The sequence below is a fragment of the Trifolium pratense genome, linkage group LG2 (genome assembly GCF_020283565.1).
Source record: "Trifolium pratense cultivar HEN17-A07 linkage group LG2, ARS_RC_1.1, whole genome shotgun sequence".
Taxonomy (NCBI): Eukaryota; Viridiplantae; Streptophyta; class Magnoliopsida; order Fabales; family Fabaceae; genus Trifolium; species Trifolium pratense.
The window spans coordinates 53,192,742-53,336,920 of record NC_060060.1 but is presented as its reverse complement, the minus strand read 5'-3'; the positions used below and the strand labels follow the sequence as shown (position 1 = coordinate 53,336,920).

General features: G+C 33.4%; 12 protein-coding genes and 1 long non-coding RNA gene across 17 annotated transcripts in view; 7 read left to right on the top strand and 6 right to left on the bottom strand.

Annotated features, from left to right (window-relative positions):
* Positions 1–4,373, bottom strand: part of LOC123907931 (serine/threonine-protein kinase SAPK2-like) — a 9,008-nt gene extending 4,635 nt beyond the window's left edge. Inside the window, exons 1-7 of the mRNA XM_045958397.1 lie at positions 4,061–4,373; positions 3,814–3,888; positions 3,041–3,142; positions 2,354–2,407; positions 2,152–2,244; positions 1,469–1,561; positions 1,256–1,360 (exon numbers count right to left, since the gene is read on the bottom strand). Of these exons, the coding sequence (XP_045814353.1) occupies positions 1,256–1,360; positions 1,469–1,561; positions 2,152–2,244; positions 2,354–2,407; positions 3,041–3,142; positions 3,814–3,888; positions 4,061–4,183 (645 nt within the window). The 5' untranslated portion in view covers positions 4,184–4,373. The remainder of the gene's footprint in view (positions 1–1,255; positions 1,361–1,468; positions 1,562–2,151; positions 2,245–2,353; positions 2,408–3,040; positions 3,143–3,813; positions 3,889–4,060) is intronic.
* An 8,237-nt stretch (positions 4,374–12,610) lies between these two features.
* On the bottom strand, positions 12,611–18,578 carry LOC123907930 (lanC-like protein GCL1). Its single transcript, XM_045958396.1, has 5 exons — positions 18,278–18,578; positions 18,012–18,187; positions 14,584–14,695; positions 13,791–14,261; positions 12,611–13,154 (listed from the first exon to the last, which is right to left on the bottom strand). Exons 1-5 carry the CDS (start codon positions 18,431–18,433, stop codon positions 12,813–12,815), a joined length of 1,257 nt encoding a protein of 418 aa, XP_045814352.1. The 5' UTR covers positions 18,434–18,578; the 3' UTR covers positions 12,611–12,812.
* A 1,728-nt stretch (positions 18,579–20,306) lies between these two features.
* On the bottom strand, positions 20,307–22,636 carry LOC123903906 (flagellar attachment zone protein 1-like). The gene is made up of 2 exons (XM_045953590.1): positions 22,301–22,636; positions 20,307–22,026 (listed from the first exon to the last, which is right to left on the bottom strand). Exon 2 carries the CDS (start codon positions 21,991–21,993, stop codon positions 20,464–20,466), a length of 1,530 nt encoding a protein of 509 aa, XP_045809546.1. The 5' UTR covers positions 21,994–22,026; positions 22,301–22,636; the 3' UTR covers positions 20,307–20,463.
* A 2,895-nt stretch (positions 22,637–25,531) lies between these two features.
* Positions 25,532–29,894, top strand: LOC123903905. Of its 3 annotated transcripts, none has more exons than XR_006808220.1 (6): positions 25,532–25,608; positions 27,404–27,620; positions 27,704–27,789; positions 28,002–28,059; positions 28,158–28,219; positions 28,521–28,633. It is a non-coding gene; the product is annotated as an uncharacterized LOC123903905 (long non-coding RNA). The 3 variants fall into 3 exon arrangements; XR_006808219.1 differs by having other exon boundaries at positions 27,863–28,059; XR_006808218.1 differs by lacking the exon at positions 28,521–28,633 and adding an exon at positions 29,750–29,894 and having other exon boundaries at positions 25,561–25,608.
* A 12,000-nt stretch (positions 29,895–41,894) lies between these two features.
* Positions 41,895–56,465, top strand: LOC123911069 (triacylglycerol lipase OBL1-like). Its single transcript, XM_045962405.1, has 5 exons — positions 41,895–42,653; positions 44,524–44,714; positions 45,518–45,551; positions 55,318–55,937; positions 56,034–56,465. The coding sequence occupies exons 2-5, from the start codon at positions 44,568–44,570 to the stop codon at positions 56,280–56,282; spliced, it is 1,050 nt and encodes a 349-aa protein (XP_045818361.1). The 5' UTR covers positions 41,895–42,653; positions 44,524–44,567; the 3' UTR covers positions 56,283–56,465.
* Positions 56,466–60,477: 4,012 nt separating this feature from the next.
* LOC123908385 (triacylglycerol lipase OBL1-like) lies at positions 60,478–73,252 on the top strand. Its single transcript, XM_045959004.1, has 5 exons — positions 60,478–60,918; positions 61,841–62,031; positions 69,752–69,785; positions 71,763–72,382; positions 72,822–73,252. The coding sequence occupies exons 1-5, from the start codon at positions 60,600–60,602 to the stop codon at positions 73,068–73,070; spliced, it is 1,413 nt and encodes a 470-aa protein (XP_045814960.1). The 5' UTR covers positions 60,478–60,599; the 3' UTR covers positions 73,071–73,252.
* On the top strand, positions 62,935–66,883 carry LOC123908387. 2 transcript variants are annotated; one of them, XM_045959008.1, is made up of 3 exons: positions 62,935–63,315; positions 65,681–66,031; positions 66,128–66,883. In XM_045959008.1, exons 2-3 carry the CDS (start codon positions 65,681–65,683, stop codon positions 66,710–66,712), a joined length of 936 nt encoding a protein of 311 aa, XP_045814964.1. In that variant the 5' UTR covers positions 62,935–63,315; the 3' UTR covers positions 66,713–66,883. The 2 variants fall into 2 exon arrangements, with proteins under 2 accessions (XP_045814964.1, XP_045814962.1); XM_045959006.1 differs by lacking the exon at positions 62,935–63,315 and having other exon boundaries at positions 65,649–66,031.
* LOC123908386 (protein ALP1-like) lies at positions 63,945–65,583 on the top strand. Its single transcript, XM_045959005.1, has 2 exons — positions 63,945–64,933; positions 65,016–65,583. The coding sequence occupies exons 1-2, from the start codon at positions 64,180–64,182 to the stop codon at positions 65,465–65,467; spliced, it is 1,206 nt and encodes a 401-aa protein (XP_045814961.1). The 5' UTR covers positions 63,945–64,179; the 3' UTR covers positions 65,468–65,583.
* A 5,004-nt stretch (positions 73,253–78,256) lies between the features above and the next one.
* On the bottom strand, positions 78,257–83,774 carry LOC123904934. Its single transcript, XM_045954535.1, has 2 exons — positions 83,133–83,774; positions 78,257–78,343 (listed from the first exon to the last, which is right to left on the bottom strand). Exons 1-2 carry the CDS (start codon positions 83,772–83,774, stop codon positions 78,257–78,259), a joined length of 729 nt encoding a protein of 242 aa, XP_045810491.1.
* A 10,577-nt stretch (positions 83,775–94,351) lies between these two features.
* Positions 94,352–99,146, top strand: LOC123909614 (triacylglycerol lipase OBL1-like). Its single transcript, XM_045960485.1, has 5 exons — positions 94,352–94,665; positions 95,043–95,233; positions 95,329–95,362; positions 97,438–98,054; positions 98,822–99,146. The coding sequence occupies exons 1-5, from the start codon at positions 94,515–94,517 to the stop codon at positions 99,068–99,070; spliced, it is 1,242 nt and encodes a 413-aa protein (XP_045816441.1). The 5' UTR covers positions 94,352–94,514; the 3' UTR covers positions 99,071–99,146.
* A 1,578-nt stretch (positions 99,147–100,724) lies between these two features.
* On the bottom strand, positions 100,725–102,139 carry LOC123904933. Its single transcript, XM_045954534.1, has 3 exons — positions 101,745–102,139; positions 101,110–101,647; positions 100,725–101,003 (listed from the first exon to the last, which is right to left on the bottom strand). Exons 1-3 carry the CDS (start codon positions 102,137–102,139, stop codon positions 100,725–100,727), a joined length of 1,212 nt encoding a protein of 403 aa, XP_045810490.1.
* A 9,892-nt stretch (positions 102,140–112,031) lies between these two features.
* On the top strand, positions 112,032–122,143 carry LOC123907364 (LMBR1 domain-containing protein 2 homolog A-like). 2 transcript variants are annotated; one of them, XM_045957587.1, is made up of 14 exons: positions 112,032–112,633; positions 113,739–113,818; positions 114,375–114,533; positions 115,910–116,123; positions 116,636–116,722; positions 116,814–116,953; positions 117,531–117,611; positions 117,728–117,792; positions 118,308–118,480; positions 119,504–119,634; positions 119,746–119,833; positions 120,741–120,954; positions 121,065–121,168; positions 121,340–122,143. In XM_045957587.1, exons 1-14 carry the CDS (start codon positions 112,466–112,468, stop codon positions 121,796–121,798), a joined length of 2,163 nt encoding a protein of 720 aa, XP_045813543.1. In that variant the 5' UTR covers positions 112,032–112,465; the 3' UTR covers positions 121,799–122,143. The 2 variants fall into 2 exon arrangements, with proteins under 2 accessions (XP_045813543.1, XP_045813544.1); XM_045957588.1 differs by lacking the exon at positions 112,032–112,633 and having other exon boundaries at positions 114,397–114,533.
* An 894-nt stretch (positions 122,144–123,037) lies between these two features.
* On the bottom strand, positions 123,038–123,766 carry LOC123908633. Its single transcript, XM_045959328.1, has one exon. The coding sequence runs from the start codon at positions 123,740–123,742 to the stop codon at positions 123,281–123,283; it is 462 nt and encodes a 153-aa protein (XP_045815284.1). The 5' UTR covers positions 123,743–123,766; the 3' UTR covers positions 123,038–123,280.
* Between the last annotated feature and the right edge of the window lie 20,413 nt (positions 123,767–144,179).

Below are 144,179 nucleotides of genomic sequence, written 5' to 3'. Positions count from 1 at the left end.
CAAACTAAAAAAACAAAATAATTATTCGATAACATTGAATATAATAATTATGAAATTCGATATTTAAAAATAGAAATAATTTGAAAACAATAATTGACTTTTAGCCTCATAATCATATGCATTGAATAAATTAAAAGATGACATGGAGATCTATCATTATCAGAAATAATATCAACTGCGATTTGTAAGGGGCTAAAACCACTTGATGTCAGAACTGACCCACGAACTATATTAAACTGGTGGTAAAAAAAGAAAAGAAATAATTCAGTGTTTTTCTCCGCAATTTATAGAATTCTTTCTTTTGATGTTCAAAAAAATATGTGTAGATCCATATTATTTTTAGTGTTTACTATTATAGAGTACAAAGTTTCCACCTATGTTACTTGACAAAAAAAAAACCATGAACATGTTTTAGAATCAAGAAAGCCGGAAACAATATTTTTTTAATACTTTCAATTACTCGCTCTCTAAGTGAGTGACGCTCATGTGAGTCTCACCACTCTAGAATATATTAAGAAAATGTTATTAACACTCTTCTCAATTTTATTTTCTAACCAAGAGAATCATTTAAAAATATGGTCACGGGGGAGGTTGATCTTCATCTAAAAAATAATATAAAATTTATTTATTCAATTTTGCTATGTTCATGAGATCATTGCATTGTAGTCCAGACCGGGTTAGATGGCTACGGGGGAGAAAATAACACGTCGGTCGGAAATGGGGAGTGGATGAGTTTCACTCTTCGTGAGGCCAATTCGCCCTTCCCCTTTAAAATCTATAATATATGTATCCTTTTTCATATTTAGATAAATTACATTAACTATATAAAGTAAATTTTGTTAGTTAATAAATCACAAAATATTAAAATTTTAATAATCCATATTTTTCAATGAAAATTAATCCGTGCGCATGCACGGGTCAGTTATACTAGTAATATTTATTATTTAATGATCTTTATTAATCACAAATTTCAACGCGATTAACCACAATTTGCATGTGCCCAAATTTATATGTAGTTTGTTTGAGTACCTAAATTCATGATTAAGAACATTAAAATTCATTTGTCCGGTTGATGATTAATGAGTTATTCAATCCTAATGTACTCATTATCTATTCATTGAATTGTGTTAGCTACGTGTGCAGAATGTGCTAATAATTTAAAATGTTGTCTAATTTAGGTGTGTTAAATTGATGTTCAACTAACATTTATGAAACATTATAAGGCAGAAAACACTTATTTGCTCAATGACCTAACCTCAATTGTCTTTCTGAAATTTCTTGGATCATCTGGATCTTCAAAAGGATAACCACCAACTAGCATCACATATAAGGTAACCCCACAAGACCAAACATCAGCAACCTATTCATTCTCCAACACAAAAATATTTGTGTGACCAATGTTAATTAGCTACATTAATTATTAATATGCAACAAGAAAATATAATTAGCAACATGATTAGTTGATTACCTTTCCATCATATTCTCTTCTTGACAAAACCTCTGGTGCAATATATGCTGGAGTTCCCACAGTAGATTTAGGCTGAGAATGCAGAACAGAAGACTGAAAGAAAGAAGCAGAACAATTGGTAACATAGTCTAATATGCATGTACCAGCTGAGTTTGAACTCTGGTGCTCCCACTTAATCATCTTAAAATTGAAATTATAATCATTTGACGACTTGACCAAAAAAATGATATGCATAAAAAATTGACTTTAATTATAGAAACATATACGATAGATTGCGATTGCTTGATAGTAGTATATTTTTTTTTTATGGTGACAATGTCAAATAATCGATTATCCCAAAACCTTAAGGTGTTAGGATAGAGCCATATTAATGGTTTTATATTATTTCTAACACGCCCCCTTACGCAAGATTTCACTTGGGCTTGAAGCGTGAATAATGCATAGGCCCACCTACCATATGCTTAAATTCCACTTTTTAATTAGAAAGTGAGGGGAGCGGGGATCGAACTCTAGACCACTTAGTCATAGAGGCTCTGATACCATCTTAGATATGAGTATCGGGCCTAACTCATCCTTACAAAACCGGCTTGTAAGGTGAGGATTGCATGTAATATATAAATTAAACTCATATCTAAGAGACAATGTATCAAAATTAAACTCTTAGATAAGTAAGGACCCCTTGCCTTGGAGTAACCAAAGTCGCATATTTTGAGTTGTGGTGAAGAGCTTCCATCTAAAAGTGTGTTTTCAAGCTTAAGATCTCTATGGCAAATTTCCTGCATTAAAATTATAATTTTCAAACCAGCTAAAATATTAGGACTCAAAACAAATTTTTTGTTAAAGTAAAACAAATTTGATTCATATGATATGTGACAAGAATAGTACCATTGAATGACAATAGCTAACCCCAGAAATCAACTGCTGGAAGAAATATCTTGCCTGTGCACACAACAGAAGAGTAAAAATGTGAACATTAATAATTAAAATAAAAAATAGAAACCATGTACATGATTTTGAAATTGAAATTAAACATGAAAAATTATTGCAAAAATGAACATTTGCTATTAGAATACTATGAAGCACACATATAAACGTGACATCGGACACGACACAAATACGTCGACATCAATAATAATATGAGAAAATGGCATAATTTAGTATAATTATAATGTTAGTGTTATGTCGGTGTCTGATACCGACGCGTGTCCGATACGCGACACGCCTAATCGGACAAATGTCCGTACTGGGTAGAATATGATAATATTAATGTATAAGAGTTAACATCAGATGAACAGTTTCAGAACAAATTAGCTAGTAACAACTTGCAATTGAAAAATTCAACACTGATAATTTATTGGTTAGGATAAAGCTAAAAATGACACTTACATTGTTTAATACAAATTGTAACGTGGGTGCAATCTTAAATACTATTGTTTTTGTGGAATTACTGCTTAAGGAATTATACATAACTAATATAATGGCCTCATGGACAAAAACCACTAAAATAAAAGTCAATGAAGCTTTGAATTAACAATTAACAATAATCAACAATTAGAAATGATCTTATCTAACCTCGTCTTCACAGAATCTACCGGCACTACATATTCTTTCAAATAGTTCTCCACCTGCTGCATACTCCATTACTATAGCTAGATGAGCTGGAGTACATAAAACCTGCCATGGATGAAAATTTCTTCTTAATAAATTTTACAATTTAAGGATCAAATTCACAAGGCATGAGACAGTTGGAATTGGATTATGTGCGGTCGGACTGCATGCAGTTAGTGATTCTGAACCGTATGATTAAGAGAGTTTTTTTTTAAAATTTTTGTTTAATAAAAATTCTGAGATGACTGCAATTCTGACATATGGACTTGATCGGACGGCTTAAAATTTACTGACTGCATGACTGCACCATTTTTCGACCTTACAGAATGCAGGTCCGACATAGTTATTCCATTTTGAGACAAAGTTGAATTTTGTACAACATTGCTAAGTTCTAAGGGACTAGCCAAATAAATTTGTATGTATAAGTTAATTCTATCACAAAATATAAAATGATTTCAACTTGTTTTCATATAAGCTATACACTATTTTTACAAGTTGTCTTGCAAACTTATGGAAATAAGCTGAAAATAACTTATACGGAGTATAACTTATATCATAAGTTATTTTCATAAGTTCTCTTAAATAATTTCTCCAGTCTTTATAATAAGTAAGTAAACAAACTCAAATAAGTCGATCTAAACATACTTTAAGAAAACAAAGAAGTGGAAGACACTCAAGAAAGTTCATTTACTAGTTAGGAGAAGGAAATTAACAACCATACAAAAAAAGTTTCTTACCTCCTTAAATCTAATGATATTAGGATGCTTCAAGGATCTATGATTTATAATCTCCCTTTGAACATGTTCATCAATCTACAACATCCAACAGTCACATAAGTGACCAACCAACCAACCTAAGACAATCCAAAGTAGAAGAAAACATACATATATGATAGTATAACTTTAGGCCTAAGACAACCTAAGACAAAGACAACATGCATAGACATAGAAATGAAGTTAAAAAAACAAAAACAAAACTACAAACCTTAAGGCCTCTCTCAATGATTTTGACAGCATATAGTTTACCACTTTGTCTCTCCCTAACAAGCTTTGCTACTCCAAAATTTCCTGACCCAATACCTTTAATAATCTCATAACGTTCTTCCATTCTTATGACGTATATAGAATTAATATTACAACAGCCAAGTGTTATATTTATTTGATGAATATATGAACTTGCAAGTTGCAACTAGCAAATTGAAAAATAGTATTCTTCTTCTTCTTCTTTTTTATGACCACAGAATTTAATTGGAAAATTAAAGATGTTTGGTTTTGATGACATTTATACTATATGTCAATGTTATATTGCAAGTGGAATTTAAATATGCCTTAAGAAAGAGGGCTCAAATAGAAGAACAGAAATTGCATAAATGACACGTGGTCAAAATCTACTGGTTCAAATTCTTGCGAACTAGAAACAAAGTTGGTCTGACGTGGCGGTTGCTTGCTTTTGATGTAGAAATCAGAATTTTATATAACCGTCCCTAATAACATCTAAAATCTAAAAATTAATTAATTTTGTCTCATGCAAATATTTGATGGAGGTGCAATCAATCATCTTTGTACGTAATTTGTTAAAAGTGTAAGAGATCAGTTGTAAGATGATTTAAATATATATATTTATATAAGTACGTACAATCCTCCTGATCATCAGTTGTAAGATGATTTAAATACATATTTATATAAGTAGGTACAATTCTCCTGATCTTATAAGTCGATTTTGTAGAATAGAGTTAAACTAGGGTTCTTTAGATTAACTTATTTTTGAGCTTATGCAAACAACTTATATAATTTTTATGTATTATTATAAGTTTGTCAAGGTAGTTTATGATAAAATAGTTTATAAAAATACAATTTTCACTAGTATGAACTTATAAAATAGCATAAAACATAGTTTATATTGCATAAGCTCAAAAATAAGCTAATCTAAATGGTCTCTAACTCTTAATTATAAGATAATATTAAGTTTTTACGACCGGTTAAACTATTTACTTATTAGCTTTCTTATCGACCGGTCACTATTTATATCTGTGCATCAAGTTGGAAGTGTTATATATCATTTTCGTTTAATGTATGCTTATTGCTTAATCATTTTTGTTTGTGTAATTTTATTTTATAAAGTAAGAAATTAGTTAACAGTTGGCATTTAATATTGAGTACGAGGAGGAGAAAGAAAGGAAGATATTGTGAGTAGAATTACTAAGATGCAAGCTGGGTATGTATGGGACCAATATTATGCAAGTTGAAAGGAAGGAAGAGAGTGATACTGAAATGAAGTACAGGCGTGCGTCTGAAGACGAACAACGAATATATTATTAACCAGGTCTCTGCACAAGACGAACAGAGACCGATAAAAAAGTAACTACATATATAACAGGGGTTTGGAGAGTGTTACACTGTTACTTACGAACTTATGAAAGTGAATTGTCAGCTGTTTTACGAAGTAATAAATTTGAGTTGTTGATTTGAGAAGAAATAGTATAAATTATTTACACAGTAAAATAATTTTAACTGGTAATTCAAATCGAACGATTGAGAGTTATTACTGCATGATGTAGTTAAAACGGAAAATCTAATGCTGAGTGTTACATATTTTTGTCGTTGATTTATGTGTGCTCACTTCAAACCTTGCCTGGATTTTGTCTTTTTCTCCAAAAACAAATTTAAGCAATAGAAAATTTATTAATTAAAAAAGAGTAAACAACAGAAAGAAAAACACAAACAAAAGAACAAAAATATGGATGGATAAGAACATAATCTACTCTATATTTTTGTTCTTTTATTTCTCTTCTCACTCTCTTATACCAAACAATACATTAAATCTACTCTATTTTTCACATCTTTCTCTCTTCTCATACTCCCTCTTACTTATTTCTCTCTTCACAATTTCTCTTCTAAGCCACACCATTAGGGGTGGCGAAGGATGAGATGTTGGGAAGATTATGAGAAAGTTTCGAACCATCAAAAGTGATTGTTTTTCATGACAATTGTTGCAACGCCGATTACCAGTCAGAGGTAATTTGTTCAACCTTCGTATTATAGCGGGTGAGACGGACAAGGGGTGTTTATGGTGCTGGATGAAGTTGAATTGGAAATACCTGAAAACTAATTAAATTTGTTGCATAATATTGTTTTGTCAAGTAGCTTATTGTCAGAAGTATTCGGGATTCAATCGTCAGCCCCTCTCATGAATATTTGATGGAGCAAAATCGGTCATCTTTTAATTGACAAAAGTGTACTCCATGTTTCTTTAAATGAATTATAATTACTTCGATTCTTGCAATACTTTGGTTAATTACACACGAGTGAAAGACAAATGTGCAACATGTTGTGCCACTGATCTTTTTTAAATGGCAAAACCAATCATTCCGAAAAATATTATAGTTTTTTCTTTTCAGGAGTCTCTAGTTAGACTGATACATTATAAATATACAAAATGAAAACACATACAAAAATTCGAGGTTTCTAATAATATATCTTAGTAGCTATCGACTAAACTACATTCTTTATGTTTGCTTAATCATTGTTTTTTTTTTTTTGGGTACAAATTGCTTAATCATTGTTATTCTTATTCAATCATGTAATGTAGGGATGGTAAAAAAACTCTTAACTTGTGGATATCTGTAGATAAAATCCGTCACGGATACCGGACTAGTAATTTAATGGATATCCGTGAATAAAATAAATGTCATCCATATATATATATATATATATATATATATATATATATATATATATATATATATATATATATATATATATATATATATATGAATAATGCTAAAAGGCACGACACTAGCGCCTCGTCACATTGCACGATTGCAATTTCTCTCTCTCTCTTTTTAATGTTATTAATTACTTGTTAGCTTATCTTTTGGTTTAATTTTTTATTTTCCTGAGAACTTATGTGCTATAGGAAGCTTTGATTTAATTATTGGCTCTGTGAAATAACATAAAAAAATTACTACAAAATAAATTTTAAATTGTCTATTTGATAACACAAATAAACTAACTTATAATTTGTTATATTAACTAATAAGTTTGTTTCATAAAATTAGAGGACCTTTTCTATCGAGTGTCTGATTGATAGGATGAAACTTTTATCTTGAAAGTGGTTTCTAGGTAAAAATTTGGCTCCCCTGTTCCTTTTACGAGTGGGGCATCCACCATACTTTATTTTGGATCTGGTAGTGTTTGTTCGGCTGTCATGTTGGGTCTCAATAGATCAGAGGGATTGGAGGCCCACTTATTGTTTTGTCCTGCATGTAGTTGATTTTTGTCTCTATCTTCTTTAATGACAATCTTCTTCTTGTGGTGGTGAGTTCGATTTGAGGGCTCTACTTTGTTTGGTGTTTTCTTGTACGTTTACTTGTGTACGTTTTTATGTTTTATTAGGTTCTGGTGAAATGTAGTTCTGATATATTTTTTATTATTCTGAACCTTGTTTGGTACGTTTTTCGACTTTATATTAATATATAATATATTTGCCATTAAAATAAATTATCAATTAACTTATAACTTAATTTTATCACATCTACCCAAAATCTGCTATGTAATTGTTGTTGCCATGATTGCCTTGTTGGTAAAAGTTAAAAACACAAAATTGCCTAAATCAGTTTTTAATAGAAAAGTACTATGAAAAATACTAAGATATAAAATACACGTGGTAACTGATATATGATGTCGTGCATGTCGTGCGACAAACGTGTCGTGCTATATAGCACTACTGATATATATATATATATATATATATATATATATATATATATATATATATATCCGTAGATTACTTGTTTAGCGGATACACATGACAGGGACAAATATTATAATATTCGTCTCATGAATATTCATTTACATCTCTACTGCTACTACATGAAGTAGTTAGTAGTATTCTTCGCTCTAGTAGTGTGTCTATTTTTCTATATTGATCTTCCATGTTAGGATCATCATTGAAAAAATGAATTTTATAAAGGCTTAAATGCAGTTTTGTCCCTCCTGATTTGATTAAATCGGAATTTTACCCCTCTGTTTTAAAACGCGGACTTTTACCCCCTATTTTATAATTTTTTGGATTTTGCCCCCCTAAAATTCTGCTTTCGAGTTACAACTTCAAAGCTTCGCACACAACTCAATTTGGATCAATAATTCACCAAACGGATATCGAAATGACCGTAATCGAGTTATCTTTCCACAGAATCAAACCCCACTAAATTTGGAGTTATAAAAAGAGATTAATTACCTTTTTAGTGAAGGTATGTCCCCCAAAATTCTGCACAAAATCTGCTTTCGAGTCACAACTTCAAAGCTTCGCACACAATTCAATTTGGATCAATAATTCACCAAACGGATACCGAAATGACTATAATCGAGTTAGCTTTCCACAGAATCAAACCCCACTATATTTGGAGTTACAAAGAGAGATTAATTACCGTTTTAGTGAAAGTCTGTCCAATTACTAATTTTGCAGAAATCTACTTATGACCTTCAAATTCAACATCGTCTACCAAACACATCGTAACTCCAAATTTGACGAAATTTAAATGACAACAAGGGTAATTTCGTTAGCTTTCCGGACATGTAAATACTATTGAAAAATGAGCTACAGGGTGACATGACAAAAATACCAGTAGTAGTTTCATACAATAATTGATTTGGACAGACTTTCACTAAAATGATAATTAATCTCTCTCTGTAACTCCAAATTTAGTGGAGTTTGATTCTGTGGAAAACTAACTCGATTTCGGTCATTTCGGTACCATTTTGGTGAATTATGGATCCAAATGGAATTATGTGCGAAGTTTTGAAGTTGTGACTCGAAAGCAGATTTTGTGCAGAATTTTGGGGGACATACCTTCACTGAAACGGTAATTAATCTCTCTTTGTAACTCCAAATTTAGTGAGATTTGATTCTGTAGAAAGATAACTCGATTACGGTCATTTCGGTATACGTTTGGTGAATTATTGATCCAAATTGAGTTGTGTGTGACGCTTTGAAGTTGTGACTCAAAAGTAGAATTTTAGGGGGGGGCAAAATCCAAAAAAATATAAAACAGAAGGGGTAAAAGTCCGCGTTTTAAAACAGGGGGTAAAAACCCAATTTTATCAAAATAGGGGGGGGTAAAACTGCATTTAAGCCTTTTATAAATTACTTTAACACTTAGTATTTAGTACGAGGAGGAGAATGAAAGGAAAACAGGGGAATGATGTGGACCATGAATAGTAGAAGGAGATGCAAGCTGGGTATGTATGTATGGGATGGGACCATTATGCAAGTTGATTTACACTACACTATTTGTTTTTTAATGCGAAGAAAAACAAAAAAAACAAAAATGGTAGGGTTCGATTCGTTGCTGTTGTATATATGAAGATAGTAAAATGAAGGTTGTTGAACTTTTGATTGATTACATCAAAATATAGCAAGTTGGGGTGCATCTCTTATATTTATATTTATTGACGTTAGGGGAGTGTGACATATCTTTGTCGTCGTTGATTTGCCTAGATTTTGTCTTTTTTTTTTTCCAAGAACAAATTTAAGCAATAGAAAATTTATTAGTTAAAAAAGAGCAAATAACAATGACAAAAAAGCATAAACAAAAGAACAAAAATATGGAGGGATAAGAACATTATCCATAATCCATCATACTAAACAAATTTGAAATGAGTTATGAATGATGATCAATGTAATTGAAAAATTAAATTTTTAAAAATATGTTTTTTTTGATAGATAAGTATGATTGGATGAATCAATAAAAATGAATCTCCCGAAATAAAATACACTTTTACAATATGACGAATTAATGTTTCAATCTTAGTTAAAAGAAACATTCATATTTAATGTATGATACGTCTCAAATAAGATTACCTTAAACTTTAATCGGAGATAACTTATAGAAAACAAATAAAAATGCTTGGATGAAGATTTTTGAAAGTAAAAATTATAAGAAATGTAAATCCTTAACCACAATAAAGCTAATAACAAATCAAGAGCTTCACCTTACATGAAAGAGCAATCCATTCAGTCTTCTTGATCATTCCTAATATAAATGAAAATACCCAATTTATTTACATCTACCAAAGAAGACGCCACTATGTTGTAGCCATTCCATGCATTTTTACGCAGTAATTGATATCTGTCGTTGATTTTTTATCCTACGGTTTAGATTTACACAATCGATTTGACAATTTAATACTTAAATCAATCTCGACCCTTGTTTTTGTTAGAACATTTGTCGGGGGTCTGCTGCAAATGACTTGAACAAGAAGAAGATGATGAACGACATGATGAATATTGCACATAAATTCCAAAGCGTGTGTGAACACACTAAACTTTAGTTTCGATTCGCCCCCACCATAAACTGGATGCAAAAGGGTTAACCGGCGAATCCCCTTCAGGATACTTTGGAAACCTTTACATGGATTGCACATACATATCAAGCATATCAATCAATGATATTTTACAGAATAAAGTTTCTTCAAATACTCTCGTGCACTAGATAAATGAAGAAATGATTTAGGGTATGTTTGGATTGGTGGTAAAGGATGGAATGAAATGGAATGGAGTGGTAATTAACTAAGTTCCATTGTTTGGATTTGCAAAAAATGAATGGAGTGGAATGGAACACAATGGAACCCATTCCATCCCATACCATCCAATCTTCTAATTTTCTTTCCCCTCCAAATTGGGGTGTATGCAATAGAATGAATATTTATAAAATATATCCAAACAATGGAATGATATCTTTACCCCATTCCGCTCCGTTCCACTCCATTCCATTATGTTCTATACCGCTTCATTCCATTTTGTACCACCAATCCAAACTTAGCCTTAGATATTATAGGCATAATTTCTTACTCATGGAAACGTGATTTTCTGATATGTTTTATGCCTCCTAAGTGTCTCTATTTATAGAGAAACTTATGTCAAATGATTAAGGGACACAACCCTTGAAAGGTTTTCAAAATTGTAAATTTGAATTTCAAATTAACCATTGCAACCTTTCAAATATATTTTGGAAAATCTCCAACAGTTTCTTGATCGGACAGCAAAGAGTGGTTACTGCTAGTTAAATCCCTGATAGATCCAGATTCTGGTTTGCATCACTTTTGTTGCAGGCTGTTTGTTGTGGCATATTCCAGCCTTCTAGCAAATTACAGGCACATAGAAGAACTCTCAACTCTAACTTTGTCTCTAAAGATCAAAATCTCAGAGGTCAGAGTCATCATCATACTCATACAAGGTACATGTATCTACTGCATTTCTTGTATATGCTATAATTTTCTATCTACTGATCTATGACTAACTGTCGAATATAGATCATCCGAATCACCGATTTTTTTTTTTTTTGTCAAGTCAGGATCGCCAATTTATTTTTTTGTTTGGTGCAAGAAAGTGGGATAAATATACTCTCTTTACTTTTTTAGATCCGAAAAATGGAGGGGTGAAACATATATTTTAATTCATAAAGAGTCCATATTTTCTTAAGCAAGGACAATTAATAAAAATACCAGAAGTTTTCTTTCCCGACCTCCGTCTTTCTTTTATACCCCAAAAATCTCATTTTGCCCGTTGTGGTTTGAAAAAATTTGGCCAACTTATTTCGGTTTCTAAGAATCGAAATTTTTAAACATGAAAAAAAAATTCGGTTTATATAAACCGAAATAACATAAATTTACCCCCCAAAAAGAAGAAAGATTTATGTGAAAATTTGTGTAAAGTTACCTGTGGTAAATTTAGCCTATCACTCTGAATATAAGTCGTATGCTAATGATTTTTAATCTAGTGTAAATAAGACAAAATTTACTACAGGATTGACACCGGAATTGTTAAATTTCATTATGTATAGTATGAGAAAATCTACCTACAAGTTTGAGAAAAGTTTATGCTACGTTTCTGTACCAGTACTCATTATTTGGTCAAACGGAACCAGTTGGATAGTTAACCCTCAAAACAAAAATTATATTTGTATTTTTGACACCCTAAGCTTTTCAACGAGTGGTCGTTTACTCAAATCGGACATCGTTTAGTATTTCAAATAAATTGTGAAAGTTGAGCGTCTCATGCAGAATTTATGAAGGAAATCTGGAAAAAAATTTGGAACACAATATTTCGGTTTATATTAACCGAAATTTTTTAGCATGACAAAAAAATTTGATTCGTATAAACCGTAGTACCCCAAGGGCAAAAACGGAAATTCAAGGGGTAGAAAAGAAATGAGAGGTTTTTGGAGAGAAAACTTCAAAATACCATTTATAAAATATAAATCGATTCAAAAAGTAAAAAAGTATGCTCAATAAGCTCAAAATGCATAGAATTTTTAAATACCTCATCTAGAAGAATGGAGATCCAATACTAGATTCAATGTGGCCAAATTTTGTTCCATATAGCCTCCCAAGCTATCCAAATGAAAGAACAACAATAATCATTTTGAACGGTCTCTATCGGTTCAGAAGGCGACTCCATTATATTCGATTCAGAAAGTGACTCCATTATATTCGTCGAATTTTCTTCGAGTATGACTTTTGAGTCCAAAACATCTAGCTTTAAAAAGACGAGAAATAAGAGCATTTAGATTCATCATGAATTTCTAACCTTACTTGCCAAGCATAGCAAGTTAAACAAGTATTATAATCCGGCTTATAATACTTTGCTTTTGGTACAAGGTTTTTAGCACATATTATCTGCCATATTCACAGAGTATATTCCTATTACAAGGCAACAATTATTTCTATAACACCATCTATAATTCATATCCAGGAAACCTAGATTTATCAGGTGCAATCAAATCAAACCAAAGACATGCTGTCCCAGCAAGTCCATGGAAGAGAGAGTAACCATTGACACCAGTAAGTTCTTGCCCTTCCACTGCCAAAGCTCTAGCATTATTATATAAGAAACAAGAGAATGATTTTGCCCTCTCTTCATATATACTATCTTTTGTTAGTTTGTAGAGTGAAAGAAAAGCATAGGCATTTCCAGATACTCCATCAGCAAGTCCTACTTTCTTCACCAATCCACTTTTCCATACAACTTCCCCGGCTTCTATTGCTGCATCTCGTAATTCCCTGTCATTTGGAAAAACCTGCAAACACATATTTCCAAAGTAGTCATTGTCAATTGTTAAGCACTTAACTTGTATAGTATATATAGAATTTACAAGTTCTGGAATGTGTCATGAAAATGGAAATGCCATGGACCTATTTTTTGATTTGTAACTTGTTTCTTAAGCAACTATGTTAGTTAGAAGTGTTAGTTTTTTGATTTGTAACTTGTTTCTTAAGCAACTATGTAATAGGTGTGAGCTCTGCCAAATCTGGCCATAGGCGCGGCATTGGCGCAGGCCTGAGAAATCTGATAGGCTCCGCTTGAGCTTATGAAATTTTGTAACAAACTTTGGGTTATAGGCTATATAAGCTTGACCCATGAAGGAAATAATAACACACATGTTATTTCCACTACAATCTCACCTTTCTCTCTTCAATTCATATCCTTCATTTTTACATTTCTTCAACCTCAAGAAATCAATTTGTCCCAACTCCAACATTTTTGCCATCATTAGTCAACTCTAGGGAAAATTATCAATTTGAGATACCATTTTTGTAATTTTTTTAGCCTCAAGATTCCAATTTTCCAAAGCATACAATTATGAATATAGTAAATGTACGTGTGAAGACATGCTATGAGGAATAATTTATTTTGGAAAGTAGTTTATTATTACCTGTGCTGCTTTAGACAATGTAATGGCCATCCCAGTTGCACCATGACTCCACTGCACTAACTTATCTCTTGGATTCCCTTCACTTGAAGGGTAATTTCCACTATGAGGGAACCTTTTACTTATCAAATATCTCAAAGTTCCTTTGACATCCTCAGCATCTTCACTTGGAAGTGGAAAATGAAGGAGCACATGAAGAATACCAGCAAGACCATTTGCTGCACCCAAGTACCTAGTCCCGTGCCATCGATACATCAATGGACAATCTTTAATATCAGACACTCCTGCTCTACCACCAGCTAATACTGCATCAATAATAGGCATTAGAATGTCTTTGGGCACTGTGTCATCTCCAAGGTGCTTGTTTACGAATAATGCGGCCCATAAGAATCCAGCTCGTCCATATAGAAGTTCATATGACATTCCGAAACCACCTTCCTCAGGTCCAATAGGCAGGGCTTCCTCTTTTGCCACCTGCAGACCATTAAAAATATTTAACATGTGATTAATTTGTGTTCCCTTATAATCGTTAACTATGTGACATTTAAATTGTCTGATGTTATTGTTGACGTGCCACTTAATATTTTAAGTCGACACATTTACATTTAACTGTGTTATAAAACAAATGTTAGCAGATGAACCAAATTAAAAAAACGTTTGAAAAAGATATAGACTAATTTGAGTTCAATTTAATAGTTTACTCAATTACTTTGTCTTTCAAACTAAATAAAATCTAGAGACACAAATTGTGCACGTGCAAAGAAATTGGGTATTTTGGTACAATAATTGTTCTTACTTCAATGAATAGACCCAAAAACAGGTCACGTTTTTGGAGGTCCCCCATGTAATTAGCAACGACAGCTCCAAGCGCGTATATGCCTCCTCTACCACACAAAAAAGTCACGTGTCTGCAATATCTTTTGGTTAGAGATTTAATAAAAGACAATAATATGACTTAATGAGTGTGTACTTGATTCAATAGAAATTTAATTTATAAACAAGAAGAAGAGAAACATAAATTATGAATAATCTGTTTTTTTTTTTTTTTTTGGTATTTCTAATTTATTAAGAGTCTCATATCGAGAGATGATCTGACTAAGTGTTTATATACTAGAGACAATCCTCACCTTACAAGTCGGTTTTGTAAGGATGAGTTAGGCTCATCACCTATTTCTAAGATGGTATCAGATCCGTTGGGTCACCTGTTATCAGGTTTCCGCTATCGGGCCACATACCGTTTATATCTACGCACCAAGCCCAATAGTGCTGGGCGTGAGGGGGTGTGTTAAGAGTCCCAAATCGGTTGAGAGATGGTCTAACTAAGTGTTTAGAGGGTGTGTTAAGTGTCCCACATCGGTTAAGAGATGACCTGACTAAGTGTTTATATACTAGAGGCATATCAACCTCTTTGACAGCAGCTTGCCGAGTCGGGCGACTTATAATCAATAATCCATAGTTTACTTGCGAGGTAAGTAAAATCTGACAACAAATTATTTCTACTAATAATCTTATAATTTTAATTGAACAAAAAGTTGTGTGCAAGTATGTTTGAACAATCTTGTAATAAATTTTACAACACAAACTTGAGCGTAAAACATGTTGATGATATTTTTTTTATTATCAAGTCCCTCGCTGGTGAACCACTTTATACAATCATTAAGAGCCATATTGATCAACATTATACAATATATCACACTCTTCTTTTTCCTTTCCTATTCATCCCAATTGAAATTATGATGGAAATTTCATTTTGTTTTTAATTAGCAAACCATTGCTAGAGTTGATGAAATCAAGGGGTGATGCTATTAATATATCTTTCAACGAATCTTAAGAGAGGAGAGGTTATGGCATTGCAAAAATTGAAGTTCTACATGCTTGTGGAACAAGCGCAGAGAGGAGAATGGGAGAGAAGGAATCGTGGCTAGAAATTGTGTAGAAAGATACACATGTTCTCACTTTTATTTCTAACTCATCTAAACCTTGAATATATTTTATTAAATCCGACGGTGTATATAAGTGGTCTACTGGTGAACCACCTGTTTGATGGTTCACCTTAGATGCTTGAGTAAAAAAAAGTTGATAATAATTTTAAAAAACAAATATAATCAATTTGAGTAGGTTTGCCTGAAAGTTAATCTCTCATGACAAAAGAGAATTATACCATCCATGGAGCGCATACACTTCGGCGCATTGCATTATTTCACATTCTTTTTAAATTAATTTAGAAATTAAAATGTTACCACTGTTTAGTTGCGATTGATTTTCATCGGAGAGCCTACAAGATACATTATGTGAATTCCTCCCTTTAAACCAAAAACTTTCCGAGACGATTTAATTCCTAACCACCTGTTTAAACGTTCATGTCTGTTTGACCAATTCATTGTTGGGTTATTCCGCATATTTATTTTATCATTTTTCAATTACAAAATTTTTGACCTATGTGTTAATGTCATGACTCAAGAGAAAAATCAAGGAAAAATTCAACAACCCTAAGAAAATTTCTACAAAAATAAAAGGAAACATACGAACTACGAAGTGAACTTGACGAGAAAGTGGAAGAACGATCGCCACATTCACACGATGAACAATAAAATCAATATGTGGATCCACCGCAAGAACAAGATGCTCTAGATTAGAATCTAGACTTGGTTTATCCAAGAATCTAGTGGACAAAACTATCTCTCAAATTCAATTAAAGGATTAAATATCAAAATTATGCATTAACCAAATGAAAAGAGTTTATTTCTACCTAAACATATAAGGGACATAGCCCATAACCCTAAGGCCAATACAAGTTCACAACAATCTCATACTAGAAAGTAAGTAGCACAATACAAATTCTAATTAAAATCCACTAAAGCAATAATAATGTAGTATGATTTGTCATCGAAAATAATTAAAGAGCAGATTTTCTTATTTTTGGTCATCAAGATGATTCTCGATGACAATCCATACTACATTACTCTTTTTTAAGTGTATATTAGAATTGTATAGTGCCTTCTTGTTTGATTATTGTGAGCTTTTATTGGACCTTAGTGTTATGGACTATGTCCTAAATCCTAATAGGTTTAGGTATAAATAACATTTGTGTAACCCTTTTCATTTGGTTAATGCATGATTTTGATATTTAGGCTTTTGATTGAATTTGGGCGATATTTTGCTCCTTTAAGTTCTTAGATGAACCAAATTTAGATTCTAAGCAAGAGTATCTTGTTATTGTGGTGGATCAGCATATCGAGATTTTCGTTTATTGTATGAATGTGACGGTTGTTCTACTTTTTTGTCTAATCCACTTTGTATTTATTTTCTTCCATCTGTTCTGTAAAAAAAGAATTAGTCTTCTTGAATTTTTCCTTCATTTTCCTCTTGAATCAAGACATTTATACCGATCAAGATCCTTGCAATTATGAATCCACATTGGATTCACATCATGAATAGATTCAAACTCGTAATTTTTCACAATAAAATTATGATAATCAAGTTGTTTGAAACAAAAATGCAAAAAACTATGTAACTTTATTTTTTTGACAGAAAAATTATGATAACTGTGGTCAAATTTATGGTGCACTAGTGAAAACAAACTCGTATATGGTAAAAAATTTATCTAACTTGTGCATATTAAACAAAGTCGATAACTATAGTCTATATACCAATATTCTAAAATTTGAATGGATTAAATTGTGAGTGAATATTGTTGGTAGTTCATTTCTTTTGGCCCGATTGGTCCGATTCAAACAAGTTAAAAGTATTGAGAAATAAGGGGCTGGGACAAGATGTCTTGTGGATTTTTTTTTTTTTTTTTTTTGTGTGAATAGATGTCTTGTGGATTTAATTATCATTGATCGATTTGATTTTTAAAATCGTTAGATACAATCAATTTTTGACAAAATTATTATTTATATAGTCCTAATTTCAAGTAACAATTAAATATTTTCTCCATTTAGGACCAAGGGCTCGTTTGGGTTAGCTTATTTTTGAGCTTATGCAATATAAATTAGATTTTATGTTATTTTATAAGTTCACACCCGTGAAAATTGTATTTTTGTAAGCTGTTTAATCATAAACTATCTTAACAAATTTATAATAATACATAAAAATTGTATAAACTATTTCCATAACCTCAAAAATAAGCTAATTTAAACTAATCCCAATTAAATTTCAGTCTTAAGTCTTAAGCAATGATATAACGTTACTATTTTCAGAAAGTAAAGTTAAAAAAAGTACCTTATGGAGGCACGTGCAACAGTGGTACATGTGTCAATAATCTCCGAACATAACACCAAGTCCTCACGGCAACCGGTAACCTCGTAAGATCTCAGGCAAGTGAACGCCGTCCCAAGCAAACCAGTATACACCGTCGGATCAACCACTTCTCGCCGTTTCCATGTCACCTCCACCACCTACACCAATAATTTCACTATCTCATTAACATTTTATTGCACAATATGAAACATTTTAGTACTACAATTTATTTATCAACACATACATACCTCGTCCTTGAGAGAAATTGCTGCTTTTAAGAATGTTTCATTAGGAATTGAAAGGTTTACAACCGTCGGATTAATTTTTTCTTCTATCAAATCCGACGGTTCATTTTTACTATTACTACCATCATCGTGTCCACCTTCAATCACTGAAGATGTCATTGTCTGTATGCGGTAAGAGAATTTTGCAATTCAATTGGTAACAAAAAAACTGAAAGTAGCAGAAGAAGAATTAATACTCCTAGATTAGGCAAAATGTGAGACCCAATCCAAAGTGAATATATTCGGTTACTTACTTTATGTTATGATGATGCACCTTGTATATGTGTAGAAGCAAACGTGTCGAGTTATGGTTCTGTGTGGTGGCGGTGTATGGTAACACGGTATGCGTACTTGCCACGTTAGCAATTTTTGTACCGTAACTAACAACATCACGCGAATCACGTGGTGTTTTGGATAAGATATTATTCGATGTGTTGTGGGGTACAGTACAGGATCAGGAATACATGCTCCTCCTTTGTTTGAGATTATATGTAATTTCAATTCAACTGTTGAGGAAAATCAATGGAAGGTCATGAGTGATTTGTTTGATTTTTTTGTGTGAAAGCCCATGGTATATATATTTAATTCTATGACGTTTTCCATGTGTGGTTTCTTAGTGGTCAACGTGTTTAATACCTAATTTATGTCTCATTAAATCTTAATCATTTTAGTTTAATTAGAATAAAGTAGGTATATAAGTATGTGACTGAACTGGAGTACGATGTTAATTTGAAATTTATATAAGTTAGAACTTATTCTGTATAATTTTTTTTTTAAAATTTTTTATAATTTAGAAGTTGTCTCACGTTTAATAATTATTTTGAAATTTTTATCAGTTAGAAATTGTCTCGTATATGATAGTTATTTGAAATTTATATAAGTTAGAACTTATAAGATAGTTTTTTTTTTTAAAAAAAATTGTAATTGGTTACAACTTTCTCACATATGATAATTATTTTAAAATTTTTATCAATTAGAATTTCAGATGAACGTTATAAAAAAATGCAGATTAGAAATAAGAGAGAAGTGAATGATATGAAAATGAGTGAAGATATATAAGATTTTGAATAAGTGATGAGGGAAAAAAAATTGAATTTGAAATTTGGTGAGACATTGGGAGAAGCAAAAAGATGTCACATGTGTTTGTGGCTTAGATGGCTTAGTTTCATTCAAACTGAAAATGACATAAATGGCTCAGAGACTTGGTTACAATGTAAAATCTGGGTTGATAAAACATTTTTCCACTCACAAATGCCCTAAATAGCTCATATGACTTGGTTTCATTTGAAAAGGAGTGTACTTTTAGTTCAATCATCAAATTTTTGGACATCAATTATCCTGATTTGGGACACATGGCAGCACCTTAAGCAATGGTAGTTTAGACTTATCCAGAACAATTAACTTTCGTATATAGATTAGATTAGTCATCGCTAATAATAGTAAAAACTTCGTATCTATATCATGGTAACCTAAAAAAAGTAGGTATAAAATATTGATCTTAACTGATCAAGAGGTTGTATCTGCAAGACACTCTAACACTCAAGTCAGTAACAACATGTGAATTGTGAGAGGTTAAGAATGAAAGAATAGATACTCGAGCTCTTTGCATGAAAGTTAATGTGAGGGTGAATGTAATATAGTCTCAACATTGATGGTTGTTAGAGTGTTGGTCTTAACATTGGAAGCCAATCATTATGATGTCGATTGACCGACCGTTACAGAAGTCATGTCTTTTGTGACCGTTGAGCATATGTGCTCATGGTTTGGGCCAACGTGACCATTGGGCCGTCAAATTGAACCTTGACCCAGGCCAAAACAGGATCTCCCAAGTCGTCATTATGAAATGTAGGAGTGGTGACTTAAAGAGGTGTTATGGTCGAAGTTCTATGTTTCGTCAAGCTCGTGATGCGGCGTCCAAAGACATGTTTTGCTTGTAGAATTATGATGACAAAATGAGAATTTTTAGATGTAACAGATAAGGACATTACAATTTTAACATGTATTCAAGCAAAAAAATAAAACAGAGGATGGTCTCAAAACAGGTGTACTTATAATCTAGGAAATTATGTACACATTAATCAAAACAAATACACAAAATTAATAAAACAATATGAACAACATTATTATTACATTCTCTTGTGGAATTTGCATTACGTTTGTAGATGTTCCTCATTGGGAAGTTCTTTTTTGGTAGGAGGAGTAGGAGTACTTTTTCTCATTTTTATAAGATCACCAAATCTTCTCAACAAAGCTCTTCTTTTTCTGTTGTTTGTATCACCTTCATAATTATCAAAATGAGATTCATCTATATTATCAAATTCATCTGGTATTCCCATGTCAGCATCGTGACGCGATTCATCCGATGAATCATCAACTTCATCAAATATTGAACCCTTTAATGTATCATCATCTTCTGTAATAATGTCTTTATTATTAACATCTTCATTTTTTGGTTGTTGCTTATGTGTTGTTATCATGTCTTTTAAATTAAGACTAAAGTTTTTGCTTAAACTTTTTGTTTCTCTATGCTCCTTATGATGTGGTTTTTCTTTTGTACCTTCTTTTGCTGTTAAAAATTTCTCCAAATCTTCATTTCGAAACTCTTTTGTCGATGTTTCTGATAGCATTTTTTTCAACTCTTTGATATTCTCAAATGATGCAGCTTCATGAATTTTCAGCATCTCATTTTCATGTACAAGCAAATTGAGACTATCTTGTAATCTACTGTTTTCAGCTTTCGCGATTTCTGCAGCTTCTTTTGCAACATTAGCTTCATTCAAAGCTTGTTTTAATATATCGCGCAGTTTCTGATTTTCTTCTTTCGAAACTTTTGTTTTACTCTCGGCTTCATTAAGCAATTCAAGTAATCTTGTTGTTTCTTCTTGTGCAAGCAACCTTTCCTCTTCAGCTCTTCTGATACAAGTCACAAACTGAGTTTCCTTTCCATTCCATGCTAAAAGTGATTCTTCAGCTTCTAATCTCAATCGTTCCGCGGTGTTTTTGTACCTGTCGGCTTCTTTCCTTGTTACATCTAGAAGCTCTTTGTACTTCTCTTCTGTGTTTTGTAACGTCACTCTCCAACGCTCAGCATCGGTTTTTGTGTGTTCTAGTTCAACTTGGCTTAAGGTTAGTTTCGCTTTCACTTGGTTAGCTTCGGTTGCAACTTCTTTTAGCGCGAACGCTAAATCATCCATTGCTTTCTTGCTATTCTCCTCGGCTTGTGTTGCTAATTGCAATTCACTTTTAAGCAAATTCAATTCTTCAACTAAATTTTCCGCCTTCAAGTATAATTTTCCCTCCTCCACACCCTCTTGAGTTTCATGTACCTTAATTTTCGGTAACCCTTTTTCGGTTACTTTCATATCTTCTAAACCGTTGGTTTGATATGCACTTAATTGAAGTGTCTTCAATTTTTCTTCAAGACTAGCAATTTCATGCCTTGATTCTTCAAGTAAAATTGTGTTATGCTCTAGCTGTTTTGTTTGCATAACCAAAGTATCAAACAAATTTGCTTCGGATTCTTTTCGCTTCTCCAATTCGACCTCCGATTCTTGAAGTTTCCTCCTGTACTCAGCCAACAAATCATCTTTCTCTGACAATTCTTGTTCATGTTTTAATGATATTTCATTGTTTCTGTTCTTTGTGGCCATTACTTCATCAACCATACGACGCTGTTGCATTATCGGAACCTTGATAATTTATTTAATCACGAACTATCCTTTTCAAAAAATCACAATCACATATAACAATAAATCAAACTAAGTTTCTATGAATATTAACATTGGCAAAAAAGACACGATCTATATTGTTAGAACATCAACTCATGTTGTAACAAATGACATTGGTAACCAATTTCGGTCAATTGTGTCTGCGTCTATGGCTATAAAGTATAAACATAAAAGTTTCAACAATCATGATTACAATTATCACAAAAAAAGAAGATTATAAACGTGTATTGATAAATGAATAAAAAAGTGTATGACTTACATGGAGTTGGTGATGGTGTTGGAAAAGGAATGAACGTGAAGTCCAGAAATGAATGATTAGAGAAGTAATTAGGATTGGAAATAAATGTTTAATGGTAGTGAAAAAGCTGAATTTAGGAAGGTTATATAATTAGAATGAGATTAAGAATGTTGGAAAAAAAAACAAAACGAGAATATAGGAGAATTAAGAACAAAAAAAGAGGTGTTTGGTTTTATAAAAATCCGAGGTTGACGGAGTTTCCTTGGTTTGAAGGTTAAATGAATGAATGAAAATAATATATCAATTGGAAGATATATTGGACTTTGGACGGAATCAACGTCCAACCAACCAATGTCATTCATCGTTAAGAATAAAGTTTCAACATAAACTATCTTATTTTTCTTCAATTTGCAGCCCTCAACCGGCTCACATAATAATTTGTCTTGTTTCCAAATAGTTCTTATGCCTCAATTAAATATTTTCAAGTTGGTCTATTTAGTATTTACTAACATCCGTCTTCTAACACCATTAAATACACGCTGTTGTGGAGTATTAAGTATTACGTGAACAATTATATCACACAATTTAATTGACACATAGTCGATGAAGATGATCAATTTGAAATAGTGATAACTTGATAAAAAAAAATCGATAAAGATAGAGACTAAATCTATAATCTATAATATGTAATAAGCCAGACATATTTCCCTTTCTCTCTCCTCTCCTCATTCAACCTCATTCCTCAAATTTAATTCCTCACATTTAATTACTCACAATAATCTATCCTCTCCTCATTCAACCTCATTCCTCACATTTAATATAATTATGAATTTTAATGGTCATTGTTTAATTGGAAATTGATTCGGAATACTTTTCGGCCTAAAATTTTGCATCCCAAGTCAATTTTTCTCCTAGAGGCAATTGAAATTCCTCATCTCTCTCACTCTTTTTTATCATCTCCCTCCTCGCACCGTCACAGTGCCGTCGTCGTCCTCACGCCGCTCCACCTTCTCCTCACGTCGCAGGGTGGTTGTCCTCTTCACGTTGTAGCATCGCCCTCCCCAGCATGTCTTCTTACATCACTCCCTGTCATTGTCTTCCTTGCGCGGTCTTAGTCCTCAAATCGCCACAGTCCCAATGTGTCGTCTTCGTTCGCTTTGTCATACGGTACAAACAAGTGAATATGTTTTCGTTTTCATTTTGATATTTTGTTCGCTCTGTGTTTTTGTTTTCAGAAGTATGGAATCATAAGAATCTCGACTTTGGTTATTGATTTGTTTGATTTCTACAATTGTTTTTTTCTCTCCTTCAATCGGGGTGCTTTTTGTTCTGTAATTTTAACTATTCCCGTCATATAAATTGACTTAAAGGTTACATATTTGTGTTCACCATTGCTATGAAGAAAAAGATTTTGAAAGGTGTGTTTGCACTTTGCATCAAATCAATTGTATTTGTCTTCAATATCTGATTATTTGTTTCTTCGTTCCAATTTTAACGCATGTCTTTTTTTTCCCTTCCATCTTGCCCTTTCTAATTTTAATCATCAATTTAGACATGAAGGTAGATAGACATGAAATGGTACATAGACAATTAAGCATCGATTAAGCATGTTACCATGCTTTTCCAATCTCTGATTAGTGGTGGTACATATACATGAATGGAATGCATCATGGTCCAGGGAATCAAGGCAAGTTTGTTTTCCCCTTCTTTTCTTTTTTTAAGGTTTATTAGAATTAGAATAAATGAATCTTATTTTTTATTTTTAATATATTGGTTTGTAATTTAATGATTACAAATGCAATTTGATTTCATCTTTTATTTTAATATTCAGGATTCTCCTTTGAAGCATAATGGTGTGGCTTTGTTTATAGGATTAATCTACATATTGTGCTTTACTATTCGGCCCGGTAACATAATTTATTGATTATTGAAAGAAGAGGTCTGTGATTATAATGGTTTATTCATTCAAATTTATGTGTATCGTCATGTCTTGGTGTATTTGGACCGTTAGTCATTGGCATATGGTAGTTCTTTTATGGTTCCTATTTTTAAATACCTCACTCTCGGTGTCCATTTTAACCATTTTGTTGATACATTTCATGGTACAATGATGTTATTTGAGGAAAATGGACATTTTTAATCTATACATCTAGACTATATATTGACCGACAAAACAAATAATTGTACTTTTTCACACAATTTGAAATGATGTTCGGCCACATTCACATTTAGAAGCTTACCATGTTCTACAAGTTGAGATTAATAGTATATAGTTTAATATATGATTTTAATTTTGTCTAATGCAATTTTCTTCTCAATAACTGCACTATACATTTAAAGATGTATTAGCATTAGAACTTGACCTTCTCTATCACATATTGAACTGAACGAATTTCTTATTTATATATAGAAATTCACGTGACAGTGTGTCATGCTAGATGAAGGGACTAAAAAACATGTGCGCAGTGCTATCACAAGTGGAAATGGACTCTTTGTTCTATTGAGACCGTAAAAACCACACCAAATATTGTGTGCAGTTGTCGGACCCAAAGAGGTAAAATTTTTACAGGTGCAACCAAAATTTTTAATCGCCAAGTATTTGGTAATATTCAGTACCATTAAAAAAATTATTTGAGGACAAAATTTCAAAAGTATGCGCATATTGGGAATTCGGCCGTGATAAGATTTTGTAACTTTTGAATTTTTGTTTCAGGACAAACTACCAAGCTTGATGAAGAATTCATTTTTGGTCTACCATTGAATCTGGATGTTGTATGTTATCTAATTACTTTCTATCATAAGAGTGAATGCAATTTGATTATGAACTATATAGCAAGTAAATTCTAGAATGCAATTTGATTATGAACTATATAGCAAGTAAATTATAGAAATATCAATTGCAAAACTTTAAATAAGTCTAATTCTTTATAATCATTCACTTATTTTTTATTAAGGTCTTCATTTCTATATGAAGTGTAGGCTCTACTTTCAGATTGATAAGTGAATGATTTGGAAAATGCATAACTTGAAACAAATGCCTTCTTCCCAAACGAAATTGGCCAAAGTTGGTAAAGAAGAAATAGTTGTTACAGCGCATCAATTGCGTTGAAGATGTACAAGCTAAAACATACTGGTAGTTTTTATAATTTAGTCCTTTTACATTGGTAGAAAATGTTTGAATTTCTGGAATTTGCAGCATATCATTTATGTCCAGCAATTTCTGTAGTAATTATAAATTGCTATAATTTTCAGGTGGGGGGCAACTTAAGGGTCCAGCTATAGACACAGTCCTTGCATTAATGTAATATTTTCTTCAAATTGGACAAGTGGTAATACAACTATAAACTTCATGTTTGTGATTGTATCTTTATAAATTATAGCACAATTATATATCCATTAGGAAGTTAAATTAGATTTAGCATATATACTTTCATCAACTACCATTTATTTTATATTTTTTCCGTATGTCAACCAAAAGTTAACGAGATAACTTGAATACCTAATCAAAGATCACGACAAAACAAAACATACTCATAGATTTTAATCAATTAATTTATATATAAATGCAGTGCATTGTTTTTGTCATTGTTAATTCAATTCAAACACATTAAAAGAGTTTAAGGGCCTATTTTTGTAAGGATGCCTTCTTTGACATTCCAAGCACATGATAAGTGTTTAAAGGGGGCCTATTTTTGTTGGTATACTTTTCTTTTAAAGAACAATTCAGTTTCATGTTACTGAGATTCGAAAGTTTAGATCCCTTGGGATAGGTTGCAGGATAGGTATATTTGTGATTTATCATTTCTCTAAGTACTACATATTGAATTTACTTAAATTATCCCCTACCATGCCGAGTTGCTTAAAAACCGCTAACATCTCTCAGTTGTAGAGCTTATGATAATTGTGGATGGCTTACTTTCTTTCCCATTATTTGTATCATTAATGATACATTTTATTGTCTCGCGGGCATATATTCATTAGTTTTGCATCCATTATTGATGTTGCCTTTTTTTTTGTACAACATTCTTGACGTGGCTTTATCATATATATATTTTTGAAGTTTGCATTATGCTACATTTAGAGTTGGCCTTCCTAATACATTTAGTTAACCTTATTCAGCATTGGGTGTGCATCTGTAGCCGGTCTTGGTTGGGGAGTATTTGAAAGGGATTAGAGTTTACGATTGGACCAATAATGCCACAGTGATCTTATTTGAAATCTATCTATTTATATATTATTTGAGAACTTTTTTTCAAGTTTTATTGTACACGTGGCACTCTCAGATGAATCCTCTTATAATATTGTTTTGGCATTAATGTCTCATAATCAAATCTATAATCAAATCAAAATCACCGGAAAAGCCACTCTCCGCCACCACCACGAAAAATTTCTCTATCTCCTTCTCCCTTTTGTCTCTCGCTCTCTCTTCTCCATGCGACAGAAAGGTACAATTTGTTAAAAATCTATAATTTTTCTAGGTTTTAGTTTTCTGGAAAATTTTGATTTTGGAAATTTTGATTTGTTTATTTGATTGATTGATCGAATAAATACAGATAATAGATATACTCAATCCTTCTTATTGTGTTGTCATGTTGAGTTAGAAATTTTTTGACGTTGTTAGGTTAGAGTTAGGAAATTTTTCTCTGCATAATGTGGTTTAGTTTCTCTTTAACATGTTTTTCCTAATTTCTGGACAGAACACTTATACAATAATTAATTCATAATTAGTCTCTTCGCTCTAAGTATAATTAAGATGTGTATGCGTGTTTTTAATCAAATTGCGTGTTAATATTGATAAAATGGTTGGATAATTATTTGTTATGCTCTTAATGCTTGTGCTGTATCCGAGCTTGCATATCGGCTCAGTTTATTTCTTTCTTTGTTTAGTTTAATAATTTATTTGAATAGTTGTTACAAGAAACTCACTCGCAGTTCGGTAATTATGACGTCTTTGATAATGTTTATTGCAACCAGGGAAAACTGTAACAATGTTTATTTTACTTTTTATTACTAAGTAGCCGTTTTAAACTCATAAACTGTAGAATTGATTCTCTTAATTAATTTGTGCAAGTCAATAATATGGTTTTAAATGTGTTGTTTTTCATTATTCCAATTTCCCCACAGATTGACCAAATGCACAGTTTCAAAGGCTTTGAAATATTTCATATTATTGGGCCTTTGCTTAGCAACACAATCAGTGTGATATGTTTTTGTTCTATAAAAAACAAGTAATGGCAACAAACCATTCGTTCCTCAATCCATCGTCAGCGGCATCACTCCTTCAACCTACACAGTAACTTGAACATGATCGAAGGAATGTGCAGCTTCAGCCTATCCTTGGGTATTTAGCACATCTTACAATGTTTTTTTTCCCTTCTATTTGGCTATGTTGACATGCATCATTTTGATTTATTTGTTGTTCAGGAAATAAACCTAAATTGAAAGAGCATATGCAATAATGTGTTGGTCATGCTGAGGAGATTAAAAAGCTTGCTAAAGTTCACACTCAGGTTTTTGAAGTAAAATAATTTATGGTTTTTTATCATCATTTCCTCTTTCCTGATGTTTTATTTTTCATCATAGGAAGTCACTGATAACTTGATTTTGAAGTTGATAGAGGACTTAATAATATGATAATATCATTAGAGTGAAAAATCTAGCTGCGTCCTTCTCTCATAATATGATGATATTTGCCCTTCTCTGGACTATGTCCACTTTGCAGCATCTCTGTCTTCAAGTCATTAATTTTTCAAGTTTCATGGTCCTCGCCCTGTCAGACGGTACAAACGAGGGATAATCTTTTTGTTTTCATTTTGCTTTTACTGCAACTTTTTTGCTTGCTTCTTGCCACTGTAATTTTGATTTATCTTTTTTTTAGGAATCGAGTTAAAGCGTATTTATATAGTTTACCATTGCTACGAAGGAAAAGAGTATGAAAAGGTATGTTTGCATCATATTCTTTTGTCCCATTTTTTTTGGATTGCAATACACACCATTTGCAAAAATAATTATTGGTATGTATATGCGGATAAATGATTTGGTTATGATTGACATATCTCTGAAAATCACATCATATTGACATGGTCATTAGTATAGGTTTGTCGGTAATATATTTAGTAGGATTACACCACATTTTTTTATGAAATACAAATGGAAAATAGGATTCCATCTGACAAATGGGAATACTAGCCTCTATTATTTTTCATTTCTTTCATACTTTAAGTTTTATCTTTTGTGGCAGATTTGGCTTCATTTATCAAGTATAAAAGATATATGAGTAAATATTCGTTGAATCCATTATTGCATGATCCCCGTAGGATCTACCTTTGATGACTTAAGAGTGTTGACCACATGGTAAATAGTAGTTTCTTCCTCTTTTTTATTTACTATGTTTTATGGTTCTATAAATGGAATGTTAATTTGATTGTGAATGAGGAAGCCACAAACAATGATCTTTGTTTAGTTTTATATTGGATATACTCTTCAATTTTTCTTTTTTACCTTTTGTTTTGATTTCAAGTATTTTTTTATTCTGCATTCTGTTTTGATGTTATTATATTTGCATTTATGGTTCTTTATTACTTTTTGATCAAATTATATGCATATGCTTCATAAATTAAGACTACAGTAGGTGTTGTTTTTTTCTCTCAATATGAAATCAATTGGTTGATTGCACGATAGTGTAATGACATAAGAAGTTACAAACTTGATATGGAAGACTCTGAAGTCTGCAAAAGGAAGAGTCACCAACTTAGTCACCTTAGATAAGAATCTAGAAAAAATTTCTGTTAGAATATGAGTCATTGTTTTATGTCTGTTATCTTAAGAAACATTCATATCATCTCATGTACACCATATGAAAAATGGAATGAAGGGGTAAAATGTTGAAGAAATTAGTTAATGCTAGGACAAATCTTTCGTCTTTCAAGTTTCAACCACTATTTTTATGTGTCTAAGCTCAATTCTCAAGTTCTCTTTTTTTTTTTTAAACATATTAAGTTCTCATTATATGCTTTGATGTTGTTGTTTCATGGTGAGGATATCCAACGAGTGTTAGTATATAGATTGATTACTATGATTGGATCTGGTCAGTTTTCTCTCTTGCAAAGTTCAAGTGATGCACTCTCTTTCACTCATTAATTATTCCAATTAATATTTGCATAAGGATCTCTACACAATTTAAAGAAATTACATCTGAAATATAATCTTATTAATTTATAGGATATGCCCCTGTTGTGTTGATAAAAATCCATTTTTTTTCTTCTTTCTTTTATCCACTATGGACTTGCAAACTTGAAGGTGGTGTAAATCTGAATATTTGAGTACCATTACTTTATCTTTTTCTTTCTTTTTTCTTTCCTTTTTCCAGTTTAATTATGCTTAAAAGACCATTAACTCTATTGAGTACCATTACTTTACCTTTTTTTTATATCTCATTCTTTATTCATTTTAATATTCGTTATTTTACAGGACTTTCGGAACATATTTTTTCTGCAGTGATGTTGCTATTCAACCAACAACCACGATAAAAAGGGCAATAACCATTCGGACCATGGATTCAAATTGCGGTCCACGTCCGCAATTGTGCCGCAATATTGCTTATGGTAGCCTTTACAGTTGCATCACACTGCAATTGCAGCGTGATTTTCAATCCTGTGTGCGGCCACATCAAGAATTGCATCAGACGATTTCAACTATATTTGTTCAAATTTTCTCACAAAAATTTAAATTTTAGTACTCAAATTTCAATCAACTTTAGATCTAATGAAAAAATTTACATTTGACGGTTTCTCAACTTTGTATTTCAAGCACCTTTCAATTAGTATTTACGAAGTAAACTAAAATTGTGCTATATATGTGAGGAAATAGTGTATTGTCACAGTGGTGCTACTAGAGTAATTTGTGGAAATATAAAATTATTTCCTATCTGCCATGCACATCACAACAACGACAATGACCACAATTGTAACTACTACATCCGCAACTTCATTTTAAAACCATAATTTTAATTATATAGTATTTTCATTGAATATATATCAAGTGTATTTATATTTAGTTTGAATAAGCATTCTTCTTATATAGTAATACTATTTTATAACTGATCAATATTTTTAGACCAGAGAAGAAAATATAATCTTGCAGTGATTAATCATCGATCATGTAGTATTATTTTTAGAGCATATATATTATTAACAAGATATCTTGAATAATTGATAATTAATTAATATACATATCATGGAAGTCCATATCTAAAAATAATTTTTATTTTTATAGAGATAAAAAATTTTTTTAACTCTTTTATAAATATATTTTTACCCGTGCTTGGCACGGGTCCGGATACTAGTATGTAATAAGCCAGACTTATTTCCCTTTCTCTCTCCTCTCCTCATTCAACCTCATTCCTCACATTTAATGTTGATATACATATATTTATAATAAAATGGAATATGCCTTATATTCTTTTTTTTTAAAAACAGTAATATTCTAATATGCCTTATTTCAAAAAGGAATGAAATATGCCTTATATTAAATTGCCTACTTAAAAAGGAAATAATTCATAATGAAATAATTCTAATTAATTAAAATATTCGATTTAAAAATAATAATAAAAATATTTCATTTATTATTATTTCAACTTCAAATATTTTATTTTTTGACTAACTTCAAATAATTTTTAAAACCAATTTTTATTTATTTATTTATTTTTGTGGATGAAATGATTTAAACAAAATGAAAAAACGTGAAAATAATATTTTATATTTTTTTAAAATGAATCATGGCTTGACCAAAAAAAAAAAAGAATCATGGAATTTTCTTTTTTGAAAAAGATGTGATAATATATGAATGTTTTTGATTGTTGATGAATCATGTAATTTATTATTTTGACTAATTGGTCATATTTGTTATTAATGATTTTAATTTCATATTAAAGACAAAATTATTCATATCTCCATTTTTCTCTCTATATATATATATGATCTTTGTGTGAATACTACAACTCACAATTTTTCAAATCTTTTCTTTTAGTTATTTCTCTTAGTTATTTTCATTGTTATTTATTTACTTGAATTACTTGAATTTTTAATTTATTCTCTCTTTTAAGAATCATATTTGTTGTCTTTATAATTTTCTTCAACTTTTTCTTCTTTATTCTATAATTTTGTTGATCATTCTCTCTTTTTCTATTTTTCAGGAATGTGATCATAAAGAAAGATATGGAACACGAGAAACAAAGTTGTTTTCATGGGAGAATGCAAACTATAATATATAATGAATACTACAACTCACAATTTTTTAAATCTTTTTCTTTTAGTTATTTCTCTTAGTTATTTTCATTGTTATTTATTTACTTGAATTACTTGAATTTTTAATTTATTCTCTCTTTTATGAATCATATTTGTTGTCTTTATAATTTTCTTCAACTTTTTCTTCTTTATTCTATAATTTTGTTGATCATTCTCTCTTTTTCTATTTTTCAGGAATGTGATCATAAAGAAATATATGGAACACGAGAAACAAAGTTGTTTTCATGGGAGAATGCAAGAATATTGAGAACATTTTGTTATTAATAAAATAATAGTGAATTATTGACAAAATAAATAGTAATTTTTTTTATATTGTAATTATTATTATTTTATAATAAAATGGAATATGCCTTATATTCTTTTTTTTAAAACAGTAATATTCTAATATGCCTTATTTCAAAAAGGAATGAAATATGCCTTATATTAAATTGCCTACTTAAAAAGGAAATAATTCATAATGAAATAATTCTAATTAATTAAAATATTCGATTTAAAAATAATAATAAAAATATTTCATTTATTATTATTTCAACTTCAAATATTTTATTTTTTGACTAACTTCAAATAATTTTAAAAACCAATTTTTATTTATTTATTTTTGTGGATGAAATGATTTAAACAAAATGAAAAAACGTGAAAATAATATTTTATATTTTTTTAAAATGAATCATGGCTTGACCAAAAAAAAAAAAGAATCACGGAATTTTCTTTTTTGAAAAAGATGTGATAATATACGAATGTTTTTGATTGTTGATGAATCATGTAATTTATTATTTTGACTAATTGGTCATATTTGTTATTAATGATTTTAATTTCATATTAAAGACAAAATTATTCATATCTCCATTTTTCTCTCTATATATATATATATATATATGATCTTTGTGTGAATACTACAACTCAAGATTTTTCAAATCTTTTCTTTTAGTTATTTCTCTTAGTTATTTTCATTGTTATTTATTTACTTGAATTTTTAATTTATTCTCTCTTTTATGAATCATATTTGTTGTCTTTATAATTTTCTTCAATTTTTTCTTCTTTATTCTATAATTTTGTTGATCATTCTCTCTTTTTCTATTTTTCAGGAATGTGATCATAAAGAAAGATATGGAACACGAGAAACAAAGTTGTTTTCATGGGAGAATGCAAGAATATTGAGAATATTTTGTTATTAATAAAATAATAGTGAATTATTGACAAAATAAATAGTAATTTTTTTTATATTGTAATTATTATTATTTTATAATAAAATGGAATATGCCTTATATTCTTTTTTTTAAAACAGTAATATTATAATATGCCTTATTTCAAAAAGGAATGAAATATGCCTTATATTAAATTGCCTACTTAAAAAGGAAATAATTCATAATGAAATAATTCTAATTAATTAAAATATTCGATTTAAAAATAATAATAAAAATATTTCATTTATTATTATTTCAACTTCAAATATTTTATTTTTTGACTAACTTCAAATAATTTTTGAAACCAATTTTTATTTATTTATTTATTTTTGTGGATGAAATGATTTAAACAAAATGAAAAAACGTGAAAATAATATTTTATATTTTTTTAAAATGAATCATGGCTTGACCAAAAAAAAAAAAAAGAATCATGAAATTTTCTTTTTTGAAAAAGATTTGATAATATATGAATGTTTTTGATTGTTGATGAATCATGTAATTTATTTTTTTGACTAATTGGTCATATTTGTTATTAATGATTTTAATTTCATATTAAAGACAAAATTATTCATATCTCCATTTTTTTCTCTCTATATATATATATGATCTTTGTGTAAATACTACAACTCACAATTTTTCAAATCTTTTCTTTTAGTTATTTCTTTTAGTCATTTTCATTGTTATTTATTTACTTGAATTACTTGAATTTTTAATTTATTCTCTCTTTTATGAATCATATTTGTTGTCTTTATAATTTTCTTCAACTTTTTCTTCTTTATTCTATAATTTTGTTGATCATTCTCTCTTCTTCTATTTTTCAGGAATGTGATCATAAAGAAAGATATGGAACACGAGAAACAACGTTGTTTTCATGGGAGAATGCAAGAATATTAAGAACATTTTGTGGGGCCTCAAATTAACTTCTTAATTTGGATGCTAATAGTGTTTATTCTTTTGCTTGATAGTGTAATAATCATATTAGTTGTCTTCATTGTTAATCATTTGTTGTAATGGGTTGAAGTACCTCTTCCTGCATCTTATTTTGATTTTGTCTATAAAAAAAAATAAAAAAAACTAAACCACATTTGTTGTCAAATATTAATTAATAAAATTATTTATGTATACATCGATCAATTTCTGGCGTTTTTTTTCTTCTTTGGTGCCTTAAAAAAAGGTTTCCTCTTTAATATTTGATTGAAAGTTTTCTCTTTACATTCAACTACTCACTTCGTCCCATATTATAAGGAAAAAAAATTACTTTTTTATGTCCAAAATTATAAGCAAAAAAAACTAACTTTTATCATTTTCAAGATTTACTTTTATTTATTCTCATAAAATTAAATGCAAATTGCATTTAATTTACTCTCTCTCTCTTCTTTCCTCAATAATAAATAACCAATAAAAATTCTTTTTACATCTTCCCATGAAACTTATTTCAAGAAAAACACAAAAAATCATACTTCAAATCATCATATTCCACTTTTCTTAATAAGTGTGAAATTTTTTTTTTGCTTATATTATGGGATGGAGGGAGTATGATAGAAATTTGCATTTATATTTTTTTACAAAAATTTGCATATATAACAAGTTTTTTTTGCTAAAAAAATAAGTTTATTTTTCGGTACCAAAATATTATCACATATAACAAGCTAATTATTACTGACCACCATCATCTACGCGACATTTAATAGACCGGACAAATATATTTCCCTAAATAAAAAATTCTTATAGTTTTTTTGGTACAAAAAAATCTTATACTTTTTTCAGTCAAAAAAATCTTATACTTAATACCGTAAAATAATCTTTTATAAACAAAATAAAAATTTGAAAGTCACAAGATAATGCATCATCTCCATTGATTTTGGTGTAATGAAAACCCCTTTAAATTAATTTGAATTGCTGGTAATTCTGCCGATTCAATGCACCAAAAAAATCAAAAGTTATCAATACTTAGGTATATGAACAATGGTGACTGTGTAATTGAAATCGGCGAGGAGAAGATATATTTTCAAACTTTGCTACGTTATATATTGAACAAGGAAACCAGAGAATTCAGTTTTTGAATTATTGAAATTGAAATCAATAGGATTGATCGAGTGAAAAGGATACACCGTAATTAAATAGAATTGTGTTAATTTAGAAACTATTATGAGCCTTAGATTAAATAAAATATACGGTTGAGATTTGGTGTCAAACTATTATGAGCCTTAGATTAAATAAAATATACGGTGCTTATAAAAAAAATATACGGTTGAGATTTGGTATCAAACTAAACTTTGGCACCTGCTGTCGACGAATCCTTACTCATTTTATAATATTATTGACTTTCTTCAAAAGATTATGCAAAATTAAATTGAAATAATAAAAAAATTACTTAATATTTCGGCACTAGCATTTTCGGCATTTCTGCAAGTTGAGTTAGGATTTGTGGACTGAGAGCTCATATTTTTACTCATATATATTAATACATAGACCTATTTTTTGTATTTTTTATGGGGTCTATATATGTTTTTTATTTTATTTTTTATTTATACGAGATCTATTTTTTTAATTTATACATGGACTATATTTATATTAATATATTAATACGCGGTCTATTTTTATTTTATAATTTATATCGGGCCGGTATTTTTACTCATGTATTTATATGAGTACTATATTTTTATTCAAATATTAATACATAGACCTATTATTTTAAAACTTTATACAATATACAAGGTTCTATATTTATTTTTGTTCATGCATTTATTTTAGGGAGTATATATTTAGCTTATCTAGAGATAATTCTAGGTCTCAGGATGAGAATAGATGAGTATATATAGAAAGTGACGATTCTTTAGAAATGTAGAGTGGCCTATATAGGCCTAGGAATAACAACTTGGGGCGAGATATCCTCACCACGATGTGAAGATGACCGTTCCACCTATTTAGGGACATATATCTCACATGGACTATAATTTTGGTCCTCAATCTCCTGAGGTTTGACGGAGTTCATGCTTACCCCTTCTTCCATTTAGGGAAATATCTTCACCAGACCCTCTATCCCGACGGGCCTTTCATCATTTTTAGGCGAACAACCCACTTAGGCGAGTTAGGTCTTAGGCGATGATGCCCCGATATTTTGTCCAGTACAATTTTATTTTGAGGGTATTGATGTGGAAATTAACTAATATAAGATAATTTTTTTAGGTTATTTTTGTTTCATATTTATTTTACTATAGATATTATGAGATTAATTTAACTCTTTTTTTTTGTTTGCTTAGAGACCTTCAAGAGTATATATTTTACTCATATATTAAGGACATGCGTTATTTTTCTATAATTTATATGAGGGTCTACTTTTTTATTTACTTACATGGGGTTATATTTATATTCATATATTAATACGGGGCCTATTTTTATTTTGTAATTTATGTAGATTTTTTTTGTAATTTATATGAGACTTATATTTTTACTCATATTATCAGGAGTCGGGATGACAATTTGACACATCCCCAATGGGCACCCACAAAAAAACCCACGACGGATAGGGTAAAAACCCGTATGTTGGGTACGGGTACGAGTATAGGTAATTACCCATAAAAATGAGCGGGTATTGGTGCGGGTACGGGTACCTTAGCACCCACCTCGCGCCATACCCACAAAATATTTATTTTTTTTATTTTATTTATATTATTATATAATAATATATATGTATATCAATTTTAAAAAATTATACTCTTATACATTTTTAATAAAAATGTTTATTTATAAGATTATGCAAATCCAATGTGAATATGTCAACAAATATATGAATTTTAACTTGAGGTTAGTAATGATTTTGTTTATAATTTTCTATTAAAATGATATGATTTTTTATAATTGATCAATTTATTTTTCGCAAAAATGCGGGTAACCGGTACGGGTATGGGTACTTAGGTGCCCATAGGGTATGGGCACAGGTACAAAGGTTGTTACCCATGCAGGGTTTGGGGACGAGTATATGTATTTTTTTCAAACTGCGGGTATGGGGATGAGTACTATAGTACCCTACTCATACTCTACCAATTGTCATGCCTAATCAAGAGGATATTGACATGTACAATTAAATGATATAAGTTATACATGGTTCTATATTTATTTAATATTTTGTTTCATATTTATTTTACTAATGATATTATGAGGAATTTTTTTGTAATTTATATGAGGCTTATTTTTTTTACACATATATTAATATAAGACTTATATTTTTACTCATATAATAATACAAGGGACATTTTTTTTTTTGTTAATTAATATGGGGACTACTATTCGGTTCAAACTTTAAAAAGTAAATTTTCACTTGAAGTGTTGTCTACTTAAACTTTGGTTAGTCTCTTCTACTTCAAATTCTATTGTGTAATATTTTTTGAGTTTAATGAAGATGCACTGACAGTGTAAAATTATTTTACACAATCATGTAATAAAAAAATTTCAATTTGACATGTCATATCAACAAAATGGGGTGAAGTGACGGAAAACATGGTTGTTATTGGTTGACAATATAAAATTATTTTACACCATTAGTGCATACTCATTTTTCTCATATTTTTGATGTCGTTTTCGTTTTCTTTTAAATTATGATTTTTTTTTCCAGTTTTCTTATGAACTTAAATCAAGCGAGTTTTGAAATCGGACTAAACCGGTTGGTCCGATCAGTTGAACGGTGTCTATGTCTGATCCATATCGGGTTGAAAACTGATATACTACAAAATTTTAAAATTGGAAAAATCGAAGAAAAAAATCGCCGTTTCGGTTTACGTCCCTTAGTTTTAATCTATTTCTTTTTGTCTTAATAAAATTTTAGCATAAAATTAAACAAAAAAAAAATAGCATAAAAAAAATTAATTTCAAAATAAAGAATAATAATATATAAATCACACGATAATTGTTAAATTTGTAAAAATCAATTAGGCCTTTCTAGCCCGTGCTTGGGAGTAATTACCGATAGAAAATCAAGTTTTTGGCCAATGTAAGACCTCTATAAACAACATAAAGTTTCGCAAGCATCATGTCAGACGACTCACGAATTAAGCCAGAAAAGTCTGGTAAGTAAAAATATAAATTGTATCTGATAAGACCCTCATAACTAGCTCTAATCGGGGAACCTAAACAACTACCGTCAACGTTGAGGACCACCAAGAGAAGTTTTCATTGTTCCATTTGATGAACCTGTACCAACGTGATTAGAGGAGAAAAAAGACGTGAAAATCTCGACCAAGCTCTGGATGTTGAAGGATAGCTGATTTAAGGACAAGATTCATTGTTTAAATAAATTAAATTATGATATCTCCATACACCAAACACCAGCCGAGAAGGAATTAGCTTGGGGACACATGGAGCCAACCTTGAGCCAATCATGTGCGTCAATTATAGAGAAGAAAGTTCAGTCATTGAATTCAATGTGGTGCCAAAGGTTTCTAGAGAATGTATAGTCCTGAACACAATGAAGGAAAGTCGTTTCCTGGAGGCCACATCGAGTAAAAATAGAGGAAGTGTCCAACTTCCGATGATTGAGTAAGGATAAAGCAGGAACCGAATTATGTCAGGCTAACCGTAAGAAAAATATGATATTCGCATGTAACTAATTTACTTTAAATAAAATGCAGAAAGTCAAAAGTTTAGAAATAAAAAGATGATCTTCGAATGTAACTACTCTACTTTATTTTATGTGCGCAACAAATTTGAATTGTGTTAAATTGTTTTTGTAATAAAAATAAATTTAAATGTATATTGGTCTTCATATTTTCATAAAAGTAAAATTTAGATCCCTTATTAAAAAAAAATGATTTTTTGGGCTTATTTGTTTTTTCCAAAATTTTAGTCATTATTTAATTATTGGCATTTTAATTTTTGAAGTAGCAAAATTTGTTACACATATTTTTAAAGACAAAAAAATTTGGTGACTTATTAAACATATATATATTAGTGTAATTTATCATTTTTTGTGTTAGATAATTATGAAATTTGAAATATTAAAATCTTAATTTTTATAGTCACTTTTTAACCCGTGCTTGGCACGGGTCCGGATACTAGTTTAAGGTAAGTTGAATATGTCACGGACTATTTGATAGAAAATGGATGAAAACAGATACTAATTTGATAATAAGTAATGAATGTTCACGTAGGACCAAATTGAGAAATATTTGAAAAAGATAAAGATTGATTTAATATATTAAAAAAGTCAGAGACCTATTTAATAACGAGATACAAAGACGGACCAATGAGGTTGCTCATGTCTTAGCAATGGTGGTCACATCTCTAGCTAGTTTCCACCTCTTTATTGATGTACCCATATGTATTGGTAACATAGTTAATAATGAAATGCTATAAGTCTTTTTCTTTAAAAAAACGAGATACAAAGACAGACCAATTTGATAGTTTAATTCAATGTGTTTTTTTTTAAGAAGCCGATAAATATATTAAGGCCAATGTTAAACGGTCAAGAATAAAACAAGCACAAAATATATGCATAATCAAAAATAAAACAAAAAGTCATTAGAGGGCTAAAGGACTCACCCTCTCAAAATAATTACATCCAAAAAGACAAAATAATGGATGGATCCACCAAGAATTAAATCATAGTTAAAGCTTTCTTTTTTAGAAAGTTTCTTTTGGTATCTTATTTACTTCTCGCGTGCCCTTCTCATATCCATTTTTACCCTTCCGCTACTTAAGTTTAAGTAGTGGATGCTATAAAAATGAGAAAAAACACCCCCCAACATAAAAAATTTAAAATTTTACACGTTCGTTACTTAAGTAGCGGACATAAAAAGGTAGTTTAGTAATTTTGTAGGGTTGACCATGAAATTTGGTATTCCTTAGTTTCTCTGTTTCTTCATATATTTTTTTCCTTTACTGTAGTGCAGCCAGCTCCATGGTGTGGTGTGCCTGTTGACCCCTTTCTTCCTTTCATTCCTCAAGCTGCTTTGCTTGTTAACACCTCCATGTTTCTTATTGGGCTACCACTAGTATAAGTCCAATGTTTTCTTCTTTTTATTGGGCCAATTTTAGTAAAGTATTTCTCCTCCTTTTCTATTCACACCAACCCATTCACTAAAATTCATATAATAATAATATTTACACTAAATCATAAACCAGTTAACTTTAACTTGAATCAAGAAAATAAAAACTACACGAAATTACTAGGTTTTTCTTAAAATTACTAACTATGAATACATTAGTCTCTAATAAATCTATAACGTCCAAACAAGACCGACCCAAATAGAAAAAACAGAAGCATGAGGATAGTTCATGTTTTAATGATATTTCATTGTTTCTGTTCTTTGTGGCCATTACTTCATCAACCATACGACGCTGTTGCATTATCGGAACCTTGATAATTTATTTAATCACGAACTATCCTTTTCAAAAAATCACAATCACATATAACAATAAATCAAACTAAGTTTCTATGAATATTAACATTGGCAAAAAAGACACGATCTATATTGTTAGAACATCAACTCATGTTGTAACAAATGACATTGGTAACGAATTTCGGTCAATTGTGTCTGCGTCTATGGCTATAATTTATTTATGTTATTATTTCAAACTTAAGATTTACAAATTACTACTTGTATATATACAAAAATATTGTCCCCAAACCTTACAGCGGAGCTACGCGCCCCGCACCCGTGTGTAACCTCATGAAAATTTTGAACTATAATATTCATATTCAATCCATATAAAGTATAAACATAAAAGTTTCAACAATCATGATGCGAAGTGCAGAAATGAATAAAAAAGTGTATGACTTACATGGAGTTGGTGGTGATGGTGTTGGAAAAGGAATGATGGTGTTGGAAAAGGAATGAACGTGAAGTGCAGAAATGAATGATTAGAGAAGTAATTAGGATTGGAAATAAATGTTTAATGGTAGTGAGTGTACATTAACAACTGCTTGGACTAATTTTGTATGTATGAGTTGGAGTACCTCATATACTTCCTTTATAAAAATTTTGCTTATAAAAAAAATAAAAACTTGCACTCAGCTAACTTACACAACTTTTTTTTTTGTTAAGTACTAATATTTCTGCCAACTAAGCTAAGCTCTCGGGACAACTTATACAACCTTTTAATTATAACTTAACACACCATAAATACATGTATTTTAACAAATGAGTTATTCTTATGTGGTCTTATGTGGTCATGAGACCAAGAAATTAAATTTGATCACACACTCAAACACAACAAATAATTTAATCATTTAAAAATTATATATTATTTTATTATTACTTTTTCTATATTTATTTTTCTTGTATGTGTGACCAAGAATGTGGTCCAAATTTTTGGGTCATGGAAGAATATCTCTTAACAAATTCTATATACACACTGACACACACACACTAGTGGTTGATAAAATTTCTCTATCTTTACTTGTTTTCCTTGTTTAACTTTCAATCATGAATCCTAGTTCTGACAAATATTCCGCTACCCGTTTTTTGTTCTTGACACCCAAAAATATTGGGTTCTTTCAACTATTTTGGGTCTTATTTAGTACTACTAAGTTACACACACAAAACTTTGTCCAATGCCATGAGGTTGTTGAAGATGAAAGCTTGGATGAATACAAGTATCTTGTATTTTTTTTTTTCTATTGTTACAAAAGTTGATGCAGTTGTTTAATATCCATTGAAATATGTTGGCTTCACTATTGAGTTATTTTTGAACTTGGCTAGCGGCAAGTACAACATTTTTCAGATCATTTTCAACTTTTTCCAAGGTTGTTATTTTAATTAATTACTTTTTGCATGCTTATGTTTTATATAATTAATTGATGTGCCATGAAATATTTTCTTTCGGATTAGTACTATAAGGTTATTAATTACTTTTTCCATGCTTATGTTTCACAGCGTTTTTACATTTGATTCCTTTTATATTTGTTAGCTAGATTTTGTTCATATATGTCCAATTTTTTATTTTTTTTTAACAAATCATGTCCAATTTTAAATTTATAAGTTGAGTTGAAATTTTAATTACAACAGAAACAAAAATAGTTAGCTTTTGATGTTTTTATATTGTGAATAAGGAGCTAGTGTGGATAAAATTGTGTAAGGTATTTGTCGAAATGTAACAAACTCAAATTAAATTGCTTTTTCTTTTGTCTTTGCCTTTTTGTACAAAAAAAAAAAAACTCAAATTAAATTGATCAAATTTACTGGACTGAACTTCGTAAATGTAACTTTGGTGGAAGGATTTGGTGGGCTTAGGGGTGGTGAGAGGAGTGTCCGGAGATTGATTGCATGACGCTTTTGAGAAACATCTTGGTAATGGGAGGGATATTAAGTTTTGGTTGGACACTTGATGTGGTTCGGTTCCTCTCACGGAAGCTTTTCCTCGTCTTAAATTATCGCTTCAACCGGAAGATACGATCTATGACATGGGAGTGAGAACACTTGGGAGAGGTCTTGGCAATTAAAATGGAGAAGACCCTTTTTTGTTTGGGAGGAGAAAGTTTTCGCTCGCCTTTGGACATCCATTGAGCTTGTCCAAATTTCTAGTGATGAGCCTTCAATTGGATGTTTCATTTTGATAGTCAAGATATTTTTTCAGTTAAGGCGATTACTCTTTTCTTCTTAATAGACTATCTCATTAGTTTCCTCGGAACAAGCTTTGGCGTTGTCTAAAGTTTGGGCTGGTTGGACCGCGTTGAAAGTTATGGTGTTTTCTTGGAAAGCCTTATTGGCTAGAATTCTAACAAAGTCCAACTTAATTGCAAGGGGGGTTGTGTTGAATCAGAATACCACCACTTCTTCTTCTTCTCGGGAATTTGGGTGGAGGTGTATAGATGGTTTGGAGTCGTTGAAGTCTTCTCGGGTAATATTTTGGTTCTCTTGGATAGCTTTTTATCATCCGCCAATTGAGGTAAGAAAGCTAAGAAGAGTCTCCTTTTGGTATGGCATGGTGATTTGAGTTCTTTGGCGTACTAGGAATGAGAAATTTTTTTCCAATACAGAACCGGTGTTAAGTGAGGTTCTCCTTTTATCTACTCCCTCCGTAACACTTTACACTACTAAAAAAACACAATTTAGTGACGGAATTTTGTGAGGGAAACATATCCCTCACGACTTGTGACGGAATTTGTGACGGAATCTTATATTTTTAAATAAATTAAAAATGTTATAAAGTCTAACGACGGAATTTGTGAAGGAATAAATCCCTCACTAAAAATCCGTCATAAATTCTCTCACAAAAACTAACAAATAATCGTTAGGGAGGGATTTGAATACAAGGACAAATTCCGTCACAAATCCCTCTATTAATTTTCAAGTATTTTAAAGTTGTTTTTTGAATATAAAAACCAATGAAAATGACCAAACCCCTGAATATATGGCTGAGTTTCAAAATTCAAATCTCTCGCGTGTTCATTTCCTTTCCTAGATTCATCGATCGTCCTCTTGCGTGTTCATCTTCCTCCAACAACACTGTTTCACCGCTAAACCAAAACTCTTCGATTGAGTTTCAACCACCGCCACACAACGAAGAAGCGCCACCGCCAACTCCGCTTCTTCTCTCTGATAAAACGACGTAACGGAAGAGACGTTCATAAATCATACTTCTCAATTTTCAATTTTAATTTCACTTTCTTTGATTCGATTTGATTCGTTTTGTTTTTAGGTTTTTGAAGAGAAAGCGTATCTTGTTGGTGTTGAGCAATAGATTCATCTTCCTCTCGCGCCTTAGTCCCGGCAACGCCGCCACTGCTTCATCTTCTCCAGGTAATGTCGCCGCTGCTTCTCTTTATAAATGAAATTAGGGTTTAATTAACCGCCGTTTTTTTATTCCCTTAGATGAAATTAGGGTTCTGCTTTGATATTGTGAAGATGCCTCTGCTAGTATTTTGAATTTGGAACATTAATAACGTTGCAATTCTTCAAAAGTCTATTTTAGCAATTTCAGTGTTGATTGTTATGGTATATTGGTCATTGCTTACTTGTAGCATTCATCCTTAGTTAGCTTGACAATTTACTTTCACGTGAATCTGCCTTGTGTTGCTTAATGGTAAATTTGGAAGCATCACTTAAATTTTGATTGGTACAAAGAACTCACATGGCTTGGAGTTAATTTGAAGCATATATATTAAAAATGTGCTTGATTCATGTTACTGGATTCAATAGTCATATTCATAATTACAGTGTTCGAAATTGGTTTTTTCTTAAAATGGTTAAGTGAAATTGGTTTAAGTAAAAATGCATTTTTTAAGTTCATTTTATATTTAGTGAATCTGATCTATAATATAGACCAAATTCATTAAATATACAATGAACCTAAAAAGTGCATTTTTGCTTATAAAGTGTTGTGGAGGAAGTTTTATGAATGGCATATAGAGCCCTTTGATTGTATAGTTAGGTAATTTTTTTGCCTTTGTTTGACTTTTTGTGTTGGTGAGAAATTGCTTCTTTTGTTTTATATTTTGGAGCGGATTGTACTTTTTGTGTTGGTGAGAAATTGTACTTATCCTACGAGAGTGGGTAGAATATCTCCCGTACTAAATTCATGTTTCTCCAATTTTTCATACATATTCTATTTGTTTGCTGTCTAAAAAAAATGTTAACGTTTTCTAATTTTTTTTGGCAACCATTTTCACATTTGATTCATTTTCCTCTTTATTACAAGATTTTGTTCATTTTTTTATTTATAACTTCAACGAAAATAAAAATGGTTAGCTTTTGATGTTTTTATAACTTCAACAAAATAATCTTGTGTCTAAATATCATTTCTCTATTGTGAATAGGTAAGGAGCTAGTGGATACAAATTCAGCAGATTATTTGTCAATTATGGGTCATATTGACAATAGAGTGGAGTTGGACAAAAGCATCCAACGTGAAGACCCCAAATATAATGTTGCTTTGTCTATGATGGCTTCTAAAGCAGCTTACGAGAATAAAGCTTTTATACAAGATACTGTTCAAAATCATTGGAAGGTACTATAAATAAGTTTGTTTTTGTTCTCAACACATTGAATTGCACAAAATTAATCTGAATATTGTCATATTTAAAAAATACTTTCAGAAATGCTATTCATATATATTCTTTCCAAACCCAATTCTCTCACTAAATATTTTTTTATAAAGTAATCTAGTGGCTAAAAATTTCACCCTTAAGTTAAACAAGTGAGATATTCAGATTCGAACTTCATCCGTTACAAATATATAATGCGATGTTTCTGCCACCTGAGTCAAACTCACGTGGACAATTCATCTCACTAAATTTATTCAATATCTATTTTTTTTCTGCGCAAAAAAAAAAAAAAAACACTATGCGCACAAAACCACCCTGCAAATTCATCACGACACTCTACACCAATTTTGGTGGTAGCAACCCATCGATTGTCAAGTTTGACCGGAACCAATGCGGTTCACACCAATTTATACTTGTTCACAGTCCTATGACCCGATGGAAAACCATCCACCCCGCTTTCATGTTTGAGTTTAACCGATCTGGATTTGAACCCTATATCTTCTCTTTCAATTGTTTTTCCTTTATGCTTTTTAATTTTTTTTTACATAATTAAAACTATACAATTTAAAAATAATTAAACTCCACGTGAGTTTACTCAGTTGGTAGGGATATCACATTTTATATTTAGGGGCTGGGGTTCGAACTTCGATCAATCCACTTATCCATCTTAAGGGTGAAATTTTTAGTCACTAGACTATAGACAAAAGGAAAATTAAACTTTTTATGGTATCTATTAATTAATGCTAATTTTTGTGTTCTTGCATAGATGGAAATTGTTGCAAGCGGTGACTACTGGAATGGTATTCGCAAATTTTTTTTTTTGAACAAGCCGCAAAAAATTAAACATACTCTCCCATTAATATGTTCTAATAGAATAATTTTTGGTAACTACTTCTCTACCCTCACATAAATTGAGGGCATATGCCCTATGCTGATGTGGCATGATGTGACACCAATAAAATCCATCCACATGTATCTAAGTCAAACATAAATATTATTTTACCACAAAGTAATTTTGACATACTTTTATTTTTAATTAATTATATTTTAGGTTACTAATTTTCTTTAATTATATTTTAGGCTATTTGGGTAAACACATCAATTTACCATCAAATTTCATCACAACAAGCTTCAGCCACCAAATTTTACACGATCTGCTTCTTTCCATTCTTATCATCGGCAACCAAATCCTTCCTTTACCGTCGTCGCTTCTTCTTCGCCGTCGCCGCTTCTTCTCTTCTGCAATTGTCGTCGTCGTCGCCATTTCTCCTCTTATGCAATTGCCTCTTCTATCTTCTTGCCCTTCCTTCAACCTTCAAACGCTCATTCACCTCTTCCGGAATCACTTGTCCATCATCGGCTACGTTTGTTCCAGAATCGGATTCGTCTAGGTAACATTGATTTTATTTTTTATTCTCTTGTATGTTTTAATCACTCTTTGTCGATTGATTTAATTTAACTGGCTGATTTGTAATTGCTATTTGAATTGTTAAAATTGTGTTAATGTGTTTGATCTAGGGATTTAGAGTGTTTCTTTTTCCTGCCGTTCGGTTTGTGTGATTGAATAATTGTTGAATGATTGAATAATTGAATGATTTAACAATATGAATTGTTAAAAGAATATATGTTTTGTGCTAGCTTGAATGATTGAATAAATGTTACTGCTTTGTGAACGATATAAGTTTTCTTGTGAAGACTATAAGCAAACTTGTGAAGACTATAAGTTTTCTTGTAAATCCCTGAATAAATGTTACTGCTTGTGTGAAGACCTCTCCCTGATCTAGCGTGAAGACTGAATAATGAATACAAGTTTTCCAATATATTTTTCATTCACACAAGCAAACAAACTTGTAGCACTTGGTTTTGATCTGAATAGAGTAAAATATAATTTTCATTCATCACACAAGCAAAGTGCACCTAGTTATGCATCGGTGGGTATTATAATTGTTCAACTTATTGTTTGTGTTTAATTTGTTGATTTTTATTCTGTTTAAAACAACACTTTTTTGTACAATTCTCTCCGGGAGGCATCCACCCATCACATTCTAACACCGTTCGGCATGCGGGAATACAAAGTGCACCTAGATATACCTTGGTGGATATTATAATTGTTACGTTCAACTTATTATTTGTATTTAATTTGTTGATTTTTCTTTCTGATTACTTTCCTCTATTTAAAACAGTTTACGTCTGCGTTGGAGGAGGTGGAGCGTTCGGCAAAACATTGCAAGTTATAAAAAGTGAAATCATATTGTTACATGCATTTCAAGCTGTTTTTTTACTCTGTCAATGTTATTGTGGCTCCTATTTTGACATTCAAATTTCAAATACCAAATTTATTAAATAATAATTACAATTAATTTACTGATTGAATGCTTGTTATTTAGAATTAATTTGATCATTGAATGCTTGTTTTTAGACGTTATATATTGATTCTAAAATATCAATGTTATTGAATACCAAAAACAAAAAAATATCAATGTTATTGAGTAAAAAAAAAATCAATGTTATTGAGTAAAAAAAAAAAAAAGAAATATTGCTTCAAAAAAAAAATCAATATTATAGGCTCGAAAAAATAAATATATATCAATGTTAGTTTATTTTTTTCAAGAAAGTATATCGATGTTAGTTTAAATAAAAATAATAAGAGAACAAAAAAACAAATGGAAAAAAAAAACTAATATCTAATTTAAATATACAATTCCATTTGTACATCTATTAGTAATATCTTAAAATCGATTATCACCAAATTTACTAATTTATCCTTATTACTTTTAACCATGTTGCAAGTTTTATATCATTCGTTGTAATTTTACTAAAAAATTATATATAGGAAGAATATAAGATAAATACAAAAAAAAATGATATGCTTAAAAATAGAAACAAGATTATAGATTGGAACAAAACAGAATAATCTATACTCATAAAAATAGTAACAAAATAGATTAATACGATCAACTCAATAATCCATCAAAAGAAAAAAGAGAATAAAATAGTCAATAAAAAAATTATAGAAAAAATAACATGAATATGTATCAAATTTATTAAATTATCCTAAATATTCCTAATTAAATTTCTATTTTTTTTTATTAAAAAACTAGTTTAAAGACCCGTGTTTTCACACGGGTCTATTGACTTTTATGCGATATTTGAGTTTTTTTTTTGTAGGAAACGATATTTGAGTTTGTCACTAAAATTAATGTAGAAAATTTATTTAAAATTAAAAATTAAAAATTTTGTTATATAATATTGTTAAAATATAAGTTGAATTATTGTGTTAATTATTTCTCCTAAACTTATTTATGCAGTTTTTTATATTTCAGTAACAAATAATGGTCCCGTGTATATTATTAATAAAAAATTTGAAATTTTATTAGGAATATTTAGGGTAATTTAGTAAGTTTGCTACTACTTAATTTTATTATATTATTATTAATGGTTAGGAGTAAACTTTGTAGTGATTTTTTTTTGTTTATAAAACATGTTGAGGCAAAATCCATTTTAGTGTTTTAATGACAACAAACCTTATGGAATAAATGTTAAGTTTTATGAATGGTGATCTACTGATGTTTGCACTTGAGTTTTTGTTGAAAGATAGATATTATCAAGTGGACGAGCTAGAGGCTACTCACGTCAACAAGTGCATTTATATACTCAAACAATGAAAGAATTGAAGTATCATCAGATAATTACAACAGTAGTATCACAAGCTTCAAGAAGATTTTTAAAGACTGTTGTTTTGAATCATAAAAAGATTCATCGAAGGATCAAGCAAGAAAGTGAGTTTCATGGATAATTGTCTTCCTCATCACTCAAGGATCACAACAAGTATTGAATAATCAAGGAAGAATTTGAGGATCATAGTTGAAGAATCAGGATGGAAAAACCTGCATCACAAGCTACTCAAGAATATATTGATTTTATGTGACAAGGATTACAATGAGTTTTTGAGTTATATGCTTTGAGGATTTACTACTACAATTAATATTAATGGGAATGATGCATTCATTGAGGATCTTCAAAACCTACTCAAAGTATCATTTTACTAAAGCTTCTCAAGATGACAACGTTTGAGAATGATGGTCCATGAGTTTTTCAAAGGAGCTTATGCACAAGGAATAAAAGTTTTAATCATTCTCAATGATGAGCACTCTCATGCCTCCACTAAAGAATCTTAAAGATCATCAATGAGCAAGCAACCATGTGTGCAAAACATCAAAGAGGAATTGTGGGAAGTTTTGCAGCAGCAAGATTTCAAGATAATTGATCAAGATCACGTGTCTCACTCCTTGAAGAAAATCTTGAATGCTGGTTCAAGAATGCTCTGAGAACATTCTACAGTTTATGCTTCATTCTCTCCAAGAACGAGCTTCATAGCAAAAGTACTTATTTCTTTAAGTCAACTCTGTTCAAGACAAAGAAGCACTTTTATCTTGGTTTTAACTCACAAGATCACAACAGTTTATGATCAATTAAGGCAAGGAATATTTGGGAGAAAAGTGACTTTCCCCTTTGGCCATAGTTAAGGATCAAGCATGTGCAACATGATAAATTCTCAAGGCAAGATCTCATCAGGTGTCTCAAGTGTGTTTAGAAAAAGTTTACATAGACCACTGAGAATGGGACAACACATCTTCAACTCATAGTTGTCATGTACTTTCAATTTCATTATTAAATGAACATTCTCCAAAGAGATTAATTTTTAATCAAGAATGAAAGTACTTGGAAAGGACATCATGAACAGTTCCAAAGAAGGACAATACAGCTGCTTCCTCTACATATTACAGCTGGTTTATGTCATGCATCAAATCTGCTTCAAAAGAACAAAGTCATATATTACTCAGTCTGGAGAACACTCTGAGAACGATGCTGAGAATGACTGTCCTTTACATTTGAAGATGCAAACTCATCTACAGCTGGCCAAAACGTGTTTAAATGATTTGTAACGGCTATACTTGGTGGAAAAGCAATGGACAACTATCTACAACTCACTGCAAGCTGTCAATACTGGCTCTTTTATTTGAAAAGTTGAAGAACTGCCTGGAGAACATTCTGAGAAAGAACAGTCAGCACTTATCTCTTCAACAAATCATCATGAGCTGTCTTATTTGAAGAAACTAGCCGTTAGAGACTTCCTTTGGGACCAAGGAACTGAAGACACAACCTCAACTATAAATAGAAGACATTGGTGCCTTTGAAGAGCAAGAGTTGAAGCTACAAATCATCAATCACTTGTTTTTGTCTACAAGTCATGAAACTCTTCTTTTATCACTCACACTCAAGATCTACATTCTCATCATACTTCTGAGTTTAGAGTGTTTTTATTTGCTTCTCAAACTAACCTTTGAGTTTCTAAAAGCAAATAACTCAAGAGACCATTTTTCAACATAACCCATTTTTAAGTGGTTACATCTTTGTCTCTTTATTTAAATCTCTCTCACTCCAAACATTGTAATCTCAATACTAGGATCAGTATATCATTTGAGTGAACTGAGAGTTTTTTCCATTGTAACAAGCTTCTCAATTGTTTGAGTTTTTGTAAAAGCTTGAAGATCCAAACCATCATCATTTGTAAAAGATTGGCTCAAGTCAATACGTAACTATTGATTGAGTGACACCTTATAAAGCCTGGAGGACTTAGGTAGATCAAGCGAGTGAAGCTTGGAAGATTATGATCTTGGACTAGATCAAGGAAGAAGTGTAATTTGAGATCGGTAGTATCTCATAGTGGATAATCTCACAGGAGCGTGAGGACTGGAGTAGCCCATACTATTAGGGGGTGAACCAGGATAATTGTTTGTGTGTTGTTTCTCTTCCTTATTCTCTTTTATTTACTGTAAACACACATCACACAAAGCACTTCATTATATTTAATTTGAATTGTCACGCAGTAGAGAACGTTCCCAGAACAATCTATTTTATAGTAAAGAACGTTCTCAGACCAAGCTGTTCTATAATTCACTAACATTTATCCAAGTATACACTTGAGATCAATTTTGTAGAATGCATGATTAATTTTTAAAAAGGGTCACAATTCAAACCCCCCCTTTCTTGTGACTATTTCTTCCACTTCAAAACATTGTTTATGTTTCTTTTCTTTTTTTTGATGAAAAATATTGTTTACGTTTTTTTTTATAGAGTATTTTTTTTTCTATAATTTTTTTTATTGACTAAAATTTCTATAATTTCTTTTTTCCTATTTTTATGGATAGATTGTTCTATTTTGTTTTTATCTATAATTTGTTTTGTTCATATTTTTAAGCATAGCATCTAAAAAAGAATATAAGATAAATACAACAAAAAAAATTATGGATAGATTGTTCCTATTTTGTTTCTAAAAAAAATATTATATAGAAAGAATATAAGATAAATACAAAAAAAAATATAACATAAATAAAAAAAAAGATGATATCCTTAAAAATAGAAACAAAACAGAGCAATCTATACTAAAAAAAATAGAAACAAAACAGATTAATACGATCAATACTATTAAAAGAAAAAAGAGAATAAAATAGTAAATAAAAAAAAATTATAGAAAAAATAAGATGAATATGCATCAAATCTATTACTAATATATTAAAATCGATTACCACCAAAATTAGGTTAAGTAATTAGGTTTAGGTTTGTGACACTGGTCCGACCTTTCTTTTCGTTCAGAAGATGCACTATTCATATTTTTACTTCTGATCAATAGTTAAACCATAAACCCTAAGCAAGTTCAAAAGTTAGTTCGTCTTCCTAAAATAGTCGAACCTTTCATTTTGATCGGATAAATTTCGGGTAGACCACATTTGTTATCGGTCGAGATCCTGTCTGATTGTTTTCCGATAATGGTCCGACCTTTCTTTTAGTTCAAATGAACTATTTATATTATTACTTGTGATCAGCTAAACCCTAAACAAGTTCGAGAGTTAGTTAGTCTTCCTAAAATAGTCGAACCTTTTCATTTTGATCGGATAAATTTCAGATAGACCGCACTTGTGATCGGTCGAGCTCCCGTGTGATTGTTTTCCGACAATGGTCCGACCTTTCTTTTAGTTCAGATGAACTATTTATATTTTTACTTCTGATCAATAGTTAAACCCCAAACCCTAAACAAGTGCAAGAGTTAGTCCGTCTTTCTAAAATAGTTGAACCTTTTCATTTTGATCGGATAAATTTCAGGTAGACTGCACTTGTGATCGGTCGAGCTCCCGTGTGTTTGTTTTCCGACAATGGTCTGACCTTTCTTTTAGTTAAAATGAACTATTTATATTATTACTTGTGATTAGCTAAACCTTAGACAAGTTCAAGAGTTAGTTAGTCTTCCTAAAATAGTCGAACATTTTCATTTTGATTGGATAAATTTCAGGTAGACCGCACTTGTGATCGGTCGAGCTTCCGTGTATTTGTTTTCCAACAATGGTCCGACCTTTCTTTTAGTTCAAATGAACTATTTATACGTTTTACTTGTGATCACCTAAACCCTAAACAAGTTCAAGAGTTAAATAAATATATTTTTATAGATGGTTAAATAAATTTTTAATCTCTAAAATTTTCAACCAATAAATTTAAAACTAAATAAATTAAATTAAAAAATATTTTAAAACATTGTCAATCAACAATCATATTTAAGACTAAATAATTTTTTTTTTTTTTTTTGGGGTAAAGACTCAATAATTTGTTGTATATCTCGTTTACATGTAACAAAAAAAAAATTCATATTTAAGAGTAAGTGAGTAACAATATACTAATTTTTTTTTTATAGAACTTTTTTGGCTTAATTAATCTTTTGGTCCCTTAAAGACATTTTAGGTTTCACAATGGTCCCTTAAAGAAAAAAAGGTCCGGATTGGTCCCTTAAAGACACATTCGTTTCTCAATTGGTCCTTTCTGTCAATTTTTTACAAAAAACGTTAGTTTTAATTGACTGGATTGTGGATGTCATTAAGTGTAAGTGGTCTACCAAAAACCTTATTAATTTTTAAAATTTTAACAATTGGAATTTTTTGTTATATTTGGAGTTAAAATTTAACGGAAAGGACCAATATGGCAAACATATATGTCTTTAAGGGACCAATCCGAGCCTTTTTTTCTTTAAGGGACCAATCTGAGCCTTTTTTTCTTTAAGGGACCATTATGAAACCTAAAATGTCTTTAAGGGACCAATAGACTAATTAAACCAACTTTTTTTTGTCTTCAAAAGTTTCAAATGGTACCTAGTCTCTATTTTCTTTTCTGGAAAGGGAAAACAAATCTTTGTTATTTATTAATAATTACTGAATTCATTTGAATCATCAATAATATGGTAATAATTATTGAATTATATTCCTTATTAGTCAATTTCAAACATTCACTTCATATTCACTTTGATATACAAATTTCAAATGCAGACATGTTCTTGGATTCTTAAGGCAATCCTTAAACAAAGGGAGTCTCTCCTACAGATACCAGGTTGGATCAACATGACGGGTAAGACTATCCAAAAGAAAGTTTATCTTCTATTGAAGGAGGAATATCCTGTTGTATATTGGAGACAAACTCTGTTTCAGAACATGGCTCGTCCTAGAGCTTTGTTTATTTTCTGGCTGGCATGTCATTGCAGATTGTCAACAAAAGATAGGCTTCATAAATTCGGTTTGACAGTTGATGTGCATTGTTGCTTCTGTCACCGGGAGGAAACTATTAATCACTTGTTCTTTGGTTGCGACGAGCTGAAGGTTATTTGGCAAAGGGTCCTTAGATGGCTGCAGATTGATCATATCCCTCTGGAATGGAATGATGAATTGAGGTGGATCACAAGACTTAGTAAAGGGAAAGGGTGGAGGGCTCAACTTCTAAAAAGTGCAGCTGCCGAAACAATTTACTACTTATGGAATTATAGGAACGATGTTTGCTTTGGCAATAGAGTACATAATACAAAAATAGAGGAAGAGATTATCAATACTATAGTGTATAGAGGCTGGAGAAGTCCTAAGCTTAGGGAGCATATTGCTCAGTTGCTTATCTAGTTTTTTTTCTCTCTTGGTTTTGGTTGTCCTGTTTAGATGGTTGGATCAGGTGATCACCTTGTAAAGATTTGTTTTTTGAATTAATAAAAAGTTTCCTTGATTAAAAAAAAAAAGATATACAAATTTCAAACATTGAAAGCTTGGTTGAAGCTTGATTAAAGGTTGAACGAAGATTGAAATTTCAAAAACCTAATTACTAAATTTCAAAATCATACTAAAATTTCAAAAACCCTAAATAATTTAACAATAAACAAATGAGAAACTTGACCTAGATTTTGAAGATCGAAGCTGAAGGTTGAACGAAACTGAGGAGAAGGTTGAATGAAGGTGAAATCAGAGAACGAATCTAAAGCTTGAAAGTGAAATCAGAGTGGTAAAAAAACGAGTATAAACGATTGGAAGAAGAAGAAGCAAACAAATTAGAAAGTTTAAAAACGAGTATAAATGATTGGAAGAAGAAGAAGCAAACGATTGGATGAATTGAAAATTTTTTATACGCAGAAGAAAGTTGTGTTAGATACCGTAAAACTATCGGAAGAAGAAGCAAACAAATTAGAAAGCAATTAGGACCAAAATGTAAATTCATAGAATATAATACCTAAAATATAATTAATTTAAAAATAAAAATAGTCAAAATTACTTTGTGGTAAAACAATTAATTATGTTTGACTTAAATACATGTGGATGAATTTCATTGGTGCCACATCATGCCCCATTAGCATAGGGCATATGCCCTCAATTTATGTGAGGGTAGAGAAGAAAAAACCATAATTTTTATATAAATTTCTCAAGATCAAATCTAATTAGCTTAAAATATAACAATTCTATCAAAATAGAGATCACATATCTATCCATTTCTATCACATATCTAAAAAAACACCTACAACAACAAATAACATAAAGGGATGAAGCTAAGAATTAAGTTTACGTTGGATCAATTTTATACTGTGAATCTGTATTTTATGGACCACTTTTTTTAAGTTGAACTTTTTGCATCCTCTATTTTTACATTTATTGTAATTTTGGTCTTAAAAGAGATATATTTTGTCATTAAATTCAATATTTGGGATATAAATTAAAATCACCATTTTTGTACAAAAGAATATCATTTTTAGGGGAGAAAATATACGTCAAGATTAAATTTACATCAAATGTATAAATAGAGCCCAAAAAGTTGAATTAAAAAGGGCAATTATTTTCGTGAGATTATAAAATGATGCGACTAAAAGTGAAATTAAATCAATAATATAATAAGATACTAGTATAAAAAAATATTTTAAAAATTTTTGGGGAGATTATGGCCTCTGTTGGTCCCTTTCTAGCTTCGTCCCTATGAATATGTACACATGGGCCGACTCTGAATATTTGAGGCCTGACCTTGAAAGTTAAAAATGGACCCTTTAAAAAATGTAAAAAAAAAAAATTGAAAAATAATTGTCATTTAAATTATAAATTACAACAATATAATATAAAAAAAAATAGTCATCTAACTAACATACCGACAATCTACATGTTACCATCTTTAGATCAAAACAACAGTCAGGTTGATTATTGTTTGATTTTTGAAACTTTGTAGATTATCAACAAAAAGCTACAACTGAAGCTTTTGTGCTCCTAGATAAGAGTAATAACTACGACACCTACATAGTAACTTTCAGAGGAACTGAACTCTTTGATGCTGATCAATGGTCTTATGATTTTGATGTCTCATGGTTAGAGCTTCCTGGTTTGGGAAAAACCCATGCTGGTTTTATGAAAGCCTTAGGTTTACAGAAAAGCAACATTGGCTGGCCGAAAGAAATTAAAACAAATCCTAACCATGTACCTGAAGCCTACTATTTCATTAGAGATTTACTGAAGAATCATTTGAATGAAAATGATAAAGCAAAGTTTATTGTGACTGGTCATAGTCTAGGTGGAGCTTTGGCGATTCTGTTTCCTGCAATATTGATGTTGCATGAGGAGACACTTCTTTTGGAGAGGCTTCAAGTGGTGTACACATTTGGTCAACCAAGAGTTGGAGATGGTATATTTGCGGAATACATGGAGAAGAATTTGAAACATAATGGTATTAAGTATTATAGGATGGTTTACAGCTATGATATTATTCCTAGATTTCCTCCTGATATCAAGGATGACTTGTTTAAACACTTTGGGACATGTCTTTATTTTGACAGAACTATAATGGCAAGGTATGTAATTTTAACTAATTTTATTTTACATGTGAGCCAAATCATTTTACCTCAAGTACATTTATATTTAATAACTTTAATTTTTTGTATAAATTTATAGAAAGTGCAAGAGGAGCCAAACAAGAACTACTTTTCTTTGTCAGCGATATCACCGATGACACTGAATGTTATTTGTGAGCTCATGAGGAGCTTCACTATGGTGTCTAGATTTGGATCAGAGTATCAAGAGGGATGGATTTTAAGAATATTTCGATTTGTAGGCTTAGTATTTCCTGGAGCACCTGATCACCTACCCCAAGATTATGTTAATGCTACTCGATTGGGATCAATTCCCTCCAAGGTGGATTGATGCTTGTATTTTGTTAGTTGAAGTAACAAAATACTCGTAGGGACGCACATGTTGGTTATCATATTAAGGTAGAGTTCTAAGTTTATAATAAAATATGGATTGAATTAATATCTGTAAAAAATTTATACGCCGTCAATAAATTGTAATCTCCTAATCATTTATAATGTTTGCCTTTCATTATAATTATTTCCATACCCACCTATATGATTGGTTGCTATTTTTTTTTTTACAAAAGTAATCTAATTAAAAGTAGTCTAATCAAATAATTCATCAATAAGAGTGACAATTTGGTCTATCTTTATCTACCGGTGGGTGCAAGTCCGAGGAAGTTAACAACGTGTCAACCGATGATTGAGGTGTTGCGGCGAACACTTGCCTCTTGCGAGGAACAAGTATGTTAGCCTTGGTGGTAGAATTATGTTGTTGAATGCGATCTTTAGTGTCATTCCTATCATTTTTTTCTTTCTCTTTTATGAAAACGCCAATAAGAGTGTGGACAAGGGTGGTGAGAATCCAAAGGGAGTTCCTTTGGGGGGCTTGAAAAAAAAAGGGTTATTAGTTGGGTGAAGTAGAGGATGTGTGTAAACCCAAAAGAAAAGGGGGGTTGGGGGTGAAAGACCTCCATTTGATCAATGATGATTTTTTTAGTAAGTCTACAAAATTATCGTTAAGTAATAATATTTTTAATAAATTCGTCTCCGCAATGATTATGAATTTCAACAATTAAAATAAACTGCGGAGAGTTTGAGATTATAAAAACAGAAAAATATAAGAGATTTGGATTTCATATGAGAAAAGTGATTAGGTTGTTTCAAATCCATTCTTTATCATTATTTGGTAATTGTGGTCATACATCACAATTCATTCTTAATATTACGATGAATTAACACAAAAATAGTTAAGATCACTGTCCTAACTCAGAACACTATTCATTAATAACAAAACCCTAATGTTTTAGGCGAGTTCGAAATATAAATTAACTTAAACTAAGGGTAGCAAAATGGATGGATTGGATGGATTTGGATACTAATGGATGGATCAAAATAATTCATTAATCCATTATAATCCACTAAAATTTTCTTTAAAATATCCAATCCATCCATTAAATATATGATTCATCCAATCCATCCATTATGATATCTTAAATTGATGGATATTCATCCGATCCATCTTTTAAAATATATGATTTTTAAAAGTAATTAAAATATAGTTATTAATTGATTAAACAACAGATTTATTAACTATTTCCAAACATAATTTTATCTCATTTTATGATGATATTTTCTCTTCCCCCCTCCCATGAATCTTTTATACCCCCAATATTCCAATTTTGCCCTTGCAGAAACATTCGGTTCGCAGAAACCGAAATTTTTCTAGTGCAAATTCAGAGTAAATTTCAGTTTTTAGAAACCGAAATTTGTTTTCAAGGGAAAAAAAACTTCGGTTTCTAAGAACCGAAGTTTTTTCAAGGGCAAAATTTGAAATTCAAGGGGATAAAAGATTCATGGGGGGTGGGGAGAGAAAACATCTTTTATGATTGAATTTGTTTATAATCAATCCAATAAAATATTTTTAACTATGCCCAACCAATTTTTTTACTAAGCCCAAAATAGTTTCTTTCTACACCACCGTAAATCAGATTTATTATAAACTTAAAAATATTTAAATACTTTTACATTAATAATTTTAATTTTTATAAAAGAATTAATAAATAACATCAGTGTGGCGCCATATATATATATATATATATATATATATATATATATATATATATATATATATATATATACTCCCTCCGGCCTCTTTTGTAAGCCAAGATTCAATTTTGCACACTTATTAAGGAGTAGTTTTTTTTGTATTAATTTTATGTTATATTTCTAATGAAACTCTTAAAATGACCTTATAATTTGCATTGGAACTCTACAATGTTAAAAAAAATATAACAATTAATGAGGGTACTTTTGGAATAATAACATTAAATAAAGTTGATTTTGATAACTTTTGCTTATATTTAAGGCCAAAAAAATCTGTTGATTTTTGCTCGTGTTAATTGTGCTTAAAATTGATGGCAGTGGCACTGCATTCTGGTCTGGGTAGTGTTCGCTGCCTAGAGAGGGAATATGTAAAAGGTTGGCTTGTTAAAACACTAACGGATCAGGGAGTTTGATTTCTAAGGCGCGAATGGATCAGGGAGTTCACTTTCTAAATAGTAAATCTGTCTGTTACAAAATAGCAGAGAAATAAAGAAAAGACATTGCACCATAATTTCAATGACAATAGTTTTATTGATTTTCATTACAACCAAAAACAAAGTTACATTAGATAGACAAAACATAATCATTAACCCCCATTTGGGGGAAAAATAAAATCGAGCTTGGGGTAAAAAGAAATCAGGGCTTAAACAATTAAACAGAAAAAATACATCAGTAAGCCCCCACTTATGGTAAAAGTAAAGCTAAGCTTAGACAGAAAAATACATCAGTAAGCCCCACTTTGATACTACAACCAACCAATTTTGCAGGATATGACAGTCTCATTTGTGCCTGGAAATATCTCATTTGTGTGGTTCCAATTATAAGCTTGGTAGGACCCGTTTCGATAACTCATATCGTTCCCAATTAGGATACAAAAAGTCCCTCGTCGATTACAATACCGCTCCCAACCATGTTGACAAAACAACACCGGTGGAAGCAATATGAGTAACCGACGATGAACTATGCGGCTGTTTACAAAAAAAACTAAGCAAAATAAACAAAACAAACAAACTAAAAAAATGAAAGAATACGAGAGAATGAGGGAACATGGTAAATAAAATGACACATAGGGATAATGAATTCTGATTTACCGGAGCTATGACACAGCCACACATGTGACCAGTCACATTTGACCATGTGTCATTCACTTTTGACTGTATGGGTGGCCGTTTTTTTTTTTCATGTGCCGACCAGTTCACTATGTGGTATGTGAACTTAGTTTGCAGTGTAGCATGCGAACGGTGTTTTACAAGATTTTTCCATTTTCTCACACTCGCATCATATGTATAGTTGGAGGCCTAGTGGGCAAATGCGCATGCAAGACTCGGGGGCACGATATAGGACCTTAAAATATAAAATTATTAATATAGGACCTTAAAATTTCAAGACCCTCAAAATTAAGTCTGAATTTGGAGGCTCGATACCATTGTACACTTGACACATGGGTGTGGGACAAACCTAATCATATCATTTGTCTTTTTCAATTTTGGACGACAAATAATTTATTTTTATGTGTGAACAAAGATAATAAATAACAATATACAGTTCTTTTTCACAACAACCAATCCGTTGCTGTGTCAACAAAAAATAATTAATACTCCATTGACCTCTGCACCGGTGTTGCAAAATGTATCATGCATGTATGGAAAACGTTTATGTCCTATTTTATGTGGACTGTATTTTTTTTTTTTCCTCATTAATTTCCGAGACACTTTTTAAGAATTTGTTTTTTTAAAAATATTTATAAAAGAAATTAAAAAAATTTAATTTTCAATGAATTATTATGTACATTTTTAAAAGAACTTATTTTTTAAAAATCTTTAAAGAGTGTTTTAAAAGACATTCGTTAGCATTTTTTATTAATGATATTATGTTAGAAATCTCACATTGCCTAGAGATATAACATAAGTAGTCTTTATAAGGATAGTGTAAATCTCAACTCTCAAGCTAGCTTTTGTGGTTGAGATCCAAACATATTTAACATGTTATCAGAGCTTATCCTAGATCTAAGTATATTTAATATGGTATCAAAGTCTATCCTAGATTCATTTGTTGTTTGTTATGGAGAACTCTCATGTTTGAGCCACCTATTGTTGTTGATTTCATGTTCCAGCTTGTTCAGTCCTGGACGTGAGAGAGTGTGTTAGAAGTCCTACATTGACTTGAGATATGACATAAATAATCTTTATAACGATAGTGCAAATTTTAACTCTCGAGCTAGCTTTTGGGATAACATCCGATCATATTTAGCATATTAGATAACAAATTTTTGAGAAGGACCATTGATCAGGACCACTTTTATTGGCAACGTTTTATTTTATTTTAATTTTTTTTTCATGTCGTTTATATTATGTGGTGGTGGTATCAATTACATTCAATTATCTTACAAGTACTTGACAAAAAAAATCCAATTATATATTGAATTTTGTGGTACCAAATTTTTTCACCCCTATAACCTTACCCGATTCTTCTCAGTTATTATTATATATGCATTTTCTTTCAATCAAACATATATACGATCCAATTTCTCTATCTTTTATTCCTTATTTTAACTTTTTAAATCATGGATCATAGCTCTGACAAATTTGCAGCTACTGGATTTTTGTTCTTGCAACCCAAAAATATTGGGTTCTTTGAACTATTTAGGGTCTATTTTGGCACTACTAAGTTACACAAAGAAAACTTTGTCCAATGCAATGAGGTTGTTGAAGAGGAAAGTTTGGATGAATACAAGTCTCTTGTATTTGTATCGCTATTGTTACAAAAGTTGATGCTGTTGTTTAAGTATCCATTGAAATATCTTGGCTTCACTATTGAGTTATTTTTTAACTTGGCTAGTGGCAATTGCAACATTTTCCAGATCATTTCCAACCTTCTCCAAGGTTTGTTATTTATCTCTAAGTACTACTTTTGGCATGGTGATGTTTATATCTTAAATAAATATAAGATAAGATATATACACTTTAATCAAAATATTGATATATTTAGTACAAATTATAGGTCAAATATACAATATCTTTTTTTGTTGAAGAGATCATATTAATTTGAAAAATACTTGAATAGTCAATAGAATTTTGAACATTAGATTTGGACACATAAAAAAAAGTATTTAGTAAATGAAAAGGTATTATATTTTTTAAAAATATTTACACATGAATAAAAGGTAGACAAGTAACAAGTTGCGTCGCTAAACCTTTCTATATAGCAAAACTTAATCTTTAAAAAACTACATTCATGAGCTTAAGCGACACAACATTACTATGCATGACATTTGAACTCTTTTCAAAAGGTTTACAACCTCTGGTACTAGATTTGGACTCATAAAAATACATATTATTTAATGACTTAAAAATACAGATTATTTTAATAATTTTTCCTTTCTACTTTTTGTTTAATTATTTTTTTTTAAATGTGTTGCCACATAAAAATTTCTACTCTCCGTGAAATCTTGTGTTTAAAATCGCATAAAAAAATTGTTTGTGCCAAGAATGTAATTCTTCAATAGGCACAACCACAATGTAATTATATTTAGGCACACATATATCATTGAATTTTTTTTTAAGATAAATAATTTAATCATATTATTTAATATTAATCAAAAATTTTTTTTAAAAAAAACAAATATTTATTAATAGATGCACCTTATTTTTTATATGGAAATTTTAGAAAATGTTTTAAAGACACATCCTTCAAGTTAATTTGGTAGGGCATACGAATTTTTATATATTTTGTTATCATTAGAAAAGAACGTACATCAAAATAAAAAATGATTAGCATTTGATGTTTAAATAATTACGTGAACAGGTAAGGAGCTAGTGGATACAAATTCAGCAGATTATGTATCAATTATTGGTCATTTGGACAATAGAGTGGAATTGGACAAAAGGATCCAACGTGATGACCCCAAATATAATGTTGCTTTGTCTATGATGACTTCTAAAGCAGCTTACGAGAATCAAGCTTTTATAAGAGACACCGTTGAAAATCACTGGAAGGTACAAATTAAATCACTCTTTGATTAGTTTCTTTTGATCAAAGGATGATAATTAACATATGTATAATTTATTTATAATAAATTGGCTACTCTAGCTAGATGTTAAAAAAAAAAAGTTTTTTTTTTACTTACAAAGATACATAAATTTTAGGCTTAATTGCACATTTAGTCTCTTATCTTTATTTTAGGTTTCAAGTTACTCCCTTATCTTTTAAAAGTTTCAAATTGGTCTCTAATCTTTTGTTCCGTTTAAGGGACCAATTTAAAACTTTTAAAAGATAAGGGACCAATTTAAAACCTAAAATAAAGATAAGGGACCAAATGTGCAATTAAGCCTAAATTTTATTTTTATTATAAGCAAAGATACATAAATATAATTTATATAAGTTAAACATCAACCTTTACAAACAAGGACCTATGTCCTATACATGTCCCGAGTATTTGGAGGCCCGACTTAAATATTAAAATGGGTCCTTAATAAAAATATATAATTTTAAAATAAAATCATGTTTTACACAAAAAAAATTGAAATTCATGCTCTATTTAAATTATAAATAACATTAAAGACACAATAATTATCATTGTAAATAACATAAAAAGATATTTATCATAATCAAGGCCAATTTTAATTTAATTTGAAATAAATAGAGCTAAAATTATGCAAAAAAAAATGAAATTGTTGGGATTTGAACCACAAACCATATAAATGCAAATGCAATACTTAATAAAAATTGACAATATATAACTATTAATAATGTAAGGTCTCGAAATTTTATAGCCTAAATTTTTATCGAAATTTGGAGGCCCGATGCCGTCGCATATGTTATATGTGTGGTAGGGCTGGATAGGATGTATTTTATAAATGATATTCACATATATTCTTTGCAAACTCAATTCTCTTACCGCTCAGGGGGTGTTTGTTTCACTTCTTAAAATAATATTCCCAGGATACTGAGGCTGGAAATAAATAAACCCACGTTTGGTATATTGGAACAAAAAAAAAAGCCTTGGAATAAAAAGTACCCAGGAATCTCAAACTACCCACTTTCTTCCCACGTTCTTTTCCAATTTATTCCCATGAGATGAGGGCTGGAAAATTTTGTTCCCAGGAACCATGAACCCATGTTCTCTATGAAAACCCATTTTTACCCTTTGATTTACCCGCTCAATCTTCCCTCCAAAACAATTTCCACGTTGAAACAATTGCTTTATATTCTACTAAATTGTTTGTTCATCACCAACTTGCAATTTTTTCTGGGTTCTGGATTTCACCTTGTTGTTCCAGGTAATAAGATATGATCTACTTCTTTAAAACTCTTCCAATTTTTCCACTCTCAGATTTGTATGGTGTTGTTTGCTAATTTTTTTTCTTGATAATTTGTTGTTGTTTGCTATTATTAAACATAATCATGTTTCTTCTTTGAATTACCCATTATTGCTTTTTTTTTTTAATGTAAATTAGTGTGAGAGTATGGTGAAAGAAACAAGGAGTGGAATAAGGGGAATATGGTTTTAGTTGATTATTGATATATTTTTCTTGGAACAGAGATGACTATCATTTGTTTGTTTGCATTTTTTTTGAGATAAAGATACCAATAAATTACACAATTTTAGGCTAGAAAAAAGCAAAAAATAAAACAAACCCGTGGAACACCACCAACCAGGAACAACAACAATAAGTAAACAGTAACCAGCTACAACATGTTTGCATTCGTTCTTTCAATTTGTACAAAATTATTATGATTGTGTCTGTTTAGAACTTGATTAATATCTATTGGTTGTGCCATAATTATAGGGATTATCTTTGAGTGTTATTTTTGTCCCATAATGAATATGATTTTTGTCCAAGAACAGCTATGTATTGTTGACCTTTTTCCCCAATTGTTTTCACTTTTAGTATCGTTAAAAATGTGTCAGGGTTGGTGTTTTCCCCAATTTTGTTCTTCCATTTTGTTTCTTTCATGCTGATTCTAAGATATAAATAGAGATCTATTATTCTTTAATTTGTCATGTATCTTCCTCATGAGATCTATTATACTATATAGTTACATGTTTGTGCTCAATTTATTATGTTATATATGTTACCATTTCCATGTTCTGAGATATAGTATTATGATATGTGCAGCACATTAAAAATTTATTTTTGATCATGACACGTTTGATGAAAGTGCGTGAAAGGAAGAAAAGGATTATAGCAATGTTTATCATATATATGGACATGTTGAATAATTTTATGTTGCTGGCCATTATGTTATGCTACCATGCTTTAAGTGAGCGCTTGAAAAAGCGAAAAAGATCATGGGATTGTTATGAAAGAAGTTTAATTAGAGAAGTTCATTTTCGTAGAATTATTTACAATAGTGATTTGGCTTGTATTGAGAATACAAGGATGGATAGGGCTGCTTTTCATAAACTATGTGACATGTTAAAAGTTATTGGTGGATTACTTCCTACTCGACATATGTGTGTTGAGGAATTGGTGGCCATGTTTTTACACATATTGGCACACCATGTTAAGAATAGAATGATTAGAAGACAATTTGTTAGGTCCGGTGAAACAATTAGTAGACATTTCACAAATGTATTATTGTCAGTTTTGAGGTGTCACAAAGAATTGTTAAAACAACCTAAACCAATATTGGAGGGAAACACAGACGAAAGATGGAAATATTTTAAAAATTGTTTAGGAGCTCTTGATGGCACTTACATCAAGGTCAATGTGCCTGAAGCTGACAAAAGTAGATACAGAACAAGGAAGGGTGAGATAGCTACAAATGTGTTAGGTGTCTGTTCACCGGATTTACAATTCATATATGTTTTGCCTGGTTGGGAGGGATCGGCTGCAGACTCTAGAGTCCTTAGAGATGCTATTTCTCGACCAAATGGTTTAAAGGTTCCTCAAGGTATAAAAGTATACATTCATATACAAATAAAACATGTCTTGCATAGTTTATGGATATTAACTTTTAGTTTTATGTATGATAGGGTATTATTATTTATGTGATGCTGGATACATGAATGGAGAAGGATTTCTTACTCCTTATAGAGGTCAAAGGTATCACCTCAGTGAGTGGAGGAATGGGTTACAACCATCTACCCCTAAAGAATTTTTCAATATGAAACATTCTTCAGCTAGGAATGTAATAGAAAGATGTTTTGGGCTTTTGAAAGGACGTTGGGCTATATTGAGAGAGAAGTCATTTTATCCTGTAAAAACTCAAGGAAGAATAATAACAGCTTGTTGTCTTCTACATAACCATATTCGTAAAGAAATGGTATTGGATCCTCTGGAAAGGAATTTAGGATATGATGAGGTCTCCGATGAAGTCATGTCTGGTGACATGATAACTACGGTGGAGCCAAGTACTGCATGGAGTCAATGGAGAGATAATTTTGCATTAGAAATATTTAATAGGTGGAGAGGAGGAAATCATTGAATAATTCTGTGTTTGTTATTTGGCATTTCTATTTTTATTGTAATTTTTATTTTAAATGTACTATCATTGACTTTGATTTAAAAGTTTCATTAGTCAAATATATTTGTGTTTGAGTTTATATTTGAAAATATGCACTTTCTACTATGATTTTATTTATCATATATAATGTTTTCAATTTTAACAAGCACATACTTGTTGAGTTTTGTTGAATAGATGGACGGATCTTCTGAAAATCAAAGTGTAAAAGCCACAAAGCGACAATGGACTGCCGAAGAAGATGCAGTATTAGTGCAAGGTTTGTTGAAATTGGTAGATGATGGTTGGAAGGCTGATGCAGGGTCATTTAAACCTGGTTATACTAAAGTATTAGAGAAATATATTCTCAACAAATTTCCAGGTTGCACATTAAAAGCTAACCCGCATATTGAATCAAGGGTGAAACGTCTAAAATCACAATATTCTGCAATCAAAGATATGTTGGGTCCAAGTGCAAGTGGTTTTGGGTGGGATGATACTCGGAAGATGATTATAGTGGAGAAGGAGATCTATAGTCAATGGTGCAAGGTAATATGCCACATATACTACTTCACATTTTATCTATTCATAACATTTACCTTTGCATTAAATTTATATTTCTAAACATATTTTCATTCAATGCAGTCTCATCCTACTGCAATTGGCTTGTTTGGAAAACCATTTCCACACTTTGATTCTTTGGATACTGTATTCGGAAAAGATAAAGCATCTGGTAATGCAGCAGAAGATACTGTTGATATGCCTGTTCAGATGGAGAAGGAACAGTTTGCATCAACTGAAGGGGGCGGGTCAGGAATTAATTTGGATGGCGATGAAGATGATTTTCTGTCACAGATACCAGAAACACAGACAGCTAACACTACTAATTATAGGACTGGAAAGCGTGGGGGGAAAAGGGTGAAGCATAATGATGATGGTTCTGATAGCTTCTTAACTTCAGTGAACAAGTTAGGTGAGTGTTTTGCTAGCGGTGTTGAGAATATGAAACAACTATCCTCTTGTTTTATGCACGAGAAAGTCACAGCTGAAAGGAGGAATCAAATTGTCTCCATATTAAGTGAAATAGGACTATCTGATGATGATGTTGTGATGGCTTCTATGCTTATAACCAAAGACAACAACCTCTGTGATTGTTTTTTCGCTATGAATACTCCTGAATTGAGAAAGAAGTTTGTGGTCATGCTGTTACGTAACAATGGTTTTCAGTAGAATTTTGCATATTTACTATTTCGAATGTTTTATTAAGAAAAACACTTATGTAGAATTTTTCTTTGGTGATTTTATTGTTTAGTTGTTTTTATCATTGTTAAGTAAAAAACTCATGTACGAATTGTCTTTGAATCTTTTTATTTATTGAAGTGTTACTTTTGCTTTGATTAACACTGGTGTAACTGTTTAGTTGTTTTTCTGCTATGCTTATTTCTTGATTGTTAACACCGAAACTTTGCATGGTGCGCTTATTTGTTAGCTAGGCTGCAGGTCTGCTGTGCAAACTTGTGTTTTTGCTGCTGGTCGCTATTTTTTTGTTTTTCTCTGGTTTTAGTTTGCGGTTGTAGAGGTTCAGGGCTGTTTGTTTTCTGTCTGGACTGGTTTTTGTTTTCAAGACTGGTTTATTAGCATATTAGTTTCATGGTCTATGTGTCGATTGATCTTTTATGCATGTTAGTTTCAACTTATGCATAGGAGAATATGTTACTGTCAAGGTTTTAGTGATTTGTCAAAAGCTAACAATTAAGGTCCTATGAATTGTTTACAATCTTCAAATTTTCGTTAAAAACTAGAGAAATAGATACACCTTTTTATTCAATTTTCTTTTTTTGAATACAGCAAATTTTTATTAATAATAGAGTTTAATGCATAAGGCTTTTTTTGAATACAGCAAAGTTTTATTAATAATAGAGTTTAATGCATAAGGAGTGCAAAACACAAACTCAGAAAAGAGATACATGAGCAATAATAGAGGCATTTGTTAGTCCATAAGGTGTTCTTTGGTTGTAGTGAGAATAGACGAGTGTGGAACGAAGCTGGACTGAATAGTGAACTCTGTCTTTGTTGATATATGCAGACCTGAAACCGTTGATTGTGCAGGATCAGTCGCAACGATTGCTTGATGTATATGGAATAACAGGAACAATTGGGCGTGTAATGGATGTTACAGCATCAATCTCATCCGCCTGCTACTGCTACAGCGCTGCCTCTTTTTTGATTTTTTGAGCCTGTGTATTCTTGCCTCTTTTTTGGTCTATGCCTTATTGTTTAACACATTTTTCCTGTTTCTTTGTAATTTAGGGGACTAGTAGACCTTGTATTTATTCTCCTTTTCCTATTATTTAAATATACATATTTAAGCCTCTTAAAAGAAAAAATTGATGCTTCATAGGAACTTTTGTTTGGCAATATGACTTTAGTTCCAAATTGTTTCCTTCAAAGTGAAATTGACTTACTAGTTTGGCACTTTCCTTTCATTATAGTAGGAACTTCTGTTGGTGATTGACTTGCAAACTAAGTTTAGATATTCCTCTTTGTCACCTTATACTAGTATGTTGAAGATGTGATGAATCACCAATGGCAACAACATTGAGATCATTTCAGATGCCCGGAGGCCTGAGTGATGCTACTTTTCTTCTGCTACTTGTGTATAAAAAAAAACATTTGATGACTAAATCAACTATGTAAAGACGTATTTGATCATAAAAATGACTAACAAAACACTCATTTATACTTGTTTTTGTAATTTTGATATGCACTTTATAATTATAATAACAACATTTCACACATTCAAATATCAAAATAGATATTTACCCCATGAAAATTTTCATTCCCATTGAAATTGCTAATTTCGTAAAACACTAAAATACCTTACATTCAAATTGGCTTACAGTGATGATATATATTGAATTCAGTCATGTGATTAAGAGAATGAATGAATGAATGAATTGATTTATCAATTCAATAGCTTTTCTAAACCACCAGTGCGTATATATCTTCTTTTCACTTTCGAATATACAAATTTTGTATATAACAATATAGCCAATTGCAGTTACTAGAATGAGTAATGGAGATGGAAATTAAAGCTACTATAATATCGTGAGAGAAATTTTGGACTTCGATACAAACAGGTTTTGAAAATATGGTGATGATCATGAATAGATTTTGTAAATCCCCAAGCCAATATTGTTGGTTTCATTGTATATTGATTAAGGGTATTTTGATAATTATAACATTAATTCTCAGGAATATAGATTGCAAACCAAACATAGTTTAGTTATTCCTTGGAATTTTTTAAGAAAAACTGCCCAGGAATAAAGTAACTAACCAAACACTTTTTTCCCTATTTTCCTGGGAACAAGATTCCTACTTTTATGTTCCTGGGAAAGTTAATCCTGGGAATCAATTGTCTATCCGTGAAACAAACACACCCTCAAAAAAACATTTACATGTATCCCACTAAATTTACCCAATTCCAACTATTTAAGTAAATATGGATGAATTGTTTAATTGTTTCTTAGAATTGAGTATTGAGCCTAACTCAACCCTAGTAATTGGCTTGTAAGATGAGAATTGTCTCTTACTTATAAGCCCTTGTCCAGGCAAACTCACATTCGATGTGAGACTTCTTAACACACTCCCTCACGCCTAACACTATTGTGCTTGGTGCGTGGATATAAATGGTGGGTGGCCCGATAGCGGGTGGCCCAATGAATCTTGGAGAGAATTTGATACCAATTGATACGGATTGAACCTAACTCCACCTCAAAACCATGGTTCAAAGGGGAGGATTGTTTAATCCTATATGAAACCCTCACATCGGGTTCATTACTTCCGATGTGGGACAATTGATACGGATTGAACGTAACTCAACCTCAAAATCATGGTTCAAAGGGGAGGATTGTTCTATCCTATATAAACCCACCAAGTTCATTACTTCCGATGCGGGATTCCAAGTTGGGTTCATGAAGTCCAACTAGCACATGGAAATCGGTAACCAATCCGCCCGCTGAACAATCGGCGTCCTGACGGTTCATGCTTTCCCTTTCTTTTTTAGGGTTCATTCTTCCCGTTCGGTCCCGGCGCCCAAGGATCGAAACTTGCTCTAAATTAGAATTTGATATTGAATTTAACTCAACCTTACAAAACCGACTTCTAATTAAGATTTGGAACATCTTAACAGTGTGATGTGGTATGCGTAGTAATTAAGATTTGAAATAATTTATTCTTTACTAATGTTAATTTTGAACTCTTGCATAGATGGAAGTTGTGGCAAGCGGCGATTACTGGAATGGTAAGTGCAAAAATAAAGCTTACTCTCATGTTTTTCCATTAAAATAAGGGTGATAATGACTAGAAATATCAAAATTGTTAGGTCAAAACGTTATGATTGCGATGTAAACTTCAGTCCTCTTTTTTGTATGTGTAAATTTACAATAGTTTTTCATTTTATCCGTGTACTAAAAAAATAAAAATAATACCTTAATAAGGATGCAATGGATACATATTTATCGGGTATCCATAAAAAGTAAGTATAACATATAGGGTGAAAACCGTTATTACGAGTACTATAAATACAGGTATAATTAACCATAAAAAGTACTCTCTCTAAAAATATAATATTACTAAACTATCGCACCATTTTAATAAAAGATAGGGTAAATGATCATTTACCCCTGCAAAATAAGCAAATTTTCGTTTACCTTTTTACGCAGATTTTTTTTTCTGTTTACACCCCTGCAAAAAATAGATTCCATTATTTTGCCCCCCGTGTGTACAACATGACATGTGACTGTGCAAAGCAGCTGACGTGGCTTGTACTCGTAGAAAAAAATATTTATTTTTTAAATTCCACGTCAGATAATATATTTTTTTTAAAAATTCCTAAACAAAAATTATTTCCAAAATAAAAAATTCCTACAAATAACAAAAAAATTCCTACAAAATTAAAAAAAAAATCCTACAATTTTGTTTTCTAGAAACCTTACTCCCAAAATACTAACATTTACTCCAAATAAAGTTTATTTTCAAATCTTTTTTAATTAAAAAAAAACATAATCTTTATTTTTTCTTTAAACAAAACTTTAATTTTTTTGTTAATCTCTTTGAATTAAAAAAAAATAGAAAAAAAAAGTTTTACATTTGAGGCTTCAATTCTCGTGTGATATTAAATTATGCAGCAACCTTAGGTTGCACTATATCCGCAGCACTAAATTATGCAACAAAAAAAATAAAGTTTTGTTTTTTAAAAAATAAAGATTTTGTTTTTTTTTATTTAAAAAGATTTGAAAATAAATCTTTATTTTGAGAGCAAAATAAGAAGAAAAAAAATTATTTTGTGAAAAAAATATTTGTAGGAAATTTTTTAAAAAATTTTGTAAGATTTTTTTTTTATTTGTAGCAATTTTTTAAAATTTTGGGAAAAAATTCGTTTTTTTATTTTGCAAGAAATTTTTTTTAAAGAAAATATTACCTAAAATGGAAATTAAAAAAATATATAAATTATTTTTTTCACGTGTACAAGCCACGTCAGCAGATTTTCACAATCACATGTTCTGTTGTACACACGTCAGCAGATTTTCACAATCACATGTTCTGTTGTACACACACGGGGCAAAATGAGGGAATCTATTTTTTGTAGGGGGTAAACAGAAAAAAAAAATTACGTAAGAGGGTAAACGAAAATTTGCTTATTTTGCAGGGGGTAAATGATCATTTACCTAAAAGATATTTAGATTACAAACCTAGATATCTAATCAAGCTGGTCGCACATTTGTTATTAGCTTTATTAGTTGATTAGTTGATGTTCTTGATGTGTCTTTTGTAAGGACACAATCCTTTTTTTGTTTTTGTTTTTGTTTTTGTTTTTCTTTACCTCATGTAACCAAAAAAATAATCTAATCATTTGAAATATGTTTTGGACGTTTATAGTTTTGAATAAGTTAAATTCTTTAGTTTAAAACTTTCATAATTCAAAACTTCAAGAGCTTTAAATACTTTTCTCTAGCTCGGTTGTTTAGGTTTAGGATGAAGATATATATCTTCACTGACTCGGGTTCAAATCTCTCACTATTTTGTTTTTTAATTATATTTTTAGTAATAGTCAGTGTATTATTATTTTATTTTAAAAGTTTTCACTTTAAAAATTGTTTTAGACCTCAAAACTTATTGAGTCAGCCCTACCCAACATACTCGAACTCTATCGACCGTCATCCTAGATTAAAATACTAACAATAAGGTTGATTATTATTTGTTTTCTGAAACTTCACAGATTTTGAAGGAGAAGCTACAACTCAAGCTTATGTACTCCTAAATAAAAGTGACAATCACGACACTTATATAGTGACTTTTAGAGGAACTGAATTCTTTGATGCTGATCAATGGTCTTGTGATTTTGATATCTCATGGTTGGAGCTTCCTAGTCTTGGAAAAACTCATGCTGGTTTCATGAAAGCTTTAGGTTTACAAAAAAGTAATATGGGATGGCCTAAAGAAATTGACAAAAATAATCATGGCCATGCACCTGAAGCGTACTACTTCATTAGAGATTTACTAAAGAAGCATTTAGATGGAAATGATAAAGCAAAATTTATTGTGACCGGTCACAGTTTAGGTGGAGCTCTTGCTATTCTATTTCCTGCAATATTGATATTGCATGAGGAAACATTTCTTTTAGAGAGGCTTGAAGGAGTGTACACATTTGGTCAACCAAGAGTTGGAGGTGATATATTTTCTAAGTACATGGAGAAGAATTTAAAAGAAAATGGTGTTATGTTTTACAGGATAGTTTACAGCTATGATATTGTTCCTAGGTTGCCCCCTGATTACAAAGATATCTTGTTTAGGCACTTTGGGACATGTCTTTATTATGACAGAAACTATAATTGCAAGGTACGTCATAACTACTTCCTTCATTCCTTTGTAAATGTCTATTTCCTCGGTTTTTTTTTAGATGTCTTTTGACTGCAGATTTAACGTTTCTAATTAACTGTCGTTTTGGTATTTTAAGGGTAGATTTGTCAATTATACCATTATCTTTTTCAATAAAACTAATTAATGCTACATATTTGGAAAATTAAAGTTTGTTTCTTTTAAAAAAAAATTTGGTATATAACATATTAAGTTTTTTTTTGTACATAACGTATTAAATTTATTGAAAAAAGAAAATGTGTGCAGAAACACACTTCGCTAATTTGATGTTACTATTCCAAAAAGACTGTTAAAAAGGAACTGTGTATTTAGTAGAGTATATAATTTTTTTCACCCACACATATAATTCTTTTTAGAGAGTATATAGTAATAATAACTTTTTTGTATGCGACATTTACAGAAAATGCAAGAGGAACCAAACAAAAACTACTTCTCTTTGTCAGAGATAATTCCGATGTCATTGAATGCTTTTTGTGAGCTCATAAGGAGCTTTTTTATGGTTTCAAGATATGGATCTGAGTATCAAGAGGGATGGCTTTTAAGAATTTTTCGACTTGTGGGTTTAGTAATTCCTGGTGCATCTAATCACATACCCCAAGATTATGTTAATGCTACTCGGTTGGGATCAATACCCTCGAAGATGGATTGATGCATGAATTTTGACATTTGAACTATCAAAATACTTGTGCAAATGCACAAGTCATGCGAAGTTGATTATCATATTAATATAGGCCGATTTTAACATGCACAAGTGCATCATGTCTTTCATGGTACACAAGTTAATGATATCATTATAACGAATACGAATTTTACAAAATCCACCGTTATATTGATAGTGTTCTGGTAAAAAACAAGGGGGTTTGTATTATTGATTGAATGGTGTGATTACACTCAGTCCAATCCCAACAACCCTGGGAGTTTTATAAGTCAGAATTCGATCTTCTTTACAGATGAAAATAACAAACTATTTATAGACCATTGAAGCCTTCTTCTCCAAGCTAGGGTTCCTACAAATCCGGTCTTCAGCGCCTTTTCCGGTGATGCAGCGTGAAAGTAGGAATAAAAACCTTGGTCTCCAAGCCATGGCAGTTTCAAGGAGTTGTTTTCTTCATTCCCAAGTTAATCGCTAGGGAAGGATGAAGATATTTCTTTCTCGTGGGTAAATCCGTCTTATGGGCGTTATCCATCGTTACCTACCTCGCCCAAGCCTCGTATCGCCGAATGGACGTTTAAAATTTAATTGTTTTGGGCCTGTTTCCTTTCTCATATTAATTGGGCTAGTTTGGTTTTGCTTTTAAGCCCATTGCCCGGTCCACAGCCCCCCAAGTACGAAGTCCAAAGGGGTGAAGTACTTGAATGTGATTCGAATTTCCCTTTCAATATTATGGCGCGAAGTTACATCCTCTCCCACTCCCTGGCACACGTTCCTCTGTTCATGTATAATTTTCCTCAACCGTCTCCCCACTAACTACTGCCACGATGAGATTTCTTTATCTATAAATGAAGCGTTCAGCGCCCCGATCAACTCATCCCTTGTTGTTCGCTAACCTTTTAGACTTCTTTTCCCCATTATGTCTCCCAAAAATCCTCCTTTTGAATGCGGTCAGTCTCCCGCCTCTCCGGTTATCAAGCGGCTCCGTCGCATGCTGACCATAAATACTGAAGACTTGATGGAGGATTTTGGCGAATTTTCTGAATTCGTCAAGGAGCTTAACGACTACTGCTGGAGGTTGACCAAAGAAGAGAAACGCTTTCTCGATAGTGTGCTTCGTCTGGAGAAGGAACTGAAGGATAGTGCATCCTTTGTGATCGCTGTGGAAAATGTGAAGGAGTGCCACGCCGAAGTCACTGAAGCTGTTGACAGCCAGATAGAGATTACGAAGGAGACTATGGGTGTGCAAGAGGAGATCTTGGGGATATGCTTCAATGAGGAGCGCAGAGTGGATGATCGTCTGGCGATGCTGAATAAGGAGATGAAGCCGCTGGTGAAGAGGAAGAGGGCTCTTCAGGGCGAAATCAGGGACGATGTCACTAAGCTGATTTCTAGGCGTCACTCCCTGGTGGACCTATTGGACAAGCAGAACGAACTGAGAGAGGATTTGAAGCCTATTGAAGAAAACATGGTGAAGGCGAAAAGGGTGAAACGAGCGTTGGAGGAGATGCATCGTATCGCCGTCGCCGATGCCAGTGAATTGGGAGGTTCCACCATGCCATGAAGTTCCTGCTCGCCAACTTTTCCCTTTATGCTTTTTTCCTTGCGTGTTTGTAATTTGCATTTAAGACATTCCTTGTTTGTTCTTCATACTTTTTGCTTTCGTTGTATTTCCCTTTAAGTAATTTGAATTTCAATCTTTCCTTTTCCGTTATACGCTGCTTTCTATTTCTGCTAGTATCGCCCTCCTCTAAAATCTCCATTAACTTAAATGGGTCAAACATTGACTCCTTGGAAAGATAAAAGTGGTATTTATCGAGACAGTCAAAACTTGATGGTTACGACCGTCCACGCATTTATTGTTGCCGTTAATAACGATGTTAAGGTTGAATATTGGCTATAAATATCTCCTGCTAAAACTCGAATTTTCATCAACTTGTTTTGAATCTTTATGATGGAAAATAACAATGCGAAAAAACCTGTTGCCGGAAGCGCTCCGCCTCAGCGAAGGAAGAAAAGGGTAGAGGTGTCTACTTCCAACTCCACTCGCTCCCGAAGGTCTAAGGATGTCAAAAAGGTGGAGGTTATCGTCCTTTCCTCGGATACCTCCGATTCTGGTAGTGGCGATGAGGATTACGTTTCGTTTCTGGAGACCTATGTTCCTCCTGAGCTTCGTGCTTCTTCGTCAAGTGAGGAAGAGGGGTCCCGAGTCACCGTGGAATCCAAGATGACTTTCCCTGAGCCTGTGCAGAAGGATTCGGAGTCTGATTGATAGGATTTTAGGATTTTTCCATATAGCCTTGGTTTCTTCTCGTTGTACTTTTTATTTGCTGCTAATAACAAAGATTTTCTTTCTTACTTTGAGTAGAATGCATTACTTTTATTTTTTCTCCTTGATTTTTTGGTTTCTACTCGTTGGGCGTTGTTTTGGATATCTTCGCCGCGCCCCACGGGCGGATCAAACTTTTTCGGCGAGATAATTTGTCCTGGCGTGGCCTTCCCTTTAAAGGCGTTATAGTTAGCCGTCCCGCCTATAGGCGTTGTATTTAAACATCTGACGATAAATCTTCTATGATTTACTCTTGGGATGTGCGCTTTGACACGTACTTGATCCGACGACTCGTATGACACTACTCGTTCGAACCTTATAACTTCGAATCGACGTTAGGACTAAGGTTTATAAATAGGGAGTTTTTGCTCTTTTCCTTCCTTCCATTCCTTTTGCAACTTCTAACCTAGTTCTACCCACTTGTCTTTCTTTTCGTAACTTCGGTATAGCTTCATTTCTTCCTCTTCAACCTTCGGTAGGGCTTCTCAATCGTTTTTAAAGACGTCCGTTTCTCTCGGCTTTGAAGTGTTACCCGTAAGGTATTTTATTTCGTACCTTTATTCTTTTTCTTGATTTAGTTTCGCTCAGAGGAGGAAAACCCTAATTCATAGGTTTAGAGAATGGTTATCCTGAGGGAGTTAGATGAGAATGAGGGGAGAATCTCGGCCTCTTCTCCTGGTTACTTTGAGTGGGCGCGACAAGTTCGCGCCCATTATACTAGGGCAAACGGCGTTCTTAATAGCCGGGGATTTTATTCGGAGTTGTGGGGTTTTGATGTTGGAAGCAGTAGCGGTAGTGACAGTGATAGCGATAGTAGTAGCGGTAGTGATAGTGATTGTGTCATAATTTCCCCTTCCTCTTTCACAGGAAAGCGGAAAAACCCTTGCCGAGATTTGGTGGTTGCTGGCTATACTCCCGTCACCATGGAGGTTCCTTCAAAATACACTAGTGCGGAGATGGTGATGAGCTTTAGGAAAGCCGTCAGGCTTACAGAGTCCAGACATGAGGAGTCTATCATCACTGAGCCTGTCCGAGAAGATGAGTTCGTCTTTTTTAAGAACGGCACCCCGCCGGATTACTTTTATCTCTATACTGGCGTGATCCAACCTCTAAACCTCTGGCTTCCTTTTACTTCTTTCGAAGCGGAGATGTTGAGGGTTCTTAATGTCGCCCCCACTCAACTTCATCCTAACAGCTGGGCCTTCATAAAAGCCTTCGAGGTGATGTGCCTAGGTTTTGAACTGGTACCCTCGATTGGTGTTTTCTTCTGTTTTTACCATATCAAAAACCTAAAACCCCAGACTATGGTTTCTCTTAGTAGTCAACCCAATCATCGCCTCATGAGTCTGTATGCCTCCAACTTCAAAGGCTTCAAGGACTCCTTCTTTAGGGTTCGCAGTAGCGACCAACTTCCTGATCTAATGTATGATGAGATAGGAGATCCCTTGTTCCCTTTCTACTGGACTGACAACCCTAGGCTTATAAAGGGAACCATCTTTGAAACTTTGAGTGACTTCGAGCAGGACATTGTCCACTTTCTCGATTCTTTTGCTCTTATGGACACTGCTGATATCCTTAGATGTGAGGGTAATAGCGAAGCTTTGACAGAGTATTTACGTAAGTGATGAACTTTATTTTAATGTTGATCTCGCCTTATTACTAACCTGTGTTTTTCTGATTCCTTTATTTTTCAGAAAGAATGAGGACCATTTCGAATGAGGAAAGACTGGCGTTCTTGGCGAAAGCTCGTCAACAAAAAACCAATCCTGCTGCTGGCGTTGCCGATCCTCTGAAGCAGCTACAAGTGGAGGAGGCTGGAGTTAAAGAGGGACGGAGCAAGAGAAAGCATGACGGGCGCATCCCTGTTGAGATTCCAGGAAAGGCTGCTGCTAAAGAGGGTGTCGTCCCGCCACCTAAAAAACAAAAAACTGAGAAGACTATCCAACCAGCTGGAGATGCCGACAAAGGCAAAGGCGTGGCTTCTAGTTCTTCTCAGCCCCCCTCTCAAGACGCCGATGCCGATGCTCCTCTTACCTGGAGCTCTTTTGATCCTTTTGATTTCATTGAAAGGGGAGTGACTATGGTTGGCGATATGACTCGCTTCACCAACACTCCTACCGCAGATCTCAGGAAGAAAGCTTTGGAATACGAGGTGAAGGGCACTCTTCTCAACTACTTGCTGACAAATCGCCAAGAACAAGAGGTCCAAGAGGCGAAGCAGAAGGTGAAGACCGTTGATGATAACCTTGCTGATATTGAGAAAAGATATACTGAGACCAAGACCAAGTTGGAGGCAGATATTAAGAAGCTGAAGGATAGCCAAGAGAGCGAGGCTGAGAGGTTGAAGAAGGAATATGAGGATAAGCTGGCGAAGGTGAAGGAAAGTTATGCCGCCTCCGAGACCAAGCTGAAAGAGAATGCTGCTGCTCAAGATGAGGTGATTTCTAAGCTTTCTAAAGAGAAAGATGCAGCGGTGTTCTCCGTGGGGACCTTGGGCGAAGAGAAGGAGAGGTTGGAGACTGACGTGAAGGAGCTTCAACTGTATGCTGCCAACCAGTATGAGGAAGGCTTCGCCTATGCCCTTGAGCAAGTCAAGCTTCTTTTCCCAGACCTCGACGCCAAGCGCTTAGCTGAAGCTGATGCGATGAACCAGATTATTGACGGAAAACTTGTTCCCTATGTACCTCCCAGTGAATGATATGACTTTGTTTGTAATGATTTTTGTTCTCGCCCTTCTGTGGCTTTTTGTAACTATTTTGTATGCCCTCTTGTGGCTTTGAACAATTTGCCCCTTGGCTGGGTCCTTTATAAATTCCTTTATTCGCCTGATTTCTTCTCTTCATAACTTTATGAATTATTTTTGCATTACGTTGTGATGTAACGCCTTTTGTTGTTCTCGTCTAGGAAACTTTGTCCTTGCACCTGTGACATCTTCAACTTTCTATAATAATTGTAAATTGGTACAAATAACTTTATACCTGTTGACTTTTTGGCGTTATAATGAATCGCCCGCTTTGGTTGTGTACAAGCTTCTTCTGGCGGTGTTGATAATCTCGCCCTTTTCTTTGCTGTATCTTTTTCTGACGTACCCCACTCGTAAGACTTACAGGTAACGCCAAGGCCTTTCAACCTTGTTTAATTTTGCTTTTTCTGACGTACCCAACTCGTAAGACTTACAGGTAACGCCCAGGCCTTTCAACCTTGTTTAATTTTGCTTTTTCTGACGTACCCAACTCGTAAGACTTACAGGTAACGCCAAGGCCTTTCAACCTTGTTTAATTTTGCTTTTTCTGACGTACCCAACTCGTAAGACTTACAGGTAACGCCAAGGCCTTTCAACCTTGTTTAATTTTGCTTTTTCTGACGTACCCAACTCGTAAGACTTACAGGTAACGCCAAGGCTTTGCAACCCTTTTTAATTTTTCTTTTTCTGACGTACCCAACTCGTAAGACTTACAGGTAACGCCAAGGCTTTGCAACCCTTTTAATTTTGCTTTTTCTGACGTACCCAACTCGTAAGACTTACAGGTAACGCCAAGGCCTTGCAACCTTTTTAATTTTTCTTTTTCTGACGTACCCAACTCGTAAGACTTACAGGTAACGCCAAGGCTTTGCAACCCTTTTAATTTTTCTTTTTCTGACGTACCCAACTCGTAAGACTTACAGGTAACGCCAAGGCCTTGCAACCTTTTTAATTTTTCTTTTTCTGACGTACCCAACTCGTAAGACTTACAGGTAACGCCAAGGCTTTGCAACCCTTTTTATTTTTCTTTTTCTGACGTACCCAACTCGTAAGACTTACAGGTAACGCCAAGGCCTTGCAACCTTTTTAATTTTTCTTTTTCTGACGTACCCAACTCGTAAGACTTACAGGTAACGCCAAGGCTTTGCAACCTTTTTATGGTTCAGCGCTCACATCTGAGTTGATCTTTAATAAAGATTCAGAGCTCAAGTTTGAGATAACCATTTTTGTTGATTCAGATCCCGTAACTTAATCAGGTTGATGCAAATATTTTGAGATATGCAGGAAGATATAAACTACTAGAATTTTGAAATTCAATGAGCCTCGATAAAAACCCCAGTTAAAACAGGGGAAAAGAGTGTCTCATTGTTTTTTATTCATTTATGAAAACGGTTCTTATACATCATTTAAAAATATTGCTTAAAGAAGAGGATGGTTGTACTTATTCTTCCACCAATAAAGTGATGCTCCGCGACTAGCTATAGTAGAACTTTAGGTTTGCTACGTTCCACGTCCTGGGGAGGATTTTTCCTTCCATGGTCTCTAGGCGATATGCTCCTCCTTCGAAAGCTTCTTGCACCCGGAAGGGGCCTTCCCAGTTTGCTGCGAACTTTCCTCCTTTATCCTTTCCCATAGGTCTTTTCAGCACCAGGTCGCCTTCTTGAAAACTCCTTTGTTTGACTCTCGTATTATAGCGCCTAGCGGCTCTTTGCTTTATGGCGAATTCTCTGAAATGCGCTCTTTCTCTTCTTTCCTCGATCATGTCTAGGTTCTCTTCCAAAGCTCTTTCGTTCTCTTCCTGCGTCGTGGTTTCTCTGCGCCAACTAGGAGGATTTATTTCCACCGGGATCATCGCGTCCGAACCATAGACCATTGTAAATGGCGCTTCTCCTGTCGAGGATTGGGGAGTGGTGTGATATGACCAGAGGATGGGTGAGATGTGGGCTACCCAAGCTTCGCCTTTGCTATCTAGCCTTCTTTTTAAGGCTCTTAGTATCACCTTATTTGCTGACTCTGCTTGTCCGTTAGCTTGTGGATGCTCCACTGATATAAAGGTGTTTTTGATTCCTTTGCTTCGACAGAATTCAACGACCTTTTCGCTGGCGAACTGTGTACCGTTGTCGGATACGATGTATTTGGGCAATCCAAATCTGCAGATGATTTTCTTCCAATAAAAGATCTTTACCTGTTCCGCCGAGATGCTGGACACCGGTTCTGCTTCAATCCATTTTGTAAAGTAGTCTACGGCGACGATGATCCATCGCGCTTGTTTATAGCCAACCGGAAATGGACCAACGATATCTACACCCCACATGAAAAAGGGCCAAGGGGATAATACTGACTTTAGTGGTTCCCCCGGAACGTGATGCAGGTTGGCGTGTCTTTGACATTTGTCACAGTTTCTTACATACATGGCGGTATCATCATGTATATCTGGCCAATAAAATCTTGCTCTCAATATCTTTCCTGCTAACGCTCTTGAACCGATATGACTACCACATGACCCTTCGTGTACTTCAGTCATGATGCGATTGGCTTCTTCAGTGCTGACGCATAAAAGGAGGGGGGACGCGAATCCCCTCTTATATAGCTCATCCCCTACCATTGAATACCATGCCGCCATTTTCCTCAATTTAAAAGCCTTTTCCCTTTCTTTCGGGAGCTCATCCTTTTGGAGGTACCGGATAATGGGCGATCTCCAGTCTTCTTCTTCTATTACCATCATTACCTCTTCCCCGTTGATGCTGGGAGTTTTTATGGTTTCTTGGATAACGGTTCTATGGCTTCCTGGTTTTTTGGTGCTCGCCAGCTTTGACAATAGATCTGCTCTCATGTTTTGTTCGCGGGGAACGTAAACTAATTCGAACGAATCGAAATGCTTAGCTAGGTTTTGCACCTTCTCCACGTATTTGATTAACTGCGGCTCCTTCGTTTGAAACTTCCCTGATACTTGGTTGGTTACCAGTTGGGAATCACTCATGGCCTTTAGCTCTTTTACCTCCATATCGCTTGCCAACTTCATTCCTGCTATCAAAGCCTCGTATTCCGCTTGGTTGTTGCTAGCTTTGAAGGCGAAACGTAGTGATTGTTCTATCATCACGCCATCCGGTCCTTCCAGTACTATTCCGGCTCCACTTCCTCGCACATTGGAGGCCCCGTCAACTGAGAGTGTCCAACACGCTGTTTTCTCTGTTGTTGGTGGAGTGGACATCTCCAATACAAAATCAGCTAGTCTTTGTGACTTAATGGCCCCTCTAGGTGAGAAGGTGATGTCAAATTCCGATAATTCCACGGACCACGCCACCATCCTTCCTGCCAAGTCTGGCTTTCGGAGGACGTTCTTGATAGGGTAATCTGTTTTAACAACTACCTGGTGGCTTTGAAAATACTGCCTTAACTTTCTGGCTGTGACAACTACCGCGAGAGATAACCTCTCTATTCTTTGATACCTTGTTTCTGCTCCCCTTAAGGTTCTACTTACAAAATATATAGGTTTTTCTTCGCCCTCTATTTCTTGAACTAGAGCTGAACTCAAAGCTCTATCTGAAACTGCGAGATATAGGTAAAGGGTGTTACCTGGTAATGGGCGTGTCAAGATGGGCGGTGATGCCAGAAACTCTTTTAATTGTTTGAAGGCTTCTTCACATTCTGGTGTCCAGGAGAATCTCTCATTTTTCCTAAGAGATGCGAAGAAGTGGAAACCCTTTTCGCCCGCACATGATAGAAATCTGGATAGTGCCGCTATTCTGCCTGTCAAGGTTTGTACTTCTTTCACGGATGTAGGGCTCCTCATGTTTATGATGGCTTGGCATTTCTCGGGGTTAGCCTCTATTCCTCTGCTGGTGAGCATAAATCCTAAGAATTTTCCGGCTTGCACTCCAAAGGAACACTTCGCTGGGTTTAGTCTCATGTTGTACTTTCTTACTGATCCCATGATGTCCAACAGATCATCATCATGGCGACTTCCCTCGGAAGTTTTTACTACCATGTCGTCGATATATACTTCTAGATTCTTCCCTATTTGCTCAGCAAAGACCCTGTCCATCAACCTTTGGTATGTTGCTCCCGCATTCTTTAATCCAAAAGGCATGACGTTGTAAAAATAGTTGCAGGTATTCGACATAAAGGCTGTATGGCAGGCGTCGGAGGGGTTCATCTTTATTTGATTGTATCCGGAGTAGGCGTCCATAAAACTCAGCATCTTGCACCCCGAGGCGCCATCAATTAACCTGTCTATGTTAGGTAGGGGATATGGATCTTTGGGACACGCTTTGTTTAAGTCTGTGAAGTCCACGCACATTCTCCACTTCCCGTTGGCCTTTTTCACCATGACGACATTTGCCAACCATGAGGGGTATTTTATTTCTTCAATGAATCCTGCTTCCTTTAGTTTCTCTACTTCCTCTGCTATAGCGACTCGTCTTTCTTCTCCCACCTTCCTTTTTCTTTGGGAAACTGGTTTTGTGCTGGGTGATATTGAGAGTTTATGTGTTATCACCCCTTCGTCAATCCCTGGCATATCTGAAGGTTTCCATGCGAATAGGTCAGCGTTATCCTTCAAGATTTTGATGATTCGTCTCCTCTCCTCGCTGGGCAAAGCTGTTCCCAAGCTGGTTGTTTGGTGGGGGTGATCGCCAATTTGAACCTGCTCCAGGTCTTCTATAGGGCTTACCCTTCGATCTTGAAATTCCTCCCTCGGATCCATGTCTGCGCTCTCTATGATGTTTATGCCGCCTGGAATTGCGGCTTGTCTTCTTTCGAATTTCCCGCTTGCGCTGGAAGTTCGGTGTCGTATCTTTAAGCTGGATTCGTAACATTTCTTGGCGAGATTCTGATCGCCCCTTACTGTTCCTACTCCCCCGTTCTCAAGGGGGTATTTTATTGCTAGGTATAGAGTGGACATGGCCGCCCCTAATGTGTTAAAGGCGGGCCTTCCTATAATAATATTATAGGAGGTAAAAGGAGTTTTAACTACCAGGTATCGTACCTTGATAGTTTTGGCGTTGCTGCCTTCTCCAAACGTGGTAAGAAGGGAGGCGTAACCCATTACGTCCACTTGTTCGCCAGAGAACCCAACCAGGGTTCCGGAGTATGGCTGCAATTGTTCTTCTGCTAATTGCATGGCCTTGAAAGCTTCCCAATACATAATATCCGCTGAACTTCCGGAGTCTATCAATACTCTTTTTACATCACAGTTCAAAATTTGGACTTGTATCACTAATGGATCATCGTCATGGGGTGCTACCTCCAAACCATCCTTTGCCGTGAATGCCAAATCTGGTACGTTTAATGGCTGAGGCTGACTGACGAGGTATATTTCCGAGATAGCTCGGCGTACATACCTTTTTCTTGCTGAGCTTGATTCGCCCCCGCCTGAGAATCCTCCTGCTATTGTATTCACGGAGATTCTCCCCTTGGGAGGTTCTCTATTTGGCCCCGGAGGGTCTCGTGGCTCCTGCCGGGGGGCTTTTGGCACGACAACCCGCCCTTGGGCGGCGTCGTCAATGAATTTGCGAAGGTGTCCGCTTTTTATTAGTTCTTCGATTAAATCTCTTAAGCGGAAGCATTTTTCTGTGGAGTGACCTCTACACCTGTGATATGCGCACCAGGCGTTATCGTCCAGCCCCATGGGGATGTTACTGGTTCTCCTTGGGGGGAGGTTTGCCAAACCAGTGGCCAGAATCTCATTCAAGACGTAAACCTTTGAGGCGTTTAATGGCGTGAGGTCTTCATTGGCGGGATGACTCCTGAATTCTCTTCTGGGCGGTTGGCGGTAGGGCTTCCCATGATGCCTCTGCCATGGGTCACCTTGGTGGCCTCCCGATTTTGGTCGTGGGTGTTCGGGCGCTCTAGTGGCACGGCCCACGTATTCCTTCTCCTTAACGTCTCGTTGCCTTTTCTCGGCATTACTTTCTTCGCCCTTTATATAACACTCCGCCCTCTTGTTCACCTCTTGCATTGACGAGGCTGGCTTTTGGGCTAAGGACTCATTGAAATGTCCCGCCCTTAGCCCATTGTGGAAGGCTGCCACGAACATCTCCTGATTTGGATTTGAGACTTTGATGGTGGCTTCGCTAAATCTGGCGAGGAAGTTACGCAATGACTCGCCATGGTTTTGGCGGATGGAGAAAAGACTGGTTGATGTGACTTTCACATGTTTCGATCCAGCGAACTGGTGAATAAATTTTTTATGAAAGTCAGCATAACTCTCAATTGAGTTTCTTGGAAGGTTCATGTACCAACGCAAGGCGACATCCTTGAAGGTGCCGGCTAGTAATTTACACTTTAGATGTTCCGGAGCATTGATTATGGCGGTTTGTGTCCCAATTGCCATCAGGTGCTCCCTTGGATCCGTCTTTCCGTCGAAGGTAGGAAGGTGAGGAACCTTGATTGTTTCCACCACTTGGGCATCCCACAAGTGTTGTGCTAAGGGTTGTACGTCCATGACGCCCTCTCCCTCCTCCTCCTCCAAAATCAATTTCGCTTTCTCTTTCTCATTAGTTCTTTCGGCTTCGATGGCCGCAATTTGAGTTTGTAAGCGCCGTATCTCTACGACGGCGGCTTGCAGGGTGTTAACGCTAGAGCTATCGTTGTTTTCGTGCTCTCCAGCCATGTGAAGATGTTTAATTTCTTGTCTAGTTGCTGTGATAGGCTGGGATCAAATGATTTTACCGCAGCCCCACGGTGGGCGCCAAAATGTTCTGGTAAAAAACAAGGGGGTTTGTATTATTGATTGAATGGTGTGATTACACTCAGTCCAATCCCAACAACCCTGGGAGTTTTATAAGTCAGAATTCGATCTTCTTTACAGATGAAAATAACAAACTATTTATAGACCATTGAAGCCTTCTTCTCCAAGCTAGGGTTCCTACAAATCCGGTCTTCAGCGCCTTTTCCGGTGATGCAGCGTGAAAGTAGGAATAAAAACCTTGGTCTCCAAGCCATGGCAGTTTCAAGGAGTTGTTTTCTTCATTCCCAAGTTAATCGCTAGGGAAGGATGAAGATATTTCTTTCTCGTGGGTAAATCCGTCTTATGGGCGTTATCCATCGTTACCTACCTCGCCCAAGCCTCGTATCGCCGAATGGACGTTTAAAATTTAATTGTTTTGGGCCTGTTTCCTTTCTCATATTAATTGGGCTAGTTTGGTTTTGCTTTTAAGCCCATTGCCCGGTCCAGATAGTTTATATCATATAGATCATCCATGTCAAATTTTAAAGAAATTGAAAATCATATGATATGTCATTGACACCCATCAAGATTAACGGTTTATGAGTTTTTATTAAATATCGTTATTTTTGATGGATCTCAATGACATATCATATGATTTTCAATTTCGTTAAAATTTGACATTGATAATCTATATCATAAAAAATTTCAATTCAACGGTAAATTTTATAAAATTCATATTCGTTATAACGATATTGTTAACTTGTGCATCATGAAAGACATGATGCACGTATTCATATTAGCCAAAGCCATTAATATATAGACAATCTAGAAGTATTTCTTTCTTTTTTGGTATAAAAAATCCTAATATTTCTAAGTTTGTAATAAAGTATGGATTTAATTTTCATACACAGTCGGTGCAAAGGTAATTTTTTTTTTGTATCAAGATTAATCATCTGGTTCTCAGGAAAAAAGGTTCTAATAATCCAGAGTTCAACCACACAAGATAAAAAGTTTAACCAAGTTGGTCAGACTTGAACCCAATGTCTTGATTAATTTTAGGTAAATATTTTGTATGTTACCACTAAGTTATAGTCTTAGATCATTAAAAACATTTGAATTTAATCAAATTTAGTGTCAATGCATTAATATGGTGATTGAAATTTACTTTGAAAAATTAAAGTCCCTCTAAGTTAAAAATCTTATTATCGGATTTGTTGTCAATGTGTTCCGACTAAAGTAAGGCTTCAAGATAAAGGTATGAAATTAAAGTCCAATTTTGTGTGCTCTCTATAATGTTGAGGAAGATGACAGTTTCAACCGTAGTTTATCAAATGCTACGTCAACTGTTAAAGGAGGATGCGACTGTGTTTTGCATGTCTTCTTTGGTGTTTTTGGAAGCAACAAAATATGGAATAATATTAATGATGCTCGAAGTTTTGTTTCTCTCGTACTAATACTATGTTGCATAAGTGGAAGTTTTGTAGTCTGGTGCAGCTTGTATTTCACAAACATATATGGACGTGTAAAATGTAATGCTTCATTTCCGTCTCATATTAGAAATGATCAAGGTGTTTGTTCTAGCTAAAATTGGGTGATTTTCTCCAAAGAGTCTAGTGCATATCGGAGAAGCACTTGAACTTCTTACCGCGTTTAATTGGGTTCATAAACTTAACTTAGGCCGAGTGTGGAATTCGAGTTGGATTCGAAAAGAGTGGTTGATATTTTTCTTCATCAAAATGTGACTTCACAGATTTGGTGTGATTGTTGAGCATTGTAAATCTATTTTTTCTAACTATTATAGAAACTCCAGTGTAAAGTTAATACTGAGACAAACAAATGAGTTTATCCATAAGCTTGCTAAGGTGGCCACATTGTTAGTTAATTTTTAAATTTTGATTGATATACCAAATTGTATTGAACATGTTTTAATAATTAATGATTTTTTTTTGACAAAAATTAATGAAATGTTATAAGCACATTTTCATCATATACTTAGTAAAAAAAAACTTTAACTCTTGTATGAATCAATTTTAAGAATTGAAAAGGGAAATTATTTTATATATATATATATATATATATATATATATATATATATATATATATATATGGGGAGAGATCAAATTACACTGGTGTAACATTTGAGTGATGTTACACCGCTCAATAACGCTTTAACGAAAACAAATTTTGCAAAATTCACCGTTTGATTGAAAGTTTATATCATATAGATCATTCATGTTAAGTTCAAGTGTAATAAGTTTGCTCTAAGGCGAATCGTTCGGGAGAACCTGAGTTCAATTTTTGGTAAGAACAATTTTTTATCAGACTTTATATTTATCTTGCAGGGGGTGTTTGTTTCGGAGATTAAAAACTTATTCCTGGGAACCTAAGATGGAAATAAAAAGTACCGACGTTTGTTTTAAGGAAATAAATATTTATTCCTTGGAAATTATTATTACTGGGAACATTTTATTCCTATGTTTCCAGGAACTTAATCCCCCCCTTATTAGCTTGGGAATCTTTTATTCCCATCAGTTTTATTTGTAACTGCACGTCCTTCCACTACTCATGCACGTTTTATCTCATATAGCTTTTACTTAGAAAAAAATATATTAATTATTTATTAAATTAAAAATGAAATGCTCCTGGGAATTTAAAATACTATCCAAACACATTTTTTTATTAATTCCTGGGAATAAAATTCCTGCCATCATATTCCAAGGAATAATTTTTCTGGGAAGAGATTTAGAATCCATGAAACAAACACTCCCGCAGTCTTAAACTCCAGATTATCGAGAGCTCCTTCCCCTAAAAACTAGCAGAGAATTAAAACCAAAAAATTTTACAAGATTGAATTATTAGGGGGTAATAATTCAATCTTGTAAAATTTTGTAAAATAGCAGTCTTAAACTCCAGATTATCGAGAGCTCCTTCCCGCAGTCTTAAAATTTTACAAGATTGAATTATTACCCTATCAATAGGATTTCTTATATTAAAAACTAATGTAAAAATAGAGTAAATAGTAGCTAGTAAATATTTACTTAGTTGATAGTGAAAAGTGAAAACAAAACAAAGATATTTGGTTGGGAGGATGGACATCACTATAGAAGCTGATTGGTGATTAGGTATAATGAATTTGAAAGATAAAAGAGTGACACGTACAAGAACATGATTAAAATTAAAAAATAAAGTGACACAAAAGAACAAACAAATGAAAGAGTGCCATATAATTAAAAAGACAAACGTGCACGGCGTAGTTTTCTGGAAGGGGGAGACCACAAGAGTATAAGTGGCAATTCTTACAGTTTTGTTCTTTCCATTTACACTGTCTTGCATATATCAATCATGTTTACTTTGTCTAATATATACCAGGGACGACTTGCTATAGCCACACCAACTCAGTCTAAATTTCTTTTTTTCAAAAATAAAAATATTTTATAAATGCTTTTTAAACATTTTATATACATATTTGTACAAATGTTAATGTAAATATTAGTTTAGAGTTTATTATTAATGATCGTAAGTCTCTCCATATATATATTAGTTTAAGTTTTAGTACAAATATTAATTCATAGTCTATATTATTGGTGATTTTAACTCTTTTGTTATACATAGAATATTAATTTAAGTTGTATAGTTTAATTTTATAATATTCAACTTTGACTTTATTTGTAAAAAAATAGTGGATAATTAATTGAATTTGTAATATTGGGTAAAATTATTAGCAATTGAACTAGCATATAAATATGGAATAACATAAAAATATATGTTTCAGTGATATTTACTTTTTTCAAATAAGATAATACGGGTAAAATTATATTAATTTATCAAAATAAACTATAAGGTAGTATAATTTTAGGTTCTATATATTTTTGTCAAAGGTATGATCTTGTGAAACATCAAACAATAGCGATATGCATGATTTAACAGATATTTGATAAGTTATAGTCTTTTTTTTCGAATAGAAATTTTATGGTTTTTTAGATATAGTTTGTTGATTTCTTTTTTTGAATAGAAGTTTTTTGTATTATTGTTGTTCTGGTTTTTGAATATACATGTTGTATTAGTAGTAACCTCATATATTGTTTGTTGTTTAACTGAATTTTCAGAATGAATAATTTTTTTCAATAGTGTCTACATTTTTTAGCCACACTAATAATTTATAGTTGGGTCCGCCCTGATATATACAAATAAATTAACCAAATAATTGTTGTTGTATATAGCCATTTGTCTAATATATACAAAGAAAATAACCAAATAATTGTTCTTTTAGTTTAGAACAATGATTCACGAGAATTCTAGTTCAAATTCTGATGAAAACAACTCTTATTCAGATTTTATTGTCGAATTTTGAATTATCAACACCAATTTTTTAAAAAAATTAAAGGGTTAATACACATACGAGTACTACAAGCATATATGATTTTTTTTTTGAACGGATTGTTCACGGTTAAATCCTGTTACACGTATTTATTAGACCTGCGGCAGGTACAACTTCAAGATGCTCTTGTGCTCGAGGCCATTCAGCGCCTTTGGAAGTCGAATGTTCCTTCGAAAGTAAATGTTTTCGGTTGGAGGTTATTATTAAATAGATTACCAACTAGAACAGCTCTTCATCATCGTGGTATTTTGACTAATCATCATGAATTATCATGCGTCTTTTGTTTTCAACAAGCTGAGGACGAAAATCATCTTTTCTTTTCATGTCCTTTTAGTAAGGGAGTATGGAACAAAGTTTTATCTTGGTTAGGGACATCGTTACAAACCGAAGTCGAAGGTAGAGATCATTTTCTTTTATTTGGTGATTTGTTCAAAATGAAAGACAATGGTCGTGTCTGGTACTTGGTATGGTTGGCAACCACTTGGAATATTTGGAATCTTCGCAATAAAGTAATTTTTAAGGGCAATATTCCGGATGTTTCGTCATTATTGGAGACAATTAAACTTCATTCTTGGTTGTGGTTCACTAGTCGGTATGGGCGTAAGACTTGTATTCCTTTTTGGTGTTTAAATCATATGTCTTGTATTATGAGCACTTAATTTGGTGCTCTTTGTTGTAAGGGTTTGAGTACCCCTTTGTACTCCTTATAATAAAATTGTAATTATAAAAAAAAAATAATAATAATTTTTAGAACGGACATATAACTTAGTTGCGGCTAAAGCCGCTGGTAACTCGCCCAAAATTTAGTGGCAGCCTTGACCGCCACAAAATGTTTAGGCATTTAAAAAAAAAAAAAAACTAGCCCGGCCAGAATTTAGTGGCCTCTAAATGTATAGGAATCAACAACAACAAAAAAAAAACAGCAGCAACCATAATTTAGTGGCGGCCTTGGTCGTCGCAAAATGTTTAGGAATTCAAAAAAAAAAAAACGCCCAAAATTTAGTGGCGGCCGCCACTACAAAATGTTTAGAAATTAAAAAAAAAAAAAGTAACACGCTAGAAATGCAACAGTGACCTTCCTCCTCTCTTAAACATATACTCTCTCTTGTCACTAAATTACGTCACTAAATTATGTGGCGGATCAGGCGCCAGTAAATTTCGTCCTTCTCATTTGTGGCAATTTTGACCGCCACTAAATTTACAACCATTTTATGGGCGTTTGTTGGTTGCCAATAAATATACATTTTGTGGCGAATTTGGTATTTTTAGAGGGTTTTTGATCCCCAAAAATACATGTTTTTCTTGTAGTGAAAATAATTTATATATGTCATGCACAAACATACTTTTATTATTGGATTAATAAATTTCGTCATATCTTTTCTTTTTAACTAAAAATACCATCATATTAAAATAAAATAATAAATCTCATCGTATCCTATTTAATCGAGATTTAATAATCTCATCATATCCTACCAAAGTAACAATAATAAAGGATAATTTTTTCAACTTTAAGTTTGATAATAACTCACGTTATGTCATAGATTTCTGTTGGGACATTTGAGCAACAATTGTTCAACCTCTGGTTAAGCCCAACATTAATCAGATGTACAATAACTGATGAATGAACCTACCGTAACGTAAATACGGAACATGTCTATGAACTAATAACTCCATGCAACATCAACAAGTAATGACTCTTTCAAGTCAAACAATTCAGTGTCAATCCAAAGAATGACGAGAGGATAATAAAAATGGTGCGAATCAATGATAATACATATATTAAACAGCACCGACAACAAACTCAAAATCTCGATATCTGTATATTTCAACAAATCTGGAAAATTATCAAATAGTCACATGACGAGAAACCCAATCAAATACCACAACAACCAAATAGAGCATTCCACGATGGCGGAACAAACTACCGGACAGTGTAACAACGAGCCATACTCGACACTCAGTCGACAACCAATCAACACCAACTAAAATTGCATCACCATATATTTGAAAACTACTTCAACTATGCCGGCATGGTGGAGATTGACGACGGAGAGGAGTATAGCAACCCCAACAGAGTGAAATGGCATAGAGAAGGACCTTGTTGCACCATCACCATCCTAGTTTATATCGTGAAGGATTTTGAAAGGAAGATGTACAACAACAAAAGAAAGAAGAGAATGTTAAAAAAAAAGTTTGGCGGCGGAGATTTTTTTTCCTCAATAAACTAGTATACTATTTTGGAGTATTTACCAAACAACTAACGAAACAAATCATATAAGTAGATTTATACATATGATATTACTCACAACTAACTAATGGTTGTTGGATAAATATCCCTAAATTATTAATACTTCCGTCCCTAATTATAAGACATCGTTTGACCACTGCACGTATATTAGTAAAAATTATAAAAATTTAATATTTTGAAAATACTCTTCAAAACAAATTGAACAAGATCTTATATGCTAATATTTACATTTATATATTATTAAAAAAATACGGTCAAAACAAAGTAAATGAATATATAATGTATTTTTGTCAAACAACATCTTATAAGTAGGGACGGAGGTAGTAAAAGATAATATTGAAAAAACCGACAAAAAGAAAATATGAAACTTACATATGTGTTAATTATCATTTATCACATGACAAATTAAAATTGATAATTTGCCGCACATGGCAAACAATTTGGTAGCAATATAGAATTAGAGCACATTAGACTGGTCCCTTATTTTCAAAAACAAAAAAGTTTCGGTACTCTTAATTTAAAAGTCATATTTTTGGTCCCCAAGTTTAAATTTTTGTCCCGTAAAAAAAGTTTACATTTTTGTTTGAATTCCAGTCTATATAGTTTCAGTTTTAGATGTTTTTTATAATACACTGCCGGACTAGGCAGGTGCGGAACCGTTTGTGTCTAACTTATGTTAAAAAAAAGATGTGTCTTATATTACGTTGAGTTTGTTAATAAAAGTTTTTGCTGCTAAAATAAAAAAAAAAATTCTTATGTTATGGTAAGTTTGTTAATAATAAATTTTTGTTGCTATTAAAAAATCATCAAGAGTATTGTTGGTATTATGAAAAGTGCACATCAGATATAGATGTAGTGACATTTATTAGATCACGGTGAATATTCATCTACCCCTTATATTTTATTTTTTTTACAAAAACAAATTTAATTCAATTCATTAATCAAATAGTTATAAATACAATGAGGAACAGATTCAAAGATACAACAACTATAGGCATAGAATAGGTCGCCCTTGCTAAAGAATGAACCACCATATTCAGTTATCGCTTGACAAACTTGACCTCAAAGTTTGAAAATAACAATAATAAGGAATTAATATATGAAATTACCACACTAAATTTAGATGCTCCTAATTGTCTAGAAGTGATTGCATCAACAAACAATTTTGGAATCGCTCTCAAAAACAACATGAGATAAACCTCTTTGCACCACTTTCACAAATTGCTTAACTTTCACAAATTGCTTTCTTAAGAGCCATTGTTTCTCCCTTCAATGTGTTGAGCCTTCCATTGATTAAATTGGTTCCTACAAGAATAAATCGACCGCTGGTCACGTAAACACAACCTCCTCCCGTTACTCCAGCTACATTATAGAAACTAGCGTCAACATTACATTTCAAGTAGTCGATGCATCCCCCCTTATATTATAACCTACATTTCCCTCTTTTAATAAAATTTCAATTTAATATAATCAAACTTCTAATTAAAATATTTTCATTATTTTTTTACTTGTATCTTTAACATATAATGTTAAATATTTTTATAAATTATGAAACCATACAAATTAAAATAAAATACAAATATCGGATAAATTACTAAACTCGATTAAAAAAACTCTTATATATTAAATTTATATTCTAAAATAATAAAATTTTCAAAGAAAAAAAGGTTAATTTCTTCAATGACTTAAAATTTATTGAAGTAATTCACACTCCCTTGACCTTTTTTTTTTTGGGCCTTGTGTTTGATCCGTAGGGCGTAGATTATTTTTTAAAAAAAAATCAAAGCTATACTCCACGCGCAACTGTAAAGACTAATCCTCTCGAGGTAACTGAGATCCATTTAAGGGGTTGACCTCTCCCAACAAATATTTTTCCATATGTACCGGCCAGGGATCAAACTCAGGACCAAATGATTAATGGACCCAAATATCTATCATTTATGTCATACTATGTTGGCAGGGCATAGATTTTTATTATATAGGTTCTCATTTTTTAAAAGTTTCTTTTTTAAGGAAAAAAAAAAACTCAATTATAGAACTTTTGTGCTAGTTATAGATGAAGTCTACGGACACAAGTGAGACGAAGTTTTTATCATGCTCCAATTTGTTTTAACAGTTAGATAAATAAAATTTTATCATTAGATAAATATATATATATATATATATATATATATATATATATATATATATATATATATATATATATATATATATCAGTAGAGGAGTGCTAGCAACACACTCTTTAACAAACACACTCTAACACACTCTCTTTTATTGGTTAAAATTCATATGAGTTCCATAAAAGTTATATGGGTCCACATTTTTTTATGGGACCCATGTGAATTTCAACCAATAAAAGAGAGTGTGTTGAAGTGTGTTTGTTAAAGAGTGTGTTGCTAGCATCATTCATATCAGTATATCACATCACATTTTAAAAAAGTTTAAAGTTGGTCCCTTATCTTTTCTGCAGGTTTCACGTTGGTCTCTCCCGTCAATTTTTTCACTGTTACTGTTAAATTTGGACACGTGGCAAACCGAAACCGCACTTAGAAAGATGACATATGTCCAAATTTAACGGTAATAGTGAAAAATTTGACGGGAGAGACCAACTTGAAACCTGCAGAAAAGATAAGGGACCAACTTAAAACCTAAAATAAAGATAAGGGACCAAAATTGCAATTAATTCTTAAATTTATTAATTCAAACTATAATTATTTCACTTATGCACGGTAGATAAAGTCTCAATTATGCAATGTACCACAAAAAAAAAGTCTCAATTACGTATACAAGATTTCTTGTAGAATTTTATTTCCTTAACCGTACCCTTGTTTTTGTCACTCACTCCAACTCTTCTATGCTATAAATAAGTACATCCTCTTTCAATCAAACATATACACATTCAATCATGGATCCTAACTCTGGCAAATTTTCAGCTACCCGTTTTTTGTTCTTGACACACAAAAATATTGGGTTCTTTCAACTATTTGGGGTCTTATTTAGTACTACTAAGTTACACACCCAAAACTTTGTCCAATGCCATGAGCTTGTTGAAGATGAAAGCTTCGATGAATACATGTATCTTGTATTTTTATCGATATTGTTACAAAAGTTGGTGCAGTTGTTTAAGTATCCATTGAAATATCTTGGCTTCACTATTGAGTTATTTTTGAACCTAGCTAGTGGCAACTGCAACATTTTCCATATCATTTTGAACTTTTTTCAAGGTTGTTATCTAATTAATTAATTACATTTTGCATGCTTATGTTTATATAACTGGTTAATGTGCCACACAGCATTTTCCATATCATGTCCATTTTTTAATCTATAAGTCAGTTAAAATTTTAATTAATATTATATAATAATTTATATAAATATTTAAGATTATTACACGCGAATTACAAGTAAAAAAGATTGTTAGTTTTTTTTTTTTTTTTTTTGAAAATTTGGTATCCGGTCTTAGGACCGATCAATCTAAGGGGACCAATCTCATCACTCACTTGTAGGGGTCCATTTAAAGTCAGAGTTTTTTTCTCTGTATGGACTTATCCCACCGAAATTGAGAAAGATTGTTAGCTTTTGATGTTTTATATATTGTGAATAGGTAAGGAGTTAGTGGATACAAATTCAGCAGATTATTTGTCAATTGTTGGTCATATTGACAATAGAGTGGAGTTGGACAAAAGCATTCAACGTGATGACCCAAAATATAATGTTGCATTGTCTATGATGGCTTCTAAAGCAGCTTATGAGAATAAAGCTTTTATACGAGATAGTGTTCAAAATCATTGGAAGGTACTACAAATTTAGCATTATAATATTTTTTTATAGGTTTTTGTTTGTTTTTGTTTCTCACTCTTTAATTAGTTTCTTTTTGTGTTCTTGTTTAGATGGAAGTGGTGGCAAGCGGCGACTACTGGAATGGTAAGAGCAAAAATTAAGCATACCCTCCCGTTAGGGCCATCCCGATACCCTTTTAATTTTTTTTATTATTTTTTTTATAATGAAGTCCTTTGAAAATTAAAAAATTAATTAAATTGGTAAAATTAATATGTCTTTTATTTAAAATATAAATTAATAACATAAAAAAAATAGTCATATCCTAATCAATAATAATAAAATTGTAACTTCATTTTAAAAGAAATAACAAGTAAAATAATAAAAGATGAAAAAGTATAGTTTTTTAAAAATAAAATGATGTAGTTATTTGAGTAATAGAGTGATTCTATTTATAGAAAAACCTCTCACACAAAATAAAAAAAATAAAAACATAAAAAATAAAAACTGTCATAGGAGGGGAAGGAGTAGAACCCAGACCCTATAGTTTTGACAAAAGTTACCACTACACCAATTGATTATGATATTTTGTGATATTAAATTTCGGTATAATTAACATATTAATTGTTTAAATGATGGGCTTGATTAAATTATAAATTTTTGAGGCCTCAAAATGTTAAGGCCCTGGGTCATAGCCCAGTTTACCTAGCCTCTGGGCCGGCCTTACTTCCCGTTAGTATATTCGAATAAAATAGGGATGACCATCCAGTCTATATATCTATTGGGTATCCAAAAGAAACCCTACAATAAGTCAAAAATAAAAGTAGGGTATATATATTATATTGGTACGAAAATGCAACTTGAAAAATGAGTCCATTTGGTGTGGGTACCTTAGTACGGATTTGGATCTACTGCAATAGTGAAACAACGCAACTTCACACTGTTTTATATTGTGGCCTTTGATCTTTTATTGAATGGTTTAGACTGCAACAGTCAAATCATCATCTTATGATATAAATTGATCCAATGATTGATATTAAAACTGTGTGATATTTTACGACACCAAATCCATTTCCCCTTAGTACCACCTAGCCCAACACCCACAAAAAATATATTTCAATTTTTTGTATATATTACTATTTAAAAATATAGGGTATGTGCATCTAATATGGAGATAAAATGGTTGTTTCCCTTATCAAAAGCGTGTTCGTCCTCACTGATTTGGATTTTGTGCAGCTGGAGAGGTCACTACACTACAATTGATCATATTTGGACCATTTGATTAATATTAGACAATCCAGATATCCTGACTATATGCAGTGAAACTGCACATAACTCAATTCCCTGTCTTCACATCTTTGTGCTTCCATTGTTTCCCTCATTAATCGCCTTAAGATGGAGGATTGAAAAATTCAAAACTCTCATATTTATATGCAGACAAATCAGGTTGTTGACTGAATTGTGATTTTATACCTCCGTATTTTACTATTCTTACCCATCATCCTCCGAATTGTGTTAACCTTTTATGGAAGAATGTTGCCAATATTTTATTTAATATACGTGTTCGTTTGTTGTTCGATCTAACAGGCTCTCTCTTAGAAAACAAATCCCCAAATTAAGGCAGATCCATACCGTTTTTATGTAAATTTGAATAAAAGATTACATACATTTTCCTATTTATATTATAGTAAAATCCTATATTTTACTAAAACTAAGAGTTATCTTTAAACTTTTTTTCTTTCTAAGGTTCATGTCAAAAGTCTATGTATTTGAATTTATTTTGTTGTCAAGTAGAATAGTGATTAGAAATTTTACCTTTAAGGTAAATAAGTGGACCGTATAGAATTCGAACATCGATCCCAGCACATGTAATGTCCCTATATACGTTTAAGGTGAATATGTATCTGAATTTAAAAAAAAAAAAAAAAAACAAATATCACTGAACTATCACACCTTTTTAATAAAGATATTAATTTATTTGTATTAATCTCATAGTTCTCAGGGGAATGAGTTATGGTAATCCGCGGGATAAGTAAAGTTTCGTCAAAAAATATTTCTATAGAAATTGAGTTTAGGAGAAACTCATTGACCACTTGAGTCAATTTAATTACACTTGTCAATCAACATATCACACCATTCATGTATGTTACTCTCATTAATATATAATGTATATTCAATCAAAACAACAAGGTTGATTATAAGTTGGTTTTGAAACTTTGCAGATTATCAAGGAAAAGCTACAACTCAAGCTTTCGTCCTCCTAGATAAAAGTGATAACCAAGACACCTACATAGTAACTTTCAGAGGAACCGAACTCTTTGATGCTGATCAATGGTCTTATGATTTCGATGTCTCATGGTTGAATCTTCCCGGTTTGGGAAAAACCCATGCTGGTTTCATGAAAGTCTTGGGTTTACAGAAAAGCAACATGGGTTGGCCAAAAGAAATTGAAACAAATCCTAACCATGCACCTGAAGCCTACTACTTCATTAGAGATTTACTAAAGAAGCATTTGAATGAAAATAATAAAGCAAGATTTATTGTAACAGGTCACAGTTTAGGTGGAGCTCTTGCTATTCTCTTTCCAGCAATATTGATGATGCATGAGGAAACACTTCTTTTAGAGAGACTTGAAGGGGTGTACACATTTGGTCAACCAAGAGTTGGAGATGATATATTTGTTGAGTACATGGAGAATAACATGAAACATAATGGTATTAAATATTACAGGATAGTTTACAACTATGATATTGTTCCTAGACTTCCTCCTGATCTTAAGGATATCTTGTTCAAGCACTTTGGGATATGTCTTTATTTTGATAGAGACTATAATGGCAAGGTATCTGCAATTTCAACTAATTTTGTTTTACAGGTGACTCAAATCATTTTACCAATCAAGTCCATTTATCTTTAATAATTTGTTGGGTTAAATGTGTTTTTAATATGTTGTGTATGCGTTGAAATTTTGAAGTCAGTAAAATTGTGTTATGTGGTTCTATCTTTTGTGTGGGGCACAATGTAGTTTGTGTGGGGCGCTACCCAGGCTTCAGTTATTCATGTTTCGTTGTTGTCATTTTCTTGGGGCACGAAACAGATTTTCCATAAACTAACTCACTATGCTAACCGCATATGCTAAGTTCGACCTAGAACAAACCATGTCATGCAAGATGCTTCCCACACAGCTGGCATAGGGAATGCCCTCCATTCTCCTTTTTTCCTCTTCAGATTGAGGACATTGCATTACCGACAACTTTGTGTGATAACCCAAAGGTGTAGTAACGGTCTTCGCATCAAGCATCCTAAACCGCTCCACCACCTTCCTAAAGTAATCATATTGAGATAAGAATAATTTACCCTTCCACGCACTCTCTAACAATATCCATTCCAAGTTTCCTCTTTGCAACACCAAGATAATCCTATAAAATTATGATCTTTCATGTTTTGTCCATCAAAAAATTTATTCACTTATAGGGATAGTTTTTACGAACTACAATATTATGGACGACTAAAATTATGAATAAAATTTAATAACAACATAACTTAAAAGATTCTGATTTTATAGTGACTAAAAATATATTTAATCTTCATTTTTTTATGCATTTACAGAAGGTGCATGAGGAGCCAAACAAAAACTACTTTTCTTTGTCAAAGATAGTGCCGATGACATTGAATGCTTTTTGTGAACTCGTAAGGAGCTTCACTATGGTTTCTAGGTATGGACCACAATATCAAGAGGGGTGGGTTTTAAGAATTTTTCGACTAGTGGGTTTAGTATTTCCTGGAGCACTTGATCACCTACCCCAAGATTATGTTAATGCTACCCGATTGGGATCAATTCTCTCCAAGGTGGATTGATGTGTGTATATTGGTCGTTGAAATAACAAAATCCAAGGCAGATTGATGTGTTATATATAAATGTTGTAAAATTGGTCCTGAAATTATATCAATGTTAATAAACAATATGTAAATAGAAATATCAAATAAATATATTAATCTATCTATCTATATAAATCCTAGATAGTTGTCCAATTACCTATCTAAACCCTAATCCACTAACCATTGAAAACCTTTCATTTAGTCACATCATTCACTTACATCCATTTAATGTGTGGTACTAATTATAATTATTATTATTATTATTATTATTATTATTATTATTATTATTATTATTACTAATGTTAGTAAAAAAAATAGACAAAATAAAATTTACTAATGGTTAGTATGCTCTGCATGATTTTTATCATATTCGATTGAGTATTTCGATTGAGTATGAGTTAAGTTGGTTTAGCTTTGTTTAAAAAAAAAGTTGGTTTATCTTTTCTACAATAAGTTTCAAATTAATATAAATGACAAATTCGATAATGAAGTAATTTATCAAACTCGGAATCCTCCAATGAGATTTATAATATAAAAAAAAAAAAAAAACTTATGTTTCAACATCAATTGTTTTCCATGGTCAATTATATGTTGTCATTTCCAGAGTTATTTTAAAGAATGGATTAAAGATATTGCTAATCAATGTTAACAAAGAAGTTATCAAGGTAACTTCAAATGTGATGTATAAATAAGTTTTTTAAATGTATAAACACATATTTAACATCTATATCACATTTAGATAACTTCTATTGTTACTATTCTTTTGATAATACCTATTATTTCAATTTTAAATTTACTACTTATACAAATAATTTTTTGATGTTATACTATAAAATAGCACAGAACAAAATAAAATAGTAATCATCCTAATGATGGTTAGGGTTTATATGGAAGCAAGCCTCCAAAATTAAACAATAAATCAAAGAAGAAAAAAGTAATGTGAAGAATAACCGAGAGTTAAAGTTTCTCGAGAGAAATTGCAGCGGAATTGTGTTTCAAGGTGGATATCGTGGCTTTGATACCATGTTGAAATTGTAGAATTTAGGTGAAAGAATAGGAGAAAATAATAAGGAACAATGAATATTATTGATACTGATATCAATGACCTTATTACATTATTTACATACTCAAATAGTATGATACTACTTTGGTATTTATAACCAAGTGAATATACATAAATCTAAACTAAATCCCTTGATTATAGGGCTAAGAATAAAGAAACCTAATTATAGAGATATTTTCTCAACAAATAATAATATTATTTTTTTTAGATAAACTAAGAGCATCTAGACATCAAGAATTGAGTATAAATCCAAACTAAGTTGGTCTATCTAAACACTCTCATCATATACCTATATCTCATAATAATATAAATAAAAATAGAAAAAAAAATATGTACATGGAGGGTTAGACCTTACCCCAAAAATAACCAAAATCAAAGTAGTACAAAAAGACAACCCAACAAAGGGAATTCATAGAGAGCTCTAATTACCAGTTTCCTAAACACCCTCCCATTTCATTTCCGAGGAGGGACACATTTGGAACGAGTATTATAAGGTTGATCTGCATTTTTGGCTATTCTATTATTTTTCTTTTTTCGTTGCTTAGATAGAACTGTTGTAAACTCTTGCTCTTATTTCGTAGTGTCTGCCCAAGCTTGTCTTATAACTTGCATATCCATTTGTGTGACCAAAGGAAGTGCACGACCTTGTGTGTCCCGAAAGACATTGTCCACGCTAGTTCCAGGGATGGTCTCAGTGCTTTTACTAGCAGTGGACTGACTAGTTACCTCCAACTCCAACTGAGTCTCAGGAACGCCTTCTTGCACAAGTTCAACCAAGATAGTGAATTCCTCCTCGTTGTCACTGTTAGCTCGGTATGCCTGCGTCTGATATTCCTCCCTTGTGTTCTCCTAAACAACAATATTATCATCTGCAATGTTTGTATCATGACCTTGGTTATCCATGTGGGGGTCTCCACTTTTTCAAGGATAAACAATGCTCCTGTAGTTATTACACCATGAGCAATTTCATCTCTAACGTTTTCCAATTCCATGTGAATGAGGTAGAGGACTTAATAACTCGATCGGCATTTCCCTCCACGGTAATGATATTATCTATATTATCTTCTACAGATTGTTCCGGCACCGGTGTATGTTGTTCAAGTTGTAGCTTAGCTTGTTCTTGCGCGAGCTGCAAAGTATCAACTACAACCGGGTTTTCCAAGTCGCCAGACGCATCATGCTTGTTTTTTACAACATATTGTGGTTGCGGTTTCTTCGGTACCATGGGCTGCATGACTTCAGCCTTCGCCGTCTCTTTGGTCGGATGAATCCACCTACATGAGGTTAAATCGTGTCCAATAGTCGTGTAATGTGGACAAAATGTAGGAAGACATTCATAAACAACCCCCAATTTAAAAGCATATCCCTCTCTTTCGACCACAATTTCATCAAACCTTCGGCGAGAGAGATCAATATCCACCAAAATACACGCGTAATGGCCAAAAGCCCTAGTTTTGGTAGACTCATCCAGCAAGAGTGGAGTTCCAATAACGCTGGCAATTTCAAAAAGAGTGCGTTGTCGCCAATACTCTTGCGGTAGTTCCATTAGCCGAATCCAAATCTGAGCATGTTTTTTGTCTTTGTGTATACGGATTAAAATCATTGGTCCACTTTGACAAACGTAAAATCTCCAGTTTGAGATTCATGGATCCCATAGACCATGCTAATCGCATGTCCTCATAAGAGGTAAACTGAAATTCATAAAATCCCCTTCCGAGAGACACCATATGCCACAAATTTCTAGTTTTCCAAACCATAGACAGTTTTGCTTTCAAGTCTCTGGCCGTCACAGATTTGTCGCCTTTATTGAGAACTAGTCCACCATGAAGGTTTCTCTTGCAATCTTCAACCACTCTTTCATACTCAGATTGCGTTATTTGTATGCTCAATGTCTCTCCCCTGATTGCTAAAACAGGCATCTGACTCACAAGGACCTCACACGAGTTTTGTAGATCCTGCACAAAGGATCTGTCATGTTTAGACATCACAACTTGTTTCATCAGTACCGGATTTCTATTCTAACAAAATAAAATTTTAAAAATATGTTAATATTATGTAGAACTAAGCGGACCGAATTCAAAGTGAGATATCTTTTCATAAGCTCCATCTTAAACTCAGTGATAAAACATATTATCTATAGGGCTTATTAAAATAGCATAAGTAGCTTATTAAATTGTGATAAACACTTTTTATTAATTTACTCAATCACTAATACAATGACTTATATTTATAAATAAAACCACATAAACTTAAAATAAGTTAATCCATACGGGTCATATATCTACTGTCATAAAGCTCTATCATAAAGCTTTATGATAGTACCTAAAATTTTGACCATAAAGTATGTAGATTTCGTAAGCATGAGAATGAATTGATTCTATTGACCAAGTGTTTACTACTAAATTGTAGTAATTTGAAAACAACATTGGATCCTCATGAGGGATGTTTATGATTTATGTTCACGAGCTAAAATAGTCATTCCTGTCACAAGAATAGAAGAAAGAACAACCAAAATTTTCTGTTGACCAAATTACACCACCATCAGCAGCCTCTACTCCTTGACCAAAAGTATTACTAACACTGATCAATATATTTATGAAACTCTATTTATGAATAATAAAGTTCTCGGATTTGATGGCTTTTAGTGAGCCATCACCTGAAAGGATCAATGGAAGATTGGCTATGATGATTGGTTTTGTAGCTGCAATGAGGGTGAAATAGTAAAAGGGCGGGGTTTGTTTGGCCAAATATCTGGTGGAGGAATCCCGTTTTTTACCATACTTTTTCCTTCTCGTTGAATCACAACATTCATACAAATTTCAAATTCAAGGTTCAAACACGATTTGTCTAACATCAAAGAGTGGTTCAAGTGGTATATCATGTACATATCATCAATAACATTATAACGAATACGAATTTTACAAAATTTACCGTTACATTGAAAGTTTATTTCATATAGAGCAATCATAATTTTTTTTTTAAATAAATTAAAAATCTTTTTATATTTCATTGAAACCCATCAAAATTTGTAGGTACCCACTGAATATGAGTAAAATTGTCATCCCGATTTAAGTCATCTAATAGTAGTATTTATTTGTAGCTTCTGAACCAAAGCCTTAAAACTCAACACCATTATTGCAATAGTAATGGAAGCTACTTCCAAGCTAAACCATGTCTCCATCTTGAATGAAGGTACCAACTTCACTCTCTTATCAATTCATCTCCTTTCAAAACTCTCACATTTCTTATGGCATTCTATCATCACACTATCAATATTATCTTTTGAAGTCATCTTACTTATACTAGAAGAGCTTAAGTGTTTAGCAAGAACTGTTCCTATTTGGGCCGCTGGTATCCTCAGATTCACTGTCATGGCTCGACAAACGAACATTTAATGTGTCACAAACCTTAAAAATGGACCAATACCTTGGTCCAAAATTCAAAATCCCAGCCGGTTCACTCGGAGTAGTATCGTTAATCGTCATAAGTTTGTGGGTTCCATTCTACGATTGGATTTGTGTGCCGTCACTAAGAAACCTCAAGACGTGGAGTTAGGTTCAAAAGGAGAATTAGATTACTACTAGATCCTAACTCGTGCGATGCACGGGTGTAACCACCATAACCCAATATTCAATTTATCTTAATAAAAGAATTTTTTTATAAAAAAAACTACGAAGCAGATAAAAAATAACTTTAAGACTCGAAGTCAAAATGAATTATAAAATATTGGTTCAAGGTGTTACATTCTTCATTAAAAACTCTACTAATAAAATTAATTAGTAATCATCACTTATACAAAACCCTTTTATAAAAGATACACCTTTAATTTAAATAAAACAACAAATAAAGACTCAATGAACCCTTCCCCGTGTCACAACCAGAGCAGAGCTTTCACCAACAACTCGAACACCAACAAACATATAACCTGAGAACCTAAACCCCCAACGGTTCAACACAAACACAAAATAGAGGGTTAGATAACACAATTATTAACAATGACTGAATCTAACGCATGTCAAACACTGAATAAAATAAATAAGTTGAGTAAATTAAACTCAGACAACTCATATACAGACAAATATCAGATATGTTCAGATATGTATCAGACATACTCAAACATGTGTCAGGCATCAATTACACATATATTCAAGAAGTAATAAACACCGATGAAACACTTAGATACCACAAATGTTATTTCCCACATAACAATTAGGATAACACATATTCTTAATGCAATCTAATGTCACATAATTGCAATGTCACCTAGACAAAGCTAAATGCATGCGGTACCAATTCATCATAATCTTGGATAACTTAGCCCAGGTGTTTTAGATCATCGTCTCTAAAACATTCTAGATCATCGTCTCTAGGATACTCATCAATAAACACAACTTATGAATGCATGAAATGTGCATATATCAAACATATGATATCAACTACCAATACATCATCATTATAATATGGATAACTTAATCCATCTTCATCATCATAAGCATCACCATCAAAATCATCATAAAATATATCAACTTAACTAAATTATTCACATCATCATCATTTTAATTAATAACTCAAAACATCATCGTTAACATCATCAATTTAATCATTAATGCATCATTAGTTAGCTACTCAAAACATCATAATTTAATGAGAATAAAAGAAGTAGAGATATAAGATCAGTAAAACGTATCTTTGAGATTGTAGTAATTTGATGTTATCAACCGCAAAGTACACAACGCGAGTTGCAAAACCATAAACAATGAAATAAAACTTATGGTATGTTTGGATTGATATTTGATAGTATGTATTTTGTTTAATGAATTAGTAAAATTTATTATTGGAATTCGTATATATTTAGCTTAACTAGACTCAATATTTTTATTCTTATTGTTGTGCACAAATAGTAACAGAAGGTAATAATAACGAAATTGCAAACAATAAGAACACAAGAAGTTTGATAACGGAGTTCCCCTTAGGTACGTCTCCGGCTGCAGAATTCGCTACAGCTCGTTTCTATTAGATGAAAGAATCAAATTAGGGTTTCAGTGTTACAAGCGGTATATATAATAATAGCAGAATGTCGTAAATACCCCTGCACCATACCGCGGGGGGCTATCGCCCCCCGCACCCCCCTAGCGCCCCCCAAAACATCTGGTCAAAGCCCATATGGGCAGGGGGCGGCCGGAGCTTCGCTTCGCTCCGCTAGCTCAGCTCCGGGCCGCCCCCAGCCTCTTCCTGATGCATATATGAACCATACTCAACAATCTCCACCTTGGTGAATATCAAACCCATATGAAGAACCTCTGTATGACATCCGCATCCTTAGCGCTAGGGGGGGTCGTTTCCTTCTTAACACTGAGAAACATGTAACAAGTCCAAGCAATGCTTGAACTTGTCACTGGTGACTGGCTTGGTCAACATGTCAGCTGCATTCTCTGAAGTATGAACCTTCTCAAGTAATATCTGTCCAGTTGTAAGTAGCTCTCTGATCTTGTGAAACCTCACATCAATATGCTTAGTTCTAGCATGATACACTTGATTCTTGGCCAAGTAAATGGCACTCTGACTATCACAATGCAGTTGAACTCCACCTTGCTCAACACCCAATTCCTTCACTAATCCTGTAAGCCATAAGGCCTCTTTGGCAGCTTCAGCTACTGCCATGTACTCTGCTTCAGTTGTTGACATAGCCACTATAGATTGAACTGACGATTTCCAACAAATAGGTCCTCCTGCAAGAGTAAACACATAACCTGTAGTAGACCTCCTGTCATCCATATCACCGGCGTAGTCTGAATCAACATATCCTACAACTGAAGGATTACCCTTTTCACTGCTAAACATGATACCATGACCTGTTGTACCTTTCAAGTACCTGAAAATCCATTTGACTGCTTCCCAATGATGCTTTCCTGGCTTAGACATAAACTTGCAAACTTGACTTACAGCTTGTGCCAAATCTGGCCTTGTACAGACCATAGCATACATTAAACAACCAACAGCACTGGCATAAGGAACCTTTGACATATACTCAATTTCTGAATCTGACTTCGGACACTGATCCAATGTAAGTTTAAAGTGATTCGCCAATGGAGTGCTCACAGCTTTCGAATTACTCATGTCAAACCTGTTTAGTACCTTTTCAACATAGCTTTTCTGAGAGAGCCACAATTTTCTAGCTCCCTTGTCCCTGTGAATTTCCATCCCAAGAATCCTCTTAGCAGCACCTAAGTCTTTCATGTCAAATTCTTTACCCAACAAAATTTTCAGTTCATTTACATCATGTAAATGGTTAGCAGCAATTAACATATCATCAACATAAAGTAACAGAAAAATAAAAGAGCCATCATCAAGGCTCCTGACATAGACACAACAGTCATACTCACACCGCTTGTAGCCAATCTGAAGCATGTAGGAATCAAACCGCTTGTACCACTGCCTGGGAGATTGCTTTAGACCATATAGAGACCTCTTCAATTTACAAACTAGTCGGCCTTTTCCAGTGTCACTGAAACCCTCTGGCTGCTCCATGTAAATTTGCTCATCTAGATTACCATGAAGGAATGCTGTCTTCACATCCATCTGTTCTAAATGCATGTCTCGGCTGGCTACCAAGGCTAACACTGCCCTGATAGAAGTATGTCTAACGACCGGAGAGAAAATCTCATCATAATCAATCCCTTTCTGCTGTGAGTACCCCTTTGCTACAAGACGAGCCTTGAACTTTTCCCCTTCTTTTTCTGTTACTGCTGGTTTTCTCTTGTACACCCACTTGCAACCGATAGCCCTCTTGCCCTTAGGAAGCTGAACAAGCTCCCATGTCTGATTTTTCTGTAACGACTCCATTTCTTCCATCATAGCACCCATCCACCTTTCTTTCTCCTGACTGGCCATAGCCTCTCGAAATGTGGAAGGATCTCCAGAACTAGTAAGAAGTGCATATGCTGCCAAGTCTTCGTACCCATATCTTTCTGGTGGCTTAACGGAGCGTCGTTCTCTATCACGGACAAGCTGATAATCATTTTCTCCAGCTAAATCTTCAGTTGCTCCACCTAAAACTTCAGTGTCATTATTAGTTGTTGTAGTTTCAGGTGGTTGTTGATGTACCTGTGATATGGTATTGGTTGGTGTCGGCTCAATTTCTACCTGAATGGCTTCTTTGTTAGGATTTCCTCCTGCTGATTCTGTCACTTCTGGTTGTTTCAACATAAATTGCTCATCAAAAACAACATCTCGACTCAGAACCATCTTCTTTGAAACCGGATCCCATAACTTAAACCCCTTCACCCCTTTAGAGTAACCGACGAAGACACATTTCTTCGACTTTGGATCAAGTTTGGATCGATCTTCACTGGATATATGCACAAAAGCTGGACACCCAAAAATCCTTAAATTGTTAAGATCAATGGGTTTACCTGTCCATACCTCCTCTGCGACTTTCCCCTCCAAAGAAGCCCGTGGTGACCTGTTAATAAGATAGCACGCCATGTTAATTGCCTCTGCCCAGAAACCTTTTGAGAGTCCTGCATTCAACCGTAGACATCTTGCCCTTTCAGTTAAAGACCTGTTCATCCTTTCTGCAACACCATTCTGCTGCGGTGTCTTGCGAACTGAAAAATGCCTCTGAATACCATGTTGCTCACAAAATTTCTGAAACTGTGAATCGGTGTACTCTGTCCCATTATCTGACCGTAGATACTTGATTTTTCTGCCTGTCTGATTCTCTACCTCTGCCTTCCACAATTTGAACTTTGAAAAGACTTCAGATTTGTGCTTCATGAAATAAACCCAAAGCTTGCGAGAAAAATCATCGGTAAAAGTGACAAAGTACCTTGACCCTCCCATGGATGCTTCTCTAGTTGGTCCCCACACGTCAGAATGTACATAATCAAGAATACCTTCTGTTTTGTGTTTCCCAGGTTTGAACCGAACACGACACTGTTTCCCAAGAACACAATATTTGCATAAATCCATTTTGCAGCTACGAACACCCTTCAACAGACTCCTCTTATGAAGTTCTATCATCCCACGTTCACTGAGATGGCCCAAACGCAGATGCCAGAGTTTTGTTGCATCATTATCAGACTCAACCGACGCAACATTACCTACAACAGTATGCCCCAACAGCTTGTAGATGTTACCTGCAGTCCTCTTTGCTCTCATCACTGTCAATGCACCCTTGCTAACCTTCAAGATATCCCTATCTCCATCAGACCTGTATGAGTAACCATGTGCCTGTAGAGTACCTAAGGAGATCAAGTTCTTTCTCAATTCTGGAATATATCGAACATCATTTAGTGTCCGCACACCACCATCATCCATAGCAATTTTAATCTGCCCTATTCCAGTGATAGCACAAGCTTTATCATCACCCAAATAAACAAAACCAAAACTGCCTGACCTGAATGTAGTGAACCACTCCCGATTCGGCGTCATATGATAGGAGCAACCAGAATCAAGAATCCACGCATCTGTGCACTTGCTAGATGAAACACAAAGTAAGTCTCCCTCACTGCCAGAGTCATCAGTTTGAACTATATTGGCTGAAGTTGATGCCCCTTGCTTTCTGTTTGGACAATCCCTCTTCCAATGGCCAATCTGTTTGCAACCGTAGCACTCTGCTGTTTTCCTGTTCTTAGATTTATTCCTCTTCTTTGCAGGACCTGTGTTACCCTTGTTCCGTCCACGATCTGAACCGCCCTTTACATACAAACCGTCGCCATGACTACCGCCCTCTGTGTTATGCCTCCTTTGATTATGAGACAACAGTGCAGAACTAATCGAAGCGAGAGTAATAGACTCTTTACCGTAAGTAAGGGTAGTCACCAAGTGGTCGTATGACTCTGGTAACGAGCACAACAATATGATTGCCTTGTCTTCATCGTCCATCTGAACCCCAAGCCTCGTCAGATCGGTGAGAATGTTTTGGAAGACGTTGACGTGTTGTTGCAAATTTGATCCTTCCTCCATCTTGAGACTGTACAACCGTTTTTTCGCGTACAACTTGTTCATAAGCGATTTCTCCATGTACTGACTCTCCAATTTATCCCAAACTTCCTTCGGAGTTGTTAGATCAAGGATATGATGCATGACCTCGTCTGAAACGCACAAGCGTATCAAACCCGCAGCCTTCTCCTTCATCTCTGTCCAGTCGGTGTCGTCCATGTCTGCCGGCTTCGTCTCGCGCAACGCCTTCTGTAGACTCTGTTGCGCCAACAGATCCTTAACCCTTCTCTGCCATAATCCGAAATTGCCCGTCCCGTCGAACCTTGCCACTTCGAATTTCGCAGGATTAAGCGTCATCACTGATACCAATTGTTGTGCACAAATAGTAACAGAAGGTAATAATAACGAAATTGCAAACAATAAGAACACAAGAAGTTTGATAACGGAGTTCCCCTTAGGTACGTCTCCGGCTGCAGAATTCGCTACAGCTCGTTTCTATTAGATGAAAGAATCAAATTAGGGTTTCAGTGTTACAAGCGGTATATATAATAATAGCAGAATGTCGTAAATACCCCTGCACCATACCGCGGGGGGCTATCGCCCCCCGCACCCCCCTAGCGCCCCCCAAAACATCTGGTCAAAGCCCATATGGGCAGGGGGCGGCCGGAGCTTCGCTTCGCTCCGCTAGCTCAGCTCCGGGCCGCCCCCAGCCTCTTCCTGATGCATATATGAACCATACTCAACACTTATTTTTATTTTGCGTTAACCTTTCGATTATTCTTAAGAGAAAAAGGACTTAGTAATCTGAAGTTCGATTGTGAGGTAAGTAAAACTTGAATAAGAGTTGTTACATTCGTAATTGAACTCATGTTTTTTTTAATCATTTGTCATTTAGTGGAGCTCATTAACTACTTTACTTGTGTTCAATGTCTTGGTTCACTACTCTTAATATTTTAGCTAATGAAGTGTATATTCAAAAAATTGAATGGGACTAGGCCCCTTTTTTGTTCATAAAAAAATTCTAAAATTTAAATGTATTGTTACATTTGGTTCTTTAAATTAATATTATGCTTTGTTTAGTTTGAAAGAAAGAAAATTACGGAAACCGATGAATTTCCTTTCCTTCCACTTTCTTTCCACAAAACCAAACACACTTTAAATGTCATTTTTATGAATCAAAAAGTTATTTGCTGACTATCATGTATTTAGATAAAATAATTTCATAAGCAAAAACACAATTTCATTGTTTACAAACATTATACTAGTTTTTTTTACATTTTTTCATTAAAAAAGTTCAATGTTCGCTATTATGAGTAGTAAAAAGTAAAAAAAACAAAAATCAATAATTATTTTCTTGACAATAGTAAATGATATTTAGTTATTATAATTTTTTAAATAAAAGAAAAAATATTTCAAAAAATATTTATTTAACTATTAATTTAAAAACTTAATGTACCAACATATAAAAAATTCGAATGTATTAGTGTTTCTATATATTCTTATATAATTACTTAACTATATTTTCTTATTTACAAACTTAGTAATGTTGTATTTTGAGATTGATGTGCAGGTGGAGCAATTTTTAAAATTTTTACTTATTATTTGTTTAATTTTAGCGTTTGCAAATAAATTTTTTACTTATTATTTGTTTAATTTTAGCGTTTTGTATAAGTGATGATTACTAATTAATTTTATTAGTAGAGTTTTTAATGAAGAATAACACCTTGAACCAATATTTTATAATTCATTTTGACTTCGAGTCTTAATGTTATTTTTTATCCGCTTCGTAGTTTTTTTTTTTTAAAAAAAATATTCTTTTATTAAGATAAATTGAATATTGGGTTATGGTGGTTACACCCGTGCATCACACGAGTTAGGGTCTAGTAGTAATCTAATTCTCCTTTTGAACCTAACTCCACGTCTTGAGGTTGCTTAGTGACGGCACACAAATCCAATCGTAGAATGGAACCCACAAACTTATGACGATTAATGATACTACTCTGAGTGAACCGGCTGGAATTTTGAATTTTGGTCCAAGGTGTTGGTCCATTTTTAAGGTTTGTGAGACATTAAATGTTCATTTGTCGGGCCATGACAGTGAATCTGAGGATACCAGCGGCCCAAATAGGAACAATTCTTGCTAAACACTTAAGCTCTTCTAGTATAAGTAAGATGACTTCAAAAGATAATGTTGATAGTGTGATGATAGAATGCCATAAGAAATGTGAGAGTTTTGAAAGGAGATGAATTGATAAGAGAGTGAAGTTGGTACATTCATTCAAGATGAAGACATGGTTTAACTTGGAAGTAGCTTCCATTACTATTGCAATAATGGTGTTGAGTTTTAAGGCTTTGGTTCAGAAGGTACAAATAAATACTACAAATTAATACTACTAATTTTTAGTATAAGCGGGGTGGGTTGGGGGACGAGTTCGGGGTGAGAATCAATGTACACGTTTCCCCCCCAACCCCATCTTTTGAAATCGGGGAAAATCCGAACCCAAACCCAGCCAACTCAGATTTTCCCCGTCAAAATGGGTATGGTTTGGGCGGGTACCCACAGATATAAATTTTATTAACATGCCTGGTCAGAATTTGGTTGGCAAAATTACACTGCAGATCCTTTATCTTATTTTTTTTAACACTTTGATCCTTTATCTTTTTTTGTAATATTTTGGTCCTTTATCTTTTATTTGTAACACTTTGGTCATTTATCTTTTTTATTTGTAACATTTTAGTCCTTTTTTTTTTGTAACATTTTGGTCCTTATCTTATTTATTTATAAAAAATAAATGACATAAATGTTACAAATAAAAAATAATAAAGGACCATAGTATTACAAATAAAAAAATAAAGAATTAAAGTGTTACAAAAAAATAAAAAACCAAAATGTTAAAAAAAAAAAAAAAAAAACACCTGCAGCGTAATTTTACCGAATTTGGTTCAATTAATCAAAAAGAAAAAGAAAAACTTGAACGCCGACGAGAAAATAAGAACTTTTCCGTTCAATTTACCTTTACGATTTATAAGCGTTTTAACAAAGACAAAACTTAACACAGAGGAGAACAACACTTGTAGCATAAGCGAAGAAGAAGTTCTTTTTTCCAAACGCGTTGCCAAACAATCTTAACTCAACTAAACCCTACACACACCATTTTCACCTTAACCGCCAATTTTGACCCCAAAACAAAGACGCTAGCTCCTGCTTCAAGCAACGTGTGTCGCACCAGAGGTGGCGCTGCTACAATCGCCACCTCGTATCTGCGATTCCAATTTCACAATCGATTATTCGATCTATAATCTATCTCTCCGATCAGTGTTACTGATTTGGTAAAGTGCGTTTGTGTTTGTGTAATAGAGAGGTAGAGATGTGGGTGTTTTACCTGATCTCGCTTCCTCTAACAACGGGAATGGTGCTTTTCACGTTGAGGTATTTCGCTGGTCCAGATGTTCCTCGATACGTGCTTTTCACCGTTGGATATACTTGGTTCTGTTCTCTTTCGATCATCATTCTTGTCCCTGCTGATATTTGGGCGGTAACGTTTCTTTTCCGATGCCTTGTTTTTCAGTTCTGTTTTTTATCATTTCACATTAGTTGATTTCGTTTTTATTAGAAATTTTGAGCTTCAATTGTTCTGCTATATAATCTGTTGTAATGGAATTTTAGGAATTTTTTGCATGTTTTTCCTCTTGAAGGTTATGGCTAGAAAAACAATGTTGAATTGGATGGTTTGATTAGTATAGAAAATTAGAAACAAAATTGAAAACATTTTTTGTAGGTATGGTTAGTTCTTCCCTTACTTGGTTTGCTTTACAACTGAGCAATGAATGCATGGGTTATATGAGAGATTTGTATGGCCTTGGGTAAAGATGCTGGTAAGAGGTAACAGTGTATAGAGGTGAGTGGCAAAGAGGATGGATTATAGTTGTTGTTTTTGTCAAGTAGCCTAGTGGTCAGGATTTCAGCCTTTAAGGTGAATAAGTGGGGAATCCCGGGTTTGAATGTCAACCCCTACATATTGCAATGTACCTACCAACTGAGCTATGTTCACGGGGGACAAACAATGGAACAAAATAATACACCACTCAGCCAAAGCTTAGACCCAACCGAACTGAGCCGGCGGCAGCGCACATGCCTGTGGTGGTCAAGAGTGAGTGCGTGGATTATAGTTAACACTTCCTTAATAATGTTATTTGTCTTAGAGGAAACCTAAACTTTCAAAAGGGGCTTGTATTGTACATGGTGAAGTTGTGAATAGTTGGTTTTTGAGCTAGAAACTAGGAGAAAAATTTAATCATTATTTATTTATAACATTGGAATGATGTACTTTAGGTTAGTGTCAAAACTCCAAAATTTGGACAAAAATTGTGCTGCCTCCTTATATGTATTGACCAGACATCTTCATGCCTTTTTATTTTGTTTTTAAGCTTGTGTCAGTTAAATCAGTTTTTTTCTGCTGCATTTCGTTCCTATTCAGTTCAATTTGACTGTTATTTGGCTAATAATGAGTTTTTTATTCTTCCTTCGAGCGGTAGATTTTTGGAACTTTATATTGTTTTAAGGTGAAAAAAGTTGTGGTTGATTGAATAAATGTGTGTGCATTATTTCATTTATTAATTGTGTTTCTATGAAACTTTCAGACGATAGCTTCTCACAATGAGAATGGAGGTATTTCTTTCTTTTGGAGCTGGTCATATTGGAGTACATTTTTGCTTACTTGGTACGCCAATTTAAAGTTTGTGATTATATGTTTGCATCACTTTCACATCCTTTTATTCTGCCTACTCCAAAGTCTTTCAGCTAGTTTGGTTTATCATGGGATAATTGCTTTGCTCCCTCAATGACCTAAACTCAAACATTCCTCCAGGATCCTTGTTATTAGTCTGTGGACTGCACACCTTGTTATGTATCTAATCTAATTTTGTAATGTCATCAAGCCGAAGTAACAATTTAATGTAAATCATCAACAAATTTGAATATATTTATGCTGTGTTGTGTTCCTTTGGTATCTCTAGTATTGAACTTCCTTATACATAAGGTGTGAATGTATGTTAACATTTTTCTACTACAAAACAGATTTTGGGTTACACTTACACCGGAAGTAGTAATGAATAACAATTACATAAAATTTTGTTTATTTTGTGTATGCAGTGTATTTCTAAATTGTTTAATATGCTTGTCTACATTTTAATCATGATATTGCAAGGAAATATTTAATTAGTTTTTACAGATCAGAGATGCAATTTCCTCATATTTAAATTATTTATCCTAAGCAGGGCTGTCGTGCCCCTTATTCAGGGTTTTGAAGATGCTGGGGATTTCACTGTATCAGAAAGATTGAAGACTAGTGTACATGTTAACTTGGTCTTTTATCTAATTGTGGGATCCATTGGTCTTTTCGGAATTATTCTTCTCATTATGATGCACAGGACCTGGTTAGTTCTCATCCTCTTAGCCTTAATTGTTTTATGTTAAGAGTTCCACGTTGGATGACATATGGCTTGAACATAACTTTATAAGTGGGGATAATCCTCGCCTTGAAAGCCGGTTTTGTAAGGGTTGAGTTAGGCCCAACCCAAATTCTTAGATTTTGTTAATTGTTGATTTTAGCATCATGTTAGCTCCAAATCATTGCTTCTTGGACTCTTCCCCCCCCCCCCGCTCTCTCTCTCTCTCTCTCTCTCTCTCTCTCTCTCTCTCTCTCTCTCTCTCTCTCTCTCTCTCTCTCTCTCTCTCTCTCTCTCTCTCTCTCTCTCGACTGATGTATTGAAATTTAACTTGAGCCTGTGCATGTGTCTGTGAATAATGAGATTATTTAAGAGAGTTCTGTAAAATAGTTATCTGTCCGATAAAGCTCTGCATTTGCAAGTTCAGATTTCAATCTAATTTGTTTAGTCTTTTGACATCTGTGCATTTACTCTGTGAGGCTAACACAGTTTCTATGAGGGTGTTAAAAAAAATCTCAATATAATAAGATCTTGAGTAAACAATAATATAGATAAATGCATTACGAAAAAGTTGCGAGGTCATTTGAAATAAAGTATAGTTGTTTTTATGGGTACTAAACTATGCAGGGGCTAGGGAAAGCCATTAGAGTGGTGCCCAACTTCCTTTGGGTCTACATTAGGAGACCTGAGAAGGGAGGGGGAAGTGGTCGGGTGTTCCAGTAGTGTTGAACCTCAGTACCAGGAACTTCTAGACTGTGTGTTTGGATATCTAATAGAGAATAAAATGATGCGTATCAAGGTAAAACAGAATAAAGTGAAATGGACTATTTGGATATTTTTATGATGGAATGGAGAAAAATGTTTCAACCCAATACCCTCAAGTTGTAGGGGAAGACAAATTGAGGTATTGGTTGGAACGGGATGAAGTGCACTTCATCGTGTTCCATTTTTTTTTTGAAAAAGTTCATCGTGTTCCATTATATTCAATCCTGTTTCAAAAAATCCAAACAATGGAACCTATCATGATATCATTCCATTCTTTTTCCTTGCATCAATCCAATCATAATCGTAAGCATGTGTTTCGATCAAGTGTGAACTAGGCTCATGGAATACAAAAGTTACAGATCTTAATTGTATATGTAAGTCATGGCTCTCGATAATCAGTGGCATGTATTATTTGTCAAGTCATAAACTCATAAATATCTGCTCACTTCCCAACTATTTGTCTATTTTTTGTCATGGTTGACAAGTTAGCATGAAATAGGACTTTTTTCACTTGTATTTGTCTGTTTACTTTTCAGTTTTAAAATGAAGCCATTCTTTTTTAGGAATGATTTATAGTTGTTTGATACTTCTGTAAGCAGGGGTGGGAGTCTTATGGGATTTGCCATGACTTGCTCAAATACTTTTGGACTTGTTACTGGTGCATTTCTTCTTGGCTTTGGTTTAAGTGAAATTCCTAAAAGCATTTGGAGAAATGCTGATTGGACCACCCGCCAGAAAGTTCTTTCCCACAAAATTGCCCAAATGGCTGTCAAACTTGATGATGCCCACCAAGATCTTTCAAATGCTATTGTTGTAAGTGTTTCATTCAAGTTGCATGTAAAATATATTTTGCAATTTTACTGTGGAGAAGACATTATTGTGAATTGATCTATAAAATGTTTTGGTTTTTAATAGAGGCCAACTTAGTTATTTAGTCTATGCAACCAAGCCATCTACAGTCTAAATAGACAAGGCTTGGTTGTGGCTGCTTTCCTAGTGCACATATACAGTGTGGAAAATTTGTTATTCTTTCGATTTGAAGAATATAGAACCACATTTTCTTGTTTATGATTCGTGTCGTAGTGTTATTAAAAAGAACCGCCTTCTCTAGCTGTCTTAAACCAGTTGGCTTCCTTTCAAATTCCATATACATTGGAAATATTAATTTTGAAACTCATACTGAGCAGAAAATATGCATCATGGCATGGTTATGATGCAAAATAAGAATTGCTTGCTTTTGAGTTGCTCTATTTTCAAAGTAATCTTGCAACCTGCCCCCAAAACAGACACGTTTCTTGGAACTTAATGATTGTATATTTGTATAGGTTGCCCAAGCAACTTCCAAGCAGATGTCCAAGCGGGATCCTTTGAGACCTTATATGAATGTCATTGACGATATGCTTGCTCAAATGGTATTGAGCACTTGAGACCTTATTTGATTAAGGATTTTGGTACAAAATCTGTATTGCTATCTCCGTTTAGACATAACTTTCAATTTTTCAGTTTAGAGAAGATCCGTCCTTCAAACCGCAAGGTGGACAATTAGGGGAAAATGATATGGATTACGATACAGATGAGAAGTCAATGGCAAAACTAAGGCGTCATCTTCGGAATGCTCGCGAGGAGTATTATAGATACAAAAGGTAAGCATGTGATGATGTGATCAATTTGGTCTCTAGTGGTGTCATGTGTTCTTGAATCCTGTACAGCATTTATGGTAAATTCAATTGTTGTGTTTTTACAATGAGGAAAATATTTAATAGATCTTTTAGTTATTTGTTTTTGTTCTGCATGTCACTGATAATGCCTACATCTTATTCATTATATTAGTGAAAATCCAATTTCTGATATGTTTCTTCACTTGACACACACTTATACTTTTTTGATGTCTTTTTCTTTTTAATTTTGTGTACTACTGAATCTTACAATTGGTCTAATTAATAATTATGCTCATTAATTTCATTCTTTTGGTTTTACTTGGATCATGAAGAGTTCCATCTTTGCTTCCTAGCATCTATTAATTGAAAGATACCTTGTAAAATCTAGCTTTCTTTATAGTGGTGAAGTAGATTACTTCTTGTCTCTTTCAGAATGATTCATATACTTCTTGTCTAGTTTTCCATTGATTCACAGATTACTTCTGCCAAATCTTTACAACAAAGGCACCTTAGATTTCCTTCAGCGATAGTCAAAATTTATTTGATATTGTTGCTTTTGCAGTGAGTATATAACTTATGTGCAGGAAGCCCTTGAGTTGGAAGATACAATAAAGAATTATGAACGCCGCAATTCAACTGGATGGTTTGCTCCGAATTTTGTTTTCTGCTTTGTTGGTTTGGGACGATATTTTAATATCCTATAGTATATTGCAGTCCTAGAACCCTCACCTTACCCAAATTTTCATGCTATAATTTCAGGGAATATAATTCAAGCATCAGACCTGATCGGACTGGCAAGTTGGGGTCCTTATTTGATACTTTGGGTAACTACGAGAATTATTATTAAACCCGTTTGTTTCTAATTTCACGGAATGTTTCTCCACTGTATCTGGAATAGCTTGGACTTTTTTCTTTTCTTTTTTTTATTTATTATTATTTGCAATGCTCTTTCTTTTATGATGCCTCGTGAACATTACCTTTTCTGTATAGTAATAATATATTAACAAAATATAATGCTCTATATTCGACTTGCTCAGACATTTACTATGTATAAATTGACCTCCTTAGGTTTTGAAATAAGAGAAATTTGAATACAGTAGTGACAAACCTAGTGAGAAGTCATTATATTTGCTCATACATATGTTGTTTTTGGCATAAAAGCTTCTTGAGTTTTATCTCACTTTTAGCTAGCCTTTCTCGAATTAGGTTTTTTGGTACATGTTATTTTGCATTATTTGATCATGCAAGGATAAATCCTCATTCTTTCTTTTTTGAATAGAGAATATTTTGGTTGGAGGCATTGAAATTTTGGTTCTGAACTAATTGTGTTTCTTTGCAGAATTTTTTTGGAAATGCATTTTAAGGAAGCAAGTTGAAAAGGGCTTTGCTATTTTACTTGGCATCATGTCTGTTGCAATTCTTTTAGCAGAGGCTACTCTGCTGCCTAGCATTGATCTATCACTGTTCTCCATTCTTATAAAATCCGTTCGAACACAGGAGCTGCTTGTGCAGGTAGACCAATTCTGTTGAGAGTTTTATTTCATATGATGAACATTTGCTATATGTATGTGTGCCTGTATGTATATAAAATGTGCTTCTACATTCTTATAAAATATGTCGGGACACATGACATGCTTGTGCAGGTAGACTCTTGGAGTTTTTTGTTCTTCCTATGTTGGACATTGAAATGCTGTATATACATGTAAAATATTTTTCACCTTTTCAAAGAGTTTTCGGTGAAGATTTTGTTGTGAAATTGTTAAAGTTATTGGAGTTAGATAAGAAGAGGAGAGAAATAATAATAACTTTGAATATTGTTGATAATAACTTGATACAAAAGACTAAACATTAACCCCTATTTATAGGGTTACATGTCCCCTCCTAATTCTAAATAAATTGGAAAATTAGGAAGAAAATCATAATAAATAATCCTAGGAGATAAACTAAGATGTTACATAATATCAGGATAACATTTTAAACTTTGGAAATCAGATAACATTTTAAACAAAATTGACATCTATCCCATCTCATATAAACTTCTTTTTGATTTAGATGGCCTTTGTCATGTATTGGTCAACATCATATGCGATTTTCTTCTAATATGGGTGTGTCTGTCTCTCTTATGAAATAAAATTTTCTGTTCTTTTGGATGGGTGTGTCTGTCTCTCTTATGAAATAAAATTTCTGTTCTTTTGGCTTAGGGACATACATCTTATGCAAACAAATTGCTAATGGAATCTCACATAATGTGTCTTTGCTTCAATAAAATGCTTTTGATTTTACATTGCTACTTCTTATTTGAAATGAAGACAAACTTCTTTTGAATCTCATGTCAATGTTCTGCACTTCTGCTCAACTATTTTAGCATCACAGATGCATTCATTCCAATTTAGAGCTCAGTATCCCTTAACTGGAAAATATAACGATCTATTTTTAATGATGTGAATCATGTACCGTGATATATTTTTTGTTCACACTCTGATCTTTGTGATTGTGAGATTGTATGAAATCACTTACCTTTAATTTCTTGTGCAGGCATTTGCTTTTGTTCCACTCATGTACATGTGCATCTGCACATACTATTCTTTGTTCAAAATCGGAATGTTGATGTTTTACTCACTGACGCCCAGACAGACCAGCTCAGTTAACTTGCTTATGATATGCTCGTAAGTTTTTTATTTTTATGTTGCCACTGCTCGTATTTGTTTGTTGAATTGCCTATGTTTTCAAATACTCAAATGAATACCAGTTATATTTAAATCCTATTTTTTTTCCAGGATGGTTGCCCGTTATGCCCCCCCTGTATCATACAACTTCCTCAACCTCATTCGCCTTGGTCCTGATAAAGAAACTATATTTGAAAAGGTAGTCTCATGAATTCTTTGACCTGTCAATTCCCTTTAAAGTATTATTTTTCTTGTCTAATCTAACAAAACTGTACACGGATGTGATACCATGTATTACTGTCTGTTATGTTATTTCTTTTTCATGGTTATCTTTTTGGCATAAACATCAAAATACTTTTTAATTATCCAAACCATCAAGAGGAGATTAAAGTTTAGTATTGTTCATAATATGTCATTGTACTAATTCTACTGACACCTGATGCTTTGTTTCCACAATTCATTATGTACAAAGTTTTTATTATTTTAAATTGTAAACTATTGGAACAATTGCGAAAGAATTTTATCAGGGACATGTGAAGTGAGGCCATGTGACACAACCAAAGACATAGCGCTAACATGCATGCGAAGTAAAATATCATTAAAATGTAACATTTCATATGCATGTGGGATTCGAATAGTAGCCACACCTCAAGAAGCTCCGCAAAAGCTCCAGAAAAGTCCCATTGAACAGCTTTTTAAGAAGCTCCATGTGTTTTCTTTGGTGTGAAATAAGCTGCACTTTTTATTAATGGCTTTCTTCAAACATTGTTTGGCACAATTTCTTATCTTAAGGAGTAGACAAGTCCAAAATAAGCTGGGCAAACACTCCCATAACGCACTCAATTATTTCATTAAATTTATAGACGAAAGTTTATTTCATTCTTACTGTTTCTATTTTTGTCCTACATAAGATAACCTATTTTTCTTAGTTTTGTTGAATTTGTTTTTATTTTACACGTCTTTTCTATATTTGTTTCATTATAACTTCTCTCATTTGTGCTTGACTTAGCTAGCAACTGCTAAATTATCTGATCTTTTTCCCAAGAACATTTTTGCACCTTTCCTTCTTTTATTTAACTTACTGCACAATTTATCTATGATTGCAGCGAATGGGGAACATTGACAATGCCGTCCCTTTATTTGGGGATAAGTTTAACAAAATTTATCCACTTATTATGGTTACATACACACTTTTGGTAGCAAGCAACTTCTTTGACAAAGTATTTGATTTTCTGGGGAGCTGGAAGAGATATATTTTTAAAACCGAAGCTGAGGATATGGATGGTTTGGATCCATCCGGCATAATTATTTTACAAAAAGGTATCAAAAGAAAATTTCCATTGTTTGTTAAAACTTTAGTTCAATCTGGTAAATGATAAATCATATATGATTTGATGAATGCTGACTGATTGGTTCTGTTTTATTTGTAGAGCGGTCTTGGCTTGAACAAGGGCGCAAAATCGGGGAAGAGCAAGTTGTTCCACTTGCAAGGAATTTCAATGGATTAGATATCGAGTCGGGCAATAATCATAGGGTATGTAGACATACCTCAAAAAGTGGAAGCAATGCTGTCTCAATTGTTTTCTGTTATGTATCATATCCAATTTAACCTAATGCGTTCTTTGGCTGCAATGTATGACATTTGGAACTACTACTTTCTTTTGGTATTATAGTATTACTCATCTTATACCCTGTGTTTCTTCAGGGGAGGAACAGTGTTGAATTGAAGACAACTTCCGATTTAATTACCGAAGAAGTGAATGGAGGTATATCCAAAACATTGGATGAAGAGACACGAAGATATGGCTCGAGCAGAGAAGCCATAAGCAACAAGTATGCTGAAATTAGAGCGCAGGGTGGGCCATTATCTAAATTGAAGACAGAAGAGAAAAAGGTAGCATCTTATTCTGTGCTTGATGAAGGCAATACTAATTCTAGAAATTCAGCTGGAGCACCATCTTCAGGTTTGGCTTCGACATGGCAAACAATGAAGACGGGCTTTCAAAGTTTCAAGTCCAACATAGGGGCCAAAAAGTTTTTACCTATACGGCAAACAGAGGAAAATACAGTCTCTCGTGTGTCCTCATCTGAGTCCCTCGATGAGATATTTCAAAGACTCAAACAGCCATCTTTGGACCAAGTTATTTACAATGACGAGGACTGAGATGTAAACCGATACTTGTATTCCTTCTAGGTCATATTCATCATTTGGCAAGAACTTACAGGTGTAAAGTGTTATTTTGGATTGACAATGCAGGTCCATATTATCATGTACAGATATGGGAAATTTTTAATGCTCTGCTTAGAAAAACAATACTTAATTCCCCATTGCAGCCTAAAGATCAAAAAATAGGCTACAATATAGAAACTCATACATTACAAATCAATGTAACACAAACTAGCAGATCCTTAGAATTTAGAAACAATACTTAAAATTGTACCAGTAGACAGCATAACTGATGTTTTGCCGGGCTTGTATTCATAGTTTCATTTCAGACATTACTTTTCATCGTGCCCTCCACACGTGCAAGTTTCCCTGTATGTGGCTCGTATTGCTTTCCGAGGCGCTGCCTGTGACTCAGCTATTAAAAAACCTCTAATATATTTAGAGTATATTTTCGGACGACATAAATTGTTAGGAAGCCAGAAGTATAGTTTCAGATGACAAAAAATTAATATTTGTTTGCCTTGTAAATCCGAACTCAGTTGGTGGTTGGAGAGTGTTTTTCCCTTCCATTTCTCTCCTTCCTCAATTGTCTCCATCTCTCTCCTCTAAATCTTGGCCATTAAATCAACCCAATGGATGATAAACTAAAATGCAAAAATACATGTTATACTTACAATAAAGTTATTCTTTCTCTTCCTCTTCCACAACAAAATCTGCAATAAAAAAATCTAAAACTAGGTTGTCAGCGCTGCAATAGCAATATCAACATGCTTTTATTTAGTGATACAATATCAAATACTATTGTTCTTGTTTCTTATTTTTTCTGGTATACATAGTAATTTGAAAACAAAACCAATTCATTTATTCAATCAATATAAAACTTTTACAGCCATCCATAAACCCCTTTTACAACCATTGACCAAACTTGTACAAACAATATCACAATCCCTTTTCACATTTTTATCATTAACTTGCTGGGTGTTTTCCATCGTTGTCGATCGCCGTGTCAGCTGCCGTCGTGTTTTTGTTGCGGACCGCCTCACCAGCAGTCGTCGTGTCACCGACCACCTCATACCCCGCCGCTAAGTCGCCGGTCACTGGTCACCTAGAATAAGTTATTTTCCCTATGGATTGAATTTGGATTCTCCCATATGATTCACTCTTAAAAAAATTATTAATCACTTATACTCAATCAATTGTGTCTGCTTAAAATTATAGCAAAATAACACACATGGATGATTCAAAGAATGCAAAATTTTGCCATTTATTTTATTTTTTTACAACGAAGCTGAGTATCGAACCTAACCTAGTGGCTTAAGATTTTGCCATTTATGTTGATGGATAAAATAAAAACAATAACATAGTATACAATTCAATAACCTAAACAAAAAAAACTGGAATTTCTAATACGATCCACAATGAATCATCAAACAAAATATGATACATCTGCATATGTAACCATATACATCATATCCACCTTCATGTCCTTGAATTCACCACAGTTTCCTCTGTATCCTTTCTCCTTAGTTTTAGTACCTTGGACCAAAAGCCATCTTTCTTTCTTCCCCTACCACCACCAACAACATCCCTATCTCTAACTCGATTCCTCGAAACAACGGCAAGCGACTTACTCTTCTTCAAATTCAAAGCATGATTAAAACTTATCATGCAAGAAGCCGAACCGGTCGCATGTGAAGCATTCCGACGAAAGCGTCTACTACGCGAAGACCCATGATTTGTTGAACCATCATCAATAGCTTGAGGAGTAGCAGGTGAAGAAGGAGAACAATAGTAAAGAGATTCAATAGGGTTCTTAGTATATAGCTGTGAAAGTTTATCTCTTAAACAAGAAGAACAAACACCTGGTAATTGTTTATCATTTGGATGCTCTTTGCACCTTACTCTTGATGCTTCTAATTCACACCAATTCATTTGATTCATTGTTTAATTCTAACTTTTTTGATTGGATATGAATGTGCTCGTGTGTTATGTTTATTTATAATACATGTTTGGTCAAAGAAATAATGTGTTGAAATACAACAATAATACAATGGACTATGACTCAGAAGGTTCCTGTTTTTATATTTTCTATAATTGCTGCTTTTATAAATTAAATTAATTTTTGGCAGGATATGGAAAATGTATTAATAATTATTATTGAATATCAGAACGAGATTATTGTGTTATGACTGCGTTCAATGTAATACATCTTTTCTTAATTTGTTTTTTAAATGCTAATCTCTGACGAAATCTGTAATTGAATTTGAAAGCGACTGGCAAACAAACCTGGTAATAGTATTTTTACTTTAAGACATAAAATGTTCAGCCACCACTTTTCTAAACAGCGTGAGATATAACTCACTTCACTCTTACCACAACACATAAAACATTGTAAGACAAGAGTATAAACAAAAGAAGAAAGTCGATAATACAAATATAAAATGTTTTTGACTGATACATCTTGTAACAAAGGATTTGAGTCAACGATTAATTGTTTTTGCCTCATAATAATGTGCAATGTGTAACCCGTTCAAAGATGTTTTATACCAATTAACTCTAACAATCTCTACCTTAATTGAAAATGATACATCAACGTTTATTGTCTACATTGACGATCATATATCAAAATGACTATCATATTCTACCATAAAGAGCATAATACACTTGAAACCAAACAACTCCAAGAACATCTACATGTATAATTAATTAGTTAATTTGCTTAAAATTGAGGTCTAGGATTATTATTTATTTTTACAATAAAGGGAAAAAGCCCAGAGAGAAAAAATTAAGAAATTAAAAATGGATATTCGTAGGCATGCAAGTTTCGGAAATATCACAAAAAGAAGTTTTGGAAGCTCACTGGGAGGATTCTCCAAAACCATAACCTTTAAATCACCTAATTAGGAAAATGCTAAAGCCTGCAAGTCAGTTAACACACCTATTGCCCTAGAGCAAAGTATGATTAATTTGAACAATGTCATCTCAAACTAAGCAAATTACGAATGTGGTGAACCAAAATTGAGATATTCCCATTAAACTTGTAATTATTGGAGATCATATCTATAAGAATCTTATAATCGCTTTCCACATCGAGATATATATTCTTCTGCAAAGTCATCTACTATAAGCCTCACATTTTAGCATATAAGTCAGTAAAATAAAATGTAAGCTCATGATGAAAAGATTGTTAACAAACAGGTCTTTTAGCTTGTAAGTTGTAAGACATAATCTATAAGTCAGTTTTTGGATCTTGCCAAACAGGCCCTTAATATGTGGAAGTTGAATAAATTTGATTGGAATGTGGTGGAAGGATAAACATAAGACTTGGGACTTAGGAAATATTGAAGTGTGAATTAAAAAAAGTGGGAGAAATTCGACATTAATAAGATTACACTCCTTATTAGTGTTTATATATATCCTTATGTGACCACTTCGAACCCCCAAGGGGTACTCCGTTTTGTAAACTACTCTTGAACATCACACAAACTACTCTTAACCATCAAACGCATGCGCCGCCATCCATCTGGCTCTAATCGGGATGGGCTCGGTGATAGTTATTTTTTGTCACAAAAATTAAAAAATAATTATTTATTTTTTTAATTAATACTTACGTGTGATTTAAACACATGTTAAATGTGCGCTGACTCATTAATGATCACACGCGTGCGTCGTCGTTCGTCCGGCTCGGGACAGGACGGGCTTGGTGATGTGTTATTTTTTGTCACAAAAATTAAAAGTTATTTATTAATTTTTTTTTAATTAATACTTACGTGTGATTTAAACACGTGTTAAATATGCGTTGACTCATTAATGATCCAATACGCGTCTGTTCCACCTTATATGTGCGGATATCGGCCAAATATATCCATTAAAGTATAATTATAATTATGTGTAAAATTCTAAAAGAACTAAAATTTTGAGACGGACGAAGTAATTTAATAAGAAATCACCTAAAAAACAATAATTGTATAATTGACTATTTTGATATTGCGACTAAGGTCAGTCTCATAAATATAACAATTTGCTCCGTCAAATTGACGAAGTAACAAATTTCAAACTTTAAACAGTGTTCCAAAACACAATTGATTTCATACGTAGATTATGTCCAGTCCACATACTCAATGTCATTTTTAGAATTAACTAAATTTCGTGAAATTAAGTTTATAATTAAAAAATTATTTGTCATTTATGAGAAGTTTTGTATAAATTCATAGTGTGGTGAATACTAAATCATTTTAAAAGAACATGATTACTTATTCAAAATTTCACGTTGACTCTTATAATAGTTTTTAAGTTGAGGCTATGTATAAGCTTTTTCACGTCAAAATAAGTTATTTAGTTTAGTTTAGAAATGCATGGTGAAATTAATTATTCATTGGCAAATCGAACGTGTTACAATAGACTACGTATGATTTGATCAAAAAAATAATAGACTACGTATATATGATAGAACATTATAAAAATAATAATAATAATAATAATAATAATAATAATAATAATAATAATAATAATAATAAGGGATTATAATAGAGGATTAAGTGACTATCTGCAGGCATGCAGCCACGCATTTCTGACCATTCGATATAGATTAGACGGTTTAAAATTTAAAGATCAAAACTGTACTTTTTATAAAATAAAAATATACATTTAACGTGAATCGTCTAATCGAGATCAAAATATCAGAAATGTGTGGCCGCAAGCAATCAATGATTGCATATAATCCGGGTCCTATGATTCAAAGAGTTGGCGGCCGCATCCCAAACATGCATGTAAATTAATTATTAAATGACAATTGTCTTTTTCTGTATCATGTGTCACGTAATCAATATTTGGACATACTCTCTCCGTCCTAAATTATAAGGAAAAAAACTTCATTTTCTTGTCCCAATTATAAGGGAAAAAAACTATTTTCAAGAAGGACAAAACTTAGGTACAGTACCCTAAGTCCTGTTCTTACTGTTCCCAATCAGATATTTACACGTGTATTTTTATTTTTTTTTAATTCTCCAGCCAACAGAACACGCTCTTCTTCTCCCTCACGACTGTAAGTTCAGTTTTCTCCCTCACCAGAGTGCCACCATTTCTCGCCGTCGTGACTGTAAGTTCTGTTTCCATCCCACAACTAACAAGTCAATTCAATCCATTAAAAGAACATTGTCATCTGTCATGTTTCCCAGATCCAAAAATTAACAACAATATATTTGCCAAAAACAGATTTTCACAACTAACTGTAACTACAATTAATCCTTCCAAAACCACAATAGTCTCGTTCTCAGGTTGAATTATTTGGCAATGGCATAGCCCAAAAAGAGAGGTATATATACAATTCATATGTAATTTGTAAATAGGAAAAGAAAATCAGGAACAAAATAGTCTCAATCCCTTGCTTCCATTAATACGTTGGTGTTGCAGGTTGTAGCAAGAGATGATTCGGTGCCATTGGTGGCCGTTTTCATCTCGTGAGATTAATGGAAGAAGAAGAGATCTAATGGGAGATTAGATATTGGTTATGATGTTTTGCAAAAAAAAAAAAAAAATACACGTGTAAATATCTGATTGAGAACAGTAAGAACAGGACTTAGGGTATTGTACCTAAGTTTTGTCCAAATGCAAATTGCATTTAATTTTCTCTCTCTCATTTTCTCAATAAACAACAACTAATAAAAATTGTTTTTGCATCTTACTATACAACTTATTCCAAGGAAAACCCATAAAAATATATTTCAAATTCTCATGTTTTACTTTTTCTTAATAAGTGTGATTTTTTTTCCCTTATAATTTGGGACGGAGGGAGTATTAACTAAGACATTTAGTTCAACTGGTTAATAAGTTTTCCTAGAATGAATTATTTGGGAGAATTTGAGTTCGATTCATGATTAAAATAATTCATGACCTGAATTTACTTACCTCGCGATCGAACTTTAAATTAGTAAAGCGTCTTTCTCTATAAAAAAAATATTTGAACACATCAGAAAAATTTATCAAGACTAATCGATTCCAAGCGACCGGAAAATTTTAATCACCACTCCTCCATTATATTGAATCATCATCATCATCATATATATATATATATATATATATATATGTATGGTCTCGCTTGGATTATCTTATTTTTTAGCTTATGCAAACAACTTATGCAATATAAATTAGGTTTTATGCTATTTTATAAGTTCACACTAGTGAAAATTGTATTTTTATAAGCTATTTTATCATAAACTACCTTGACAAACTTATAATAATACATAAAACCGATTTCTACTCTTCAACTCCTCTTCCCAAACCGATTTCTCTTGAGACAAATGTGTTAACTCTCTCGTTTAAATACAACTTCCGCTCACCCTGTTCATTCTGAACTGCTAAGTTTTTTTTTTAACATAAAAAATATGGTGAGTTCTAGGGTGAAGGTTCTATCAAGTCCTTCGCCCATGTACCACACCCATATATTGAATGGGTAAATAAGTACGAATAGTACTACACTCATATTTTGGGATTTAGTATAAAGGGTACTTGACCCAAGCCACGAGTGAAAAGCTTAAAAGAAAAATCCAAGATAGGACTTAGAGAGATAATAGGCGATATCTAAATATGCAATCCATTGAATTAGTACTCCATTCGTAATAAATACATGTCCCATCATATTTTTTTTGCCAACCACTTCCAAGAAGTTCTTTTAATTGTGTCAAAGCACTCATCAAGTATCGGGACCTTTGAAGAGAATACGAAGTCATTTCTTCTCTCCAAATAATCCACATCATTGCATGCCACACCATTAGCAACTCTTTTAGCCCCTTTTCTGCTGCTAAGTCTCTAACCAAAGATTAGTTGTTTTCTAAAAATAACAAAAATAAACCACATCGATGTTGTTCATCGCTTCTTAAAACTGAAACCGAGAATAAAAAAAACTACATCAATTTTTAATTGGTTCGGTTTTTATCCGAACCATAAAATCATTTTTTTTTCCATCTTCGGTTGAATTGGATTTTTTATCCGCTTACACCCATAGGAATATATACATTTAACCAACTGAACATTTAACAATTTGCTATTTGCATATTGAAAGGGGAAAACCACAAAGTAGAAAATAAGGCTTAACTATACATTTGGTCCCTTACGTTTATTTTAGGTTTCAATTTGGTCCCTTACGTTTAAAAAGTATCAATTTGGTCCCTTACGTTTATTTTGAGTTTCAAGTTAGTCATTTCCGTCAATTTTGTCACTAACACCGTTTGAACAGTACACGTGTCAGTGTGTTCAAGTGCCACGTGTCAGTCCACATGTGCAAATTGACTGCCACATGTGACAAAATTGAACCACTTGGTATCATGCTTTGAAACCGCCGAAGAATTAATATCACTTTTGTTCACCCTTCCAAATCAAAACACACCAAGATGTAAATTTGCTTACATAATACAGTACAACCCAACAACAAAATGGTGTTTGATAATAATCCTAATTATAATCTACAATCTTGTATCATTAAACAGCAGAAAATGAAGAAACGTTTTGAAGAAAATAACTTATCATTACCTTTAGAATTAATGGCTATGGAGAGTTCAGCATTGCATGAACACGAGAGCATAAAAGATCATTTAGGTTGGATGCTAATTATATTAATCAAAAAGAAAAGTAAACGCTTGTGGAAGTGTTCAACTTGATCAACATGTATCATTATCAATAAGCTAGTAGAGATTAGTTAGGTACATAAAAAATAAAATGAAAACAACGGGAAGGGCGTCACTAATCAACTTGCATATAGTATACACAAGTTATGAAGACCATAATATTTGTATCAAGAGCAATATGACACAAATATTTTGGACTTACCAATTACCATCTTCATTCTGAATTTTATGAGTATGTTTGAATGATGGAATGTTTTGAGGTGTTAAATATGCTTGGATCTCAATCCCAAAAGTTAGCTCAAAAGGTGAAGTTGTCTTCACATATTTATACACTTCACATCTTGGGAACCTAAGTAATGTGGGACTTCAAACAATCTCCAACAACACAACTAACACATTCAACACCCACCCTCACGTCTAGCGTGGTCCTGGGTCAAATGTCCACATTGCAGTCCTTAACCCGGCTCTGATACCATGTTAAATATGTTTGGATCTCAATCCCAAAAGTTAGCTCAAAGGGTGAAGTTGTCTTCACATGTTTATACACTTCACATCTTGGGAACCTAAGCAATTTGGGACTTCAAACAATCTCCAACAACACAACTAACACATTCAACATGAAGTAAAGTAATTTTTGAGAAAATTCAAAAATAATTATGTAAATTTTATTATTCGGATGATTAATTTGAAGAATTTCTAAAATGATTGAAATTTATGAAATCTTTTACCTAATTTAAACTTAAAGAATTTCAAATGACACCTAAAAGGTAGGAATTTGAAATTTCTTTCTCCCATATGTTTCAAAAAAAAAAAATACTTGACCACAATGAACTTAAAAAAAAGAAAGTAAATTGTTCCCTAAAATTTTGCAAATTTGACCCTTTTTCAAATTTTAAATTTGATAACTTTTTAAATTTAATTATAAAAGTAGCCCAAAAATGTTAACTATGAAATTTTCCATTACTCAATCCAAACAAACATATTTAAAAATGAAGGTAAGAAAACATGTGAGCCGTTGATTTGAATGTGGATTCGAGCTATTCTGAGAGACAAATAAGTATGTAGATGTGTTGGTCAACTACGGTTGCTCTTTGGATCAAAGCATTGTGTCTTTAGTTTAGACTATATATGTGGTACTTTTTTGTTTATGTCGTTGGCATGGCATGTAATCACAGATTCACAATACCATTGGTTTTATATTTTCCTTCACATATCTACTCAGATAAAATATGTGTACAGTATTTCAAACAATTTTGACATTAGTTTATATATAGTATTTTATTTTTATTCCTGGTTAGAAATTCAGCCCTTAAAATGAAATCTATGGAATTCGAACCTAATGCGATGTTTCTATCAACTGAGTTAAGTTCACCAGATTAATATATATATATATATATATATATATATATATATATATATATGAGAGGGATCAAATTACATTGGTGTAACATTTGAGTAATGTTACACCGCTCAATAACGCTTCAACGAATACAAATTTTACAAAATTCACCGTTGGATTGAAAGTTTATATCATATAGATCATCCATATCCAATTTTACAAAAATCTAAAATCGTTTGATATGTTATTGAGACCGATCAAGATTAACACTTTATGTGTTTTTATTGAATACCGTTAAGCTTGACCAATCTCAATAACATATCAAACGATTTTAGATTTTTATAAAATTTAACATGAATGATCTATATGATATAAATTTTCAATCCAACAGTGGATTTTGTAAAATTTGTATTCGTTGAAGCGTTATTGAACGGTGTAATATTACTCAATGTTACACTGATGTAATTTAATCTCTCCCCATATATATATATATATATATATTGTACATAGCATATTATACAATAAAATATGATGCGGTGTAAGCCATTATGTTTGGTCTAGTGGCGAGGGATTTAAGTAGTATGTAATAAGTCCTGGGTTCGATTCTCAGCTCACTGTAAACAAAAAAAATATGATGCGGTGAAATATCATATAGTTTTAAAAAATTCTATGAAATTGTATATCTTTGATCTTAACGATAACTTTCAACTCAAAGATTAGATTGATTTAATTAGTCTTCTACTAGGAATAATCGAAGGTGTAAGTATGTTCATTTTATCACACCTAATTGTCGATGAAACATCACTCAAAAAAATAATACTAGTATCATTTCTTTTTTTTTTTTGTATTTCGGTTGAAATGGGCCTCACAATTGAAGGGCCCGCATAATCCTAATCAAGACATTGCAATATTACACATTTCAATTTCATGAGAATTTCTTTTGACGCCTCCGCTCTTCCTCATAATTATCAATTTTATTGAGACATAATTTTTACATCAGCATTAAATATCAATTAAACTCAAGTTTGATTCTTATAAAAGAAATTAAATCAAATTAATAAATTATAAACTAAATTTTTTTAAAGAGTTTTAGGTAAATATGATCATTTTTATTATGTTTACACATTTAACTATATTTTTATAATAAATTTTTAATTAGATGATAATTTTTTATGTTTTAATTGATATTATTTTTACAAAAATAACATAAATTTTTCGTTAATGGGTCGGACCGAAGCCCAATGGGCTAGCCTGGCCCAACGCAATTTTCATTTGGGCTACATGGGTTTGGGCAAAAAAATACCCGATTTCATTTGGACTAGGTTTTGTAGGCCCGATCCGCCCAAGCCCGTGGGCAAATGAACCGGCCCATTTTTAACAGCTCTAATATTCACACCTCCTTTTCCCAACAAAGATCTAATACAAAGACCCTCAGGTATCATTTACCAAGAAGACCCGATTTCATTTGGACCATGTCTTTACCTGTCTATGCTCTATCATTCTTCAAAGCTCCGTCAGGTATCATTTCCTCTATTGAATCTAATCTAATTAAATTTTTTATTTTGGGGGGGGGGGGTGTGAGGATTTTAGGAAAACAACTTTGGTTAACTGGAAAACTATTTGTTTACGTAAGGAGTATGGAGGTTTGGGGGTTAGGCAGTTGAAGGAGTTTAATTTGGCATTTTTTAGGCAAATGGTGTTGGAGGATGTTAGTGGACAGAGAGAGGATGTGGTTTAGAGTGTTGGCAGCTCGATATAGGCTGGAGGGAGGGAGACTGCGAGATGGAGGGAGGCGTGGGTCTTTATGTTGGCGAGAGATAACGAGTATTAGGGAGGGTGGTGGGGAGTCAGGGGGAAGTTGGTTTGGGGATCATGTTGTTCGGAGGGTGGGGGATGGGTCTGATACTCTTTTTTGGATCGATCCTTGGATTGGTGGGACTCCTTTGTGTGAGCGATTTGTGCGCTTGTGTGATTTGGCATAGACCAAACCGCGTACAGTTGCTGAGATGTTCACTCTAGAGTGGGGGGACGGATGGGGAGGCTTTGGTGTGGCAGAGGAAGTTGAGGGCGTGGGAGGAGGAGTCGTTGAGGGAGTGTCAGTCTTTACTTTCTAACATTTCATTGCAGGCACAGTCTTCAAATAGGTGGCAATGGCAGTTAGACCCAGATATAGGCTACACGGTACGGGGTGCATATCAGTTGTTGATGACCACCATTGACTTGGTTATTATGGATGATGCGGTGCATCTTATTTGGCATCCTCGGGTTCCTTTGAAGGTCTCCGTCTTTTCTTGGCGTCTATTGCGTGATAGGTTGCCCACAAAGTCTATAATCTAGTCATTCGAGGCATCTTATCTCCTGCAACTCACTTTTGCGTATCTGGATGTGGGGAGGCCGAGTCGGCATATCACTTATTTATCTCATGCAACACTTTTGGTTCTCTTTGGGGTCTAGTTTGCATTTGGATTGGCATTTCACCGACAGGTTCCACTTCTATCCAGGATCATTTTGTTCAGTTTACTTCCTTAGCTGGTGTATCTAGAGCTCGCCAGTCTTTTCTGCAGCTCATTTGCCTTGCTAGCGTTTGGGTTATGTGGACAGAAAGAAACTATAGATTGTTCAGAAGCTCATCTAGTACCCTTCATCAGATGTTGGACAAGATCAAACTCTTTTCTTATAGGTGGTTGAAGACGACGAGTATCACTTTAGTCTCAAACTACCATAGTTGGTGGTCTAGTCCTTTGCTATGTTTGGGCCTTGTATGATTGGTTTTTTCTTTGTTTCCGTGACTCTTTGTAAACTTTGGTAGTCTACCTTGGCACATTTTGTGTTGAGGAGGCTGTTTGTTAATATATTTCATTTTAGTTTTTTCAAAAAAAAAATACAAAGACCTAAACACCTTAGCTCACTGATGCTCTCAACCAAGCTAAATGCTGAGCTCTAATATCACACTTACACTTCGACAGACTCACCTTTTTTTTTTGGAGGGGACACCTTTTAAGTGTGAGTCTTTTTCATTATTATACTTGCAATGTTGTTACCAATTAATGGAATATGTCTTTTTGCCAAAACAAATCCAGAAACTTATAAGACCAGGAATGAATTTTTTTCATTAATAATAAAAACATATTAACGATAAAACAATAATATATTGTCAAATATTTTTATCAAATCATACTTAAATTATTCTATCAAAGACTTAACAAATGCAAGGCGAATTCCTATACCTAGTGTCGACCATGTCTTTCGGGATACACAAAATCGTGCACTTCCTTTGGTAGTACAAAGAGATATGCAAGTTATACGACAATCTTGGGCAGGCACGGCAGAACAAGAACAAGAGTTCACAATTGTTATATTTAAGAAACAAAAGAAGAAAAACAACAGAATAGCCAAAAAGTACAGGTCAACCTTACCACACTCGCTCCAAGGGTGCTTTCTGAATTATGCTCCTGCTATTAAGTTGGTTGTACTGCTGATTACTATGGAGCAAACCCATTTGTGGTTTGGGAAAGATTGAAAAATAAATATATATTGCAAAATAGTAGATATGTAAGATAAGTCCTTCACATTGTGGGATATTGTACCTCACTATATGAAAGATGAGTCTTTTAGGGAAAGTTAAAATTTCCATTCCTTTTTAGCATTTTATGTAGTTGTGATTCACCTTTTTCTTCGGGGTAAGGTTTAGTCCCCCTGTACATATTTATTTTTCTTTTTATTTATTTATATTATGAGCTATGGACAGAGGATGGGAGCGAGTAGAGATTCCAACTTCGCTAGAATGTTTAGTTGCTCCTTAATGTCAGGATGCTCTTGATTCGGTTAAAAAAAAAGGCGAATAGCATCATGACAACCCATAAATATGTGCAAACGATGTGGCACAAATAATATTTTGTCGGTAGCAATAAAACGCTTTTGTCCTGTTAGCTCCATTTTCTCCAACTCATCCATAATGTTTCTTGAATCATAAACCAAATCTTTACAAAATCTCAAACGATTTGCAGCTTCACACATTCTTTCTGAGTTTTTTTCAATTATAGATTCAAAACTCTTTCCTAACTTAGATATACTCTAAGCAATTATACTTGCTCCTTTGTTTCTTTTTCTAAATTGAATTTTCATGTTGTTAGCCTTTTAGATTGATCAATAGAAGATGATTGAGTCATTCCTATTTTATTCTCCTCATCATTTTCTTGCTCTTGATCTTCTTTATTTATCTCCTCGATGTTATCAGTAGGTGGTGCAACACATTTGCCAGTAGCACGATATTTTCCAAAAGCTTAAGCAAGTTTGCTAAAGAGTGAAATTGGAGCATACCTATAATCTTTTGCATTGGGATAACTCTACACAAGAATAATAAAGATAATATGTTCAAGTAATCATAAGAAGCAAACAAAAAAATTAGTAAAATAAAATGGAAGCGAAGAAGCGAATAATATGGAACCGGTGGGTTAACCTGAGAAGAAGATAATATGGAAGTGGGCAGAGGTAGGAGAAGAGAGGAGTTGAGCGTGAAGAAAAATAAAGCAGGAAGCGAAGAAGCAAAAACGCATTAGGTTATTACAATGTTATCATGTTGTTATCATAGTCCAAAATAAGGATTAGAATAATAAAGAGTCAATATGATATGATTAAAAATAGGTTAATTTTATATTGTCATGTCTCCCTATTCAGCACACCAAACAGACTATTAAAGTATTAGATTAATGAGTCATTTCTCTTATAAATATAATATTTTTCTTATTCATAATCGGTGTGAGAGTTAATTATGCACGAAATCCAACCTTTATTACTCCCTTCGTCCCAAAACTTTGTCTTTTTAGAGTCTTGCATGAGGATTAAGAAATGATAAAGATTGATAAGTGGACCGGGCAATGGACTAAAAGGAAAATCAACTAGGCCAAATAAGTCCAAAATTGCAAAAGCCCAATCAAAGGTAATCCATAAATCTCAACAGACAAGAGGGCGAGATAAAGTGATGTGGCGCCAACAGTTCCAGAACGCTGTGTCGCGCCCAAAATATCTTCTCCTCCAAGACTTTTAACTGCTTAGCTTCACATGGAAGAAATCATCACCCTCATGACCTTCCATAGCTTGGGGACGAAGGAAAGAATAACCACCTCTATTTTTACGTTAGCTCGTCGGAGAAGATGATGGTGGCCGAAGAATCAGGAAATCAAACTTGGAGAAGAAGGAATTTATAGGCTATAAATAGTTTCGCATATTCATTATAAAAAGACAACTCTTTCATTCTTGTAAAGAGGACCAACACATTTTTCTCAATTAATTCTTGTTTACATTGTCATTATCACACACAGAGATATCGGTCTATCATTGATCAAACTTATATAAATTTATTCTCACATTATTAATAATATAACCCCCCTTGAGTGTTCATCAGAACAATAAGTTAAGTCATTTTTACCATTACTTTATTAAGAAAGAGAAAATATATTTAACTAATGTTTTAGTTTTAGTAATGGTACAAATGGTAAAATATCATTAATTGTGAATTGATTTCTTAAAAAGACTAAAGATTTGAGATAAAACTAAAAAGATAAAAAGGAAAGAACGATGATCATAGGTTTGATCTATTCTCACCAAGCAATTTGAAATCTTTTTATATGTAAATTAAAAATGAATTTAATTAATGAGATGAATGTTGTACTGATGTTATTTGTTGTGAGAACATAATGAAGCATGCTACCTTAGGTGTAACCTGCCCAGAAAAACCCAAAATAAAGAGGAAAAGTGATAGGAATAATGGGGATAGTTTAATCTGCAATTGAGGAGGATTAGCAAAAGTGGGAATATAAAACACAAAGCAAATCGGGATTTGAAAAATAAAATAAAATAAAATAAAATAAACAAACAATGTGAAACACACTGAAGTGGGAGAAAGTGGAAACAGACAAAAGAGATTTTGTGCTGGCAGTATACAATAATTAAACAATTTCATAGACAGAACAAATTAAGCCTATATAGTAGGTGTATTTTTCTCATTCAAAAATGCAGTTGTATGGAAGTTTAGATGATATAGACCATTTTTAATGAATGAATAGTACAACTAAAGAATATTCTTAATTTAAATCCGACAAACATCTCAAACAATATTCTTAATTTTACTGCCAACAATATATGTTGTGATCCCGTAAAAGAATATTTTCTTAGTCGTAATTACAGTTCCTGATTAGCGCTTGATTAGCGCTAGACTTAGTAGCAGAGAGAATCACGGTTCCATCCCCGCAATTATAATTAAAAGGAGGTTAAAACTACTTGATGCTAGAACTGACCCCCGAATCAGATTAGACGGTCCAATAAACTAAATATCAGTAGTGAAAATTAACAAAAAAAATTATTATTAAGTTTCATATTCTAAAGTTCGGTTAATAAGTAAATAAATTTTAACTAAAAAATATTTTAGGAAAAATTCAAACTTGAGTTCTCTAAAATAATTTAATGAAATTGTTAACAACTTGATTCAAATCACTTGGAAAAAAAATACTTTCAGAAGTTCCAATAAATTTACCACAATTTGTAGAAATATTATTGTATTGTGTATGATGCAAGGTCAGAGTTTGAATTTTAATCACCTCACTTATGCTGTTTTTTTTTTGAACCAAACAAACTTACTGCATTTCATTAATTATCAAAAGTTCAATACATGAAGGAATAATCTCAAATCTATGGAAACTAGTCCAGGAATTGGCCGCCCTAGCTAAAGTGTGAGCAACCGAATTCACTTGTCTCCTAATAAACTTAACTTCAAAGTTCACACATGATAACATAACAAGAATAATTTCATCAACGATTGAAAGAAACTCTGAATTGCCTCGCCTTTTGGTACGAATAGCATCAACCAACACTTGAGAGTCACTTTCAAACTGGACGCTTTCAAAACCTCTACTCTTAGCTTCATTCATAGCTTGCAATAGTGCCCATGCTTCACCCTCCTCGGTTGATAAAGTCAGTTGCTGCCACTGCGTAAATCCAGCCATAAACTCACCAGCATTATTACGAAAACAAGCACCCATCGCGGTCCTACCTGCCTCGACAAAGAATGCTGCATCTACATTGCACTTCAACCATCCTATACGAGGCTTTTCCCACCGAATGGTGCTAACAAGCGGAACATCATGATCATCGTTACCTCGCAACTTATGGACGGCAATCCACTCGTTCCACTGATCAAACGCAGCCCGGCCTATTTGGTTTGGGCTTCTAACATTATCGTTCCAAATTTTATCATTCCGGTTATGCCATATACTCCATAACAGCATAGCCACTCTACCTATCGTAGCGTAATCCTCGTTCCGACACAAGGCAAACACTCTATCTGCCGCACTACCTTGCTGACAAGCTACGGAACCCAAGACAGATGACAGTCCAGCTGCTTGCCAACTGGATTGAGCAGAAGTGCAGGTGAAAAATGCGTGTATATCATCTTCCACCTCATCTTCACATAATGGGCAATGAACATCACAATCAACATGACGTTCTAATAACCGACGCCTCGTTGGAATACATCCCCTACATAATCGCCAAAGAAGATGACGCGCTTTGTGTGGAGCATGCGCTTTCCATATTTCTTTCCAATTACCTTTCACATGGTATTTATCATTTCGGAGAATATACTTCATAGCAAGCTTGTACCCGGATTTGACCGAGTAACACCCATTTCGTTCCTCCTCCCAAACTATTTTATCCACATAGACCGACCCAATGAGAGGTGTCGCAATAATCCTCTCTGCCACCTGGACTGGGAATAACATGCGAATTTTAGTCACATTCCATGCTCGATAATTGTCTACCATCAGGTCCCTAACAAATAAGTTATACATTCCTTCAGGTTGAGGCGAAGGAATCCAGCGTTCTCCATTCCCACGTAACCAAGGATCCGACATGACGTGTATCTTGTCACCACCACCAATCCTCCACCTATACCCGAGTAAAAGAACCTGTCTAGCTTTCCAGATACTACGCCATGCAAAACTAGGATTATAGCCCAGAGACGCCTCCAACAAAGTAGATCGTGGAAAATACCTTGCTTTAATAAGTCTAGCCACCAATGTATCTGGATTTTGTAAAATCTTCCATGCTTGTTTCGCTACCATAGCCATATTAAAGGCTTCAAAATTCCGGAAACCCAAACCCCCTTTATCTTTGGGGCAAGCAAGTCTCTCCCATGCTAACCAATGAATACCTTTACTATTACCATTACCACCTCCCCACCAAAAGGCATTTATCATTTTTTCAATATCATCAATAAATGAAGAAGGGAGGATAAACATACTCATAACATAAGCTGGGATGGCTTGAAGCACTGACTTTATCATAATCTCTTTTCCAGCTTTCGATAAGGCTCGACCTCTCCATGAGTTTATCCTCTTCCAGATACGGTCTTTAATATAGGAAAAAATTGCCTTCTTACTTCTACCTACCATAGACGGTAGGCCGAGATAAATACCTGTGCCCAACACATGTCGCACCCCAAGAATACCGGCTAAATCTGCTTGAGCCGCCTGTGACATATTGCGACTAATGAACACTTCAGACTTAGACAGGTTAATTTCCTGACCCGAGGCCTGTTCATAAGTTTGTAGAATACTTAAAAGTTGGGTCACCTCATCAACATTAGCTCTGCAAAATAAGAAACAGTCATCTGCAAACAAGAGATGAGACACTTCAGGGGCGCCTCGACAAATTCGCACACCATGAATGTCTCCTTTACCAACAGCTTGGTGTATTAGAGCGGTCAGTCCTTCCGCTACAAGGATAAATAAATAAGGGGACAATGGATCTCCCTGCCGTAAACCTCTTCCCGGAGTAATAGGCCCAACTTTGTCAAAATTCATAAGCACTGAATAGTTAACAGAACTCACACACATCATCATCCACTGTACCCACTTCTCTCCAAACCCCATTTTGACTAACATACCACGAAGGAAACCCCAATCCACCTTGTCATAAGCCTTACTAATATCAATTTTTAATGCTAACTCACCTCTATATCCTCTAGTCTTTCTCTTCATAGCATGTATAACTTCAATAGCAATAAGGGCATTATCAAGGATCGACCTGCCTTCGACAAAAGCTGACTGCTCCTGGGAAACACATTTATCCAGACAATGCTTCAACCTATTAGCAAGCACTTTAGAGACTATCTTGTAGAGGACATTACAGAGAGAAATAGGTCTCAAATCTTTCATCGAAGTAGGATTATCACATTTAGGGATGAGACAAATATTAGTTTCATTAAGGCTAGAAGGAAAATACCCCCTATCTAACCAGGAAGATGCGGCTACAAAAATATCATCTCCGCAATGTTCCCAGAACCTTTGGTAGAAAGCTGGGTTGAAACCATCAGGACCTGGTGATTTATCCGGGTGCATCTGAAATAACGCTTGTTGCAATTCAATTTTGGTCAGAGGTGCCATAAGTAAATGGTTATCCTCCTCTGTCACCCTTTGCTGGATAAGATTAAGCAAAGGTTCATGAATACCACTTATACATCTGAAGAGAGCATTAAAATAATTCTTAGCTACCCCGCACAAATCCTCTTGAGTATGAACTGTAGTACCTGCTTCATCCATAAGTTTGGTAATCTTTTTTTTCTTACTACGAGCTGAAGCGGACATATGAAAAAATCGAGTATTCAAGTCACCCTCTTGAAGCCAATGCATTTTGGCTCGCTGCTTCCAGTACCCTTCCTCCTGAACCAGTAAAGTAGCATGCTTATCAGAGCATTCCTGAAACCTCCTGCTCTCTACCTCCCCCTGATTATCCCTCAACGCCTCCATCTCACGGACACATTCTTCAATCTCCTGTTTAAACTTCACTCTTTTCCTTTTGCCCCACCTTTGTAACTTGTTAGCACACCGAGCAACACGATCGACTATCTCAACATTGTTATTCGCACCCCAACCATCAATCACCGTTTCTTCCAAATCTGGTTCCTTCAGCCATTTATTCTCAAACCGAAAGGAGCCATTGAAGCGGACTGTTATAGTAGGAGAGCATTGAAGTAAAATTGGACTATGATCTGAATGTGAGGCCAAGAGGTTAGATAGTCTTACGTCAGGAAAGAGATGCAGCCAACTCGTACTAGCCATAGCTCTATCCAACCGCTCTTCAATAACATGAGGTGTACCTCGACTTTTGATCCAAGTAAATGGGTGTCCTGCAAGAGGAATATCGATTAAATTGCAATCAGTGATTGCTTGTCTGAATCCCATACACAACCAATTGGGATGTGGGTGAATGCCCTTTTTATCCTCCTGTGAAAGTAGATCATTAAAATCACCAATTATACACCAGGGTACAGGGGACATATTAACCAGCTCTCGCAAAAGATTCCATGCCTGTCTCCGTCTACTACGCTCCGGATATCCATAATAACATGTTAACCTCCACTCCCCCTTCTGCTCGTCCTCCACTAACATATTAATAAAGTTTCTCGAATAGTTTAAAACGCTACATTTACTATTATCCTTCCAGAACACCGCCAGACCTCCACTCTGCCCCTCCACATCAATAGCCAGACAAGAATCGTAACCTAACGTGACCCGAATAGGTTCAAGGTGTCTAGCATGAGATAATGTTTCAGACAAGAATAAAATATCCGGCTTATGTTCTCGGGCAAGCTTCCGCAAATTAGGAATTGCACTCGGGCCGCCCAAGCCCCGACAATTCCAACTAAGAATATTCATGAGTCCCGGCAGTCCTGGGAACTGCCAGGACCTGCCGATAAAAAATGCTGGTTAAGTTGCTCGTCTGTCGCTGCTGGAGTTGTGCCTTCAGCACGTCTGCGCTTTTTCTCCATATGAGTTTCCATCTGCTCAGGGTGAACCACTTCAGTTAACAATGGGGTAATCTGTCTACTTTCTCGCAGATTGGATCTAGCTGAGGGGGCTAAACGCGGTGTATCCACAGTCCTAATAACACCTTGTTCAGAGAGAACAACTGAATTTCGTCTATTTGCTACCATTGACGGGGTAGATATTATGTCATTGTTGTCATGAAGCACCACAGAGTTAACCCCTGGTTCACTTTCCCTATCTGTAGCATGTGCACTTGGGCGTTCTGAGTGAGATTGGGAAGAATGCGAAGGATTCGGTGCACTTCCCCTTGACTGGCTTCCAGTAAACGTATCAGCCCTACCTCTCCCTTCCTCATGCAACCATCGCGAGTCCATCCGACCACCAGGACGGCGGACGTCTGCTCTAATTTCGCTAGTCCAACCTCGCCTCCCATCATCCCTCTCCATGGCATATCTAACATCACACTTATCTTCTGAGTGGCCAAGGATACCACACACAAAGCAAAAGAGTCTGAGTCTTTCATATTTGAATTTTACAACGCCCCCCTCACCACCATTCACAGCAATCTTCTTCTCGATTTTTAATGGTTTTCTAACATCTACCCGAACTTTCACCCTCATATACTGTCTCCAGAAGCTCGTATTATTATTTTTATCATACTCCAAAAATTCTCCAATATAGTTTGCCAACCCTTTCCCCACCTTCTCAATCATCATTCCTACTGGAACGTTATGGATTTGCACCCAAAAGTTGACATGAAATAACGGAATATCATATAGTGAAACTCCCACTTTCAACCTTTCAACAATCAGTGTGAAGTTGTCAAAAGTCCAAGGCCCACCCTTGATTACCGCTTCAATATCCAATGGATGAAAGAATTTGAACAAATACAGCCCATGTGAAGATTGCTTTACTGACATACTCTTCACCGGCCTCCATACCTCAGCCAATCGCACCTTCATAACGTTGAACTTAATAGGGCGGTCATGGACAAACCGACCTACTAAGCATAAGCTAACATCATCTTGTTCAGTTTCATTCTCCTCCAGCTCGAAATTCAAAACCTCCTCCTCGCCTAGATTAAGGTTCTCCAGAGTTGCTTCCATGGTGAAGACAAAACGCAGAATCCTGACAAGACCAGAACAAAGCAACAACAACCCAGACAATTCTTTGAATGCGAAAGCGCAACGCAACCAGGAGAATAAGCACACACAGGAAAACAGACAAAGTAAACAGGCACAAAAACGTACAACTCTCACGATAACGGAGAGATAAACAAACAGCTCTCACAAGGAGACAATCCCAAATCCCTAGCAGGAAATTCAACTTATAAATAGAACCGCAACTTCACACCATCTTTCAATTTTGAATCAATCGTCGAATCGCAACTTCAATCGCAGACAGAATCGCAGAGGAAAATACCTCCTCCTCGCCTTTTAAAATACTTTAAGAAGCGACAAATCATTTAGGCTTAACTAAAATAAGGAAAAGATAAAAAAACAACCTACAGCCATTGAAATTGAAATCAAGTATTTCAATGTTGATTGTGGATTTGGAAGAAGGTAAAAATAGAACATATAGCCATCGGAATTGAAATTGAGTATTTGGTTTTGCACTTAACTCTAAATAGAACATGTAGAACTGCGTTGGAAGAGTCTAGTTTTACCAAAAATCTTAAGAAATTTTTGATTCGTTCATCTGCTATAGTACATCATCATCAGTGTTGTACCGGGAATCCAGGTGCTATTAATTATTACTGTTGCAAATTCTGGGATGTTAGTTTTTACCGTGAATAAGATTATCTTAAAACTTGGGTTTTTCAAGGAGAAGAATCTTCTTGAATGAAATTTCCTATTTCAGATCTAAAAAAAAACAGAAAAAAACGTAACGAAAAGGACTAATTGATGCAAACGAAGAAAACATAAGGGATTAAATTGATACGTTTTAAATGTAAGAGATCAAATTGAAACCTAAAATAAATGTAAGAGGCTAAATATATAGTTAAGCCAATCATTTAATAACAATAGTAATAATAGAAATTATTTATGTACCAAAAAAAGAAAAACTTTACATTAAGAATGCATATCAATTGAACTTCAGACATATATTAAATTTAATTGTTATCCAATTTCGTAAAAATTCACTTTTTTTTACTAGAAAAATAAGTCAATATAATTAATTTAATTGGTCGTAACGTATGTACTCTGGATTATCGAGTCTCCTTCTCATGAAAATTAGAGAGTTAATTAAAAATATATAAAAAATTGGTCGGATGATTTATTGGTATTCATGACCTTCATCGTTTAATTTTCACTATTTTGTGCCGACGGCTTTAGTCCATTTAATCAAAGATTTATTTTGTGTTATGATAAATGTTTTTATTTTTTACAAGGCTAAACAACAAAAACAAAAGAACGCACGATAACAAAGACTGAACACGAAGGAAAAAAGTCAGTCGCGTCGTTTATGAGAAGCTCAAGGATGCCGTCCGGAGGAGAAGCGTGAATTGAGAGATCGACGTCTAAAGAAACATCAAGTTTAGCTAAGAAATTTGCGCATTAAATTCCCTCTCTAAAAATGCAACATATTGTAAC

Coding starts and splice junctions, on each gene's coding strand:
- LOC123907930 (XM_045958396.1), bottom strand. CDS start 18,433: ATGACATCTTCAGTGATTGAAGGTGGACACGATGATGGTAGTAATAGT. Junction 14,696..18,011: donor GTTGCACGTGCCTCCATAAG/GTACTTTTTTTA, acceptor AAGATATTGCAG/ACACGTGACTTTTTTGTGTG. Junction 13,155..13,790: donor CATTGTCTAAAGCAGCACAG/GTAATAATAAAC, acceptor ATGTGTTTGCAG/GTTTTTCCAAATGACAGGGA.
- LOC123903906 (XM_045953590.1), bottom strand. CDS start 21,993: ATGCAACAGCGTCGTATGGTTGATGAAGTAATGGCCACAAAGAACAGA.
- LOC123911069 (XM_045962405.1), top strand. CDS start 44,568: ATGGGTCATATTGACAATAGAGTGGAGTTGGACAAAAGCATCCAACGT. Junction 45,552..55,317: donor AAGCGGTGACTACTGGAATG/GTATTCGCAAAT, acceptor GAAACTTTGTAG/ATTATCAACAAAAAGCTACA. Junction 55,938..56,033: donor GAACTATAATGGCAAGGTAT/GTAATTTTAACT, acceptor ATAAATTTATAG/AAAGTGCAAGAGGAGCCAAA.
- LOC123908385 (XM_045959004.1), top strand. CDS start 60,600: ATGGATCATAGCTCTGACAAATTTGCAGCTACTGGATTTTTGTTCTTG. Junction 69,786..71,762: donor AAGCGGCGATTACTGGAATG/GTAAGTGCAAAA, acceptor GAAACTTCACAG/ATTTTGAAGGAGAAGCTACA. Junction 72,383..72,821: donor ACAGAAACTATAATTGCAAG/GTACGTCATAAC, acceptor CGACATTTACAG/AAAATGCAAGAGGAACCAAA.
- LOC123908386 (XM_045959005.1), top strand. CDS start 64,180: ATGACACGTTTGATGAAAGTGCGTGAAAGGAAGAAAAGGATTATAGCA. Junction 64,934..65,015: donor TGGTTTAAAGGTTCCTCAAG/GTATAAAAGTAT, acceptor TATGTATGATAG/GGTATTATTATTTATGTGAT.
- LOC123908387 (XM_045959008.1), top strand. CDS start 65,681: ATGGACGGATCTTCTGAAAATCAAAGTGTAAAAGCCACAAAGCGACAA. Junction 66,032..66,127: donor TCTATAGTCAATGGTGCAAG/GTAATATGCCAC, acceptor CATTCAATGCAG/TCTCATCCTACTGCAATTGG.
- LOC123904934 (XM_045954535.1), bottom strand. CDS start 83,774: ATGGGGCTGGACGATAACGCCTGGTGCGCATATCACAGGTGTAGAGGT. Junction 78,344..83,132: donor GCAACGCCAAAACTATCAAG/GTACGATACCTG, acceptor CAATTATTATAG/AAAGTTGAAGATGTCACAGG.
- LOC123909614 (XM_045960485.1), top strand. CDS start 94,515: ATGTATCTTGTATTTTTATCGATATTGTTACAAAAGTTGGTGCAGTTG. Junction 94,666..95,042: donor CATTTTGAACTTTTTTCAAG/GTTGTTATCTAA, acceptor TATTGTGAATAG/GTAAGGAGTTAGTGGATACA. Junction 98,055..98,821: donor ATAGAGACTATAATGGCAAG/GTATCTGCAATT, acceptor ATGCATTTACAG/AAGGTGCATGAGGAGCCAAA.
- LOC123904933 (XM_045954534.1), bottom strand. CDS start 102,139: ATGTCTAAACATGACAGATCCTTTGTGCAGGATCTACAAAACTCGTGT. Junction 101,648..101,744: donor TGGACCAATGATTTTAATCC/GTATACACAAAG, acceptor TGAAATTGCCAG/CGTTATTGGAACTCCACTCT. Junction 101,004..101,109: donor TAGAGATGAAATTGCTCATG/GTGTAATAACTA, acceptor ATTGTTGTTTAG/GAGAACACAAGGGAGGAATA.
- LOC123907364 (XM_045957587.1), top strand. CDS start 112,466: ATGTGGGTGTTTTACCTGATCTCGCTTCCTCTAACAACGGGAATGGTG. Junction 116,124..116,635: donor ATCTTTCAAATGCTATTGTT/GTAAGTGTTTCA, acceptor ATATTTGTATAG/GTTGCCCAAGCAACTTCCAA. Junction 119,834..120,740: donor AAGAAACTATATTTGAAAAG/GTAGTCTCATGA, acceptor CTATGATTGCAG/CGAATGGGGAACATTGACAA.
- LOC123908633 (XM_045959328.1), bottom strand. CDS start 123,742: ATGAATCAAATGAATTGGTGTGAATTAGAAGCATCAAGAGTAAGGTGC.